This window comes from Symphalangus syndactylus, chromosome 16 (genome assembly GCF_028878055.3).
Source record: "Symphalangus syndactylus isolate Jambi chromosome 16, NHGRI_mSymSyn1-v2.1_pri, whole genome shotgun sequence".
Taxonomy (NCBI): Eukaryota; Metazoa; Chordata; class Mammalia; order Primates; family Hylobatidae; genus Symphalangus; species Symphalangus syndactylus.
Window position 1 is genome coordinate 52,595,688 of NC_072438.2, and position 144,179 is coordinate 52,739,866.

At 33.8% G+C, this 144,179-nt stretch overlaps 1 protein-coding gene across 3 annotated transcripts; it reads right to left on the reverse strand.

The window, feature by feature from the left end:
* Positions 1–32,540: 32,540 nt before the first annotated feature.
* On the reverse strand, positions 32,541–114,758 carry GABRG1 (gamma-aminobutyric acid type A receptor subunit gamma1). 3 transcript variants are annotated; one of them, XM_055246122.2, is made up of 10 exons: positions 114,470–114,758; positions 88,309–88,457; positions 75,149–75,216; positions 57,300–57,520; positions 56,377–56,459; positions 52,624–52,761; positions 52,360–52,512; positions 47,775–47,989; positions 37,462–37,544; positions 32,541–37,402 (listed from the first exon to the last, which is right to left on the reverse strand). In XM_055246122.2, the coding sequence occupies exons 1-10, from the start codon at positions 114,571–114,573 to the stop codon at positions 37,357–37,359; spliced, it is 1,260 nt and encodes a 419-aa protein (XP_055102097.1). In that variant the 5' UTR covers positions 114,574–114,758; the 3' UTR covers positions 32,541–37,356. The 3 variants fall into 3 exon arrangements, with proteins under 3 accessions (XP_055102097.1, XP_055102096.1, XP_055102098.1); XM_055246121.2 differs by having other exon boundaries at positions 32,541–37,544; positions 114,470–114,755; XM_055246123.2 differs by lacking the exons at positions 32,541–37,402; positions 37,462–37,544 and adding an exon at positions 47,308–47,690 and having other exon boundaries at positions 114,470–114,757.
* Between the last annotated feature and the right edge of the window lie 29,421 nt (positions 114,759–144,179).

The window sequence follows — 144,179 nt, forward strand, 5'->3', positions numbered from 1 at the left end:
CTAGAACTAAAAATGCATGAAAGAAGTGCTACATACCAATACTCACGATATTGAGTGAGGTTCCTTTCAGGACATCTGTCCCCCATTACCATGGAGGGGCATCTTTTTTGCCAACATTCTGAAGCTCTTATATGGAAATTCGATATTTTCATGTTTAAAATTTTCTAATTTACATATTAGTGTTTTCCTAAATTTTAGATTATACTCTGCCCCTAGCTTCATAGAATTTTAGCCTATATGGTTTAATATGAAATTGTTAATGAAAATTCAGAAAATCATAAGTCTTTGCTAATATTAAAAATGACACTAATCTCTATATTCCTACAATAATTTGTTCTTCTTCCTCTTATGGCTCCTGTAACATTTCATTACATGCCCGATTTCCTTTTATACTATAAGCAATCTTGATGACCAGGTCCATGTATCTGGTATCCTAAACATCTAACATATATTGTATATAGCAAATAGTAAGGGCTGAGTATTTTCAGAGTGAATACACGCGTAGAAAACAAAAACTGAAAATGCAGTGCCATCTGTATTAAATAAATGCAGTACCAGATATAATACAAAGGTACATATATTTGAGAATTGTGTTAAGCTTTTGTGCTTATTGAGTGCTGAGAGAAATTTGAGATAATAGTTTATGCAGCTTTTAATGTGCTTCAAACAAAACAGTAAAACAGATTAAATCACTTAAATTGTGTATCTTTATTAAAAATATTATATAGTTGTAAGAAACATTGGCTTGGACTTATCTTTCCTATTTCACAAAATAAATAATATGTCTACCTAAAATATACAAAGGGTTTCTGTGAATTTTAATTTGTATAACACAATAGTGAGCATGGCCTTTAACAATAATTATATTATGGTCATGCACTGCATAATGACATTTTCGACAAGGATGACCACTTGTCCATGATCTCATAAGATTATATTGAAGCTATATAGTGGAGTAACCTATATCATTGAGGTTTGTGTAAGTACACTCTACAATGTTCACACAAGGATGAAATTGCATATTGATGCATTTCTCAGAAGGTGTTCCCATGGTTAAGTGACACATGACTACTAACTTTAATTTCCACCTCTTAAACAACTCTTGATTCATGTAAGCATGAAGTAATTTTTTTCAGAAGCAGAGGTGTATGTATGGTGAATGCAGCTCTAGACATATAGTAATGTTTGTCACATTGTAAGTCCAAGTCTTCATATACTGAAATCATTGCTGTTACATAATGAAAGACAAATGCTTCAGGACTAAGGAGGCAACAATTTATTTGACCCTACATTTGGTTTAAAATGAGAGGCTCTATTGAAATGATTACTAAACCAGACACTAGGATTGCCTAACATATATGGGACCATCATATACATGCTATAAGCTCGAGACAGTGAAGAGCCTCATTAACATATCTTGACTCAAATCTCCTATGGATGATTCCAGAAAACTCATCCTTGGATGCCTTTTCATTCAAGGCAGCATAAAAATTTGTGTACAGTTTGCATGTATGAAAAGTGTATGTTCCCTTTAGCTTTACCCCTTCTGCTTAAGGGCCACATTGACAAATGTGAAAACATATCTCTACAGAAATAAGCTAGAAGAGCATTTCTCAGAATGTACTCTGTGTCATACCAGTTTGATTGGACTTCCTCTTTGCAAAAGGAGAAAAGTATTATGTGATAAAAATAGTTTAGGAAAATTGGTTAGACACGTTCCTTTATTGTCAGACTTTTTAGCTTTCAAATGCTGTTGTGCATTTTATCTGCCTCCAGATGGGATAAAGAGGATTCAGTATTTTCTAAATTTAATGACTACAAAATCTGTTTTTCAACATCTTATGAAAATAAAGTTATTAAAAATACTTAGAAAAATTTCATTTTTGTCAATGGAAGTGAAAGCAATAATCTATTAATTGACAAAACTGAGATGAGTTCAAAAGTTAAAGTCTTTACAGAAAAAGAATTTCGAATGAGAAAAATAATTTTAGGCTGATATATTTAATGCCAGTTCAATACAATATGTTATTTTTGTCTATTCTGTATTTATTTATCTTTTCTCCCAAAATTGGAACCCCGACTCCCAATATCACTGTATTTACTCATTCGCTCAGTCTTACAACACACACACACGGCATAATTTCTACTTCTGCACCCTGAAAGGATATGGAAACAAAAAACTCCAGTGCCAATAAGCCCACCTTGCCACTATAACTTGGTTTCTAAATGCTGTTCCCCATTAAAAGTAAAACCTAAGTACTTGGATAAATGTATTCCAGGACAAGTATAAAATAATTCTGGAATATCTTATTGTGCCAGAAACTATTACAATCAATCAAAAAGGAAGATTAAAGTTCAAATACACAAGAACAAGTTTGACCAATCTCCCACTGAGAAAACCTGGGAAGGTAAGTCTTCATAATAAATAAAGTTATGAATTATAACACACGAAGCATAAACACGTTTATATTTCACTTGTTGTGATGACTAACTTTATTGGTCAACTTTACTGGCCACAGGGTGCCCAGACATTTATTTGGTCAAACACTATTTATTATTATTTTTTATTACACTCAAGTTCTGGGGTACATGAGCACAACGTGCAGGTTTGTTACATAGGTATACATGTTGGTTTGCTGCACCCATTGACTCGCCATTTACATTAGGTATTTCTCCTAATGCTATCCCTCCCCAGTCTCCCATCCCCCAACAGGCCCCGGTGTGTGGTGTTCCCCTCCCTATGTCCTTGTGTTTTCATTGTTCAACTCCCACTTATGAGTGAGAACATGCGGTTTTCTGTCCTATTTTTGTATGTGTGTGAGAACGTTTCTGGACAAGATGAACATTTAAATGAGTATACTAAATAAAGTAGCTTGTCCTCCGTAATATGAGCGGGTTTCATGCAATCAGTTGCAAACCCTAAGAGGACAAAAGGGTTGCCCCCTCCCCCAAGGAGTAAGAGGGAACTCCCGCCTGACAGCTTGAGCTGAGTATTGATTGATTGATTGATTTACTTATTTATTTATTTTTTCCTGTCTTCAGCCTCAAACTGAAACATCAGTTCTCGAGTCTTGAGCCTGCCAGCTTTCAAACTGGAACACACTGCATTGGCTCTTCTGGTTCTCAGGCCTTAGAATCCTGGCAAATACATGTTAGTAGTAAACACCAACCATACAAATTCAGAATAAAGAAAAGCTTTACCATAGAGTAGAATATCAATTAATAAATGTAAAAATTACCATTTCTAAAATTGTAGAAAAATTACCATTCTACACACTTCATAATAAGAATAAATTCAGGCAAGAATGATCTTTTATAGAGCATTTTTTTCTACATTACTTATAACTTAATTCCTTGTAAGTAAAATTATGAACAATAATTTATTATGCAGCCCACTCAAATATAAAATAATACGTTTTTGTAGAAAAGTTTTATTACAGTCTGGATGCATTGCTTGTGATTTTATTCCCCCGCTCCAAAATTCTAAATGTAAGAGTGTGACTTCAAATTTCTAGTAACATTTTGCCCAGTTATTTAAATTATGTAGCTTATTCTCCATTGCTGTCTCTAATCTTTGGAGTCATTAACTATTGTCTTAATGAATTCTGAGTGCCATATGTTCTATTCCAATTTTCTTTTTTTTGGTATCATTTTAGCAAACTGCAGAGAATATCCAAGTATAAAATCGACTATTTTGCCTATACCCCATGTTTTTTTCTTTGTTATAGTTGTATACTTTAAACATTTTATTGTTAATGATCTGATGAACAGTACTTTTATATTCATTTTAATTATTTAAAAACAGCTGGCTATATTTGATAAGTTGTTGAAAAGCAATTAGGAAACCTGTAAGAAGTAATAGGAATCTTATAAGAAAAGTTTCTAATAGCAGTTTTATGAGTTTATTGATTTTTTCCACATTGACCATGTTTTTATAAGATTGACTAGAAGGATAATGTAACTTTTACATTCTAAGATATTTTATAACATTTAGCTGTGTCCCCATAAAACTTACATTGTAAGTTTCAATACTTAAGGGCCCTTTTTTCATTTTTATATCTCTTATTTTCTCTTAGCCTCTATGAAGGTAGTGTAAGACCACTAGATAATTTTGACTTGAGACTTAAAACTAAACATTAGTTATAGGAATATAAATTTATTTGGTAATTCTTTGGAATATGATATATACAGAATGATATGATTTGAAACTTAATGGAGTCAGTTTCCTGTCATAATGAACATGTGTCTTATCACTACTTAAAAGCCTAATTTGAGATAACTTTTGATGCTGCTGACATCAGGTGACAAGACTAAAAAACGAAAGAAAGAAACTGGACTACCTTCAGAATAGATTAATCTGATCACATGTTTTATTAAAATGGTTAGCTAATTCCTTGATTTACCAAATTCCTTTGCTTCTCTGAAATAGGAAAGTCAGATATGAAGGCATTTGAAAATGAATTCTCTAGAACCAGAACATATGTTATTAAAAACGTCTACCTAGACAACTTCATTTTCTTATAAATAATAAGGTATAATTGTCTGAACTCATGGTTGCCTTAAAGAAACCGTACATGGAAGATGAATAGAAGAAACCGATTAGTAAAGAAAGTATAAACATTTTCTGTTATCAGACTGTGTATATTTGAAGTCAACTGGATATAAATGCAGTCTTTCTTTAAAAATAGTGCAAACAATTCTGTTGCTCATGATTTAGTAATTATGACAAATGTTGTATGATGAATATTTCCATCTAACAAAAGAGATGGAAGAAAATTATGCCAGTTAGCTTGATAAGATATTGCAAGAACAAATTTGCTTTATTCTAAAAGGGCCCAAAGAAGTCTTTTACACGGAAGAAATATAAATGATAATATCAAACCTCACTAGGTTGGAATTAGGATATGTTATCTGAATTGCTGAAAAATCAGAATCACTGGAAAATCACTTAAAGATAATCAGCTGTTGACCAGGTGCTGTGGCTCTTGCCTGTAATCCCAGAATTTTGCTAGGCTGAGGTGGGAGGATCACTTGAGGTCAGAAGAAGTTTGAGTCTAGGCTAGCCAATGTGGTGAAACCCTATCTGTACTAAAAATGTCAAAAATTATCTGGACAAGGTGGCACATGACTGTAAGTGGCACATGCCTCTCAAGGCTGAGGCACGAGAATCACTTGAACCCAAGAGGCAGAGGTTGCAGTGAGCCAAGATCGCGCCACCGCACTTCAGCCTGGGTGACAGAGAAAGACCCTGTCTCAAAAAAAAAAAAAAAAAAAAACAAGATAAAGATAATCAGCTATTATTACAAAACATAAAGTACGAAGTAATTTTAAATAGTGCTGCCATATAGGTATATATTAGTATGTCCAAATAAACATCTGGCCTACTTAATTGACTAAATGACAATTATGATTAAATTAGGCAAATCAAGTTCCTGAAAAAGGTAAATAATTAAATTTGCTTAAATTTAATTTTGCATATGGAATGGTTAACCTAGAATTTGACACAGAAAAGAAACAAAATGAACATTTTCTACAAATTTAAGTGTCTGAATGAATAAGAATATTTGAGGAGATTGTTCCTCTTGAATGCAGTATTTCACAAATCAGTTTTTATCCTTACGATAATTTTAGTTTTATATAAAGGTAAACTTTTGTTTCATATATTGACTTCGTAAGAAAATTACTGAGAAGTTTATCTTAGCAAAAATAAAAACTGGAAAAACATACATTCAAAGTAATTTAACACCTCTCCTTATACTTAACACGATAGCTTTACATATTAAAATTTTATATAAAAATATTTATAGTAACACTGTAACAGAAAATTTAGAAAAAGAATCTGTGGCTACTCATATGATTCATTCAAAATTGTCACCAAAAACCCCTGAGAAAAGTCTATGAAGGTAGCAACTATCAACTGGATTGGAAAGGGAGGAAAGAGGTTGCTATTTTATTCAGGAGACTTTATTTGTAAGACTTCCTTGATAAAGTGATATTTGAACAGAGACCTGAAGAAATTGGGGAGGCTAGTCATAAAGGTGTCATAAGGAAGCATTTTTAAGGCAGAGAGAACAGCAAGTACTAAGCCTGGCCTGGAGTGGTGTGGTACATTTGAGCAAATTGCAAGGAAGCTAGTGGCACCAGAGTAAGATGAGTAAGGAGAAAAGTGAAAATAGATTAAGTCTAGAGGGTAGTAAGAGGTTATTTCAAGTAAATATGCAGGCCATTTTAAGCATTTTGGATTTCTACCTAAAAGGGATAGGAAGCCAGTATAGTAGTCCCCTCCTATCCACAGAGGACAAATTCCAAGATCCCCAGTCAATGCCTGAAACCACGGGTAGTACTGAACTTTTATTTATGCATATACTCTACATATTTTTTTTCTTCTACACAATTTTATGGATAGAAGATTTGTTTTTACCATATATCTTAGCACCCACAGCATGCAATTTTTTTTCTTTTCTTATTGAGATCTTTCCCCTTTTTACTTACAAGAAGTACTTTGGCATATCCAAATTACCAGCATCACTAATGTTGTGCTTTGGGGCCATTATTAAGTAAAACAGTAAATTAAGGATTATTTGAACACAGCACTGCTATACCGTGACAGTGGATCTGGCGGCTCATATGGCTACTAAGTGACCAACAGATGGGTAGCACATACAATGTGAATACTTGGGACAAAGGGTTGATTCTTGTCCTGGGTGGAACGGACCAGGATAGTACAACATTTCATCATACTACTCAGAAAGGCACATGATTTAAAGTTTACAAGTGATTTATTTCTGAAATATTCCATTTAATACTTTGAGACCATGGTTGACAGTGGGTAACTGAAACCACTGAGGGCAAAACCTTGAATAAGGAGGGTGCGGGATGCTACTGTAAAATATTTCAAGGAGATGATTAAAATTAGATGATTTGCATGCATTTCAAAAGACCACTCTCGTGGTGGTGTGGAGAATAGAGGAGGCAAATTAAAGTATATCAATCCAGATGTGTTGCCATCAAGTTTGGATGTGCCAAAAAGTTGCCACAATCTTCGTATTTTTAGGTAGAGCCAACAAGATTTGCTGATTTATTGAATGGGAAGTTTGAATTAAAAGTAGGAGTCAGGGACAACTCCAGGTTGTTTAACATGAGCAATTAAATTGAAGGATGAAGTTATTTTTCATTAAGATGAGGGAGACCAAAGGAGGCGCATGTCTGAGGAGATGGAAATCTAGAGTTTGAGGAAGGCTTATGATGCCTATTAGACAACTAAGTAAATACGTTAAGTTGGCAGCTGGATGTAGAGCTCATGGAAAAGATATGAATTTGGGAGTCTTCACCATTTAGATAGCACTTACTAGATAAAACTACCAAGGAAGAGAGTGAATTATAGAGAAAGTAGTCTAAGGACTGAGATCTAAGTATAAATTCCTATACTCTAAAAATGTATTACGGGATTAAATTCCTTCATCAGATCTATCAAGTCCCATATTTACAATGCTTGAAAGTAAAACTATCTTTGAAAGGCAAGCAAAAGAATAGTTGCTTGCTTGCATTTCCTATGAACTGCTATTCATTTTATTTTTTAGAATTAGAAAGAAATGGAATACATTTGGCTCCACAGAAAGAGAATAGCATGTATGAGGAGTCTGGATACTGCTTAAAAAGCTATATGCTATTTCTCAGGCCTTGCCATAGGCAATTAACAAACGCTTTACCCGGCAGGCCTCACAGGGGAAAGCTGCCCACCCACCCCAGACTTGGGGCACAGCCAGTGCCTTGCAGCCTCTGAGGGAAGGGGAGTTGATGTCAAGGACTCAGGCCCCTTTGGCTGGTCATACTCTTTCTCATATTTGTGGTTCTAGTCTCAGAGCATTTAATCTCAGGTTTCCCTATCTGAGACCTTCTCAGAGGTCTTCAAGTGCCTCTGCATAGGCCTCATTTTGGGGAGGAGGGGGAACACATGAAGGCACATTTTCTCACCCTTACTCAGACCCTGGACTTGTCCATTCCTATCCCTCAACTCCCATACTTATTTATCAGCCCCAGGGTCAATACAACTTTTAGAGCCTTGTATTCTTGGCTCCCTCAAAAGCCAGATGACCCCCACATCTTGGCTGATTCCCTAGTGTGCCATTTCATGGTGGTGGGTAGGAAATGGAATGAGCAGGGATGGGGAGTTGATGTGTTTTTCTTGTTTAAGATGCTTGCATATACCATTGCAGTAAGTGATTAAAGGCTTAACTCTCATTTTTGGCTTGTTGCTTTAATTAGCTACTCCAACACCTGGCAGCTCAGCTATTTCTCCCAGGTAAGCTCCTGATAGTGTAAATTACCATTTTACATATTTTGTCAGAACAAATTCAGTATTTTTCTTTTTTACCAACCCTGTGTAACTTTAATTTATATTGAGGTGTTGTCCTGCATTTGACCTGGATTATGATTTTCTTAACATTTCTCTAGCTCAGGTAGTTATTCTAAAAATTCTATAAGCACTTCTTGCAGACAAGTGCTCTTCTGCCCCTTTGTTAATGCAGTCATATTCCCACTAATCCTGTGGTCAGTAAATTAATGAATTAATAAATAAACAAATCTTATTTTATTTATTATTTTTTTCTACTGTTAACTCTTCTGGCAAGATTACTAAATAGTTATAGCCCAAGTGAATGAATCATAAGCCACAAACTAGGTGCTGTTGGTTGAATGTGTCCCCCAAAAGGCATGTGTTGGAAACTGAATTCCCAAACTCATGTTGAAGTTTAATTGTTATTTTAACAGTGTTAAGAGGTGGGACATTTAAGAGGTGATTAGGCCATGAGGGATCTGTCCTCATGAATGCTCTTATTGCATAATGCTCTTATTGCAATAACAGATTCCTCACAAAAGGTGAAGTTTGGTCCCCTTTCCTTTCTCTCTCTCTCCCCTCTCTTTGTTTTTATAGGTGATGCAGCAAGAAGGACCTTGCCAGATGCTGCCCACTCAGTCTTGAACTTCAGAGTCTCCAGAACTGTGTGCCAATAAATTTCTAGTCATTATAATTACCCAGCCGGGGTATTTATCCCAGTGGTATTTTGTTACAGCAGCATAAAACAAACTAAGACACCTAGTGTTTGTGTTATGCCATTCTTGCCTTGCTATAAAGAAATATCCAAGAGTGCATCATTTATAAAGAAAAGAGGATTAATTGCTGCATAGTTTGGAAGGTTGTATAGGAAACATAATGCCAGCATCTGCTTGACTTCTGGGGCAGCTTCAGGAATCTTACAAGCATGGTGGAAGGTGAAGCAGGAGCAAGCATGTCACATGACAAAAGCAAGAACAAGAGCAGGGGAAGGTGCCACACTTTACAACAATGAGATTTTGTGATAATTCACTCACTATTGCAAGGGCAGAATCAAGGGGATATTGCTAAACCATTCATGAGAAATCCACCCCCATGATCCAATAACCTCCCACCTGGCCCCACCTCCAATACCTGAGATTAAAATTAAGCATGAAAATTGGGCAGGGGCAAATATCCAAACTATTTCAGTGTTATAACTACAAATTACTCAAATATAACAGCAATTAATAATTTTTTTCAAACTTATTTTTACTGCTTCTTCAGTACTAAAATTGGTAAACAAAGTTTAATCTACATTAAAATCTATCTATTAATATATAGTGTGTTCTAAGCTTTTCTTAAGATAAAATACTGAAATTTACTCAAGGACAATTTTGATTTGAATCTAAATATGTAGAAAATATTATTTATACACTGTTATTACAAATAAAGTGTATCTATTAAGATTAGCTTTTATATAGCAGCTTATATTGCATAAGAATTTTAAGATTACTTAAATATTATTCTGTTATTTATTATTATTACTTTTTTGGACAGAGTCTTATTCTGGCATCCAGGCTGGAATGCAGTGGCAAGATCCCAGCTCACTGCAACCTCTGCTTCCTGGATTCAGGTGATTCTCTTTCCTCAGCCTCCTAAGTAGCTGGGATTACAGGCGCATGCCACCATGCCTGGCTAATTTTTGCATTTTTAGCAGAGACAGGGTTTTACCATGTTGGCCACACTGGTTTTAAACTCCTGACCTCAGGTGATCCACCCATCTCAGACTCCCATCAAATATTATTCTTAATTATATTTTTAATATTGTCATTAGGAGTCAAAGGACCAAAATATCTTAAACATAACAATTAAAGTTCACTGAAATTTATGTAAAGGAAATTAAATGGGAATAGTTTTCAAAATCTGGTTCTATTTTCTACTCTGCAACTTGCTAGCTGGTTATTTTTATAAATGTCACTAAACCACTGAGTCCCAAATCCTTCATCTCTAAAGTTAACTTAATTGCCACATTATTATGGGAATCAATTAGCATGTGTAGTGTTAAATGACTTACATAGTGTACTGTGTGACTCAATCTTGCAATATTAGTTTTACCACAATGTTACATTTGTAAACTTAATGGTGGAATATATTGGGTTTACCATGTGACTAGAGGAAGACTATGCTTAGGGAAGTTTGATGCCTTCCCTCCCATCTTTCAGTGCTTTCAGTGTCTTTGCCCCTTTATTTCCTGGCTATCTACCAGACTTACAGGCCTCATATATTTCTTTATTCAAAGGTCTTTTTTTTTTTCTTGTGGACCCAGGCACTTCTCTTACCAGAAATCATCTCTCTCTCCTCACATACCACAGGGCTAGATATCTGAGCTGGCCAAAGGGAGAGTTCACCAATCAAAGAGGAATGGTGTTGTGGCAGATTGAACTCTGGAATTAGATTTAAAAAGGTCAAATCTTTGGCCCTACTTTACTATTTCTTTAAATTTCAAACAATAATTAGTTCTTATTTTGTTACCTGTGCAATGGAGCTAGTGACACTTTTGGCCTGTCTCTGAACTTTGTGAAGATTATAATAAAATAAGTTCCCTAATGTACCTTGTAAACAGTAAGACACACACAAAGTAAGTAGTTATTGTTCAGATGAACTCATTTATTTTAGCAGAAGGAAGGCATGAAGCTGCCCTAGAAAGCTCTCATCATTATAAAGAGGTATATGAGTGCTTAACAGAGGCCTTCCAAAGACAGGATCTCTCCTCTGTTACTACATCTAAGGAATAACATAGAAAACAGCCTGCTGAAAAAGATAAATTTAGTTGGCGAAAGGATATATTAATAGCATTTATTGAAAAACTTGATACAGTCTGGGTTCGGTGTCTCATGCCTGTAATCCCAGCATGTTTGGAAGTCCAGGTGAGGGAATATTTTTGCATGTAAAAGATAATCTTGAAAATCTTAAACCCAGGAGTTTGAGACTAACCTGGACAACATGGTGACATTTCACCTCTTAAAAAATAGAGACAGAGAGAGATAGAGAAAAACTGGTTATCTCCCACTTTTATTTTAAAAGCTATGCAAGGTATAGATGGCAATAGTGGTCATTAATTTAGTTTACAACATATTTCCGGTTCTTGAGAGTTCATTTTTCCACAGTTGGTATAGTGACAAGCAACATTTGACTGGTTGCTACTCTGCCAGGGTATCTTCCTAAGTAGCGACAATGAACAGGTTTCATAGGCAATGGAAGTGAGAAATAAACAGTTCTTGCTCAAATTTTGGGGTTGTTTGTTGGCATTGCATAGCCTGGTCTATCCTTAATAGAACAATGTCATTTTACAAATGAAAATAGTGAGTATCAGATCAAGTATATTACTCATTAAAGTCTATGCAGCTTTTGTGTAATAGACGTTGGCTGTAAACCTAGATACATTTAATTCTGAAGACTAATCTTTATTTGCTGTGATGCTAGTCTCACAGTGTGATTGAAGCTTGGAGGCCAACCTCAATTGATCTCTGATGGCTGATTTGATGCCCCTCCTCAGAAGAGATCTTAGAGAGAATGCTGGACAACGGTAAGAACATTGCCCAGAAAAGCCTTAGGAGGGACTAGCTAGGATAAGAAAAAGGAAAAACAGACTTGAAGACAAAGTAACTATTTATTCTGTGAAATGAAACTAATAAAGAGTAGCCAGTTGACTTCCATTTTTGTAAGATCCAAATTCATTAATTTATGCAGTAGTAAGATCCAAATTCATTAATTTATGCAGTAGTAAGGACTACCATGTCCCAGAGACTATTCTGTGGAAAACAATGATAAGTAACTTACATAATGACAGGTAACTCACGAATGAACAAAAGTTCTTGCCCTTGGGAAACCTGTTTTGATAGGATTCAGAATTGATTCAATGTATATGGGAAGGCTTCATATATTGTAAAACAGAATTATTGCATAGCATAGGTAATACTTTAAAGATAAAGGGATTGTTTTCCATGAAATATTTCTAAGAAAAGATGTTCATAACGTGAATATTTGGGGAACAAAGAAAACAATAAGACAACACATTAGATAACATTAATTGAATGTGTACCATAAATTCTTAAAACCTTGCTATGAGATAAGTACTAGTATCTGACAGATTTCTAGCTGGAAAACGTATTTTAACAGAAAAAAAAAAAAAACAAAAAACACTCTGTATGGTAACATAGTTATGTTAAGGCAGAAACATGGGGGTGCCTCTGTCCAAGGTGCTGAAATGTCTTTAGTTTTGACTAATTTGAACAATTCATATCATTAATTTTTCTCACTATGCAATTTAAATATTTTCTGTGATGCACTATTTAGGAGAGTAAGACTTTATGAATGATTTTTCTGATGATAGCATTGTTTATCAAGAGCATTTAATGAATGACCTGCCACAATAGGATTTTTCTTGCTGTGAATGTCTAGAAACACCAGGTATTATAAAATGAATAATGTTTTTACCTTTTAGCCCCCCATAGTTTACACCTGAATATACTAAGTAATATTTAAATGCAAAAGTTTTATTTTTAAGATATTTATTAACAATTGTTTCATGTGATGTATATTTCTGTTGTAGAATCTTAATATGATGACTACATTGGCAGGTGCTTCTTCAGCTCTGATTCCTCTTCTACACTTTCTACTGGGTTTGGGAAACCTCTGTATAAATATATCAGGACTCCAAAAATTAAAATAAACTCAGCAAATCTCATCATGTTATCTCCAAAATTTGCCCCAGTTGGTCTCAAACTCCTGGGTTTAAGATTTGCAAGATCATCTCTTACATGCAAAAATAGTCTCTCACTTCAACCTCCCAAAGTGCTGGGATTACAGGCATGAGCCACTGAACCCATCTTATGTCACAGGTTTTCAATAAATGGTAACTATATCCTTTCTCCAACTAAAGTTATCTTCTTCAGCAGCCTGTTTTCTATGCCATAAACATCTTCCAGGTAACTCAAAGGCCAGAGAGAATAATAAAAGAAGGAGGAATTGGTCTCAGCCATGAGCAATTGAGGGCTTGATCTTGCCATAATCTTCTGATAAGTGTATAGGATACCTCCCATAATTTTCCACTTGAGAGATACCACAGAAAGAACCATTGATTCATCACTTCCCTTTCCTCATTGATTGAGAGTTTACTCAGACATTTTTAACTACCAGCACTTCCAGGTAGCAACTTTGTGTATGATAATCAGGCTGCCATCTGACTGTTTCTCTCACCATTGTACCAGAGCAGAAAGCAAATGATGGAAGTTACAGCACTGAGTTGAGGAACAGTCATCTTGAAGGGATTCCAAATCTGCACATAAGTATTTCTTGACTCTAGGACTAAACTGAGTGGCCTCAAGTATATGAAGTTAGCCTCAAGAGACTTTGGTCCACCAGATAAACTGTTAAAGAAGCAGAATATTTAAAGTTCCACACTTGGAAAGAACTGGAAACATTTAAAGGAGTTAAAGAAAGCCAGTGGACCTGGAGACCAGCAGAGGGAGAGAAAGGTGGAATATCAGGAGAAACGTAAAGGATAATTATGTGACGTAGTTTTGCATTCTGTTATCAATCAAACCAGATTTAAGTCTTTGAAATGTGCTACACAGGGGATGGGTTTTTTCCTGAACCATGATCTTGTATTTTCAGTACACATTGCTGAATGTATAATTTTCTGTGTGTTTCCCAATTTAGAGTTTTGAAAGTGAGGATTAGACTGCCAAGATTATTTTTTACATCCAAAAATATCATTTTGGATTATAGGATATTCAGAAGAATAGCTGCCCTTGGATCATGAAGTCATTTCTGATTTGCAATCAGTTGTATTTAAAGAAATGCAAGGGACAGCAGGTGCCATGATTGACATCTCTAATGTACATGTTGTAGGGAGTTTCTGAATTATATTAACCCACTAGATAATAGGGAAATATGTTCCAAGACATTCTTATTCAGTCTGCTTTGGAATGCAGAGAAGCATTTGCTTTTACTGATAAACTATCAGCAGCATCTACATGTTTATAGACAAAAAAGCGACTTGAGTGTTCTATCATTGAATGTGAGGAAACGGAAAAAAAAAGCCAAAGCAGTGGAATTTAGAAACTAGGTAATAAGATACGTTATTTGCTAAATCTTTAGTTCAGAAATCTTGCTGAATTTTATATGTGAAAACCACACTAATGCACAGCTCACATCTCCTGCCATGGAAAGCATAGTTGACCTGTAACCCACACTGCTGCCCCTCTGAATCCACTACAGTGCTTGTACTGAGGATATTTTTCTTTCAAGTTGTACCCAGCCAGTGAGTGAGCATGATGGGCATCACAATTCCGAGACATTTCTAGGAGACCCAGTACTCCTCTCACAGGTGAATTGGCTTGAGGACTCCCAATTGGCCTGACCAAACGTTTCTTGGAGCTGTGCTGCAGTCACAGAATCCTCCTACCCAATTCTTTCTTCACAGGTGTTAGACATGCATCACAGTCTGAGGCTCTTCCTGTCTTCTCTGGCTGTTTCTTTCATCCTTCTCTGGCATTCCTCCTAATGAATCTCTCACATATCTCTTTGCATGTTGGATTCATCTTCTTGAAGAAACCAACTATCACAAGATACATATTTCCCTGTACTTCACTGCTACATATGCACCAAGGAAGGAAGTAATTCCTTTATAAGATGAGCTTCTAGTATTTACTTCAAAGAGGTCACATAAGAAGGAAAAATAAAACATACCTATTGTTTGAAAACCAGTAGTATAAATAAAAAATATATTGATTCTCTGGTGAGATGAGATCATCTAGTTATTCTCAATAACATCAACTGTATTTTAAATGCTTTGGTAGTTCTTAGTTTTGAAAGTTGAATCTTAAGAGTGCAATGTTTCAGGCCGGGTGCGGTGGCTCACGCTTGTAATCCCAGCACTTTGGGAGGCCGAGGCGGGCGGATCACGAGGTCAGGAGATCAAGACCACGGTGAAACCCCGTCTCTACTAAAAAATACAAAAAATTAGCCGGGCATGGTGGCGGGCGCCTGTAGCCCCAGCTACTCGGAGAGGCTGAGGCAGGAGAATGGCGTGAACCCGGGAGGCGGAGCTTGCAGTGAGCCGAGATTGCGCCACTGCACTCCAGCCTGGGCGACACAGCGAGACTCTGTCTCAAAAAAAAAAAAAAAAAAAAAAAGAGTGCAATGTTTCTACTCTTATTCTTAGGGCTGGAAGATGTCACACTGTGTCTGAAAAAAGTTACTGAAAAAGTAATGAATAGCAGATGGTATTGGAAGGACTTTTGATTCAGATTTTCAAAACGAGATCCAAAATACTTGGACTGTATCCAAATGTGAGGGAACTGGGAAATGAGAACTGGAGTCACAAATTTAATGTGATTGAATAGAGTAGATGGAAGGCGTTCTGTTTGGCTCTAACTAAACATTTTTTCCTGGCTTTTATAAAAATACTAAGTGTAATATATATAAAATGAATACTATTAGAAGCACAGTTCAGAGTTTCATAAACCAAATAAACAAAACAAAAAGCATTTTATAACTTGAAACTAGTTAAGCTACCCTTGTGTAAATGTCCATTGAAATTCAATGTTGAACATTTAGTGAAGATGTTTTATAGTTATTTGTAAGCATTGAAAGCTAAAAGTAATAATAGAATAATCCAGGGAGGCAAAAGGAAAGAAGCCAAGTCCAAAGTTTTCGCATGTTTCTTTGATTTTGGTGGCTTCTGACCACTAAAATCACTGCCAAAGAAATCATCATTAGATTTCAACAAATTTGAATAGGAACAAAAACAGTAGCCAGAATCCTCAAGTACTTTGTGATTATCACAAACATGTTGATTATTTCCATTTTTCAATTTATTAGAAAATTTGAAGTTTGTTAAAATTGCTCTTGATTTTTATGACTGTTTAAAACATTAGTTCATTAATAGCTGTTCTTATTAATGCTGAAGGAAATTTGACTTCAATATATTACTTTGTTAATGTATTTTGAGATAATAGTATGTTTCTGGTATTTCACTAATTTGGAAATAAAATATTATTCTAAAACAATATCACTTAGAAAACTATTCCATTATTTTTATTACATCTCAAATACACAGCCACAGTTCCTAATGTTTCTGTAAATTGCTTCTTGTTTTTGTTTGGTTTTTATGGAAGTAACCACATTTCTCTTATCGTTCTCCATATCAAAGCATAAAAGAAGGATGTCTACACACATACAATCACTCACACGTGTGCATACACACACAATTTAATTTGAGGTGAATATAAAATTAAATAATATGTGATTTGGAGCAAAGACCATGGATATTGGTCTTGCCACCAGCCTCATCTAAATTCAAATCTCACTCTACCATTTACCAGCAATATGACCTGAAACACACAACTCTAGTATTCAGACCTTCAGTAGTACTGGAATTAAATGAAATTGTGTATTGAGCATTGCCATTATTTAATCCCATGTTGACAATGAGTTTTCTCTTTGACCTGGTTCTATTTCTTACCTTCGCCCTCATCTCCAGCCAGGAATTTTTCAAATAATAGAATTCAATAAAAACAGTTCATATGCTTTTCCAGCTGGCTGTGAAAAACATATACTGCATGAAACTTTCTTGTGGGAAAGAAAATTAAAGAGAAAGATTGTATAAGCTTAGATATTCAACTTGGAATTAAGTTTTATAAATTGCAAAATAATATTTATTGAAAACCTTTAGTACATGTTTCCTCAATACATTACTTGATTTGAAATGTCTTCAATGATGGTAAACTTGCTGGAAAGAAATAATTAATAAATTGCCCTTTTTGAAATCTTTTTCTTGAAATATTAGTAATATATTTGTATATGAGCACATTTATTACCATAGTATTTTTTCTAAGTCTTGAGCTAACAATATTATTTTAAATTGCCACTGTACGATGTGTCTTACTAAATATTCAGCCTGCAGAAATGAAAATCTAGCATCAGGAAAATGCTCTCTGAAGCTACATCTTCGTGATCTCTGTGAGGAATTGCTGATCACACTCTTGGACTGCCAATTCACAAGATCATGGTGATATGTACCCCGTAATATTCTCTGTCAGCCATGGAAGTATGTTTGCTGAATTTTATTTGATTGAGTTTTCTGTAAGAATGTATTGCTTCTACACAGTAATGCAACAGAGTTGCAGTTTTCTTAGTTCTACTTATTTTCATAATTTAAAATAAATTTTCTGTGAAAGACAAATAGTTTTAAACTATATTTCAATTGTGTCCATTGAAATATTGAAATTATTCACTGTTCTATTTCTGTGGCTTCAGTGCCTTTTTCCCTTAATTCACATTGCTCTCGTTTTGTAGCTAATGCTTTCATGTCAATCTCAGATATTCCACACTGCCTCATTACAATTGTGTAATTGTACAAATTGTGTACATTGTGTAATTGTACAATGTATCCTCAGATGCTTCAAGTAGTTCTCTATCTGATGTTTTATCTTCTGTACATTTCCAACTTTGGTTACATGAGTGTTGTTCTTTATTTTCACTTCATTTGCCAGTGTTTCTTGTTTTTGTTTTCTATTTTACTTTTAATATCGCTTATCTGTGAGCAGAGAGAAAAAGAAAAGTGTTTCTCTTACTCTCTTATATAGTCCTTCAGCACTACATTTCTGACACCAGATGCGCGGCAGTATTTTTCCACACACCAGACAATTCTCCAGCAGACATTAGCTGGGTGTCTCTAATTTGATTCAACTCTAACACTAACTGCCTATAGATAGGGTAAGATCCCGCAATTGAAGGGCTCAGTCCCACAGGACTGCCCCCAATGTCTGACACAAGTCACAAGAAGTAGCAGGTTGTCACCTATACTTCTGACCTACCAGCTGTAATCTGAGATCCTATTGCCCCTTTCTTGGATTTGATTAATTTGCTAGAGTGGCTCACAGAACTCAGTAACGTTTACTTACATTTACTGATTTGTTAATAAAAGATACAGATGAACAATCAAATGAAGAGGTACATAGGGCAAGGTCTGGTAATATCTGGAGTGCAGGAGCTTGTGTCCCTGTGGAGCTGGCAAACAACACTCCCCCAGCCCTTGCCGTGTTCACTAATCTGGAAGCTCCTGAACCTGACAGTTGGATGGATTCAGGGAGCCGATGAATGATGGATTATTAACTGAATTTCTAGTCCTTCTTCCATGTCTGGAAAATGAGGTTAGGGCTGAAAGCTCTCAGTTTATAATCATGGCTTGGTCTTTCTAGCGATGAGCACTCATCCAGGAGCACACCAAGGGTCAACCCATTAGACGAAAAGATCTCCTATCACCGAGGAAATTCCAAGTGATTTAAGAGCTTTGTATCAGATTCTTCTATCACTCAGGAAATTATAAAGGTCTTAGGAGCGCTGTGTCAAGAACCAGTTCAGATATCAAATATTAGAACAAAAGATTCTCCTGGAACCCCTAACTTTCAAGAAATCCAAGCATTGTAGAAGCTCTGTACTAAGCATTCTGGGCAGAGATCTAATATTTATATTTATTATTTCTTACCTGTATTTATCAAATTGATTCATATTTTCTTTATCAATTTATAATGTTCTGTCTTCATCTGTATTATTTTTCTATGTTCCATTGTTTCTTATGTTTGTTTTATTATTTTATTGAATTATTATTCAATTTATGTTCTTTCTAGTTGATAATGATAGCATTAAATATTGTTCATTTGCATGATTAAATACAGCTTTCATTCTGTTACTTTTAAAAATAATTTTTCTAACATTTGTTACATATATATATATGCGTGTGTGTGTGTGTATGTGTGTTTATATATGTTCATATGTAATATTTAACCAGTATAATTATGACTTTTAGTTTTCTCTGGAACCATTATTTCAATGATATTTCTATATAATAATTATTAATTACTTCTTATGTGGTAGCTATTTTGACCCCTGGTTTTATTTATGAAGTCAATAAGGAGGACAGACATGTATACATATATGTGAAATATATAAATGTGTGTTTATTTATAAAAGTTACTGCCTATAATAAGTGCTCTAATGTGAATAAATGGGGCTCAATGTCGGGGGGATTCCCACATTTAAAGGGTGCATAAAGGATGCTTCCTTTGGTGTACAATTAGGTTTAGATTGAAAAGATAAGAAGGGGCCCAGAAATCACAGGGGAAAGAATGGTCTAGGCTGAAATAACAGGTTCTTAGCTGTGAACACCTTAGGGTCTTTAAAATGGCACTAGACAAACTTGTAGATGTTGGCAAGGCCAGATATTGCAGAGCTTTCTAGGAAATAAGTGCCTAATTTAATTTATATTAAAAACAAAAACAGAAAATGGCTCAAGCTGCAGTGTGGAAAATTTATTGCAGCCAACAAGAGTGGAAGTGGAAAAATCAGAATATTGAGCCAATTTAGTAGTTCAGGAGAAATTGTGAAAATGGTATTCCTTAGTTTGGAGCAGTACAGCTAGAGAAAAATGAATTATGGAGGTAGAAACAACAGAAATACAATATAGGTGTATGTGTTTTCCCAGAATCGTGAAATAAATTTTCATGTCAATGTCATTAGTTAGGATAAATGCCACTAGTTAGAAATGCATATTCTTTGCAGTTTGCTGCCATATCTACCAGTCTACCAGTCTCAGCTAGGCTGCTTCAGAAATTATATATTTAGGTAACATATTTGGCTTAGAAGGCATTTAAGGAGATGAATATATGTATTCACTCATTAATGAAGCTCACATTCAGTCAGCATAATTAGAGGGATAATATGTATAAGTATATAGGTTACAGCATTCCTATTACTAAGGAATCCTGGCTCCATCACTCAGAGTTTCTTAACTTCTAAAGAAAAGAAGTTGTAGCAGTTACTATTACTGTTTAACAAAGTACACCATAACTTACTGCATGAAGCAATCACATTAACAGACTCAGTTTTTGTAGATCAAGAATTTAGACATAGCACAGTGGGGAAAGTGGGATGGTTTATCTTATTATACCATGCCTGGGGCATCCGCAGGGAAGATTAGAAATCTAGAGGTGATTCAGTACCTGAGGGCGGGAGTTTTCTGGGGTCATCTTTACTCAAATGTGGAGTAGTTGATTCTGGTTGTCAACTGAGACCTTTGCTGGCCTAATGGCTAGAAAGCCTATGCATTACCTCTGTCATGTGATCTCTGAGTATGGACTATTTTGGGCTCCCTCACAGTACACTGGCTTGGTTGCTGGACCAGGTACCTCAAGCGAATCAAACAAATGTGTTATCTTTTATGATCTAACACTGCAATACTCATAACATTACTTCTACCAGACTCCCAAGTCTACCAGGATTATAAAGAAATAGCATAGGTCTGACCTCTTAATGGAAGTTAGGTCAAAGTTGCATCGTAAGAACGCATGCATTGGGGAATATTGTTGGAACCATTTCTGGAAAATACAACTTATCCTGCATGTAGTTTTAGTAAATAATGGAACTCTGGAAGTATGATAGACGATACCTACCTTTCAAAAAGCCAGAAACATCTTTACTTCATCGAATATATCATTTTAGTTTAAATGTTACTTTAATTTTCATCTTGACAGTTTAAGGAATGCAGGTCATGGTTGAAAACTACATCATTTAAAGACCATTAAGAAATATACATTTTCCAGAATAGTAGAAAAAGCATTTCAGTTTCTTATTAGCTTTTCCTATGATGAATCACAAAATGAATCAGCTTTACACTAGGAAGTCAGCATGGCTCAATAAACCAATCAATGAACTAAGGCTTGAGCATATGGTAAATATACCCTACTCTCCCCAAGATATTTTAAGCCTCATCAAAACAGTCCAAACCAGATGCACGTCTAATTTTTTTATTGCAACTGTAAAATCCATATTAGAAATGATTTTTAACACTATGGAAGTTCTTAAAATATATTCACATCCATTCTTGAATGTCTGCTTTCCTAACTTTCCAGCTTATCAATTAGAATATTTTGGAACTAGCTCAAGTAAAACTGAGAAAACCTGTAGTGCAACTGGCTTTTCATGGTATTTACTGGCAAAGGTTAAGAGAATGATAAAAGTATTGAATTATGACCCACATGTATATTGATACCAGTACATTCTTCTTTTAACCTACACTCAGTGTAATAGAATATGGAAGAGAAAGGTTCTAAGAAGCACATTAAACTAACCATGCCTGTCATTTAATAATACTTTGCTGCAAGCAAGTCACCTCACTAAGTACTTATCTCCATTTACTTTAATGTTCGCAGTAAGCCTATACAACGTCTTAAATGAATAATTTTTGTGTGTTTTTTTGTTTTATCCATCAAGACAAGAAATTCTGGGATACACAGCCTGAAGCACATATGGAAATTTAGAAGTGGATAAATAACCTTTCCATACATTCACTTTTGCATCTCCAAGATTTGTTTCTGAATAACAGAGAAGGAGGGGAAGACCAAACCTGAAATTCTAAGGACTGATGTTACACATCAGCCTAGTATATTCCTTAAGAAGAAAGAAAAAAAAGAAAGCTTAACAGAAAGACCACTCAGACACTTTCTTATCATTAGACCTGGGTCACATGATCACCTTTAGACTATATAAAAATATTTGGTACAACAAATACTTTTTCTTCCTTTGCCTCTATAGTAGAGAAACGCTAGGGACTGTGTATATGTTAGCACCTCACAGCGTCTGCTGCACATCCTCTATGATCAGGGCTGTTATTCTTATCCACATTTTACAGTTGAGAGGAGTGTGGCTTGGAGAGCTTAAGTAGGTTTCCCAGAGTCATATTGTCACTTATTAATGGCGCTGGGCTTGTGAATTTAGAGTCACATTTTCAGTGGGTACACAGTATTGCTTCTTATTACTGTCGTGGATCCAAAAGTCATCATTACAAGAAAAAGGTTGAAAAGGGCATTTCATGCAAATGGATACCAAAAGAGAACAGGAGTATGTATCCTTATTTCAGATGAAACAAATTTTAAGGCAACGGCAGTTAAAAGAGACAAAGAGGGACATTATATAATGGTAAAATGTCTTGGCCAACAGGAAAATACCACAATTCTAAACATATATGCACCTAATACTGGCACTCCCAAATTTATAAAACAATTACTAATAGACCTAAGAAATGAGATAGCAACACAATAATAGAGGTGACCTTCAGTATTCCATTGGCAGCACAAGACAGGTCATCAAGACAGAAACTCAACAAAGAAACAATGGATTTATAGTATACCTTGGAACAAACGGACTTAACAGATATATACAAAACATTTCATCCAACAACCGCAGAGCACATATTCTATTCAACAGTGCATGGAACTTTCTCCAAGGTAGGCTATATGATAGGTCACAAAATGAGCCTCAAAACTTTTAAGAAAATTGAAATTATATCAAGTGCTCTCTCAGACCACAGTGGAATAAAACTGGGAATCAACTCCAAAAGGAACCTTCAAAACCATGCAAAGACCTGGAAATTAAATAACTTGCTTCTGAATGGCATTGGGTGAAAAATGAAATCAAGATGGAAATTTAAAAGTTCTTCAAATTGAATGACAATAATGACACAACCTACTAAAACTGAGGCCAGGCACAGTGGCTTACACCTGTAATCCCAGCCCTTTGGAGGCTGAGGCAGGCAGATAACCTGAGGTCGAGATTTCGAGACCAGCCTGGCCAAAATGGTGGAACCCGATCTCTACTAAAAATGCAAAAAATCAACCAGGCATGGTGGCAGACACCTGTAATCCCAACTACTTGGGAGGCTGAGGCAGGAGAATCACTTGAACCCGGGAGGTGGAGGTTGCAGTGAGCCAAGATCACACCACTGCACTCCAGCCTGGACACAACAGAACACGACTCCATCTCAAGAAAAAAAAAAAAAAAAAAAATTTGGGATACAGCAAAGGTAGTGCTAAGAGTTCTGGGATACAGCAAAGGTAGTGCTAAGAGGAAAGTTCTTAGCTCTACGCACCTATATAACAAAGACTGAATGAACACAAGTGACATTCTAAGGTCACTCCTCAAGGAACTAGAGAAACAAGGACAAACCAAACCCAAACAACGCAGAAGGAAGGAAATAACCAAGATCCAAGCAGAACTAAATGAAATTGAAACAAAAAAAATTACAAAAGATAAGTGAAACAAAAAGGTGGCTCTTTGAAAAGATAAATAAAATTGATAGACCATTAGCAAGATTACCCAAGAAAAGAGAGAAAATGCAAATAAACTCACTAAGAAACCAAACAGGAGGTATTACACTGACACCACTGAAATACAAAAGATCAATCAAGGCTAGTATGAACACCTTTATGCACATAAACTAGAAAACCTAGAAGAGATGGATAAATTCCTGGGAAACTACAACCCTCCTAGCTTAAATTAGGAAGAGTTAGATACCCTAAACAGACCAATAACAAGCAGCAACATTGAAACGATAATTTAAAAATTACCAACAAAAAAAAGGCCAGGACCAGACGGATTCACAGCAGAATTCTACCAGACTTTCAAAGAAGAATTGGTACCAATCCTTGTGACACTATTCCACAAGATAGAGAAAGAAGGAACCCTCCCTAATTTATTCTATGAAGTCAGCATCACTTTAATACCAAAACCAGGGAAGGACATAACCAAAAAAAAAAAAAACAATTACAGACCGATATCCTTGATGAACATAGATGCTAACATCCTTAACAAAATACTGGTTAACCAAACAAATCCAACAACATATCAAAAATATAATCCTCAATGATCAAGTGGGCTTCATACTAGGGATGCAGGGAGGGTTTAACACACACAGATCAATAAATGTGATACACCACATAAACAGAATTTAAAACAAAAATCACGTGATCATCTCGACAGATAAAGAAAAAGCATTAGAGAAAATCAAGCATCCCTTTATGATTAAAACTCTCAGCAAAATCAGCATAAAAGGGACATACCTTAATGTAATAAAAACCATCTATGACAAAGCAATACTGAATGGGGAAAAGTTGAAAGCATTCCCTCTGAAAACTGGAACAAGACAAGGATGTCCTCACACACCACTGCCCTTCAACATAGCATTGGAAGTCCTATTGAAAACTCTAAAGATTCCTCCAGAAAGCTCCTAGAACTGGTAAAAGAATTCAGCAAAATTTCCAGATTAATGTGCACAAATCAGTAGCTCTTCTATACACCAACAGCGACCAAGTGGAGAATCAAATCAAGAACTCAACCCCTTTTATAATAGCTGCAAAAAAAAAAATACTTAGGAATATACCTAACCAAGGAGTCAAAAGACCTCTACAAGAGAAACTAGAAACACTGCTGAAAGATGACAGAAACAAATGGAAACACATCCCATGCTCACGGATGGGTAGAACCAATATTGTGAAAATGAGCATACTGCCAAAAGCAATCTACAAATTCAATGCAATCCCCACCAAAATACTACTAACAGTCTTCACAGAATTAGAACCAACAATTCTAAAATTCATATGGAACCAAAAAAGAAGCCACATATCCAAAGCAAGACTAAGCAAAGGAGGCATTACACTACCTGATTTCAAACTATACTATAAGGCCATCATCACTAAAACAGCATGGTACTGGTATAAAAATAGGCACATAGACCAATGGAACAGAATAGAGAACCTAGAAATAAGCCCAAATACTTATAGCCAACTGATCTTCAACAAAGCAAGCAAAAACATAAAGTTTGGAAAGAAAAGTGTGTTCCCTTTTCAACAAATGGTACTGGCATAATTGGCTAGCCACATGTAGGAGAATGAAAGTGGATCCTCAACTCTCACCTTATACAAAAATTAACTCAAGATGAATGAAGGACTTAAATCTAAGACCTGAATCTATACAAATTCTAGAAGATAACATTGGAAAAACCCTTCTAGACACTGGCTTAGGCAAGGATTTCATGACCAAGAACACAAAAGCAAATGCAATAAAAACAAAGATAAATAACTGGGAACTAATTACACTAAAGAACTTTGGCATGGTAAAAGGGGCAGTCAGCAAAGTAAACAGACAATCCACAGAGTAGGTGAAAATCTTCACAATCTATACATCTGACAAAGGACTAATATCCAGAATTTACAACGAACTCAAACAAATCAGTAAGAAAAAAATGAAACAATTCCAAAAAAGTGGGCTAATGACATGAATATAGACAATTCTCAAAATAAGATAAACAAATGGCCAAAAAATATGAAAAAATACTCAACATCGCTAATGTTCAGGGAAATGCAAATCAAAACCACAATGCAATACCATTTGACTCCTGCAAGAGTGGCCATAATAAAAAAAATCACAAAACAGTAGATGTTGGCATGGATGTGGTGAACAGGGAACACTTCTCTACACTGTTGGTTGGAATGTAAACTAGTACAGCCACTATAGAAAACAGTGTGGAGATTCCTTGAATAACTAATAGTAGAACTACCATTTGATCCAGCAATCCTACTACTGGTTATCTACCCAGAGGAAAAGAAGTAATTATTTGAAAAGGACACTTGCACATGAACGTTTATAGCAGCACAATTCACAATTGCAAATGCCCATCAATCAACAGTGGTAAAGAGCCTGTGAGGCGTATATATATGATGGACTACTACTCAGCCATAAAGAGGAATGAATTGACAGCATTTGCAGTGACCTGAATGAGACTGGAGACTATTATTCTATGTGAAGTATCTCAGGAATAGAAAACCAAACATCATATGTTCTCACTGATATGTGGGGGCTAAGCTATGAGGATGCAAAGGCATAAGAATGATACAATGGACTTTGGGGACTTGGGGGTAAGTACAGGAGGTGGGCGAGGGATAAAAGACTACAAATATGGTGCAGTGTATACTGCTCAGATAATGGGTGCATCAAAATCTCACAACTCACCACTAAAGAACATATCCATGTAACCAAATACCACCTGTACCCAATAACTTATGGAAAAATAAATAAATACATAAATAAATAAATCTGTAGACTCAGTTTAATGATTGCCTGTTTGTCCCCAATTCATCCCTGCAATCTTGTGTTTGGACATTTAACATGTGGCCTTGACTTTCCAGTTATATGGATTAAAGTAAATAATGTTGTTTCTCCAGTTGTTCAGAACCTTAATTAAATATTCTGTTTTCAGTCTTATACTGGACGTGTGTATGCTGCTGACTCTGTACTCCAATGTTAGTGACCACAACATAGTAGGTTCATAATAATGCTTTAGGGTTTAGTCTGGGTATGTGGGGCCTGGATTCATAGACAGGCAATCTGGTAGAGTGCTCATGAGAATAGGCTCAGTCTGGCATGCCTGGATTTAAACCCAGTTGTACTACTGCAGTCGCTATCTCTGTGTCCTTGGCACGCATTCCAACCACTACATCACTATCTCTGTGTCCTTGGGCAGGTGTAGTCAACCACTCTGTGGCTCAGATTTCTCCTGTGAAAATAATAATAGTAGCTATTTCTTAGGGACGTTGTAAGGATGAAACTGGTTATTGTAAATATAGCTCTTAGGGCACTGCCACATATTTATTCAGCACTGGCTATGATTATGTTTTCTTATTGTCATATTAATTTTTATATCCCCACTCTTTATTCTCAAAAGCCGTTCCCTCACATAAGTCCTCATAGAAAAACGTGTCTAACATGACTCCTATTCCCATTTCAATTTCATGTATTACAGTTATTTGTTAAAAGTGGTCAGATTAGATTTAAACTAAGATGTGCATGTGTGGTAGGTAAATGTTCAATTGCAGGGCCAATCGATATTATCAATACACTTTGGTACATGCCCAATTATGTTTTTGTAAATAATTTTGTGCACATAGTAAAAATTCAGTACATAATATTTTATTCCATAAAAATTAATGATTCTTCTCTCACTTGAGTGTCTGTGTGCACATACCTCTGCAGGAAAAATTGAATAAATATGAACCAAAGTGAGAAATGAGTTGTATTAAATTTATGCTGAAGTACATGGTCATCTTAGTAATTCTAGAACTTTCCATAAACTGTTTTATGAAATGCATCAAAGTTTCTATTTTAGTGTCAAGACACAAGAAAAAATTAAAAAAGATTCTACTGTATTTAGTCCTATGACAGATCATAGGACTATTCATCGAAGTAAAAATACTGGTGCTAACAAAAGCCAACCTTTCAAGAAATGATCTGCCTACAGTGTTCGACCCAGTATCTATACACATAAAAGCAGCTGCAAGATAAGCAATACAATTTAAAACAGTTGTTACAATTTCAAGTGAAATTGGTTGCTTCCAATAAGACTTCCTTTTATATAGAGGGAAAACTCACAGTGTGGCAATAAATTCATATTCATTTAAATTAGTGCCTAAATATAAGGTGGGTGGTCTGCCAAGCACTCCTTGGTGAAATATTGGCTAAGAGGTGTTTAGAAAGTCTGGGAGGGTGGGTAGTGATCATGGGTGATAGATACTGTCAAGAACTGAAGACAATAAAGAACTCATAGAGTTCTAGGGAGAATACATTTTTAAAGGAGTTTTTTGGATAATAGACTACAGAATGCCCAATTAGACATTTAAAAATAAGGAATACTGCTTTTGAGACTCTGAAGAAAGAAGATAAAGGAGCATTACAATTAAAATAATCACTTTTTATACTCTAGAATATTACCTTGCTTCCCGCCATACCATCACTTAAGTGGCTTACTCCTAATAATCTTTTACGTCTCAGGTTGTCTTCTGAACAGTTAAGCCTGGATTTTTTTCACCTATTTGGGCCTCAGTTTAGTTCCTCTACATAGCTCATATCAGATTGTTCATAATTTTCTGGTTATTATTTTTTTTCATTTGATTCTAAATTATTTAGCCAGTAACTATGCCATTTTTATTGTTACACTCCTAGCAAGAAAGGAACAGCCAGGAAGACCACGAACTTGTGGTGGTCCAGGTTTGTTTTTGTTTTTTGTTTTTTGTTTTCCCTCCTACAAATTGTCCAAGAAAGGTATGTAGTGTAGACCAAAATACATATTCTTGGCTAACAGAACCTTTGGCAACACATGTAAATTTAAGAAATCTAGTAAATTAGATTTTGGCTCTTACAACAAACATATGTCTCAAAATTTACTACACCAATGTGCCAAAAATTTTATTTGCCAGTATCCGAAAATACAGAGCCAGAGGGAAAAAGAACAATCTTCTCTGATGCACCGGTCAAGCTTGCCAAGGCATCCTGGCTAAGCCATGGCTATTGGACCCTGTAACATGAGGCTGAGAATTGAGATTTGGTAGGGGTGCCTCTAGCTCTTGTTTTTCATGTAGGAAGAAAGAATATAAATGACCATAAAGTGCACTAACTTTAATCTGTTCTGAATCCTGATAATATCTTGACATACTCTAAATATTTCCATTTTCCTTTCCAAATCTTCTCTCCACCCTTCTGCCCTCTGCAGTGTATCCCAGAAAAGAGATGTATGGCTTAGATCAATGGCCCCCTTGCCATCTGTCCTCTGCTTAGGGTGTTGTAGTTGGGAGGACTAGCAGAAGAGCAGAGGGAGCAAGGGAAGTCATGCCACTGGAATATTTGTTCCACAGGTTCCCTCCAGCAGCGTTGTCACAGCTGCCTATATCCTTAACTGATGAAGGCCACACTTCATGTCAGATGTTCTTTTGCACACAGAGTTTTTTTTTGTTTCCCCCCCCACGAGATTTAACTCTCCCCGGCCCCGGCTACACGGCTAAAGTATAGTGGTGCAGTGGCGCGATCTCGGCTCACAGCAACCTCTGCCTCCTGGGCTCAAGTGATTCTCCTGAGTCAGCCTCCAGAGTAGCTGGGACCACAGGTGTGCACCACCACGCCCTCGGCTAATTTGTGTGCGTGTATGTGTGTATTTTGTAGAAATGAATTTTCACCATGTTGGCCACACGGCGTTTTACAGCTTTTTACAACTACTCCCTCCCGTGGTCCTTTATCTCCACCTCCTCCTTTTGCAATTTGTTTCAGGATTCTGGAAGAGCCTAGGGGGATATCCTAACTCTAACTCTTTCCTATACTTTTGTTAAGTGTCCTTTCATTAAACCCTCTGCAAATTACATGATTTGAACATCTGATTCTTCTTCTGGGATCATTACTAAAAAACACATAAAAAACATCTTGGGATGAAAACAAATTTTCATACTTTCCTTACTCATCCTTAAAGAGACAAAGTCAGGGAAGATGGGAGAGATTAGGTATGTGGTACAAATCATTTGAATTCTTTTATAATATGCCTTAAAACCTGGGGTTTGCCTTGTAAACACAGAACATATAAGCAAAAGTCTTGAGCTTGCTATGCGTAATATGGTGTAGGTCAGCCAAGCTCCCTGGCTCATTAGTTTCTTTTTTGTCAAGTGGAGGGCTTATTATTGGTCCCTCATATTTCATAGACTTTGATAGAGGCCAGCTGATATCACTAATATGAAAACGTGTGTACAGTAAAACAATATGCTAATATTAGTTATTAATGTCAATGCAAACAGAGATCTTCAAAGTTTCAAATCTTTTTTATTATGATAGTAATTTTAAAAAATGACAGACTAGATAATAATTGAGATTTTAGCTAAAGTATCTGAAGGTAAAAAGTAAAGAGAATTAAATATTAAAAATCAAATTATCAGTATGAATGTAAGAAAATTTTAGTAGTGACTTGAATCAATATTCAGATATTTTATTTAAGGTAAACATAGAATATAGCATGTCTAAACTTCCCTACTCTATGGTGTTAACTTCAAAAGGCTCTCCTATTTTATTGAGAGTATACAATTGTTTAACAAACTACTCTTTATGACTATTTTAAATATAAATTTTAATAATTGAAATGCACATACTGAAATGCAAAAGGAAAGACTATGAGTAATGTACAAAGTGAACTAAATATTTATTCTGATGAAATTATTAAATTATTCATAAAGGGCTGCTTGGGTTTTAGTGATGCAAAAAAATATTGTTAAAAGCAAGATTTCATATTGACACAAACAATCTTAATAGGAAAACATACCTTATGCTGCCTCAAGAGGGAAAACATTAAAATTACTTTAATATTTGCATTTCTCACTTTTCTTTTACTTAAAGCATCTTGTGTCAATTTTAGTGGTGACAACAACCTTCTCTCTAGATTAACCTACTTTATCTACTTCAGATAAGATTGAAACAATTATGAAGAAGCATGTATTTTCATTAATGAAACAGATTTATAATAATTTTTTACAGATCTTAAAAAAGAGGGCATAGTTTTAATTAATGTCTCTTTGAGAGAAGTTAAGAGGATGAAGTAAGTGCAGAGCAATTAATTGCATCACTTCACACCTTCAATGAAGATCTTTTCCTTTTAAAGTTAAAAATTAAAAGAATTAAAAATGCGCTTTAAATATGTGGTGCTTTTTAATTAGTAGTAAAATTTTTCTAAAACAATAGTTGGCAAACTTTTTTCTATAAAGTGACAACGAGTAAATATTTAGGCTTTATGGGCCATTTAATTTCTTTTGAAACTACTCAGCTCTGTTGCAATAGCGAAAAAGCAGCCACAGACAATAGCGAATGAACAAGGAGATTGTATCCTATTACGTCACTGCTATGGCCATAGTTTGCCAATATCTTTCTTAAAATGTGAGTTCTCTATATTTTGAGTGAATATCAGGAGTAATTTTTAAGAACCTACCTAGTATATGTTTAAAATGTTTCAGCAGAAATGAAATCTACTTTAGAAATAAAGGATGAAAAGAGCATGCTATTATGCTGTTACTAAGTAATAAAAGTGTTTTCATGCTTTAGGCAAATGGAGTGGGCTGTTTTTCAGGTCTTTGTTTCTCTTTTGTGAAGGAAAGATGTTCTAGTGTTGGAATAAGTGCAGTCACTCTACCATCAGAGTCCTTCCATGTAAATGAAAGAGAAGGTCTTTACAGATACAGGTACCTAAATTTAATTTTAGGTTACAAGTATATGAACTTGGAGAATGTGTCTACTATACTGAGCGTTGGTCTTTTCACCTGTTAAATAGTGTTCTCTGCTTTGAAAACTGTTATTATTATATAATGCATTTGTAGTTCCAGACACATAGCAGGTACTCCAGAAACAGCAGTCATCCCCTGCCTTCTTCAGCTTTATAAAAATAGCATATCTGTCATTCGGACCTGAGAGAAGAATCACAAAGTTTTAAAAAATATTGTACTGTGGCAACAGGGAAGGGAGAACTAGGAGAATGAAGCAGATAATACCTTATCTCTTGATTTTCTGACTTTTAATTTTCCTTCAGTAACTGTTCCTTCAAGTGGAATAGAGTTTTTCATAACATAGGATAGTTGAAATGGTCTAGATATTCATCCTGAATAATGTATATTGCTCTCACTGACACACCTACTGAAAAATACCTGGCCGTTCAAATCACGGTAAAATCACAAATAGTTAGAATAATCCAGACATTCATAGAGCACTGAAAATCATGCATAAGCTTCAATTATCTTTACCTAAGCTTTTCAAGTTAAATTCCTTTTCAAAAGTCTCAGTCAAGAAGAAACTTTTTAAGCCTCTTAATTGAAAAACAAATGTGAAATTACAAGGATCAGAAATGAACTTCAATACTAAAGCTATGATCACATACTCTGAAACAGTGAAGGGATACATCTGTATGAAAACTATCAAGAAAGACACAATTTAAGAGAATGTAACTCTTTATTTATAACGAGTTGCTGGTATTTTTTTTTTTTTGTACTAAGATCATGAGAGTAAAGAACACTGAAAAATCGAGACACCTTTGCCACAAAATTACAAATGTTCCTCAAAACAATGAGGCAGTAGCAGAATAACAGAAGCCATTATAATCACAAGCCATAAAACTTTATCATACAAAGTGACTATATACACTTAATAGATGCAAATAAGTGTTATTACAGTGAAGGATCGAAAACCAAACTATTTCCATTTAAGTAAGTCATGTCTTAAAAGTCTACTAATTAGCCCTTTTTGCTTAGCTGCATTTCAGTTATCACAGCCTTCACTATTCACACACTCAGAGGGTCCAGGTAACAATTCTTTTATTTATTCTGACATAAATATTTCAGAAATTGTTTGAGGAAGAGAAATCAACTTTCTGGATTTGTCTACACACAGTAGACTATTTCTACCCGCAATTCTCTTATTCTCTTTGTCCAAATATATATATATATTATATATATATAATTATATATATATAATTTTCTAACTGAGAAATACATGTATATATTATATATACATGTATTTCTCAGTTAGAAAACTGGAAATGGTTATTTGAATAGAAAACCCTTTTAATGAGGAACATTTTTTAAAAAATAAGAATCTAGACAGATCACTTTAGGATTTATATTTCAGATTGTTTTTTCTTCATTTTTATGTGTGAAAAAGATAAATCAATAGGAAAAATAAGCCTTTGATCAAAATGGAACAGGAAACAAGATTGTATTACATCCAGAATTTCCTCATGGTGTCTTTGTACCCATCTACATGCAAACAAGTATCTACTACAGGATCCCTTCCACCCAACACACCATGTCTCTCGGTTATGTTGTCTGTTAGTCAAAGCTTAATGTCTGCCACTTTTCTTTCTATTTGGGGCTATCATCCCCCATCTCCGCCGAAGACTTCTGTCACGACAGTACGAATTTCATCCTCATGTTAGCCACTATAAGCCTATACTCCTAACTGGCTTGTTATATTCCAAACCATCACACACAAATAAGATGAAACTTCTGCAGAAATTTTAACAATGTCTCTTTTGTACTCAAGTATCTCTGTGAAATGTTTACCACTTCATAATTTCCCCTACTCTCCTGAAGTCCACATTCGTACTTCTCAGTTTATTGTTCTAACCTAACCTTTCATTGTCTCTATATGAATCTTAACTTCCAATTAATATGGGGTTTTCATTTGTGCCCATGCTTCTGTTTCTCTTTTCAAGCTGTTTACCCAGTTGGAAATTGTGACCTCTCTCTCTCTCACCTGTTGAATCCCCAACTCGCATCTCTAAACACATATCCTCCACAAAACCTTCCCAAAGTTATCCTCCCTTCCTTACACTGTATAACTAATCCTCTCATCTTTCTGACTACATTATATGTTCCTTGAAAGTTCATCTTTATATTCCCTTTTGTATTTAGAATAGTACTTTGTACACAGAAAGTGCTGCATAAATATTTGAATGAGGTTACCTCACTTCCGAAATGCAAACACAAAAAGTCAGAGCTGACCTTACATTAACTAGAGCAATGTGGTCAATAGCGTTTGAAAACTCCATTTGGAAAGTCCTTGATAAAGATTTGGTAATGGTTTTTGTAACTGTATAGAAGCCTGGCAAGACCTCCCTGGCAGTAAAAAGCAATAAAGAATGACCAACAGAAATGGAAATATCAAGTTTGTCTTGCCATCATATGGTACAGCACTGAGAAGCTGAATAAATTTGATGATGTGAGGAAAACTAGGTAGGTCAGAAATAAATGTTTCTAGTGAGACAAGCAGTAAAGCCTTTAAAAGTCTACTGGGTAACTTCAATCCCAGTTCTAAAACCAATGAAATAATTTCAAATGTAGTATTTTTTTACAGGAAATTTGGCAAGAGTAAAAAATAAGCACTGGTATAGAACTTTGAAAATATTATGCATGTATTTATTCATTTGTTATACATTTACTTAAATACTGGTTATTTATTTCAATCTACTAAAATCATCTTATTTAAAGCTCCTGTCTTGTAAAATCAAAGTGTTTTGTGTATTTTTCACAAATTTTGACCTGGAATATAATTTCACATTTATAACTATGGGGCCCTTGGTGTGAGAGAACTGTAGCCCATTCTTTTTTATGCTGAATTGGCATGAATGCAGACTTCTAATTTATTCTTGTTCTTGAGACAAAAACATTGTCTATTTTATGATGATATATTAATGCCAGAATATGGAAACACAAATGAAAAAAATCCTTATGATTGCCTTCATACTTATACATATTTACTGTGCTTTAATTTAAAGTTGATCAATTTTAAAAACCTATTAATGAAATCTGTCTTTAACTTAAAATAAAATGCCTCCAATGAGTTGTCTAATTCCCACTTAGATCAAGACTTCAGACTTACTGGGAAATTTTCCCCTGTCCCTGCTAAATTCTCAAGTATTCTACGTATTTTTTACTTTTTTTTTAGAACTTACTTGGGTTTACAAAAATTAATTTAAGTGAGGCTAATTTTGTCCATGGAATTCAAAGATAAATAAAATATTACCCTGTCATTGTAAATCCAAAATCACATTTTCCCCTCTCGGAATTTCTAGATCTTGGTCACATATTTAGAGGATAGGTCTATATAAACAAACATTTTTTTACAAATGAAGCTATTCCTTGTGCTCCAGGTGTCTTTCCCAATTCTTTATATCTGATTTTGGGGTCTATGTTAGCATTAAAAACACTGAAAGCATCCAGGAAAATCAAGTTACAATCAATTCAATAAATTATTATATAACTCCCCAGAGAAAGAGGAAGATTTTTTAAAAAATTATTTCTCAAGGTAGTGAAACTTATACTTGGAAGAGAGGAACCGGAAATGAACTGAATCGTCTTTGAAAAAAAGCTGTATTTGATTTCTTGAAAAAGAAGTCTAAATGTAGTTTTACCTTCTTATTCTTATTTTTAGAAATAATAAGATTTGTACACCATTCTTTCTGATCACACATTTAAATAAAACTGATGAAAGTACCACTTGCTTTGAAAACAAAGTGCTTGCTTGATGGTATATACAAGGAAAGGCATCTTTCATATATTTACAAATTTTATTTCCACTTGTAAATATTGTCAACATTTAAAACCAAGTTAATGAAACACCAGTGAGAAAATCAAAGCTATTTTTTTTCTTTTACATAGAACTGTGGTTCAGAAGGAAAAGCTATTTATATCAAGCACTTTTAAGTATTTTAAAATATAGTCATGCTCAGATACACTTGAAAGAGTCCCAAAATCAAAACTGTCTCATGATAGTAAGTAAGCTATAGCTTCAAACATGAAAATAGCCATTCGATATTTTAGTATTTTATTCTTTATGAGTACTTTATTTTTTATTTATCCTTAAATGAATGCTCACTTTCAAAACATCCATCAGTACTCAATGTTATTAAAATGAATGTATGAATAATCTGTAAATGAATATATAGATGGCCAAAGTTTAGTTTGGCTGTTCATTCAAGAAAAAGCAGTGTCAGTGGATATTGGGCATTACCATTTGATTCATGCTTATTTTTTTTCAGAAGTTTATGAGCAAGTGAAAAAAAAATTAGAGTTAGCTAGGAACACACGGTCAACTATAAATAAATTAATTAAAAATTTAAAAACTAGATATTTCCAATACATGTGTATAATCATGCCAGACATTCACTAACCATGTAGCAGAATTATAACATTAAAAACTAGAGTGACAATTGCAGAGGTGACAGGTTCCCTCTCAAACCTTAAGTAAGATAGGCCGTGATCATAAAACTCTTCATCATGGTCATTGGTCTTGGCAACAGAAAGAATCTTTAAAGGTTATTTCCAAGCTGAACCCAGTGGTTCTCCAGAAATTTACGTGATGAATCTTATAAACAATTGATATGTCAAGCTACTTATAGGATTATAATGATTGAAGCCTAAATTTAACTTTCTTCTTAACAAAAGAGACGTTTTTAAAACTATTAACTGATAGATTTTACATCCAGTGAGATGCTAAAAATTTAGAGAGCTCTCACACTCATGTTCATTAAAGATGTCTCTAACAAAACTCCCTCTTTAACATGATTTTGAGGCTGCCCCCAGTTTCTAGAAAAAAAAAAAGAATATTATAATAATGTATAATGTAAGTGCAAAACTGACAGGGTCCAAAACTTTGGAGCTGGAAGAGGCAATATGTAACACAGGCCTAAAACTGTTTTCTGCATATTACTAGTCTAAAAACAATGCTAATAGCACATATTTCAGATTTTGTCCTCAATATGACCTGCAACTCAATTTGCCAGGTAATAATTTTTTAACCACATGAGTAAATACCAGCACTGTTCCTCAATATTTTTATTTTAGGGACTGCAACACTTTCATAAAACATAAAGAAAAAAATAATTTCTGTCTGCATTTAAATTGCATTAATGTGCATTTGCAGATTTTAATATTTCAATGTTAACCTCATCATACATTATAAATGCTATGAAGCAGAGAATAAAATGGTTAGATTTTACCTGATTTTTTCATCTTGCCTTCTTAAAAAATGACTGGTGGCTTCCTTCCAAGTTTGCAAATCACCAAAGTAAATGTAACTGGCGTTCTGTTTAATATTGTGTCAGAAAATGGACTGGATTAAAAGACAGATAAAAGTTGACCTTTTCATAAGTTTTCAGTAACTGATAGTTTAAAAATAAATAAATTTCTTCTTGGGAATACAGTATCTTGGAAGAAAATCCAAGAAAACTATGGCTTTATGTTATCAACTAACTGTATTTCGAGCAGTGCAATCAAATGAAAAGCAAGAAAAAACAAATTAACAATCTTTTTTCTGGCACAAAAGTTGCTACATAAATATTAGTAATTAGTCTTACATTACAAAACTATTGTAGATTATATTTAAACAAAATATGTATTAAAATTATTCCATCTTTAAAACATGAATCATGGAACTTAAAAATTCAAAATTATAATAACATATAAGTAAATTAAAGAAAATTTAAGTAAAAATATGTGAGTATTTTAACCTACTGGATTTTGCAACTAATCAGTTTCACGTAAATTAGCCTGAAAGCTGCTTCTTTATTTACTTCTGAAGGCCTTAAAATAGTTACAATACTATTCATTTTAACCATTGTTTTTTCTGCATTTTAAATTTAAACTTCAAGTTACTGAAATACAAAAGATTCTATTGAATTTAGTCAGACTTCTTTTGAGTTTTGCTTATGAAGTAGATTTTATAAGTAAAGATAGCCAACCCAATAAACCAAGTTGAACAGGGCAAAAGCTGTTGGGAAAAATATTCTAGAATAAGAGTCAATTTTGGCAATGCGTATGTGTATCCTTCCTTCCCTCCAAGATCCTGTTCTGCAGTCTTCAAAGCAACAGAAGAAGCTGGCACAATCTTTGCCCTCCAAACACTGATACCCATAATCATCTTCTTGCGGCACAGAAATACTATTCATTGGAATCAGAGTGGATCCAGGATGGAGACCAGGAGTCATCTAAGCAAAATAATAAATGAATTTGTGACACCAAAAAAGTAGCATAAGCAAAGATCAATTTGCTCCTTTAACTCTCCTAGAGTTTGCAAACTCTAGGAGACTGATAGGTAATGAAACTAATCTTGATTTCAAAAAATCCAGTATTTTCAATTATTACATGTTTTATATTATAATTTGCTTTGTAACAGAACATTTGTTACATTCTGTTATGCAGAAATGAAATAACCCTGAAAAATAAAATATATTTTTATACCTTTAGAAAGTTGACCCACCAAAACATCATTTACCAAGATCTAATTCTAAAATAAAATGAACCGTATATTCTATTTTATATTAAAACATTAATAGTGCTATATGCATCTTTTTTTGCTATTATATATTATTTATCAACTTTAATAAAAATGAGAATAAATAGCAAAAAGGCATTTTGATAATGCAAAAGGTTTGCGAAGATATGAATGGACAAAAAAACTTATGGGGCTTTGTGATGGGTAAGCACAAGGCACCATATTTGGGAAAGAGGATGTGTAGGAAACAAAAGCTCAGACTTGGGAACAACTGGTGTTCAAATTCTGCTCATTCTACCAATGTAGCTGTCTTCATAGCTGGAATTATATTTGCACCTAATTTCTGTGACAGCTATGATAAGTAAATTTCATGGCTTACGTACAATGATCATTGCTCCATCATGCTCAGTAATAATAGCTACTATTATTAACAGCTTTATTTGGAACATGTTAAATTAAGTTTTTATAATACTTGATTTTGAATAATACTTAAATAATTAAAAAGTGAAAGTATTATTCTTTGGCTTCTATGTTTTCGTCTGTACAAAAATGGCAATAAAAACATTGTAGGTTTGCTTGATTATTAAATGGGATGATAGACATAAAACACTAAGCAAAATACTTGAAACATAGCAAGTAATCACCTGCCAGTAGGTAACATCATTATTGTTGTAATTGTTACTGTTTATTCCTGATGAGGCCTATATCACAATTGATTATAAAATTCATGCTAAGATAAACATGCAAAAAATAATAATAGCAGCAACAACAAAGTCCTAGACCACATAAAAATGTTACCGGAAAAAAAATTAATGACTCCTTTAATAAGCTGGCAAGTAAAATATGAATATTTCAGCTTTAGCAATTCTTCATTTTTCAGACCTTAACATATTTTGAGGGTTATCTTAAGATGTGAATCTTACAACTTCTGGTATTCAGCAATTTCACTATCTAAACACTAAATATAGCACCAATTTTATAAAAATTGTTTTTACCGGATCTTACATCTTTTCACATGTAAATGTTTGTTAAATGTTTTCATCCTAAATTTTGAAATAGGTCAACAAAATTAAATATTTTATGAAAAACTTTTACAATTACATACAAAAATTTAAAATTTCTTACAACTTGAACCTATATTCATGTCCATTTTATTTCTAAAAAGAAACATAGAATCCAAGTCACCAAATATTAAAAATCCAGTAGATGCAAAAGGAAGCAAATATTCACATTTAGTGATATTTTTAAAAGATTAAAACATCTTGCAGGTCACAATATTCATATTAGAGACAACTGTGCACCTTGAGGATAAGGAGAAATGCCCTAAACACAAATAAGTTCATGATTAAACTTGCTTAGCTATATCATAAAAAGCAGAGGCAGTATCGTATTAAATGTTAATGACAGATCTTTTGAGGATGGAACTTGGGGATAGTTGACTACATTCCTAAATTTTAATGGAGCACTAAAATCATGTAAAAAAATAGCACATGTATACTTATGTAACTAACCTGCACGTTGTGCACATGTACCCTAAAACTTAAAGTATAATAAAAAAAGTTTAAAATACAAAAAAAAAAGAACTACAATACAAATAATTCTGAAAAAAAAACAAAGGAGAGAGACGAATTGGTACCTATTTCCTTGTCACTTGATACTTGAATAGCATATGCTCTTATGCTAATCAGAATGAAAATTAATTTTGAAAAATTATTAGGAGGCAATTTTAAGATTATGCGGTAGAAAATACATCCCACATATGAAACAGCATTACCATAAACGGAAATATGGTGTGTTTTTCGAGGAAGTTAGTTGTTCATGGGAGAAATGATTAAATTTTTAAGTGCACTGAAATGAAGAAAAACTGCAAGTGGTTTATTTAAAAAATGAACTAATCTCTGGTGAGCAGCATCATGGAGAGTTCTATTGCAAATACATTTTAAATTGGCAGTTTTCTAGTTTTTGCTGCCTCCACCCCCATCCCCTCAAAACTCAAGTTCATGAATTGAAAGAAAGTACGCATCAATGAACAATGAAAGTAAACAGAAATGGACATATAAATGCTGAGAAAAATAGCCAAAACTCTAACACAATATCAATAAAATAAAATATTGATGAAACCCAGATTTCTGACCTTTAAACCACTGAGAAATTAATCAGAAAAATATATACATTCCAAGTCTTATTTATCTGAAGTGCAACTATGCTACCCATCTTTTAATTTCTCAAATATAGACCCTGCCTTCCCAAAAAAGCAAACATTAAAAAATAAATCAGTTAAAGTAATTTAAAAAATAAAAACATAATTGAATAGAATATTCTACTTTAAATAAAGTAGTTTTTAAAATATACTTTTAAAATTTTCAAAAATTACTAAGAATATAGCTGAGCTTCCTATTTTGAGGAATTCATCGCATTTTCACTATTAAGGATATATCTTTGTCTAGTTATATATTAATAAAATATATTTTAAGCACCAAAATATACTAATATCAAATAAATATGAAGTGATAAATAAATCAGTATTTACATATAATTATTACTTATACCATCTGCTAAAATTATTAAATATTAGTAATATGAATAGTAAATATTATTTGATGATTATATTATTATGAAATACTGACTATATAATATTATTAACTTCCCATTTAAAATATTGCACATGAAAATGCCAAACTAAGCACTGTTTACCCCTCTTTCACAAAATCCTGTTTAAGTTGAGATGTTCAAAAATTGTAGATTATACCATCAACATTAAAAAATCAACAGGAGAAGCCTGGGCACATTGGCTCACACCTGTAATCCCAGCACTTTGGGAGGCCAAGGTGGGCAGATTTCTTGAGACCAGCCTGGGCAACATGGCAAAACCCTGTATCTACAGAAAGAGGAAACAAAAGAAATTTAGCTGGGTGTAGTTGCATGTGTTTGCAATCCCAGCTATTTGGGAGGCTGAGGTGGGAGGATGGATTGATCTCAGGATGTTGAGGCTGCAGTGAGCTGTGATTGCATTACTGCATTCCAGCCTGGGTGATGTGGAGTGAAACTTTGTTTTAAAAAACAGAAAAAAATTCCAGGAGGTGAATCTTGGTGACGAGGAGCTGCCAATCAGCATTTAGAATTTCTGATAAATTTCTGAAGTACAAAAAGGAGATGGAAATAGGCCAATGGATAAAGCAAACCAAAAGAAGACACATCTCAGAAAGGCTCAGTCAATGAAAACATGACTGTGGAATCTACTCTTCCACTCAATATGAGGAAGGATGAATGGGACTAATGAATAGGATGGAAAACATGGTGTTAGCTAAATGTCCACCTCCAGATCAGCGGCACTCCTTTGAACTATAGTTCACCTACTGTGCATGTAGAGAAAAAAGATGATAACGGTTGGTGTTCACTCATCTCTAAACTCTATAACTTCTAAAAAATGAGAAGAATCTTCCACTATCCTAGGAAAAAGGTTAGGGCTCTTGATGTTGGAACTGGAGTGTCCTAGTATTGTGCCATCATCCCATCATATAGAATGTATATGTGTATATTTGGAAGGAATCAGATGTCATGCCCCACAAACACACGTATCAAAGTAAAATCCGATGGTTGCAAACTTGACTGTTGCATACCAAACTTACTGGGCCTATTTGGGGAACAATCATGAAGAAGTTTTGAGGTAAGTGAACAATACAAAGGAGAAAAGTGAAAACGAACAGCTGGAATTACTGATTCTAATATTTTAGGAAATATGAGAACATAAATCTAGTTAGTCCACTCAGAAATACTTGAGGAAGTAATATACCCACTTAAGGAAAAATGAACAAAGAACAGTTAGAAAATAAGACCTCCATGAAATTCATAAAGTTATTGTAAATTATTAATAAGCTCAAAGTTTTAAAATGAAATCTTGAAAAAACTGCTCATAGTATGGAAAAATGGCTTAAAATATGATAAAAAGAAAATCTAGAATATATGCTGAACCTAGGAAGTCGAAAATCTACCAGTAGTTTCCAAGGAGAAAATAGAAATAAATTGGAACAAAGAATTGATAACATTCTCAAAAATAAAACATAAGAACATTAAGTAACGAGGAAATAAAAAAGGTCAAAACACAGAAAATGTACGAATCCTTAAGAATTTTTTTACACTGTAAAAAACAAGATGATGAAAAGTTTCAGGTAAGAAAAGGAAAAAAGTTTTATCTGCAAAGAATAATAATAAAATTGGCACTAGAATTAATCACAATAATGAATTCAGAAGTAGAGATTTAAATATATTATTTAAAGTTTTAAAATTAACCAAGTGCCTAATTTTTTTTTTTTTTTTTTTTTGTAGGGACAGATTTCACCATGTTGGCCAGGATGGACTCAATCTCCTGACCCCGTGATCTGCCCACCTTGGCCTCCCAAAGTGCTGGGATTACAGGAGTGAGCCAACGTGCCCGGTTAATAACTATGAATAGTAAATTAAAATACTGAGAAAGAGAATAAGAAAGATACAACAGAAGAGCTATATTTTCTTTTGTACCAAAGAGTTATAGATACCTTGAAATTTGGTACAGTAAGAATCAGAAATACAATGAAAACAACCATTACAAGAATGTAAAAACAGAAATGGTTACAATGTAGTTGATTCTGAGATTTGGGACAAAATGTTCTAGGTAGATAATTTTCTTTATTTGTACATTTATGAATTGTTCTATTTGTGTATTAGTTTCAACCATGCTCCACTATTACTGTTAAAATTAATTTTTTAAATGGGAATTTTACTCAATGATTAATCTAGTCCCTTTCTGCTGTAATAGTCTATGATGTTTTAAATAGAAATATAAATATTAAGGCGTGTTCTTTGGAAGCCAAGGTAGAAAAAAGAGCTGTTGTTGGTGGTATCTATACACTTCAAGGAAGCATCATATGGCCATTGTCACAACTGGTACTAAATGGTTACTCTATCTATTGAAAACATCTCACCATGCACCGACTCTTTACAATTGTTTAAGTAACCTTCTTGCTGTATTTCACATTTCACCAATATCACATAATCCTTCCTGGGAGCTTTGCCAAATACTATTATAAGAAAGAATCTGTAAGTTGTGAAACTGTGGATTGATACAGCTTTTCATTATTTTAGTACTCTGAGAGGTAGACAAATGTTTATTCAACAGGCATGCACTGACTGAAATGAAAATATTCTCTTTGCTGAAAAGGAGCTGCGGGTGAGGATTTTGGGGGGGGGCGCGGAGCCAGGGGGGACCCAAAAATTTGCTATGCATTATTTTCATCCTAATATCTTGGTTTCAGCTTTTAGTATTATATTACTTCTGGAACAATTGCAATAGTCTCCAAATTTATCTCCCTGCCTCTTTCGCCATCCAAGTATATACTGTATACTATTTCTAGTTATCTTCTGAAAACATACATAGAAATATACCATCCTGCTCAAAAACGTGTATAACTTGCCAGTGCTAACAAGACAAAATGTAAATTCTTTGCATGGCTTTAAAGATTTTGCACAACCTGGCCATAAACCACTCTTCTATCCTCAACATAGGTTATTTTCTTTCCTAAGAGAAAATGTTTCTTTCCTATTTTCAAGATAAACTTTAACCAATAGCACTTTCTGTGATGACAATGTTCTACATCTACACTCTTCAGTATGAAAGGCATAAGTCACACGTGGCAATTGAGCACTTGAAATGCGACTAGCACTACTAAGATACTGAATATTATATTCTGTTTAATTTTAATCTATTTAACCCAACCTATCTATATGTGGTTAGTGGCTATTATATTGGACAGCACAGCTTGGGATGTATACTAGTCTACTTTTTGTTCTCACATATAAGGCTCAGCCCAGCTGACATAGTTCTCTCTATCTTAAATGTTCTTCCTAATTTGTTATCTTAAAAACTGCAACTTTTTCCTCAAAAAATTACTTCGGTGAAGCCACACTTCCTCTGGAATTTTCCTTGCCAAACTTCCATTAGTTTACATGTATTATGAATGAATTATTTACGCATGAAATGAAAGGCATTCTCTCCTCTCCACAAGGTTCTCTTTAACACTGTGTGCCTGTTCAGTGTTTCACAGGCCATATAATATGATGTCTGAAGACTGCCTGGGATGCTAAGCATAGGCCACATAGGTCTGGCTTTGTGACACCTGTCTGTTTCCACAAGAACAGTTCCTTTAAAAATACATTTTATGTTTTTATAAAAAATAAAACATTGTTATTTAAAAATAATAAAATATGTACGCTTGTTATAAAAATACGCTCTTCTGAAAAAGTATGAGAAATTATTCATCTAATTGTTAATTCCCTCACAGACTCTTAGTTTAATTTTGATCTTTATCTTGGACTATTATTTATATTGTATCTTATTATGCTTGTATTTGCGATGTATTTTTTCACAACTGGACGCAATCATCCCTGAAAGCAAAGAACACATTCTATCTCTTTTTTGTCTCCATAGTGTCTCATCCATAGCTGGATAAATAAATTTCTATGATTTCACATCTTAATAAAATCAGGAAACTAAAAATAAGTAAGTTCAATCCTCAAATGGCTGTAGCAGGTCCCTGAAGTAGGTACAACGTGGTTTTCTGAGATTTCTGATAGCCTATGGGCCAAATATTCAAGTTTCAACATAAACTACTCTTCAATTGGCAAAGGCTAGTTTATTACTAGTGCCTTTCTGTTTATTCCTAGTGGCTTTATCTGTTGCATAAAATGTCTTGATTCCGCAGTTCAACATATTTAAGTTAACTTCTTAGATTTTCTTGAAAATAAATGTTGGCACAAATACACCTGAATTATATACTTACCGATTAGTAATAATATATATTGGATGGGCATATGAAACAATCCAAAATGTAATTGACATATACAATAAAATAGAAGGAAGAAAAATAAGGTAATAATGGAATAGAGAAGGAAGGAAGGAAGGAAGGAAGGAAGGAAGGAAGGAAGGAAGGAAGGAAGGAAGGTTGGTTCTTCCAAGGTAGAAAAAAGAGCTCTTGGTGGTGGTATCTATACACTTCAGGGAAGCATCATATGGCCATTGTCACAATTGGTACTAAACGGTTACTCTATCTATTGAAAATATCCCACCATGCACCAACTCTTTACAATTGTTTAAGTAACCTTCTTGCTGGACGGAAGGAAGGAAGGAAGGAAGGAAGGAAGGAAGGAAGGAAGGAAGGAAAAGGAGAAAGGAAAAGCAAGGAAGGAAAAATAGAAAGCGAGCGTAAAAGACAAATGAAAGAAAGGGAATGAGAGAGAGAAAGAGTGAGAGAGAGCAAACAAGCTGGCCCGATATTTCATGTGGAGAGTAAGTTAAAAAGGGTGTTATCAATTTATATTTTTAGGCAGTTCATTGAAGCTAAAAATCTATTTTGTTCAAGTATTATCTCTTCCAAAAATAATCTGAACATTCTGAGATTCTCAGTTAAGCAGTCAACAAGATGTCAGGAAAAGGATTTTAATTTTGCTTAATAACAGACTTGTTGACCTTTCAGCAACTTTCTAGCCAAAGTATTGCACCCTAGCCTGACTATAGCCCTAAACAATTTTTTTTTAAAAGAGAAAATGCTGGATTTTAAACTACTCTGAATTTTAATTAAGAAATGGGGAGATTAAAGAAAAGACAAAGAGGAAGAGAGAGAAAGGCAGAAGGAGGGGATGAAGTCACAAACATTTAATACAGGCTTAATGGCAAGATGCTACAACATCTTGCAACCAAAGAAAAATGTGGATTCCAGAAAGCCCTTAAATAGAGGCTTTGAGACAACAGCAAACAGAGTTGCCTATTCCTCATAAAAGTACATTCTGATTTTCCTGATTTGCAAGACCATATGGCTGTATACTGAACCATGCAAGGAGTCAGATTTGATTAGCGATCCTGGTTTTTCACTCAAAATATCATTTAGGACTGAAAGAGCTCATAAAGCACATAATTGAACAAAGAAAAGAGACTATCAAACTTCATTATGAATGACAGTAAAGAAAATATTTTTGGTACTCAAGTAGTCAATTATAATATGTCAATTTAACTGTTGCTATTTGCGATTTAGTTCTTCAATATTATCATTTAATTTTTGTTCTTTACCTTTCCATAATTAGTAGTTTGCAACCTAGGCTTGATGCTAAATTTGAAAGACTTAACATATGGATTAAAAATAGTAACTATTCTAGAACAATGCCTAGATTATGGAAGTCCTTAATAAATAGTTGATGAATGATTAGATAACATCATAAGTTTAAAGTCTACACTAGAATAATCCAGCTCTCTTGAGTAAGTGTGCCATTGGAACTGTGGCTGAGTGTACATGATCTGCAGTCAAATTGATTAGCTACCGTCCTAGAGTAGCCATGTTTTGGTGGTGTCCTTAGATAATATAATAGTGGTATCTAAATTATTTATTATTAGAATGAAATTAGAGAATGGATGTGAGATTATACATTGCCTGGCCTCTATATTAGTTATTTTTATTCTAAACATCTCCACTCAAAATTTCCAGAAATAAAACTTTCAAGGCAGTAATCCAACATAGATATAAATGAATAAACAATAAAATGGAAAATCCAGAGAAGATGCACGGCTTTGATGAAAGGAAAATTGTAGAAAGCATTCATTTTTCTTTATCTAAAAATTTAACAACGGATATTACAGTTCACTTCTGATTTGTCCATTCAGGGGCCAAAATATATCCTACAGATAAGCAAAAATGACGTGAAGTTGATGGAGTCACAGGTTAATTCTACAATGCAAGTCATCAAATTTGTACTGCTAGCAATGTGCTCTGCTTTCTGTGAATATTGTGGGTATCTGAAAGCAAAATACACCAGGTTTTTCTCTTGGAATATAACATGAAAAGTAAAACGTAACTTAAAAGTATAGCAGAGTTTTATAAAGAAACCAATGAAAAAAGACTAGGGAAAAATAAATTGACTCCTAGAACTTAAAAAGTTAGATAATATGGAAAACTCATTATATATACATTAAGGTAGGCTTACAAGCTTGCCACTAATGCCTGGCTATTTGATATATTTCTCATTTATTTGAGTATTTTGAAACAAATCTTTGAAAGCATTTACTAAATTAAATGTTTTCTTGTTAATTTTAGAAAAATAAATATCTACTTTTTTAAGCCCTATGAGAACAGGATATATAAAGGAAGGGTCAGAAGCTTGAGCTCTGGCACCACAAAGGACCCAGGTCTGAGTCTTGGATCTTTCACTTACTAAGACTGTTCTTGTGCAAATCATTGAACCTCTGCTTAGAGGGTTGCTCTAAGCACACATGAAATCATGCATCTAAAATGCTCTGCAGAGTGTCTGAAACATTCAACATGTGTTAGATATTACTTTGAGGTTGCTATAATTGATAATATAAAACAGAATCATAGTCAATAATCCCATACATGAGTATGTTAGAATCAGGAGAATCCATTTTAATGTATTAGACTTGATGTGATATAAGTTAAGGTAATTATATGATTGAGATGGGAGAGTAAAATAGCACAAATATACAAAAACAAAAAAAGAATGTTGTGGTCATGACTTTTAAACACAGTTGGATACTACCATTAAAGAGGAATCTTCATCACTAAAAGTAAGGTAATTTTGTTAGAAATGCAAACCCTAACACAAAAATCGAATCAAAGGTAAATCACAAATAATGTTTGAGGTACAAAGAATCTACCACTGTGGGAAAATTCAGGCCATAATAAACCACTCTTTAGACAGGGGATCCAATGGGAGATATTTAAAAAGCAGAAATACACTTTTCTTGGTGAGCAATGGTAGGTACTCCAGTTTCATCTTAACTTTATTTGTCTTTGGTTATGGGTCTCAAGCATCCCTATTTCTGTAAACAAACACATAAATATTCAAAAGAGTATCTCTAAGTAAGTTGAGGTTTATAAAATATAAATTTTTCTTTTTAACATACCGAGGCTTTATTTTTTAGCTTTCTGTCTTTAGTAGCAGTCTTTCCTTTTTTGTTGCTGGTAAAATAATGCAAGGTTCCGTATTCCATCAAGGCTGCAAAAACAAAAATGAAACAAACAGAAACAAAGAGATCCATCGCAGTCACATAAGAAACCTTAGGTAAAGATTTCCTGGCAATTGTACTTAGGGTTGTCATTGTCAGAACCGTAGTGATACCTATGGAGAGAGGAAACAAAACAGGAAATGAAAAATAATAGACCACATTTATTCTCCAATCTGATTTGGCAATATTGTGAGTGAAATTAAACAATAGAAACAAAAAATATGATTACTAGCAATTTATATTAATAACTATTGGTAGCCATAGCAACATTGTGTCCAATGTGCTCTTTGTGTTTCTGTGGGTTCTAATCATTTAAATTGCTGCGGAGTGCAAGTTGACTCTTGATATCCATTCTTCCCTTCCTCCATTGTAATAGAATATCAAATATTTAGCTGGCATATGATTCCCCAGAACAACTTTTTTTGCCATCTCTCTGCAGCTGAGTGTGGCCACAGGCTGAGATCTAGCCAAAGGGAACCAAGTCAAGAATGTAGGCAACACACAATATCCTAAAGACAACATTAAAGAGACAAGGAATGCCCTTCTTTCCTTCTCATTGCCTTCTACTGGAATACAATGGTCATACAAATAGCACTATCCTAAAACATTAGATAATATTGGAAATTAAATTTACTCACAATACAGGAGAAAGCCAGAAGGAGCCTGAATCTCTCATACTGTAATGCATTGTATCGCCTTGAAATAAAAAAAAAAAAAAAAAAGAAATTCCTACCCCTAGACTTCACATAAGCAACAGATATTCTTCTATCTAACTGAAGTGATAGTGACTTGACATTTCCCACCACACATATACAGTCAAAATTGATTCAAACTAACATAGGTTTTTGTTATATAATAACTTGAGTTAAACCTATTTTTAATCTCAATGTTTAAGTGAGGAATACTGGCACAGTTATATCAAGGGAATATTGCTTTGAAAGCACAGAGTAAATCCTTTTATATGTATAATTGGGATGTTCTCCAGGGCCTCAATCCTGTATGTGTATCCTTGAAGGGACCTGTTTCTCATCAGTCTTCGTGTGGTTCTTGTCACTATTAATCTTAGGTCTCCTAAATTACAGATGCACATGCTAATATTTCTTTCAACCTAAACTTTCATAATCCTCATTCATTTTCCCAGTAATGTGGCCCCATGAGTGGAATTGTTTACTCTCTTAAAAGTACTAAATGCTAAATGCTTCTTAATTTGACCAATATTTACAGAGTGACAACAGTCATGATGAAATGTAAATCAAAAACAGCTGCAGCAACAGTCTCTTTGGTGTAGTGAAGGCAATAGCCACCTCTTCCCCTCATGTCTCCATTGAAACATACCCTAAAAATTCTACTCACAAACCTGTCATTTCACTTTTATCATTCCTTAGGATTGGAGAAAATATTAAAGGCAATACAGCTGTGATGAATTTGGAATTACGAGACAAATTTAGGTTTAATCTCTGACTCTTGTATCCACTAGCTCTGTGATCTTAAAGTTTTTCAACTCCTTTGTGCCTCTCGTTTAAAAAAAACAAACAGTAATATCTTCCTTCGTAATTGTAGTAAATATACACAAAAGGTACTTAATTTAATTATTTGTCTTTTTTTAAATTTCCAAATATACATTATCAGTTATATTATTTTTATTAATATTTAATTTACTTCCTTTTTTGTTAGAAAATATACTCTGAAAATTTCAGTGTTTTGTATTTTAGTAATATCTTGTTTAATGATCCATATGCACTTGAAAATATTGTGTGCTCTGAAGTTCGGTGCAGTGTCCTATAATTATCAATCAGGTAAAGTAGTTGACGATAATTTCTTTTCAAAGTTTCTATATCCTAATTAACTTTTTCTTGTAGTTCTAACAATGAATGAGAAAACAGTATGGCTGCAGATTTGTTTATTTCTCCCACTATTCCTTACAGCTTTTGCTTCAATTATTTTGAAACTAAATGTACATTTTAAAGGCTTTGTTATGGTAAAGGCTAAAAAAGTGATATACACAAGTCTCCCTTTGCCTCATCTCCCACACAGGCTTATTAAATCACATTGTTCCCGTCATCAGCTCAAGTAGGTTTCCAAAGTGTTTCTTGACTCCACAGTTATGTTCCCTATCTGAAAAATCTTAAATCCGATGTGTGGTTTCATTTTATTATCCATGACTGCAATAAATTTTACTGTATTGAGTTTCTGTTACATTCTTTTTTAATAAGGCAAAAAAACTAAGGAGAACTTTGCTTTCAGACGTTTATTTAATTTAGTAATTATTATCACTGTCATTACCTTGAGAAGAACATGGTGGATTTTCTATTAAAATATTTCTGAGTCCGTGATAATAAAAAACACTTAGGATATCAACAGGATATTGAGAAAACATTTTGGATATCATTGCTATTTTCTCCATGGCTTCCCCTACTCAAGATCCTACAATAGTCTCCCATCACATTTGGCCCACAAAAATTTACATGATCTAACTATTGGCCCCTTCTCCAAATTCATTTTCTGTGACTATTCATTCAGCTCCAACCACATTTGTCATTTTTCTGAACCCCAAAGCATGGCATAGCAGGAAGATCTGGCTTCAAAACCATATGGTTCCCCCTGCCTGGAATATCTTTCTGCCCAATATCCACCAGGTTAGCGCCACACTTCATTCGGTCACTGCTCAAATGCCACATCATCAGAGGTATCTATCTAGACTCCACAATGTAAAATAGCAAATATCACACCACTCACACCATGTCATTTTCTAAATATTGATTTTGCTATCTCTTCACAGCCTTCATGACTCACTAAAATTTTATTGTATGCCTTTTACATTTGTACATTACCTGTTTTCTCTACTAAAATGTAAACACCATAAACACGAAGTTTTAAAATTTTATTCACTGTTAACACTGCAGCACCAAAAACACTGCTTGTTTTACAGAAAGGATTTGATAAATTTTAGTAAAATGCAAGGTTGAGTTCATTGAGTTCAGGAAATTGTCTTTCAATGATATATGTGTGCGTGTATATTTAAAGCAATTGTAATTCTCTCTTAGGGTCCACAATTACAAGAGATATTTGTCAAGTTACATCTGGCCGTGCTTATCTTTACAATTGATATGCTAATATTGAATAAAAATAAGTTTATGCAAAAACGACTTCACAGTTGACTTTTCTCTTCACGACGCTCTAGCATATAACTTTATACAAACCCAGTGGTACAAATAATCCATTCAAATTCTTTTAGAAACTTCCAAACTGTTATGCATAGTGGTTATGCTAATTTACATTCCCAGAAAAATATGGAAATATAAACAAAAATACTATGTTTAAGTTATAGTAGCATACAAAGAACCTAAAATAATTTATACAACTTATAATATAAAATAATTTTAAACAATGAAAGGAAACAAAATTAAGGTATGAATGGATTTTGTCCACTAGCTATGTCAATACCCCTGTTTAGATGCCCAAGAGAACTTCTTTTTCAAGTATAGACCCATGTGCCTCAAGCATTGTTGTTGTCACTTTTATGTGACCTGAATATTACTGTACTTATTAGATGGAATCATTTATGAGCTATCATAGAAATCACATTTATGAGCTATCATAGAAATCACATATAAACTTCTTTGTGGTTAAAAATAGAAACTGTCTCACCTTTCTTTACATATTTTTAAGACACAATTATAAGCAGTGTGATTCATGTGTCTTTCACTGATTTGGGGGGTGAATCAATTCATTAACAAGTTTTCTTCATGTATCAATACCTGATTGCAGGTTACCATTTTCTTTTAAATAACTATACCATAATTAGTCACTTATTTTGTTATATGATTTGATTATTGAAATAGATTTTTACAGAAAAAGAGTAAAAGTCTATTTTGTCAAGTATGAATCACAATTACCCTGTTAATCAATGTTATTGTACAGGCAACTACAGGCGACTCTCAAGTATTCACAAAATAAATACACATTTTATACATGACAGAAGCCACAGAAGCCAGGGAGCTTCTTTTTCCTTTCAGCTACTTGCCCTTTGGAACAATTGACTTCATTAGCAATGTTATAAAAGCAGGTTATTTTAAAGCTATCTGCACACCTCAGTAAATAAACAGTGGTTATTAGTGACTCAGCTATAAGATAAAATAAAATCTTGATGAAACGTGATAGAAAAACTCAACCAAAATAAGATTTAGGAATGATGTATGATTTTCATGTATTAATTCTTGTTATGTAACTATGCTTCCCTTGGTCTTCATTAGCAGAAAAAAGAAGGAATTTTCTGAAATTTCAAGTTCTTTACAATTCCATTTTCTACTTTTCTTTTTTTACATATCTCTTTCAACATGCCATTGTCCTCTAGTTCCTGTCAATTTTTTTCCTGACTGTAGTCTAGAAGAATGTATCTAATAAATGTTACTATAAACTTTTATCACATCAAAATGATTTTTGAAAGTTCTATGGCATTATAGCATAATATTACATGTCATACCCAACGATGTTCTTGCAGGCACTGCATCTTTATTGATCCAAAAAGACACCCAAGAAAGAACAACTGTCAGAATGCATGGAATGTAGGTCTGAATAGTGAAATATCCCATTCTTCTGCTCAGGTCAAAAAAAATTGTCATGATAACATAATCCCCTGGAAGAAAAACAAATGTTTTATTTTGGCTATATAAATCACAATCCATATATTTAAAATAAAAATGTCATTTAATGCTAGCATCATTCACTATTTGAGTATTCTTTTTACCAGAGATTGTGTGAGAGATTTCAGTTGAGTTCCGTAACCCTACAAATGCAAACTGATATAATCTCCAGTATTTAGGATCAGCCACTTCTACGGAGGGCTTTTTCCACTTATACTCAATTTCATTTTTAGGGTATCCATCTATAGAAAAAAAATACGTAGATTAGAAAGATCCAAATTTGATACCATTGCAATGCCAACATTATCCAAAGGTAGATTCTTGGAACTTTTTCCTGTTTTTTTATTATAAGATATGCCAAACATAGAACATTTTAATACAATAAATATTAATAAGCAGAGTTTAATGACTAATCATACATGGATCAAATTATGATAACCCATGTAATCTACTTAAGTTAAGAAATAGAAACTTGCTAACATACAGAAAACCCAGTATGTCCACCCTAATATAGTACTCCTTCCCCAATCTAGAGGTAATAACTATCCTGATTTCTGCGATGATCTTTTCTTTTTAATATAGATTTTTCATATGCATCTCTGAAAAGTATAGCATAGTTTGGGTTCCTTTGAATTTTATTTGATCATTGTCATACTTAAGGCAGTCTTTGGCATATTATTTTTTTCTTCTTTTTCCTCATACTACCTTGTCTAAGAATGTCTTTTTTAATATATTGTGATAGTCATCAATGTTGTACGTAGCTAAATTTCTTCCACTGTAAAAACACACCAAAATTTATCCATTATACAGTTTTAGAAATTTGTGATATTTTTTGTTGGCTATAACCAACATTGCTGCTGGTAACATTATTATACGTGCCTCCCGAAACGTGTACATGCAAGGGTTACTCTAGGATATACACCTAGGTATGGAGTAGCTGGGTCATGGGTTACACATAATATCAACTTTATGAGGTAGTGCCAATCTTTTTTCCATAGATAGTATACTAAAATATTCTCCTTTTTTTTTTTAGACGGAATCTCACTCTGTTGTCCAGGCTGGAGTGCAGTGCCACGATCTTGGCTCACTGCCAATGTCTGCCACCCAGGTTGGAGCAATTCTCATGCCTCAGCCTCCTAAGTAGCTGAAACCTATACAGGTGCTCGCCAACACACATGGCTACCTTTTTTTTATTTATTTTTGTTTTTATCTTTAGAGACAGGGTTTTGCCATGTTGGCCAGGCTATTCTCAAACCCCTGACCCTCAGGTGATCCGCTCCCCTCGGCCTCCCAAAGTGCTGAGATTACAGGCATGAGCCACCGCGCCTGGCCATTAACATATTCTCTTATCAGCCAGAGTGTGAAAGTTCACATGAATGCATATGCTCATTAATCTTGATATATGCAGTCTTCTTCATTTTTACTCGTCCGTGAAGTGTATTTTATTTCACAGTCTCCTGATTAATAATAAAACCTAGCCTTTAAAAAGTATGTTTATTAGACTCTTGGATTGCTTCTTTGAGGAACTGCTTGTCAATTGCCCATTATTTATTTTTTACTTTCTCTTATTTTTTCCTCTCTTTTTATATTAATTCTTTATGTATTCTAGATACTAGTCCTTTGTTAAGGAAAATGTTTTGTCTACTTTGTAGCTGTCTAGAACGGAGGTATATCCTTTCATCTTTCTAAAAAATATTTTTGTTTCTGCCTTGTGTCAGGAATATCTTTGAGGACTTTTTGAACCAACCGAGTGAAAGAAATTTGGGCTAAAAATCTATTTGAGGGTAGACTTGTAATTAGATTCTCTCAAGACGAATCATTTCACCCTGTATGCTGATTTCAGAGGCAACATCCCTTTTAGCTTTTGGTGGTTGTGTGTGTGTGTGTGTATATGTTTGTGTGTGTAGGAGGTAATTCTTCATGTGATCTCAACTGGTCAGGCTTTCGTATCCCAACTTTATGTGGAGATTATGTTCTATTACGTTACCTTCTTGCAATACTATCAGAGCAAATCTTGAAGGAAGTTACCAAGTTTTGTCAATATCCTCAGGTCAAAATCGGCTGCAAATTTACCTTTCTGGTTTACAGTTTTCATGTAGATGCTTGTAGCTAAAAAGTTCTTTCTATGTGTGGTCACATAGATGTTTTAGAATATTTTAATGGTATAAAATTTTTGTTTTCAACCAAAATATTGGTAGCACATTACATAAACAGAATTTACTAATTAACCTGAAATTTCAAAAATAGTATATCCAATATTTCCAAAATAACATGTATTTTCCACTAGGATCTCTATTAGTCATGCAATGAAATAGGTACCATCTCTGCTGATCTGTTTAATAACCTATTTTAGCTTTCTTTTTCTCCATCTTCTTTCACTTGCTCTCTAGAGTTGTAACCATTTTTATTTCCATAGTTTCTGTCTTTACTTTTAAAAAGTTTTAGAGTCAATAGAGTATACACATAGTATACAGTAGTGTGGGCACAAATAAACATGATTGGCTAAATAGCCACTCTGAATCTCATGATATTAATTTTTAAAATTGGGACTGTAATGAAATCTTCCACACATATTTGTTGTGAAATATTAGATGCAGATGGCTTAATTCTCTACTGGACTCATGTAGAGTGCCTGAAAAAAATTAGCTACGATTATTATATGTTTGTTATTGACACCCAATTAAACTCACAAAGATAAATGATTAATTACCATTAACAGCAACCAAAACCAGAGAGCTATCACACGAAAATTTAAGAATGGCTTCTAGAATGAAGTACAACAACTGCTACATCAATTATTGCATATGAACTTTTCCTTGAGTTCCTTGAATGCTATCAATCAAGTATTTGTTGCTATTTGGCTGTTTTATCCATTTCAAAGTTACTGTTTAAAAATCAAAGCAGTGAGATAGATCATTAATATAAAAGAATGCTTTAATGAGAAAAAATCATTAAGAAAATTCAAGAATATCATTAATAAAAGGCAAAAAATATGTGGAAATTTAGTAAGTGAAGAAGTAGGGTTATGCTTATGAATGAATTGTCATATTACACTCTACCACATTCTAGAATGTGATCTGTGAAAACAATAAATTTCAAAAGAAAGAAAATAGCATTAGACAATTTGTGGGTAAAGGCAATCACATTTTTATAAGCCATTTTACTTATTTTTAAGACAATTGTATGTATCTAGAAAAATACTTTTATAAAAATACATGTAAGGATACATATGTTAGTAAATATAAAATAAAATTAATATAGCTCTGGACAGGTTATAATTATTTCCTTTAAAGGATATACCAGGTTTTTATACTCTAATTATTCACCTCTAACCACTTCTCTATGAATCAACCTTTTTTAATTAAATCAACTTATTTCTACCTTGGTTTTTCTGACTTATTAAAGTGGTCTCAAATATTTGCTATTCATATGGTAAATACTATTTGCCTAACCAATTTTTGAGACACATTTGAAAATCTAATGTAATAAAGTTAAATCTTGCCTCCAGGAAGATGAATATAATTTGAATCACCTTTTTTTGGTGACTGTGTAAAAACATTTGAATACAAACCTATTTTCGATACTCCTTTATTTAATAAAAATAAGCAAATAGCATTGGAATAAAATTAAAAGTTATAAAGAATGTTTTAATAAAATATATGCATTCATTACACATGTATTGTAACCTTGTAGTTTAAAAGCAAGAAGCAAATATATTATTTGTATTATTTTATCTAAAAGAATTGAACATAACTTACACTTTTGAAAATCCTATTTTATTTTCTTTCATTTCATTTTTAAATAAATAGCTTCTAAGGTTAAAATTCTATGAAATTATCAAGTGTTTTGTTACTTACAGCTTGAAAATTCCAGTGGACAGGAATGTTCATCCATAGGAAAGTTATGAAGCTGAAGATAACATTCTGCATTAATTGTCAATCTATTTAGATGGAAAACAAGTATTAAATAAAGATAAATAATTTGAAGCATTAAAAATCTCCTGTCTAATTTTAAAACAAGATTTTGTCGTATGATAACAGATTGTGACATATTAGAATATAATAACGATTCTAAAGTCTCAAAGTCTTAAATAGCAATAATATTATAACATTTATATATGAGTATGAGAATTCTAACAATTTCCTCTTCAGTCAACTAAGTTACCTCTGTATATATTTCAATATGATCTCTGTGTTTACACATAATAATTCATACTTCAATATGTGAACAAACACATGTGCAAACACAGCAGATTAACAGATTATAAATGGTTAAGTACGGTAATTTTTTCTCTTAATTTATTATGAATATCTTTCCATGAAGGATGGTTCTTAATAAGCAGATATGTTCAAGTCAATGAGTTAAATAAACTTGAACCTTATACATCAACCTTCATTTAATCCTTTCTTACGGATGTTTTACTACACCATTGAAAATTAGAGTATTATAAAATGTTATAGCAGGGTGGGTTTCTAGAGGAAATCTTACTCAATTATTTGCACTGAAGGTTAAGAAAACCGTAATCTTTATGCTGCAACCTCTTCTGCATCAAAGGAAGAAAATCAAATAATTTTTTCTCTTTGCTTTTAGTCCTTTTCACATAATAATAACTGAGCTTAAAAAAGTATTGCCAAAGTATTTCACCATTTTATATTTTAGCATGTGAAAGGAGCTCCGTAGTTTTGGTTTTGCAACTTTGAGAAATAAAAAATTAGGAGTTGATTAAATATTAGTATGGAAAATAAATGAGAGCAACTACAGATTTTTAAACCGATATTACCTTAGAGTATATAGAACTCGTCCATCATTCCAAATTCGAAGCAGACGATTAGGAGTTGTTATCCAGTGAGCATCAGATTTTCTTGAGTTTCTGAAGAAAGTGTCAGGAATCCAAATTTTTCCAACCATATTACTGTTAAGCATAAGTACTTTCATGGTACTATTGAATTTTAAACGACTGTCAAACCAGGTTTGGGCAAAAATTATATCTATTGTGTATTCCTAAAATATAAGAAGAAGAGTAACAACATATTAGTAAAGCTACTATTTTAGTTGTTTTTCTCGAAAGTTTGAATTTTTATATGGTAGAGTTTCTGCAAGGAACAGTTAAACTCAGTCTTTTTGGAGGAAAAAAAATTCCCTTATTTTAAACTTTTTTTTTTTTGAGATGGAGTCTCGCTCTGTCGCCCAGGCTGGAGTACAGTGGCGCGATCTCGGCTCACTGCAAGCTCCGCCTCCCGGGTTCACACCATTCTCCTGCCTCAGCCTCTCGAGTAGCTGGGAATACAGGTGCCCGCCACCACGCCCGGCTAATTTTTTGTATTTTTAGTAGAGACGGGGTTTCACCGTGTTAGCCAGGATGGTCTCAATCTCCTGACCTCGTGATCCGCCCGGCTCAGCCTCCCAAAGTGCTGGGATTACAGGGGTGAGCCAGCGCACATGGCCTAAACTTTCTTTTTGTTTACATAAGTCATGTAAAATAAAATCCAAGATTTCCAGTAGTTATTGTTGCCCAGTGTGGCTTTATTCTTTTTTATTTTTTGTGTGTGAATTTTACTCAAGATTTTGTACTATGTAGGATGTACTCATTAAACTTAAAAGCAAATTATCTTAATGTTAACAATTACATTAATTTATATGTAGAGTTTAAGTCACATAAACAAACAAAAAAAAATCTAGACGCAAAAAACAACCAAATTTTTTAAGAGCCCTTACATTGTTTTTTGTCCAAAAAGTTAATTCCAATTATTTATATCTACTGTTTTTAAATGTTTTAGGGAAACCACAAAGTAACTTATTGAGCAATTATAAAATGCCAAACATATGTTAAGAGCTTTGCATGTGTCATGTCACTAAATCCTTATTGCAACTCTGGGAAATATGTACTAGTATAATCATTATTTTTCAGTAACATGTATTAATAGAAATATAAAATAATTCTTCTCACATCACACAACTAATAAGCAGTTGATATGGAAACTGAGCCACTGCAGCCTAAATCCCAAGTTCACATCCATAACAAATGCATATAATGGTGGTTATAGTGAAGTCTGATGGGTTCCAAGGTTGGAGCAAAGCCTTTGTCCATAGTAACTGTAATTAGGAAATTCCACAATTAACAGAGAACTTTCAGGAGTAGATGATTAGATATTATCTACCTTTGTATCCTGACAAAATGTCTGCCATATTATCGGCATTTAAAATAAATCAAATGAACAAGAACTCAGCAGTAATCAATGCCATGGAGGAAAGGAAATAAATATACATACATAATATATATATGTACTATATATGTGTGTGTATATATATGTGTGTGTGTATGTATGTTTGCATGTGTATGTATATACTTTTGATATTTAAAAGAATAAGTAAATTGACAAATAGGCATTATATAAGTTACTTCTGGTGGGAGAGATTGATTACTTGCACTTGAAGTCATATTAGCAATTGGCCAATTTTCCTGAGGGAAAATATTTAATATAAGAAATGGAAGTACAGTTGGGGAAGTGGCCAATAAATGAAAAATGGAAAAAAAATTACAAGTGATTAATAAGTAAACAAACTAGATTCAACTTATTTATAGGGAAGTTGGATCAAATCCTAGGTTCCAGGCAGACTACTTATAATTACAATTTGCTTAACCGGAATATAAAAATAAATTGAGAGGTTATCTCATTTTATCTATTTTTGATGAACAGTGTTACAATTCTGGAAAAGCATATACATAATAATTATTTAAAATCCAATAGGTACCAGAAACTATGTAATTGAGTATGAGATGTATGTTTTATAAAGGGCTTAAAATATATACACATATAATTCTGAATAATTTATTCATATAATGAAGTAATGTGTAATCATTCAATCATCTACCTATATATTTAACATCTATATTATGTCAGTCATTGTTTTGAATGGAGTTAAAATATGAAGTTTTTGTGCACAAAAATGCTTGCATCATGACCCTCTGTTTACATAATTTTCATTGCCGTGCTAGAGTAACTTAGGGAGATAATTAAAATTTTACTTTTTGCAACTTAATATGGGATGGCACAGATCAAACTGTGCTGTGGAATATGGACTGAAAGTACTTTTGCAACTACGTAAGGCTTACAAATCTGATAGCCACAACCTTGCTTATATACTGTGTTTAAAGCACAGGCTGAGTCATAAGGCAAATCAAATCCCATAACACACAATAATTCGTATTTATGCTGTAGATGTTTAATCATCTTATTGAGTAATATTAATGGAGTAACACATAAATTGTGCATGCATTTAGGAGGTCCAAGAGACCCTTATACACAATATCACTGGTGTACCTATTCTTTGAACCTTGTGAAAAATTCTTGGACAACTTCACTGAAGTTATCATTAATCCCCACTGTGCCCGCCTGTATCTCAAGCCAGATGTCTTGTCTTTGGAATCAATTATAATTTATCCAAGCAGCCTCTTCACCTGACACAAATGACTAACCATTCAGTCTAACCATGTAACCTACGCTAATGACATGGTGTCTAATTTTAATGGCAAATACAGACAGAAGGCTCATACTCTTCTATGGTAAACTAAATGCCGTGGGAAGAGCATTTAGTCAACTTTATTTGCCAGAATTATGTTGTACTTTTGCATAGGATCAAACAGCAGAAAGTACTTAAGATACCAGCAAGGATTGCGGCTAGGCAAATATTCAACACTGGTTGGTAGAGGGAATGTAATGCTACTTGGCAGTTATACTTAGCTGCAGTATTCCTAATTCACAGGGCATTAAAGGTGGCACTTGAGAACCAATTTGTCTAAGGCTGGGATTTCCAAAGCAGCTGTCAATACTGCTTAGCAGCTGCAGGACCTTCTTTGAAGGCCCTGATTCTGGAAGTGTTAATCACTGTTGGAAGACTTATGATTTCCAAAGGATCAGAAATGGAAAAAGTTTTCTACTCACAGTTGTCCCCTCAATCTAATATTAAGAAGAGAAAGATTCAGAGCATAAGTCTTGATAATCTATCCATCTCAAGCCCTTTGCAGAAGCTAATACTTATAAGCCCTTTTAAATAAATTGCTAATTTTTAATAAATGCCTCACTGAAATAAGACCATTAAAATATATGCCATGTCACACGTAATAAAAAAAATCCAGTTTTGTTTGTCCATTTGTATTAATTTCCAGAAAAGGACCAAACTGCCCTTGTACTTCATGTTCCTGTTCACAGGTTGTAATGATCTACACAAGAAATAAGCAAAAGAAAAACATAAAATGGAACTTCTATTTACTCAGAACTACAAATACAATAGCTTCTAAGATAAACATTTTGAGATAAGGAACTGTGCATTTAAAATTTGACATCCAATGTACTTTACAAAATTTACCGTATCTCCTTGCAAGTTAGCTGACAAAACAGCATTAGTGAATAAATATGAAGTGAGCCATTTTGATTCCTAATTTAATAAAATCAAGTAATAATTGATAAGTGTGTAGTGCAGTCTCATTACTACATTGTCAGTTTGCAATTAAGCACTGTATCTCACATTTCAAAATACCAGTTAATTCAATATTACGGTCTTTCTAGTAATGGGAGAAACTTCACAAAAAATTCAAGACCTGCCAAATAAATTAACCTAGGTGCATAATTTCATCATAAAATTTGATTGACCCTGATTTATTCTTCCAATGTTGGCATTAATCTCTTCCCAAACTGTCTAGTCACATGACCAGAAGAGAATGGTGGACCTAATAATTTTTAGCAGTAATGGAGCTATAGACATGTAGGGAAAAAGTACAAGTACAGCTAATCCATAGGACAAATAAATACATTTAGTGGTAAAATTTTATAGCTCCAGTTTGCTTAATTATTGTAAAAGCACCAGCTTCTGAATTCTAGCAGGAAGAGGTAAATAAAAAATGTAGTGTTATTCTATGTTTGAAATAGAAAAAGAAATAGGGAGCAAAGAGGTTATGCCAATTACTTAAATCATTGAGGTCATCAGCAATACAGGAGAGAGATTCAAAAAGTAGACACATATTCTGGATTCAGCTGCTAGCCCTTTGTGCTCTCTTTTTATATCTATGAATGTAGATTGCCAAAGGCGCATAGCATCGTGTGCATTCATCAATTAATTTTTTAGCAAATATTTTTTCAGTATTCTTGTTAGTTTTATAACGTACTTGGTTTACAAAGATGAAAATGGAACCTTCTTGGTATGAACATATACATAATAAAATTAGAAATTAATAAAATGTAGAAGGGGTATAAAGAGAAATAGAAATAGTAGAGATTAATTTTAGTTAAGAGAAATTAAGAAAGATTTCATGACAGATGTTGCACTTAACCTGAAACCTGTAAGATTTGGAAATATTTCAATTTATGCATCAATTAGTAAATTGTGGAGGGAAGGGAAAGGACAAAGAGGCAGTAAAAGGCAGGGCAGAATGGAAAATAAAGAATGCAAGCCATATATAATGAAAAAGTAGCACATCTTCTGTATGTCAGGGAATGTGCATTCCTCAAATACACAGGGTATCCTACATCTGGAAGAGCTTTTTAGCAACTATTATCTAAAATTACCAATTTCCAATGATTGACCAGCCCAGAAACAGCTCTGAACACTGCACTGAGAATAATGAACTGAAAATCCTGGTACTTCATGTGTTAATTTTCTGCATCATGCTCAATCAAAATTTCCTACTGGAAATATATAACTATATTTCCAGAATATATATTATATAATATTCTGCATAAAAGTCAAAAGAGTAAAATATCAAACATTATATTCACTGAACAGTTAAACTATATAGAATAGAAGATGAAATAATACAATCTGTAGGGTTTTATAAACCCTATGAATGAACTCCCAGTTCTTAAGAAGTTACAATAAAATAGGACAAGGTCAGCTTCCAGACCTTGGAATATATATAGTACCTGAGTACCTGAATTCTGGGTTGGGAGCAAGCTATTCTTGTGAGCTTGTATTAGCAAAGGTGCTCCACAGAAACACAGCCAACGGGATAAATAGTTGGACATATAGGTGCTGACTGATAGGTAGAGGGATAGATAGATGAGAGAGAGAGAGAAAGGGAAAAGAGAGTTGAATCATGTGGTATTGTAGGGGCTGGAAAGTGCAAAATGTGCAGGGAAGACTGGTAGGTAGGGAGCCAGGGAAGAGTTTATGATTCAGTCTTGAAGCCAAAGGCAGTCTGGAGCCTGAGTCTCTTCTTCCTAGAGGAACCTCAGTCAATCTTTACAGTGCTCATCTGACTGGTTGAGGCCCAACTACATTATAGAGGGTAAATTGCTTACACAAAAACTACTGATTTAAATGTGAATCACATCTAAATAATACCTTCACAGCAACATCTGGACTAGAATTTAGCCAAATACAGTCATGCACTGCATAATGACATTTTCAGTCAATGATCAACCACATGTACAACGTTGGTACCATAAAATTACAATGCAGCTGAAAAATTCCCATCACCTAGTGATGCTGTGGCCATCCTGACGTCCTAGCACAACAGATTACTTACATCCTTCTGGTGATGCTGATATAAACAAACCTATTGTGCTGCCAGTTGTTTAAAAGTATAATACACACAATTATGCACAGTATATAGTATTTGGTAATGGTAATAAATAACTAGCGTAATACTGGTTTACATATTTACCATACAATAATTTCTATCATTGTTTCAGATCATACTGTTTCTATACACACACACACACACACACAACAAATATATCTGTTAACTGTATTATATATATACATAACACATACATATGTTAACTATAAAATGACAGAAAGTATAGCATAATAAATACACAAACCAAAATACACACACATATTATATGTTATAATATAATATGTAAATATATTATAATGTAATGTGTATGATGAATTTATGCATTTGTATACAATATGTATATGTACCATCATATATGTTAACTGTAAAACATCCTCAGGCAAGTCCTTCAGTAGGTATTCTGGACGATGTATTGTTTATCAGATCAGATGACAGCTTTATGCATGTTATTGCCCCTGAAGACCTTCTAGTGGGACAAGATGTGGAGGTGGAGGACAGTAATGATGATGATTCTGACCATGTAGACTAATGTGTAGGTCTTATAGTTTCTAACAAAATGTTGAAAAAGCTAAAAAAAAAAAAAAATAGAAAAAAGAAAAGCTGACAAAATAATGACACAAAGAAAATACTTTGTAGAGTTGTAAAATGTTTTTAAGCTGTTATGAAAATGTCAAATTTATAATAAATTTATAAAACAAAAAAACAGTAAGCTGATAATAATTTGTTATTGAAGAAAGAAATTAAAAAAAATTAATTTAGAGTATTCTAAGTGCACAATGTTTATAAGGTCTAAAGTAGTGCACGGTAATGTCCAGGTCTTCACATTCACTCACCACTCACTCACTGACTCACCCAGAGCAACTTCCCTGTCTGCAAGCCTTCAGTAATAAGCCCCTTATGCAGGTGTACCATTTTTATCTTTTATACCATATTTTTACTGTATTTTTCTATGTTAGGTATGTTTAAATATGCAAATGCTTATTGTGTTACCATTACCTATGACATTCAGTTTAATAATATTCTTTACAGGTTTGTATCCTAGAAGCATTAGGCTATATGATATAGCCTCAGTATGTAGTAGACTATACCATGTAGGTTTGTGTAAGTACCTTCTATGATGTTTCCACAATGGTGAAATTGACTAAAGATGCATTTCTTATAATGTGTCTCTGTCATTAAGTGATACATAACTGTATTTGGGTACCATAGCCTGGCTAAGTTGACATGTAAAATTAACCATTACAGAGCTATTAACAGTAGGAATAGACACCCATGGATTCAGAACGCTTTTACAAAAATTATCCATGTGTTTGTTTTCCAGACAAGGGACAATTTATACTGTGGCAAGAAGGAACATATTCCTCCATCTCATGTTCTCTACGAAAATCTGTATTCTTGTAATTTTGTCCCATCTCTTGGTCTCTCTGAAGTTCGCTTCGTATTTCTCAATTGAGTGGATGTAATATATTAAAAATCCATTACCTATTGTCTCTGTTTATTTCTCTGCAATTTGAACTTGATCTGAATGACCATGAAATCTGAAAAGAAGTGATCTACACTGAAAACATAAGAGTATTGAGTGACATTTCAAAAAATAAGGACAGAAAAACCATTGTGATGTTAGCTTCGCATGGGCAATGAATTTTTTAATTAAGTGAGATATAATATAAGTGTGTTTACCTGGTTTTTAAACCTATTTTAAACTTACTTTGCCTCTGCTGAGATTCAATACTGATTTAAAACAGAGCAGTTCTTAGTAAAAATACTAATATTTGACAGATTTTAGATATATTTATGATAATATATTTTTATTTAAAATCTAGTAATCTTGCAAAAGAGTAAAGTATTTCATGAAGTTAGTTTATGTCAAGAGTTGTCATATGCCATAAAATAATTTTAAAAATAATTATCCAAAAACATGTAAATAACTGAGCCTACTATTTTTGGTAAATTAGAAAAGTTTTCATAAACCTTTATTAAATTTAAATAAAATATATATTTGATAGCCTTTCACTTAAGCAGAGAAAGCTAATGTAATTCCCTTCACTATATTTTCATTTGCTTTCCAGATTCCATCAAATTGTTTTTGCCCAGTGACTATTCTATATTGCCAAGCTTTATCTTCTCATTTTTTTTCCTGCTTTTCCCTCATTTTAATTGAGATACAAGGAAGCCTTTCCAAGATCATGCAACATGTAAGAGATTCGCATCATGTACTCCACAATTTTAACCTCTTTACCATAACTCAGGTCATCCATATGAGGCAAACATTTTTAAACCAGAGAAATGAAATTTATATTTTGACAATGAGTAGTTTTGGTCACTTATTTCATCCTTACCTTTCTTTCATCTTGTTTTTTACTTTCATGGCATTTGTATCTATGTTATCACTGTGGGGTATTTAGATGAATAAATGATTGAATAAGTCTAACCTGCATGGAGCACGCTTCCTAAGCATGAAACATAGTATGATAACAAATATACAAAAGATCCACCTTATTCATAGGGATACATTCCAAGATCCCCATTGAATGCCTGAAACCTTGATTAGTTGGGAACCCTATATATACCATGTTTTTCCTGTACATAAGTACCTATGATAATGTTCAAGTGATAAGTTATGCACTGTAGAGACTGACAATGAATTCTATAATATAATTTAAATAACAAAATACTGTACTGAAAGTTCCATGAATGTGATCTCTACCTTCTTCTCAAAATATCTTATTGTACTGTGCTCACCTATTTTCAGATCATTGTTGAGCATAGGTAACTGAAACCACAGAAAGAAAAACCACGGATAAGGAGGGACTATTGTATAAACACACTCAAATTATACTCCCCCATTACAGTTTATTACCAATTAATAGCATGATAAGAAGTCCTCTGTGATAAATGATTGATATTCAGATGAAGGTTCTGCTTCCTAGAAAAGCTTCATAGCCAATAGGCAAACTTGCTTTCTATCCACATGTGCAACATTTGTTACAGATTGGTTCAATGCTAAATAGCTAGATTAATTGCTGTATGATCTGAATGGGAAAAGTGTTTCTACATCTGTGACTGCCCTGTACTAAAAATATTTTCTTGATGTCTGAATTAGTCTGTCTATCTGAGCAAGAGAGAACACTATATTTGGAAATGATATATTTAGAAATAGTCCACATGACTCATGTTTTAAATTACTTATATCATTACCAGTTTATAAAATGCTTACTGTTGTCCACAGTCCAGCTGCAGAAAATGAAAAACTTTCCAACATTGTATCCTGCAGTGGGGCATTAATTGCATTGCTGTCAGAAGCACTTACTGCTTCTGTTTACCTCAGGAGTTTGAATCCTATTGCGCATGTCACAAAGCTAGGTACTCCTACCAGGAAATCCAAGGCTTATCATACAGTTTTAACAACTTCAGTTATGGTAATTTGTTACAATTTTTATTATAACAAAATGCCAAAAATCAAGACATTTAAATAAGTTTTCTCTACTTCACATTTTAATTAAACTGAAGAGCAGCTGGTGTTAGTTCAAATTCATTGCCAATCTAAGACAAACCTTTACTACATAATTTTAAGCCTTTGCTAGATATAAAAATAACACATTTAATAAGAGATAAGGTATTGTATTTTAATTACATACATAATTTTAAATACTTTCCAGATAATCAATAGAACAAATACTGAATATATCCAAAGTATGCATTATAGTAAGAGTAATATGTAGTACAAAGAACACTGATTGGATGGAATGGGAAAATTTTGTCATAATTCTGATTCTGAGACTTACTAGAGTAGAGTGCTGACCAAGTTATTTATACACCCTTATTGGTGAAATGTGGGCACAAGGCAAGATTATAATTATTATCTTTCCCAGCTCTAAGACTCTATGATCATGAAAACATTATAAAATATTAGAAATTAATATATATATATTTAAAAGTCCTACCTATAAGGAGGAATAAAGCCTAAGGTAAACATGGTTTCTTTCAATGACTCTTCCTCATACAAATACTTTCAGTCTATAAGTACCATTGTTTACTTTCCTTTAATCCTACCTAATCCCTACTAAATTTATAGGTGAAAATGGCCTAGACTAGTAATCTCCAAACCTGGTTGATTAGAATTCTCTGATAAGCACTTTCAAAATTCTTTTTGTTAATTTTTAATTTTTTTTACTTTTAACATCTTATTTTAAAATTTTACATAAATTTTATTTTAAAAAATTAGAGGCAAGAGCTCACTGTATTGCCCAGGCTGGTTTTGAACTCCTGAGCTCAGGTGATCCTCCCGCCTCGGCCTCTTGAAGTCCTAGGAATACAGGCGTGAGCCACTGTGCCCAGCCAGAATTTTCAAAATTCTAATTCCAGGACTTCATCTGAGATTACTCTATCAGAATCTCCTGGCCTGAGAACTTGGTTTTTTATTTTTCACAAAATTACCTTTTTCCTGTCTATCATTTGGGATTATGAAGGTTTGAAAAACTATAGCTTTGTATTCCATTTCTTTATCAGAGTGTTTATATCTACAAAAAAAATCAAATAAAAGAAGAAAGAAAGAAAGGTCCTTGCCATATAAAGTAAATTATATCTAATTGCAGAATTCTAGGACATTTAAGTGCATTTTGGAGTTTATATAATATATTTTGCAGCAACACGGATGGAACTGGAGGCTACTGAGTGAAACAACTCAGATAAAGAAAGATAAATACAAATATTTCCATTTATAAGTGGGAACGTTAAACTGTGTACACATGGATGTAGAGTGTGGAATGAGAGATAATGGAGATTCAGGAGGGTGGAGTGGCAGAGTAGTGAGGAAGATAATAAATTCCTTAACAGGTAAATGTACATTATTGTGATGATGGCTACCCTAAAAGCCTGACTTCATCACTGCACAACCTATCCATGTGACAAAATTATACTTGCACCCCATACATTTACATAAATTAAAAAATCTACAGATGAGAAAATTTGTCTAGGACTCTTCAATCTGAATTATGGAGGCTACCATTTTTCTAAGCAGTAGCTCTTTATACTAAAATCTATATGAAAATATGTGTGTTTGTGAGTGCATGCATACGTACATTTAAGGGAATTTTGGTTTTTAACATTCAACTAATTTATGTAGCTCTACACAATTTTAGAATGCAATCTCCTAACATGACAAAATATGAACTACCTAAATTTGTCTTAGGTCATGTTAATATATATATATATATATATATACATAAAAATATATATATGTGCTAAATTACTTTTTCTTAGATATGTATGATTTGTTGTGTGTTTATATTATTAGCAAAGTCACTCTTTTCCGATAAATAAATGTGTAAATAAAGGTGTAAAAAATTAGGAATCACAGGAGTATGTTTGAATCAGCTATAACATCTGAGATTTGGAATAGTGACTTGGAGCAGCTGGTTAAAGCAAGGCCAAAAACCAAGTTTTAAGTACATTTATGATAGTCATGAGCTGAAGCAAACTAGACATTCATTCTGTCAGAACATTGCCCACAAACCTGCCCTGAGGCCAGAATTACCAAACAGTATATTCTACAACATTCTATGATTACTAACCCATAAAAAACTAAAAAAATTGTAACCAATTCAAGACTGTCTGCCTTGAGGTATCTATCTTGAAGTTTCAAAAAATTCAAAAAATTTTTGAATTTGTTTTCTAAACATTCAGAATATTCACTTTCAATATCTGACCAAAATCTATAAGAGGTCTAGGGTGCGTATACACATAGCCTGAAGAAATAATAATGGTGGCTAAAATATTTAATAATAATATTACTCTCAACTACAGCAAATTGGAAATATTCCACATGTAAAATAATTCATTACTAAATAATATGCAACATTTAACGGATTTTTTAAAAGTAATGACATAGTATATCATTACTTTTAAAAAATCCGTTAAATGTTGCATATTATTTACAAGGAGAACACATGGACACAGGAAGGGGAACATCACACACTGGGGACAGTTGTAGGGTCGGGGGAGGGGGAAGGGATAGCATTAGGAGATATACCTAATGCTAAATGACGAGTTAATGGGTGCAGCACACCAACATGGCACATGGATACATACGTAACAAACGTGCACGTTGTGCACATGTACCTTAAAACTTAAAGTATAATAATAATAATAAAATATTTTTTAAAAGTAATGACATAGTATAACACAGAAAAACATAATACTATAAAATAGTGAGATTAATAAAGCATTGGGTAAAAATATGTACATAAATTTATGATTCTAACAATGGTGACCACTAGATATAATATTTCAGGATATTTTAAATTTTTTCTTTTATCTAAATTAAATTTCTAACTTTCCTAGATTGAGTATGCATTTCCTTTATAATAAAAAACTATTTTATGAAGAACATTTTCAGAAGAAAATAGCGTTAGGATCACCATTTACAATTTAAAATAGGTATAGCTTCATACACAACATTTTTCTTGCCTTTTCCCTTCTATCTCAGTCTAATTTGCATTTTTAGTTACCTCCTCTGCTAGGTTTTATGTCTTCTGAAGAAAGGATGACATATCTTTTCTGATATCTTTTTTCACAATTAACCAATTGTCACTATAATAAATGGTAAATAAATATATAACAGACAAATAAAACAATGAAATATATATATATATATAACGTGTATTTGAATTAAGAAATGAAATTATTTTGACAATTTTTAGAGATTCTAAGGTTAATCTAATTTCCTAATACTAGGAACTTTCACTTCATATTTATAGAGCCAATGAACACACTGGATAAAACAGAGATGAAAATGACTTTTATTTATTTCTAATATTTAATTTTTTTCTACAAATGTTGAATCAAAAGTAACTAAATTTTTTATTATTTTAAAATAATATCTGTTAAAAATATATTTTATGTTATGTAGTGACAAAAATTTAATATAATATGCAGAAGAAAAGAAATTAAAACTATAGTTTCAAGCTTTAAAATACTGCAAACACTAAGAAAATAAACTTATAATAGATTTTAAAAATACAAATGTGTTTCCTAAAGTACTGCAATTAATCACATCTAAGAAGACTAATACCTTTTTCTTCCCCACCATTAGCATACGCAGGTCAGTTATCTAAATAGCAAACAAAATCTTATTTCCAAGCATTTGCCATTTCAAAATTCTTCAAGCTAATGTGCTTGGCAAGAATTGACTCTTTCCGGTTAATATAGTAAAATGAATAAAAAGGGTTTCTTTGATATGTAGAAACTATAACTAAAGGTTTTATCTCCTAAAACTAGAAGCCCAGAGACATAAAAGGGAGAGAGGGACAGAGTAAGGGAGGGTGGGAGGGAGGAAAAGAGAGGGTGAGAAAGAGATCAGCCTATAGAATGCTAGAACCAATTGCATGAACCACCCTAGAAACATGTGTTTCTTGCAATGGGATAAATTATATGGAAAGAATATCTCTATGAGCACCAGTTTTCTCCATATGTTTACAATGCTTAAATACAAGTTATATGTCTTGAGAGTTTATTATCAAAATGAGTTTGAAAAGTTAAAGAGGCTTACTTAAAAGTCAGTTCTCACCATTTTGAACTTCCTGTTAAATCTATTTGACCATAGATTTTGGTCAAATATTGAAAGTGAATATTTTGAATTTTTAGAAAACAAATTCAAAAATTTTTTGAATTTTTTGACACTTCAAGATAGATACCTCAAGGTAGACAGTCTTGAATTGGTTACAATTTTTTCTAGTTTTTTATGGGTTAGTAATCATAGCCTATCCACATTACGGTTGGATGCTTGGCCATTTCACTTCAATGAAGGAAAAACAATTATTATTGAGAAAAATCCCTTATTTACATTCTATAAGAAGAGTAAAGATACATAATCTCCCCCAAATCTGAAAAGTTAGGAGGTTATAACTATTTTGTCTAATAATCTCCAGTAACATGTTCTTGACTTCAATTCTGATTGCATATTTTTGTTCTGCTTATATCGAAGATAGTTTTAATCAAACCATATATAAAATTGAACAGCTTCTTTCCAAGTTACTCTATTTTTCCCAGTCTTCATTAGTGCATCTGTTACTCATTTTGACTGTAAAAAGAAAAGCATATTGCATTGTAGAATAATGTCATTTTAGGCATTATTCAGAAATCTATGGAAATGCTATTTTATGTATCTAAGTTTAAAAAGAAACACCCATTATGCAGCAAAACAAATTTTGGTTAACTTAAAAAAACCAAACTAATATATTAATTTTGTTTCTTACTGGTCACTTAAATTATATGAGTACTTAAGGGGGTGGCGACCTCTTGCTTAAATATGCTCAAATCTGCTTCCTTGATTACACTCACATTCAAAGCAATTTTGCTCATTTTATGAAAAGTGAATTCTAATTTCCCTGTATTGTTTAGTTAAAATAGTCTTCTACATAACCTATTTCTTATTCATCCCTAGTATTACAATGCTTTTCTTTTTAATTAACATTATCAAGTGTTCCATGGGGATCTTTAATTTGTTTATTTTCACCTGTTTTAGTATCACTAGTTTCAATAGCAATTTTATTTAATTAGGTTTTTTTAAACGATCACAGTTGAAGGTTACAAGTGCGTAATTTGCTCCACTAGGGAAACTAAATCTTTAATACCATTGATCTTTTATATAGGAAGTTCATTGTAAAAGTCTGTGATAGCCATTCTCGTCAAAGTGTTTCTAGAATACCAATACATCCTTGAGTCTTGTTTCTCTTTACTTTAATGACCATATTTCTATTTAATGTATTCATGCAAATTGAAAACATAAACCCCAAACAAAAAATACACATCTCATGAAAATGCAAACATTCCCATATGCTCAAACAGGCTTATTTTCTCTAGGCATTGGTTACTTAGAAACTAAACATTACAATATTCCACTAAAGAAAAAAATAACATTTTAGCAATGTATTACTTTATGAAATCCGATATTTGCATATCGTTAAAAAATGCAACCTATTACACGTGTATGTTAAAAGTTTTCTGTTTGCAAAAATCAACTGATTGTATAGTAGCTTGGGTAGAACTAATACTAAAAAGATTTGTTGAAACTTTCTCTTCCCTTGGTTTCCACGTCATTGTTTTGTCACTTTCTTGCCAACTTTGATGTTTCATTTATTATCTCAGCTTCATCTTTCAGGTCCTTAAATACATGTGTTCCCTAAGGTCTGCTATTCATTTCTTCGTTCTTCTCTCTTCACTTTAAGGCTGTTTTCCCCCATCTCACAGAGGTTTAGCAAATTCCTGACAAAGATTTGGCCCCAGCCTCGACTTTTCCCTGAATGTTAGCCCCTAATTTAAGACTAACTTCTAGGTCAGTCTATTGGAACATTCCTTCATCCTCTCAAATTCAATTTATCCACAGCCAGTTCATATTTTCTTGCACTAATGTGACAAAGATGTCACTTATGGCATGGCTAAAATGCTGTCACTACAATAATCAGTGCAGACAGCTGTAAAAGTTAATGAGAGTCATGTGAAGATTACATCGAGTAAGAGAAAAACTGAGTGTGACTGTATCACCAAAGCAGTAAGCAGACATAGGCAACTGTTAGGCATATTATAAAGGCTCACCAGCTATAAAGTGGTAAAGCCTGTAATAAGGGGATGACTTGACTGTTATAATACTGAATAAATAAAATGAAGAAGAAAATCAGCAAAATATTTGAGAATTATCTTTGGATGTCTTATGGGCCGAACTGTGTTACCCTCTAAATTCATATGTTGAAGACTTAATCCCAAGAACTTCAGAATGTGACTATATTTAAAGGCAGAGCCTTTAAAGTCAAAGTGCGGCTTCTAGGGTGGGCCCTAACACAATATGACCTGTGATAAGAAGAGCAAAGTTGGATACAGAAAGAGACACCAGGGATGCACAGACACGGAGAAAAGACCATGTGAGGACACGGTGAGAAAGCAGCTGTCTGCAAGCCAATGACATAGACCTAAAAAGAAACCAAACCAGCCAAGGCTTTGATCTTGGACTTCCGGTCTCTGTAACTGCAAGAAATAGATTGTTGTTGATTAAACCACCAGTCTGTGCTACTTCATTGTGGCAACCGTAGCGAACTAATACCAAAGGCAAAAGTGAAGGAGAGGAGTAGAAGACCTTATTGAATGCATTCCATGGGACCCAGTAGTTTGAACTCACTGAAATGGGATTATTAGCATTTGGAACTGAACATTATGAAGTCTTTTTTTAAATAATGCCGGTTGCTTATTTTGGCATTGTTAATTTTGTTCTTCATTAGTAATAAAACACTATTTATTCTATGTATAAAACATAAAAAATGAATATCACACTTTCTTAGTTTTTATTCTAAATGGTCCTGTCTTGATATTTTCTCAAATTATCTCTCCCTCCCTTATTTCTCTTCTTCTCTCCTCTACCTTCTCTACCCCCATACTCTTATCTCATCTTCTTCTAAGCCATGTTTCTCAAAATAGTAGTTTATAAAATTAAATCTACATTCCCACTCACTCCCTAGCACCCAGAAACCAGCACATGACTACATGACTATCCCTGCAGGAATCATATTTATTCTCAGGGATCCATGGCAAAAAGTTTGGACATGAGATCAGTTTTGAAGATGAAGGAGGGATGTGCAATCCAGCTGTTATCCCTTTCCTGCCTTCACCATTCCAACTGAATTTCACCTAACAAAGATACTCAACACCACCTACTTACCAATGCCAGTTATCACTATCGAATCCATTTTATTGTATTCTCATGTGCATTTGTAATTCATTATCATTCCCTCCTTCTTTATCCTCTTTACTGTCTCAGATTTTATAATATCATCTTCTCTCGGTTTTGCTCCTACCCTTCTGACTTTTCTGAATATGTCCCCTTTCTGTGCTTCTCTTTCTTGCAACTATATTTTATATACATTCATCTCATTACACCATCTGGTCCTCAGATCTGTGATCTTCTTAATCTGAATATTCTCTTAGATCATCTCACACATTCTTAAGTCTTAAGCTTTATTATATACTGCTTGTCTCCTTTCTCTTTCTCATCTACATCTATATTTTGTCCTAACATCTTCCCTGGTGGCAGATCTATAAGGCGAAATGCTGCTGGACAGTTCCTCCTGAATGCACCACGAGCATTTGGGGTACATAGGCCTGCACTGTTTTCCTACGTCTGATAATGACTCTACCATCTTCAAAATCTCTTCATTTTGATACCTTGGAGTCAGGTTACACATAATTAATAAGTCACCAAATTCTCAAAAAATTACCTATTTTGAAAAAAATATATTATTGTCATCTCCACCTTGATTGCCACTGCAGTAGGTAAGCCCTTGAAGATCTATTGTCCAGACTAATACAGTAACATGTAATGGGTCTCTGTAACCCTAACTTGGACTCTTACCTCCATCTTCTCTACTGCTATAAGAGAGATGTGTTAAAAAATGTACATCTGCATTTGACACTCCCTTGGTAAAATGTTTCCTGTCATTTATCTTCTCCTAAGGGATACAATTTATACATAATACAATTTACAAGCTTCCTATTACGATGGCTTACGAGACCGTCCTTGATAAGACCCTTAAATAACCCTTTTGCCTCAATTCCTTACTTTACACTTTATATTCCAGTAACATCAAATTGCTGGAAGTCCCCCTGATCTTATCAGGCTGTTTCATTCCTCTGTGACTTTGTACATGCTGCTTTCTCTGCCAGTAAGTCCTTTTTTTTCTCTGATTGACTACTTTCCCCTCAGGCTTTCTGATGTTTTTTCTTTCCACATTTCTTCAGGGACCTCTTCTTGGTGGATCAGATGATAATTTGTTATGCCATTGCATAGTTCTACCAAACATAGCACATTGGAATAACAAGATACAGATTCTTAGATACAGGTATAGTTTAGCTCCAGTTGCCAATACCTGGCACAAAGTAATTGTACATGTTGATCTGAATTCATTCAGAATTAACTATAAAAAATTACTCACATGAGAATTCTGTTTTGGAGGTATACACTTGAGAGATCTCTATGGCAGATATTATTTTTAATATTTCTTACTCACCATATTAATTGGATCAACTGGTCCAATGCTGTTTACATAAACATCAGTTTCAATTACTGTGGGCCTCACTGCAAAATATCAACAAAAAGAAAGGTCAAAGATACGATTAGACATTGTTTTAAATAAATCTTAAAGAAATCTTAATAATTACTTATATCTTACCATTTCAATCATAAAACATCTTTTATTATGAAATGCAGAAATGTAGCCATTATAAAAACAATCTTTTCGGTTTGCAAATCAGTCACAGATAATTCTACAGAGATAAAGCACATGAGATAATGCAGAAAAATGACCTTGTAGACTGAAACTTTGTTATTGTGGCATGTTTTTCGTCATACATGCTCAGTTAACCTTTTCAAACTTCATCTGTTTTTCCTATATGACCGAGTACTTATCACTCTAATTGCAATGCTGTGATTGACCAGGCAAGATGTACTTATTCTTCTAATACACACACAAGTCTGCCAGGCTGAATATCTATTCAGTCTCAGTCTCCTGGTCTTGGCATTTTTCAATCTGACAGAGCCCTCAAGCTACCAAACTTCAGTGAAAAACTTGAAGCATTTCGTAAAAAAATGTCTATAAAATTTTAGAATAATATTTTACCCCTTGCAATTAAAAATACACTTAATAAAACATACAACACTTACACAGTTTGTTTTTCCTCAAGCAAAAATATTATTATATGGCATACATATTTAATAACACAGATTTAATTTTAGTACACAAAACTATGTTTCTAGACCTACACAATACTTGAAAATGCAATTCCATTTGTTAGCCATCAATTAGATATCTTAAATAAAAGTAAGTCATATGATTTATAGAAGGTTTTACAATTTAACATAAGCTGATGACTTCTGAGATGAGTTGCTTTAACTTTCTCATTTGTTTCTGACTAGCTAAGAATTGTAGCCAATAAATATAAAATTAAGGCAATTATAGTTAGATTTACAGAATGATTTTCATGAAAGTCAATTAAAAACAAGACAATAGATTTACTAGTTCCATTTGTAAGTATATTTATTACCACTTATAAGTAATTATAACTGGTATAAACAATATACCATTCTTATATAATAAGAGATTTTTTCAGTTAAACTGATAAATCAGCAAACAGCAAGTGCCTACTTTTATTTCACATATTCAAAGCTGAACATTGTCTACATTGAGAGGGTAATTGTTCCTGGGACAATTTTCTTTAGAGGATAAATGTTTTCTACGTTTACAATGTCAGAGGTTATAGATACAAGTTAACTGTCTTGGTTTCCTGACATCAACATTTCTTAGCCAATTATAAGATAAACATATACATTAGAAAAATAACTCTGGCATTTTGGCATGAGTTACATAGAAGCAGAGACACTGAAGTGTTTTATGATGAGCATAGAGAAATTGCACCCAGGATGAGACAAAAGAATAATCATATAGTCCAATATTGCTACTAATATAGAAGATACTTAGTTAATAATTGTTAAATATGTATGTGAAAGCTATGACGAATCTTTTTGAGTTATTCTGTTCACCATTTTGTAAACTTGAGTGCTATTTGATCCGATCTTTGAATCTGCAGCACCAAACCACAAAGACGAATAAACCCGAAAGTAGACTAAAATATTTCATATTAATTTTAAAACCACGGTTGGTGACATGCTTTAAAATATAATTAAGAAAAAAACCCCAGAAATCTGTAATTGCTTCTTAATAATGACTCATTGTTGCTTTGATTCATACTATGAACAATACTTATGAGTAATATTACTTAAAATATAGGCTTTTTGGAAATTGACTAAGTACTCTTTCTTAGCACTATGATTTTCTCAATCCAAAGTTTATTCAGTTGAACGATATGAGTGATGTTCAAAAACTAAAACATTGTATTTTAATTTAAAACTAGAAAAATAAAACTAACAGAGAATTGTCATTCCAGACTCTAAATAACATCTTGAAATTAAGCACAGACTATGTTTAATTCATCAATACAAATGGAGATCAAAGATCTCTTTTTTGCAATAGCATAACGATGCATGAGAAAACTATGTACTGCCATGGCAAATCACATATGTATATATAAATGTGAAGGCAGGTAGAGATGACACTGGATTATTTTTGCAAGGTTTCTTTCTGTGCTGTTATTCTAAGTACTTGCTTTAAGTTGCTCAACAGGATATAAGTAGATATTCTCCCAGTGAGAGTCAGTATATAGAAAGTATAGAGGTTCAGGGCAATTTAAAGAACATCCAGAAAATAGGAATAGGAAGAAAAATTTAAAATTTTAAAAAGAAAAACTTTGTGATCAATAAAGTTTCCACATTCAGATTCCAAGTAGCAAAGGCAATAGTTAGGAGAGCCAATTGTAGAGGTGGGTAATTGGTAGATCAGTGAGAAAATATAAGCTACAATAGATTTTAAAAATATTTTCTTTATAATTGATTTTAACCATGTTTTCTTGGACACACTATTCTAATTTCACTAAGATACCTTTAGCAGATTATGTAGCTTTTTGGCCACTTTTGTATATTAAAATTAATTTAGGTCAATTAAAAACTAAGCCTGGGGAGTTTTATACACTTTTCTTATTGTCACAGAATAGGCCTTAAAAAGGAGAAATAGTCCCACTTATTCAGATATTGCAGTTATCACACATAATTTTTTTCTTTATTTTATGTTGTATAAATTTTACTCCAAATTTAAATATTTCATTCAACCAAGTATATTATTGTTTGTAAATGATACAGGTACAATTCCAAGAAAGCAAGCAACCACCTAGTGTGAACACTCACTCTTAAACAACTGATTGCTTTTGGACTCCCTTCTGGTCCTTGCCCATAGACAGGTTTATTTTTATCAACTTACTCAAATTTCTATGAATAGTTTCTTTTATTGTGAAAGCAAGTTTTTGGTTTTGGTTTTTTTTTTGTTTTGTTTTTTTTTTTAGAAAATAAAAGAATGGCTACTCCATAGGCAGAGCAGCCTGTATGACGATTTTCTGAAAGTTTATTCAGGGAGTCAACTGTTTTTATCTGCAAATAATTGCTTCTCATAAATGTACCAACTGTTTCATTCAAAAGATACATTCATGAGATATACGAGTGTATCAATTTTTTCTTGTAATATCCCTGTCTGGTTAGTTATCAGGATTTTGCTGGTTTAGTAAAATGAGTTGAGTATCCTTTCTCTATTTTTTTGAAAGAATTTGTGTAAGACTTATAGTAGTTCTTTCTTCTATATGTGATGAAATTCACTAGTAAAGCAACAAAAATGTGATATTATTTCTGAACTGAATCATCCTTCTGTGAATACGTTATTGAGACAATTGGGAAGTGGGGCCAAGTATTCACTGGTAGTAATATATCAATATTATCTTCCTGGTTTTCATTATTGTATCATGCTTATATAAGGTTGAAATAATATAAGTGTATTCTCTGACCACAACAAAGTTAAAATAGAAGTCATTAACAAAAAAGATATCTTTAAAAATCCCTAAATATTTAGAAATTAAATAACATTTAAAAAATAATCCATGAATCAGGAAAAAATCAGGAGGAGATAATTTTTTCAAAAGTAAATAAAAATGAAAATAATGTTACAGGTTATAAAATTGAGAAAAATAAAATACTGATCTAGTTAACAGAAAGCCTATGGTTATTAAATGGTAGAGCTTATAAACATGTCCCAAGAAGGAAAACTCCAGGCCCATATCACATACAGACTTTGAAATAATTATGACTAACATGTTCCAGTTTCCCTAGACTATACAGCAGAGGTCTTTGACCCAAAGATAGATGCCAAGCTTGAGTTTAGATACTTCTTCTGAGATCTTAATTAACAAGGAAACGTCAAACACCACTTGACAATCAACCTTCCCAGGTTACATTTAGATACATGTGGATGAAAAGGTATATAGGGATAAGCAGATTCTTAAGGCTGAGCTGTCTAATACTGTAGCCAGTAGAAACATATGGCTGTTTAAATTTAAATAGAAATTAACTGCACTTAAATGAAATAAAAATATTTCTTAACCACACTAATCACATTTCAAGTACAGAACAGCCACTTGTAGCCAGTGCTTCCAAAATGGTCAATGCAAAACAACATTTCTATCATTTCAGAAAGTTTTAATGAACAATGTTCACCAGTGGTTCTCAATGAGAACACCGTGTCTCCTGTAAATTATTTTGAGAATTTCTGGGCAGCTGTCTGTGTTCATCACAAAAATTGGGATTGTTAGTAATAGTGTTTAGTGGATGAAGTGCTTGAACTTCATAAAACAGTCATATGAAATGAAAAATTGTCCCACATTTAACAAGATTTTGAATATCCTGTCTAGCATTCATATAGGTAAAACAGTATGCTTTATAGTCTGAACCTAGAAGATGAGTTTTTTTACACATAAACACAAAGTATTTTTGTGTTTGCCGGGAATTCCTGAAAAATAAAACACAGGAAGATGGTATTTATTTTGTTCTGAATTTTACAAAATGTTGTACACCATTTTAGACAGCCATATCACCAACTACAATGTTGCTCATAGTACTGGAGTCACTGATAAGACACATTTATATCTCTTGACTTATGCAGGCTTTCCAATATGCAGTCATTCTGTGTATAAATGCAAGCATCTGGAAGCTTCATAATTTGTTTCAGTGTAGTTAAACCTGAGCATTCGCATATAGAATGCCAAATATTTCATTATAAATTACTTTTTGCACCTTACAATACAGGCATGATATAGTGTATATCCCACTATAAAATACACACACACACACACACACACACACACCATATATCTATATTTAAATGGCACGTGTGTGTGTGTATTCCCAAGAATGTCTTCTTAGGAAAATTGAAGGCTGGTTTCTCATTCTCTACTTAAATATATGTTTTGGCAGCAGACTTGGCAACCTGCTCTTGCTCCCATACCTGATCAGGGAAAAGGAAAAATAGAAGTGATAGGACTTAAAGAAGAAAAAGCAGAGGAAGAGCTGCACACCTACTCTTTAGCACTTTTAGGATATTTTATTTTCTTGTGGGTATAAAGCACGCCAAAAGAAAACAACTTGGTTAGCAGCATCTCACAGGTTTTTTGACCTCAAGAGAGTTGTGCATCAGCAGCACATGTCTTCAGACTAGATTGCTGATGAAAGCAGTTAAGGCAGGTGGAAGATACAGAAAAGCACCCAGATTTCCCAAGCCAGGGAATTGAGCCATATAAAATGCCTATGAAAAACAACAAAAATTATTTATACCTCCTAACCATAAAAGTTATTATTTATACGTCTAGCCTTTAACTTACACCTAAGGCCAGTTGGTGTTAGCCCAAAAAGAAGTAACAAGTAACAAGACTAAGGTTGCAACTATGCCCAGTTAAAAAGTAGACCATTCTTCTTTATATCCCCCCCATGTCCCCATCACTAGAAACATAGAAGAGATAAAGAGATGGAATAAAACAACAAGCCACACTACTCCCTTTCTTACCATCCTCCGACCCTCACATTGTCACCCTAGTGGTGCTTGTCTTACCTGTGTCTCAAGAGAGGATGTCTTTTAATCTGGATATTAAATTTTTATATTAGGCTGAACTGTTTAAATAACTGAAACTGTTTGGAAAGTCATAGAATCTACTTGTAAAGTTGTTAAGAAGTAGGAAAATAGGCTAGGCATGGTGGCTTATGCCAGTAATCTCAGCACTTTGGGAGGCTGGGGCAGGCAGATCGCTTGAGCTCAGGAGTTTGAGACCAGCCTGGGCAACATGGTGAAAGCCCATCTCTACAAAAAAGACAAACAATACAACAATTAGCTGTGCGGTGTGGCACTCTTGTAGTCCCAATTACTCAGCAGGCTGAGGTGGGGGATCAGCTAAGCCCCAGGAGGTTGAAGCTGCAGTCAGCTGTGATCACACCACTGCACTCCAGCCTGGATGACAGCATGAGACCATGACTCAAAAAAATAAAAACATAGGAAAATAATACTCATCATAAAGCAATAGAAGCTTAACTGGATGAACAAAACCTTTTTATGTTAATTCTCCATTAAGTTCAGAAGACCTCAATAAGTTGGTTATATAAGTTTTCATAGCATCACCAAAGACAAAGGGTACTAAAACGTATTTTGGACAGAAAGCTATACATACAAAAATTACTTCAACAATTAAGTCACCTGTGATGTAGTCAGATGCACAGAAAAAAAATGCTACTATGCATGATACAGTTATCAAGGTATCCAGGGCATATTTAACCTAATGTATTAAACACAGTGATGCTATCACAACTGTATATAAAATTTGAGCATTCATAGCTTGATCTGAAATAAATGTACTTAAACTGCAAAACTCATGGAGTAGGGCAACTATCAAAATACCTACACATGGACTAAAAAAGACTATGTACAATGGATTCTATTCTACAAATACTTGGTAAATATTAAGAGAACCTAGTTTATATTTTAAGCATTGATTTAGCCATTAGGAATACAGTGATTTATAGTTTTAGGGAACTGTATATAGTTCTCTATATATAGAGAAAGCAGACACAAAATAATAATAGTAAAGTATAAGGAGTAAAACAAAAATACAGACTTCTGATGCTTCCTTTGTGGTTTAATTGATACCAAAATATCCACACCAATAAAGACAACTATAAATTTTTTTAAATAAACACACACAGATGGTGAAGAAAGCAGAGCAAATCAGATAGCCAAAACTTGATGTAACAATTCCCTGAAAATAATGAAAATGAGGTGAGTTCTACATTATTCTTTGGCCGCTTTTTCCCCTTGGTATATTTGCTGTTTGACAGCACAGCAATAGTGACTGAACAGAACAGAGCAGCTTAGAGCTTTTAACTCTTTTATTTGGCTGGAGAGACAAAACTTCGAATTAAGGGCTATCAGGACAGCTAGGACTTCCCTGGAATATACACACACACACACATGCGCACACACACACACATGCGCACACACACACACCCACACACACACACACAGAATTTAATCGGACATTCTACATACGATTTCCCCTCAAGGCATTTGCTGTTTCCTAAATTGTACATACGTGATTTTGACAAACCAAATATAAGCAGCTCCTAAGCATCTAAAACAACAGGAAGAGCGTTGAGCTATTTTAGGGATGTCTGGCTAAAAAAGGAGAGAGGATCCTGGTACAAACCTCAGGCTGTCAGTCCAGACATCTCAAAAGGTTGTGTCTTAGGCAAAATAAAAGTTTTACCAAGGAAGTTATGCTAGTTCTGACCAAATGACAGTGATTTTCTTTACTCAACCTGACTATCAAAACAAAATTATGTCCTCTCTGGAATAAAATAATATCGTGTAGAATCTCCATTATTTTTCACATACCCTACGCGCATTCAACACAAAATTAAGACACATTCCATGAAATACAACCACATAACCTTAAACAGAGAGATACAATGGAAAAGAAAATTTTAAAAAGTTACTCAAGTTATCAAGACATTGTAATGATCAAAGATTTTTAAATAACTTCTGTTAATAAATATAAGAAAATAGAAGAAAAGATTGCAAATATTATAGTATACCTGAAGTTGATTTAAAAATCAGGTGTAAAGACTACAAGTGAGAAACATTGAACGGGAAATGAGGTCGGTAATAAAGAGCAGATTGAAACACAAATAGAGTAGAGAGAAAATTATAGAAGAGCGTATGAGATGTAATGACATAGCAGAGGTCAAACATACCCGCAAGTGGAGTTGTAGAGAAATTGAGACAGAAGAAAAATGTCTGACGAAATACAGGCCGAGAATTTCAAAAGCAGCTGTGTTTCAACCCACAGATTCAAGAAGCTCTGTAAACTCCTCAATATAAATATGAAAACAAAACAAATCTAGGGACACTAAAATAAAATGGTAGAAAAGCAAAGACTAAGAAATGTTAAAACTGTACACAGATAAAATACATTTTATCTTCAAAACAGCAAGATTAACGTTGAAATGTGACTTTCCAACAGAAATAGTAAAAGTCAGGAGAAAATTGAGTGGTATTTATGAAGTTTGGAAAGGAAATAACAGGGTTTCCATATCGACTGGAAATATTCAAAATGAAGGCAACACAAAATAATTTTCATATAAAACGGAAATACTCCATTTTGGGAGACTTGCACCAAAAGAAATACTGCAGACAATATATTTCTAAATGGAAATAGGGTATTTAAGAAAGGAATTAACACCAGAAAGGATAACTTATTGGTATAAGTTAATTGCTTTTAAACACCTTAAAACAATAATAATCAAGTCTTTTGGTATTTCAGATAAATATAGAATAAAATATATGGACATAATAGCAAAATGACACTGTAGTTTATGGAAAAAGGTTTGAAATTTCTTTGAATTATGATAAAGTTACTGATTTATGATTAAATCTAATAAAGTGCATATTTTACTGACTAAAATTTATAAATGAATATGTGTACAATGCAGTGATAGAAGGATAAAATAAAACTGCAAATATTTAATGAATTCAAAAAAGGAAAGAATAGAGAAAAATATAAGCAATAGAGAACAAATTAAATAGCTTAACAAAACAGGAAACAATAGAAAGGTAGTAGATTTAACAGAAAATATTCAATAATTACCTTAAACATATCTGCATTAACCAATCCATTTAAAAGAAAATAATTGTCAGACTTGATAATTAGGAAACAGGAACAAGATACATATTTCCTAAAAGAAATTACTTACTGAAGAACACAAAAATATTGAAAACTAAAGTATGAAAAAATATATTAAAAAACCAAACTGGCCAGGAGTGGTGGCTCACGCCTGTAATCCCAGCCCTTTGGAAGGCCGAGGTGGGTGGGTTACCTGAGGTCAGGAGTTCGAGACCAGCCTGACCAACATGGAGAAACTACGTCTCTACTAAAAATACAAAATTAGCCGGGTGTGGTGGCACATGCCTGTAATCCCAGCTACTCGGGAGGTTGAGACAGGAGAATTGCTTGAACCCAGAAGGAGGAGGTTGCAGTGAGCCAAGATTGCACCATTGTACTCCAGCCTGGGCGACAACAGCAAAACTCCATCTTAAAAAATAAAATCATAACTCAAAGAAAACACATATAGATATATAATATCAATCAAATTAAATGTTGTAGCAAAATGTATTCTACCGACCAGAATGATTGTTTCCTAATGATAAAACTGCTATTCAACAGAAAGTGTAACCATCGCAAAGAAAATTTGGTATATGTATACAATTGAGTACTATTCGGCCACAAAAAGAAAAGTGTAAGATTCTGTCATTTGCAACAACATGGATAGAACTGATGACATTATGTTAAGTGAAATAAGCCAAGCACAGAAAAACAAATGTCACATGTTCTCACTCATTTGTAGGGGTTAAAAATCAAAACAATTGAATACATAGTGTTAGAATAGAATGATGGTTACCAGAGGGTAGTGAGGTAGGGGAGTGGGGATGGTTAATGTGTATGAAAATATAGTCAGATAGAATAAATAAGTTCTATTATTTGATAGCATAGCAGGGTGATTACAGTCAATAATAATATATCATAATTTTAAAAATAACCAAAAGAGTATAACTGGAATGTTTGTACCAAAAGAAATGATAAATACTTGAGGTGACTACCCCATTTATCCTGATGTGATTATTACACATTCTGTGTGTACATAAAAATACCTCAGGTACCTCATAAATATATACATCCACTATGTACCCATAAAAATAAAAGTAAAACTTTTTTTTAAAAAGGAGACCAAACAAATCCAAAATTTGTGTGTACCTAAAATAGTTTCAATATGTATAAAGCAAAATCTTACTGGACTAAAAAAAATTTTAAAGGCCAAGTCAATCATTGTAGTCAGAGATTTTTAACACACCTCTCTCAGTAGATGTATAGAATTATACATCTATACATTTGAGCAACAAGAATTATAAATCTGACTTAAGTATGTTTTCAGACCCAGATGAAATTAATGTAGATACCAATAACAAAAATATACCTAGAACACAGGCTAATTTTTGAAATTAAACAATATTCACTAACTACTGCATGTGACAAGGAAGAAATCACAAAGAAATAAATCATAAAAGTCTAAAGCAGTACATGAGAAAATTTACATAAATTCCCTGTGTCTTCATCTCCCAATATTTCCTTCAAAAATGTATATAAAAAAAGAGAAAAGTAGAAGTAAACAAAAATTAAGTTCTCAGTATAACTTAAAGACAAAAAATGCCCACACTTCAAAAAGACTATAAATGTCAAACAAGCAAACAAATAAAACCCCAAATACCAAATCATGGAAAGAAATCTTTCAAACATTGTCTCATCTCTACTCTAAGGCAACAGTTTATGGTGGGCACAGCAGCCTGAAATAGGCTCTGTAGAAGAGAGAAGGGAGTCAGTGATGGGTCTAAGGTAGATCTCAAAGTCCACTGAAGAAAGTAAGTGTACCATTAATATGAAAGTATTTAAACATGTATTTGGAGACCAGCACAAGAACTAAGAAGAAAAGGATCTACAAGTGTGTGTGATGTGAAAGAGTGATGTTCAAAATAGGTTGTTTCTGGGCCAAGAAAAATGTCAAAAACAAAAACAGAAGTGAGCTTGGGAAATTGTATAGTGACAAGGAAAAGTTGAGGGGAGTACCTCATGTTTCTACAAGGAAAAGAAGAATCAATGAATTGGAAGTAACAATTTCTCCCCCACCACAAAATAAATACACCCCAACACCACAATCAAATCCAAAGTATCTGAACTTTGCTGTCATGATATTAAAATACATCAATAAGCTAAGACCTTGTAGAACTCCCACAAGCCACGAAATTAAAAGGACAAAATAATTATTGCAGAATGAAGATATCAAGATCCAATACAAATCAATGGTGGAAAATTCCCCATACAAAATAATAAGCAGAAGAAACTGTAAGAAAATACTCCCCACAGTTAAGTATATTCAAACAAAAATTTGGGAATAAGAAAAAATCACCTCGAATAAAATAATTCAGAAACTAAGCAAGATAAATACATTTCTCACCCACACACACATACACAAAAAGGAAGAAATAAATAAAAAATTGGTTGAACTTTAAAAAATAGAAGAAAAAGACAAAATTATGATGGACACCAGTGAATCAATTAAAAACAGTTTAATAATAGGCAGGAAAATAATGAAGAGAATACAAATGAGATGAAGAGAAGTCAGAAAGTCAGAGAGAATATTGTGCAAATACAAGGCAGGCAAAGTGTGACTAACATACCTACAGTGGGAATTCATGAAGCAGAAAACCAAAACAACGTAACAGAACAAACATTCAACTTGATGTTCCTAAATAAATACAGAAGTAAATACATTTTCCCAAGGTTGAAAAGAAAACCTGAAATTACATTTTGAAAAAAAATGTATCAATGTCTAGAAAAACAGTTACCCAAATTGAACAGCTCTGAAACATATACTAGAAAATACTTCAATTGAAAGCTTTCTTAAAAATTCCTAAAGGTTTTCAGGAGGAAAAAAAAAAAGACTAGGTAAATTACAAGGACTGAATAATAGACTGGCATTAGACTTTTCAAAAATAACACACAAAGCAATTTACCAGTGCAGTTAGGCTATCAAAGTGAAAAGTTAGTGAAAGAAAACATAAATTGAGGATTTTCTATGTAGCCACTATGTCCTTCAAGTTTCAAATCAATAGAAAAATAATTTTACATATAACAACTTTCTGAAAAATCTACTCAATAAAGAGATGACTAAAATAACTTTAGCAAAATATACCAATGATGAGAATTTTTTATTATTATTTAACTTTTATTTTAGGTTCGGGTTACAAGAGAAGGTTTCTTATGTAGCTGAACTCATTTCACAGGGGTTTTCTTGCAAAGATTATTTTATCACCCAGGTATGAAGCCCATTCCCTAATAGTTATCTCTTTTGCTCTTCTCCTCCTTCCCACCCTCCACCCAGTGTCTGTTATTCCCTTCTTAGTGTTCATGAATTCTCATCATTTAGCTCCCACTTATAAGTGAGAATGGGTGGTATTTGGTTTTGGGTTCTTGTGTTAGTTTCCCAAAGATTATAGCTTCCAGCATATATTGAAAGAGCCTAAAGACCAAAGCAAAGATTGGGAAAATGGTGTTAAACAAATTTACAAATATTACATGTTGTGACAAAGCAGAAAATATATAATTAAAAATAATAAAGCAAAGAAGAAGGGAAAAAGAAAATAGAAAAATATCATTAATTGTATGGACAGTATGTGGGAGTTAAATAATATCAATAACAACTGAGAATCCTGAGTAAAGGGCTAATAAATGAAAGACTAAGGCTATTAAGATAAAAGTACGAAGGTAAAACTAGAACAAAAACATGAAGCCTCCAAAATACTAAAATAAAACAAACATTAATTAAATGCAAGAAATTCACTGCCCATATAGATACATAGCAAATACTACTAATATACGATGCCAGGGTTTAGCACAAACTTCTCTTTTGTTTCTTTTCCCTATCACCGCTCAGTTTCTTAAACACACTTCTCTCTAGCTTTCTGATAGTTTTCTCTACCCAGAAAAAAACCTGTTTCGAAGACTGTGTTTTCACATCACACACACTTGTGGATGTGTAGGGAAAGAAAGAACCCTAGCAAAATAAGAAGAGAAGGTAACCAAAAAAAGTGTCCTTAAAAAAGACATTTAAGCAAACATCATACCTACTAGTGAAATAGGGATTGCTTTTCCAGATATCAGAAACAATCTGAGATTATCCAACATTATACTCTAGTCTTACCCAGTGCAATATGGCATGAAAAAGTACAATTTTGGAAATGAGAATGTAAAATATTCATTATTTATAAAAATGTCATTATTCTGTATCTTATCTTTCAAATATTAGCTCTTTTATGAAGTATTTCTCAGTCTTAGGCGGTTTCATCAAAACTCTGTCAGATATTGTTGTAACAGTTGGAAAATAATTACATTAATTTTTTTCTTTTTTCTTATTTCAGACGGTGAACTCCTCAAAACATTAGTGACCATTCTAACCAATAATCTTCAAATTCAGCAGATTCTCTGACATACATCAGACACTCAAGGAATAAGAAATAATGATTGAAATAGTACCAGTAATGATATGTTTAATGGTCATCAAAATCCCAGAATGGTAACTCAAACTTACCTCCTATATCTGGACGAAGTTTATTGTCATAGCCTTGAAGCAATGTATTCAGAATTTGTGTGATATCTCCTTCATGAATTTTGGGGGCCAAGACCCAGGTTTTGTTCACTGTTAAATCCTCATCATCTTCATCATCTGCCTTATCAACACTAAATAATTCAAAGAAAAAAATGGACGGTAGAAGGTTCAATCAAACCATGTATAAAAGTATAGTTTAAGTATATTACAATTGAGTAAGAAAGTAACAATGGCAGACAAAAAGGCATTACAGTAACATTACATTTAGTAAGACTAATACATTTGTCATAAAAAGTGCCCTGATATAATACTCAAAAAATGAGAATTCTGTGCAAGAAATACACAATATTATAATAATAAAGTAAATTTTGACGACTCCCACAACTGTCCTTAACATTCATAAAAATTATTCCACCAAAATATGACTGGTGTCCCCTAAATTTGTATAACATAAAATCTGTACACCCATATGTGGTGACCTTAAACCATCACAGCCAAAAATAAAAATTAAAAGGTAAAGAATTACAGGAAAAGATGTAATAATTGGTCTGGTAAAATGTATAAAAAAATGGATGTGTAGAAAAGAAGAATTAAGAAAAATTGAGTAAAGAAATGTTTGAATAAAAAGGAAAACGTGTTTGTTGTACATACTGTTCCTCATTTCTTTTAAGTCGGAAGAACCCAGCCATCTTTTTCCAAGAACTTTGTCAAAGATTTTGTGATCATCAAATTATCAATAGGTGACTCATCTTGCACATATATTTGGGAGGAGGCATAACTATCACATTTTACTAGAAGTGATATTGGGGAGATCAAATAACTCTCTTCCTTTATTTTATAAATGAGGAAACCAAGGACCACAGAAAAATAGCCAAAACACAAATCTATTTATTAGCAAAACTGAGACTCAAACATTGCCTCTCCAACTATTGCTTTCTGATACAATAAAAGTGAAAAGATTCAGCTGAATTCTGAATTGTGATAGAAACATCCAGTAATAAAGATATTCATCAACAATTCAATCAAAGGTAATAAATTACTCTTCTTTTTATTGCCCATAAGTAACCCCATCTTCATTTGAGTAAGTTCATTCTAGACTTAACAACACACCTATTTTAGGAAATCTCTCATGCTCCAGTGAAAAGGGGTCCAAAAAACTAAACACTAACATTGGTAAAATCAAGTAAATCTGTAATTTTCCAGATTATTCACATATATTTCAAAGATGTGTTTCCCTCAAGCAGTAAATACTTAATGCTTTCTACAGTATCTATTCAGACCTCTTTTGCTTTGAATCTAAACACCTTAGCAAATGCAGCCCCCACTCCTTTTATCCTTAACCTCTCAAGCTGATTTGAATTGCTAAGAAATACATCAGGCATGCGAATACAAGAGAACACGCCAGTCCGAGATGTTTATGTTGGACTACCCTGGCCTTGAGAGAAGTATTATTACTTTTGATTGCCACCTCTTTGGTATTTTTTTAGTGCTTGCCTTCTCATTTTGTGAAAGAAAGCGGAGTGGCCAAACAAATGCTGAATTTTCAGTTCCATTTCCCAAACATCAGCTATAAAAACTTGGGTATCACATCTGCTTTGTTGGCTATCTGTACAATGGTTGGGGGGTTGGGGGACTTAATTGTACCACCAGATTCACATTGCCCTCTATTTTGTTTTTTTGTGAAGATATTTTTGTTAAGATGCTTATGAAGATGGTTGTGAAGTAAAAATCCTTATATTGACATAAAAATTTTTATGAGATTTTAACATCATAAATTAAAATTTTACTTTCAAATAATTTGCTATATCATCTTTATAATAATTATATTAATAGTTTTCTTCCACGGATTAATAACAGTGTATTATTAACAATGTTTCTCCTCTTCTTGTGAAATAATTATTCTTCTCACCCCGGTAACTTTTAATCTGCCTGTAATCTGCAATACTCCTTCCTGCAGGAAGATTATACATCCCTGTCCTGTGGAACTCAGGTCTGACCCTGTGATTGACTTGGACTAATGGTATATAACTGACATGCATCACTACCAAGCAGTGGGTTTAGTGTCAGTGAAGTTTATTACATCTCTCTTGTCCTTCTGCCAGGTGATACTCAGCCATACTCACAGGCTACTCCATTACTTCACTCTCAGAGTGAAGGTGACTTGGACAGAGCCACAGCTGAACTACAATGAACATGTAATCTGAGTGAGACATGAACATTTAGGGTTGGAAGCCACTGGGATTTGGAAGTAGTTTATTACCACAGCATAACCTAATGTGTCTTGGCAGATAGCCTCGGGATGGTCAATTTTATTTGTAACACTTTGAGAATACAAATTGAGAGATGTTAAGTAACATACGCCTCAGTTCTACTGTTCCAAATCTCACCAGTTTCTCCCATCACCAACACCTTAGTTAAACAATCTTAGCAAAATCTCTGCCAAAACAATTCTGGCCCCCTCAAGGAAATATATCACTAAAGTACATAGAATGTGCTTTTCATGCAACCTCAAGAAAGCTTTCTAGTAGTCAGAGGCCAGCTCTCAGACCCCAAAACCCACGGTCCTTCTACTATTATTATATTCCATTACTTTGCAAATGAAGAAAAACTCTGTGAGAAGTGGATTAACTTGACCAATGTAACACTGCTACTCTGGTAGAACTGGGGCTCTGATACCCACAGTATTCAATGAGCACACTATAGTATTGTTTTCAATTTGAGATACGTTTATATATGAGTAAAAATGCTTTGAGCCTGTACTTCTAAGGATGAATTATTATAAAGTATACAAAGTTTCACTTATAACCTTATGCAGATTCCTGGAGAACATATTAGTTAACATATTTTTATTTACATCATTACAGTAATTATTTTGCTCTACTTGTGTACGGTATAGAAATTTTGTTGTATAATTTCCTTCAAATAATTTCCTATTATTTTCTGTAAGCAAATAAGTACATATAAGCTGAGGAATTAGAAATACTGAGTTGTCACATGTTCTCACTTATAAGTTGGAGCTAAATGATGAGAACACATCGACAAATGGAGGGGAACAACACACACTGCGGCGTATCAAAGTGGGGAGGGTGGAAGGAGGGAGAGTTTCAGGAAAAATAACTAATGGGGACTAGGCTTAATACCTGGGTGATGAAATCATCTGTAAAACAAGCCACCATGACACAAGTTTACTTAACAAACCTTTACACGTACCCCTGAACTTAAAATAAAAGTAAAAAAAATACTGAAGTATTAAGAATCCCTGTTGGTGTGTGCTTCTGCAATGTTTTATTTCCTAATTAGACTTGTTGAGATATTGGCAACAACTTAAATTTTAGGTTTTCATTCACCTCCAAATTTCAGTTTTATAGAATGAAATATCTGGTGGGTATGGCAGGCCACTGCACAAATAAGCAGTTGATCTTTCCTTGAATAATGATTGCAATCAAATGGAAGATTTTAGAAAAAAAAATAAAAGCTTTTTCTGTTTTTTTATGGTGGTAATATTTTGATAATCTAAAATCCACATGCTGATACTAATTTATATTGCCCTTTTCTCAGGTAGTAGAGAGGTAATATGAAAATTGACCTCAAAAATACTATAAAGTTATCTTTCCTCAGTTTTGGCAATAATATAAAAGAAATTTCATTGTAGGTAATTTATCTACACCTTTTCTCTAAGCTATCTAAGTTATGTTCAGAATATTCATTAATTACTTTGAATATTACATTGGTGTTATTCTGGCGATTAAAAAGTACTTCATAATTTTAAAAACATAGCACTTATAGTGTGTTTCATGTCCTGATGTTTTTTGGAAGCCGGGAGATTTTTGTAGCAGTTACATGTTTTGGATAACTATTTATTTGGAAGAAACAGGTATGGTCTTTTTTAAAATAATACTCTGAGAATTTATTAAAAATTAATATACCTACATTAAAAATGAGAAAATATAAGATTATATAGAATTTCCAGGACACACAGCTATTAAACAATAGACGCAGAATTTAAAATAATGTTGATTTAATTTGAAGACATATTTTCTGCTTCCTTAAAGTTTTCCTGGCACAATGTATATCTTTATTGAATAATCTAGGGTCCTAATTCACAAGACCACAACAAAACCTATGGTACATAATCAGCAGACACATTTGGATTGTATGTGGCTAGGGTAGTCTCAGCCCTTGACTCCTGAGAAGGTAGAATAATAAACTCAAGGAGTCTCACACCGTATGACAAAAAAAGCACTGTGATCTCAATCTCTGATCCAGTGTTTTTATCCATCTATAGAGATAATACCATGTACTGAAAATGTGCTAAGTGCTAGGAATACAAAGACAAATGAAATTATAATCTTGATCTAGAAGGTCTCATTTTCTAATAAAGGAGAAAACATTTTCAATCAAATGACACAGAAAAGCATCGGACATTAAGATACTTATCGAGGTATTACCTACGATTGTACAATTTTTTTAACAATAACAGTATGTTTAAATAATAATTTATTAACAAAAAGTACACATCTATTGTTTGTTAAGAGTCTGTAAAAACATCGAATTATTTTCATAATTTAACATTACATGAAAAATAACAGAAAACAATTTGCTTTAATTGTCATCTATGAATAAAGTGGCTTAAAAGATTTCATGGAAAAACAGAATAATGTATACACTCAACATTCTGTACTAGTGAGACCACAGAAAATTTATTTTTGTATGTTAATAGTATCCTGAAATCTTCATGTATACATTGTATAATATAAATACATGAAAAGGAGTTAATTCAATGTGAATGCTAACTTAAGAATGAACTTCTTATATACCAGATAGTGCTTTGAAATAAATTTCTAATTATAAAATGAATAACTAAATAGAGTATTTTAGAGAGAGAGGTAGAACGTCATACTCTCTTCAGAAAATTATTGTGGCAGCCCTGAAAATTTGCCACTTGGTTCTCCTGCTGTGGGAATATAGCTGCCTGCCAGTACTAAGCATGAGCCCTGAGTCTGCACCAGACCCAAGCTGTCTCAGGCTGCTTTCTGTCAATAACCGAACATAGTAGGAATATTAATTCAGATCCATTCCTGCCAGACTAGGAGCCCCTCTGAAGGGCAATTTGTGTTGGAGGATTGCTACCTGCCTGGCCAAAACTTTCCTAGAAGGGTATTGCACTCAGATTCTTTTGATCCAAACTACTTCTTCTCCCTCTACTTTCATACGTTTCAAACATCTTTGTTACCTGAAGCCTCTATTGCCACTCCCTCCTCCTCTCATTTATCTGCATTTCTCTCTTACATGCCTAAGGCCATCTTGACATCTGTTTCTCAAAGACTTCTTCTCACATTCAATGGCAACCTGTACTTATTTACTAAAGAAAATCTTTGAGTCACTTAATATATGATTATTATTTCTTTTTGTCTTACTAAACTCAGTTATTTTAATGTATCATACAAATTTCTTTGATGACATAGGAAATTACTGTATGTGGAAAAAAACCTTTAATAACTATATTACTCTTGTATATAACAAACAAGAGTTTCGAAATAATAAAGGGTTAATTTAAGTAAAGACAAGGCATGCTTTGCCATTAAATTATGAAGAAAATCCATCCTTATTACTAGAGAAAAAAATATATGCCTATAGCAAGTCAGTCAATTAATATAAACTATTTTTCATGAATAAAGTAAACATTCATTGAGGTTTGCCAAGGAAAATCTTGGTTTACACGTGTTGCCCCGAAATAATTTTTAATAGCAGCTTCTCATCATAAAATGGCCTACTTAGGATGATTAATTATATAGTCACCCTGTATTTAGTTCATATAAAAGTTACTGCAAATTTCCTGGTTCTGACACATGAGGGAGCTTCTTCCATTAATCTGTTAAGAAACCAGAGATGAAATTCAAAGTAGCTTAATAGGGTGCCTGAGGAATGTGAGTAAACCCTGAAGGAATAGTGATAGACTATTTTCCCCCCAGTGTGAAAAAAACCATTATAATTGCAAGTGAAATTGATTGATGAGGCCATTTACATACTTCATTGGAAAAAAATGGTAATTGCTACTTGTACTGAGTATATGTACAGGAAAAATTCACTGGATAGTAAATATAATAAATATTTTGTCACTGGCACTTCCTCATAAACACTTCTGGGTTAGTTAATTGGTCATTATTTCGTCACAGGGAAAAGTTCCACCGTTTATTAAAATAAATATAAGATTTGGTTATTCATACTGTTACCATTCGAGGTTATCATAGCCCTATTTTTTAAAGGTAAGTGGGGCTAATAATATTTTAATAGCAAATTAATCAGTGAATCAATATAAAACTGAGATAATAGGTAGATAATCAAGAAATCCAAATTTTTGCCTGTTATGATTAGAAAATAAATAAATATGTTCAGAAATCATGATTACCCCTATTATTCTTGTCATTTGAATGTCATTGACTGGAGTTAATTTTGAGCGTCATTTTGATACTCCTATTATTTCATATTAATAAACACAGCTGACTGCGTTGTCTTGCTATCCCTATTAGTGCTCATTTAGATAGCTGAGAAAGAGCATAAGTGGTTAGAATGAAACAAAAAGTATAGGTACACTCTCAAAACTGATATTTTATACATTTTTATATAGCAATCAGGAACCAAATTCAAGTTATGATTAGCTACATGTAATCTCTACCAAAGTTCTCTATATGTTACACTAAGCATTTCTAGGAACATAGAATGTTTGAAGTAAGAGCACGTTTAGATATCCTCATGTCCTACTCCTTATATTAAAAAATAAAGAAACTGGAGTTCTAAACATATAAATGACTTCATTAAGGCCTCCCAGCTACTTAGTGCCAAAAATTTCATATAATTATTATATTCACATGTAAAATGATTATAATGATTCAAATGTATCAATGATCATACCACATTATATATCAGTTACTTAGAGAAATGACTCCTACTGAAAACATACATAGAGGTTGTAGTAAAAGGAAGTTATGAAGTATTTTAGAAACTCTTAAAAAGCAGATAATGATGTAATCATCTACTGTCTATGAAACCAATACACAGTTTAAGAAGCAAAACGCTCTACATTCTTCTCATCCTCAGATATTATAAATGTTATGATGAATTTATTGCCATGTTGTAGTAAATGTATTAACGAATGTGTTACATTAACTAATGTTAGTTAGTTATTACATTTTAGCATATACCTATGTATCCCTGAATGATACAACGTTACATATAGCCATAATACATTGTTACGTGTAGTCACATGATCCCTTTTTCCAATCTATTGGATATGAAATAGTATCCAATTTTCATTACATTACATTCCTGTAATTATTATAAAATAAAACACCTATTTATATGTGTTGGGTATTTTGCCTTATGTAAACTACATTCTAGTTGGGATTTTAACACTTTTTAAACAGTATTTTATTAAACTTCATTTGACAAATGTCCATTAGGTGCTTATTGTGTGCTGAACATCCAGCATTTCTGGATGCTGGGGATGCAAAGATGACTAAAGCAGCCCCCAGAAGAAAGCTCATGGAAAAGAGAAGGCATAAGTATTAATTAGTATTAATCTTTTAATGGTAATGTGGGATTTTAACAAATCATTACAAATCTTTGAGCCACAGTTTCCTCATCAAACTTTTAAGGTTTATATTTCTGTAAACCCTTAGGTAATGAATATGTATTAAACATTACTGGATTTATAAAAGGTAATTCAGAACTTCCTCTTGAAAATGGTAAAGTGGGCACACTATCCTTCCTTTTTCAGAAATCAACCAAAAGTCGCAAGGAGATAGAAAACCAGATTCCCAAACCCCATTTTTTATAAGCAAAGAGACTTCAGAAATCCAAAGCACAAACAAAGAGAAAGAAGCTGGCAGAATGATACTTGCTAATTAAGGCGGGGGCAAATTATTGATACAAGATCAACAAACAGATGCATCATTGGCAGAGGTGGGTGGTCTCCAAAACTGGCTTGTGAAAGAAAATGAAAGTGAAAAAGAAAAAAAAGAAAACGAAACCAAACTGGCTTACAAAAGAAAATGAAGCAAACGCCAATTGGCTGAGGCTAATGGAAGAATGATGCAGCCAAATATACACACTACTGTTTTTTCATAATGTGGTAGAAGACAGTCCCAGCACTTTGAATAGCCCTATAACTGCCTATCATGGCTGCCTGTACATTTAGGAGATTTGGAGGAAATTTGGAAATTATTTTAAATTACTAGTACATGCAAAACAAAGTGGATGTTTTAAAAGGACAATTATTGACTTGAGGGAAAAATTTTTACGTTCAGAAAAATTGTTATTACACTACATAACATGATTCACCTGTACCTGTATTTATACAGCCATAATTAATTTGAATGTCCAATATGGGTTTGATCAACGTCACACTGTCTATCTCCAGACACATAATCTTCCAATTTTCTAAAATTACTTACCTGTATAGATAAATAGGTAAGCAGTTAGATAGACAGATGACGGATAGATAGATAGATAGATAGATAGATAGATAGATAGATAGATAGATAGATTAGATAGATAGATAGATAATAGATGATAGATAGATAGATAGATAGATAGATAGATAGATAGATAGACAGATAGATATTCTCTACAAGTTAGTCTGTGTATGCACTTTCCTTTGTATTGATTGTTTTTTATCATCAAAAAGCAAAACAAGTGAAGGAGTACTATTTCAACCAATTAGATGGCTTGAATTATTTTCTTCTCCAGGTTCCAGTAGCTCTTTACTCTCCTTCCTGAAATGACTAGTTTTATAGGCACATTTGAGTATGACCACCTACTGAACTATACTTTGACCTGGTATAAAAGTAATCAACAGGCAGGCTGCTTAAGCAGGTCTGTTTATACTCCCAGGTCCTTTCTCAGGCCAAGTTGTTTAGAATAGGGTAGACATCTGAGCCCCAAAAGGTTAGCCAGTCTTTCATTCCTGACAGTGGAGAATTTTAACCAATAAATGCAGCAATAGCTAATTTGTAGTGCAGCCCATTTAAAGGCATAGCTAAAGAAAGAGAAGGAATTTCTGCCACCAAGACTGCCCCATCCCCAGCTTTCCTGATGTTTGGCTGATCAATCCTTCATTAGGTCCCAGGTGATACCCCATAATTAGTCATTTATGTATTTACGTTGGTTTGTTTGGTTTGTATCAGTGCAATTTTGTAATTTAAAATGAAAAGAGTTTTATACTACAAAAGACTTTGACAAAGAGTTAGAAAAGCAAAGACATTTTGCCATTGTTTTATTTTGCATTGGTAGGAAATGAGCAGATTTACTTCCTCAAAATATAATACAGCAAGAGCACTGTTAATAACTCAAATGTACATAAAAGCTCATAGCTTTAACACAATGAACATTTGGTTCTACTCTGCTCAACTGAATTAAACTCAAGATGGATATACCATGTTAAGTTCAATAATTAGGTATATGAACTTCTCTCACCTAACACCTCCTTTCCTTGTGACCTATCCTGACTTTAGAAACAGTTCATTTTCAGTCATTTTTTTGGTAAATGAAATAAAACGTGGAGGTTACTATACAATTTTTTTTAGCTGGGTCATTAAGCTTGTTACGAAAAAGAATCATGAGTGAGGAAGAATCTGGCATGCATGGTCACCTAATTCATCCTAGCTCCAAATGCAAATACATTTACATCATTTTTTTAATTGTGGGTACAAAGTAGGTGTATATATTTAAGGGGAATGTGAGATGTTTAGATACAGGCATGCGATGTGAAATAAGCACAGCATGGAGAATGATGTATTCACCCCCTCAAGCATTTATCCTTTGAGTTACAAATAATCCAATTACATTCTTCAAGTTATTTTAAAATATACAATTAAGTTATGTTGACTACAGTCACCCTATTGTGCTATGAAGTAGTAAGTTTTATTGATTCAATTTTTTTGTACCCATTATGTGGTTTTACAATTGTCTATTGACCTTTTCTCCACCATTGAATATTATTTTCTTTTCATTTGTCATTAACTAGAAACTCATTATAGTTTGCCATTTATCAGCAAAAGTTTCATGAAATCGTATAAATTGAATAATATATATGTTCCTAAGGTAATAACTTATAATAATGTACACAATGCTTTATTTTTAACATGATTATACATCTTACTATTTAATATTTTAATGCAATCATTCTAAATTCTACACACACGAATGTACATGTACACCATCCTCATTGTCACTCAGTTCCTTCCTTTCTTGTTTCCTTTCCTTCTCTCGTTCTTCCTCCCTGTCACCATTCCTCCCACCTCATTTCCCACCCTTCTTCTTTTTCTTATTGCTTCCTATCTCCCTCTCTTTTTTCTCATATGTGAATTATGATGGTGATACTAAATTATATAATTTTGAATCAATAAATAGAAATGATGATTCTCTTGACATTGCCTTTGGAGATATCAGAAATCTTATCTTATTTTAATTTATTTTCTTCGAATATTCTGTTAACTTGTTGTTATTCTACAAAAATCTCATGTTCTACAAACTTTCCAATTGAACAATACTTCTACTGAAAGCTTTGACATTTAAAATACTTTTTACATATGATTATTTTTAAAACTAGATTAATATCAGAATACTATTCTACAAGTGGTGACATAACTCGATTATAAAAAGAAGGATCAATAATAGAATAAGTATTTACTTACGTATTTGGTTAAATGTTTATGTATATGTGATAGACAAAAATCTATGCTAGAGGAGATATGACAAAAAAAGGAAGGTAAATCAATAGATTTCCTAGCACATTCTGCACATTTTAGATATTTGTCAGAAGGAACATTAGAAATACAGAAAAATTCTTATATTAGTAAATTGGAAATACTTGGGAAATATTCTGTATAAATGATGGTAATAAGTATGGAATGAAAAAATTCTAAGAAACATATGGTATTGGGGAACTTTTAGCTAGAAGGGAACATGAATTGATACTCTTTTCATGCACATTTCTTAAGCCAGGAAACAAGCATTATGGCCTGTCAGGGTCAAGCCAAATATGAAAAAATTCTGCTTAGTAAATTTTTGGCACATACATTCAGTTTATATGTCACTAAATATCCCTGTGAGAAGTGGTGTTTTGCACAGCCACTTGAAGTAGAAATTGATTTTCTTCAATTCACATTTGCTTTGCTTAATATAGTCCACTCATTCATCAGTCAAGTAGGAGCAAAATGTTGAGTTTCTGTTCTCAAGAATCTTAAAATTTGTTCAAAACTAAAGAAATTCACTCACTCACAATGATCTAATGACAAAAGTTTTGTGCTAGGATTCTGAACATATTAATCCTTACCACTATCCACGAGTGTGGAGTCCTTTACCACTATCCTTACCACTCTCCATGACTGTGGGATTTTTGTTTTGTTTACGGATGCATCTCTAGTGACTAGAGAAATGATGGGCACTAAGTTAGCACTCAATTATTATTTGTTGTATGAATGAAAACATGAATGTGGATTTTATAAGGTAGGCATTTTACCCTAATTTTGTAAGTGAAGATCACTCAGTTTCTGAGAGATTTAAATAACTTGCCAAAGTTCTTACTATTAGTAAGTGGCAAAGGAAGAATTTATCACAGGTAAAATTCATCAGGAAGACTCAAATTATTTTAAAAAGTCTCCTTTGGGTCTCTTTAATTCTGCCCTTGCATTGATAACATAGTCTATTATCAATACAACACCCATAGTGATGTTTTTAATATACAGATCTTGTCATATCTTATCTATGCTCAAAACCGTGGATCTTAGTTGGAGGGTTTTCCCTGTCTCTTAGGATAAACAGTGTCTCCTCAAGTTTTTAAAATACTTTCAGTACAATTGGTACCAGGTTTTCTTTGTATGCCTAGTAGAATTTGGCTGTGAATCCATCTGGCCCAGGGCTTTTTTTGGTTAGTAGTTTTTTGTTTGTTTGTTTGTTTGTTTGTTTTTTTTAATACTGATTCAGTTTTGAAACTCAGTGTTGGTCTGTTCAGGGTTTTAATTTCTTCCTGATTCAATCTTGGAAGATTGTGTGTTTCCAGGAATTTATGCATTTCCTCCAGATTTTCTAGTTTGTGTGCATAAAGGTGTCCGTAATAGTCTCTGAGGATCTTTTATATCTCTGTGGGATTAGTTGTAACGTCACCATTGCCATTTCTGATTGTGCTTATTTGGATCTTCTCTCTCTTTTCCTTTGTTAATCTAGCTTTCAGTCCATCAATCTTGTTTATCATTTTAGAAAAGGTTTCATTGATTCTTTGTATAAATTTTTGGGTCTCCATTACATTCAGTTCTGTTCTGATATTAGTTACTTCTTTTCTTCTGCTAGTTTTGTAGTTAGTTTGTTCTTATTTTTCTAGTTTCTCCAGGTGTGATGTTAGATAATTAAATTGAGATTATTTTAACCTTTTCAGGCCCACAGTTAGCATATAAGCTTTCCTCTTAACACTGCTTTTGCAGCATAACAGAGACATTAGTATATTGTGTCTCTGTCTTCATTTATTTCAAACAATTTTTTGATTTATCCCTTAATTTCATTGTTTATCCAAAAGGCATTCTGGAGCAAGTTGTTTAATTTCCATTTAATTGTGTGGTTTCGAGAGATCTTTTTGGTATTGATATCTATTTTTATTCCACTGTGGTCCAAGACTATATGTGGTATGATTTTGACCTTTTTGAATTGGTTGAGATGTGCTTTATGGCTGAGCATGTGGTTGATCTTGGAGTAGGTTCCATGTGCAGATGAGAAAAATGTATATTCTCTGGTTGATGGGAAGAGTGTTCTACAGATATCTACTAGTTCCAATTGAATTGGTCAAGTGTCAAATTTAATTACAGAATTTCTTTTTTACTTTTCTTTTCTCCTTCAATCTGGCTAATGCTTTCAGTGGGATGTTGAAATCCTCAACTATGATTGGGTGACTGTCTAAATCTTTTTGTAGTTCTAGATGTACTTCTTTAAAGGTAGGTGCTCCAATGTTGGGTGCATATAAATTTAAGATAACTGAGTCTTCTTGCTGAATTGCACCCTTTATAATTATGCAATGCCCTCCTTTGTCCATTTTTATTGTTGATGGTTTAACGTCATTTTATCTGATATAACATAGTGAACCCTGCTCTTTTTGCTTTCTGTTTGCCCAGTAAAACTTTCTCTAAACTTTATTTTGAGCCTATGGGCATTACTACCTCTGAGACAAGTGTCTTGAAGACAGCAGATGGATGGGTCTTGTTAATCTATCCAACCTGCCACTCTGTGCCTTTTAACTCCTCTCTAAGTAATTCTAAAAAGCCAGCACAACCCTGATACCAAAACCTACCAAAGACAATGAAAAAAGAAAACTACAGGCAAATATCCTTGATGAACATAGATGCAAAAACCCTCAAAATAAATACAGCAAACTGAACCCAACAGTACATCAAAAAGTTAATTCATCACAACCAAGTAGGTTCTATTCCTGGGATATAAGATTAGTTCACCATATGCAAATCAATAAATGTGATTCATCATATAAGCATAATTTAAAAAAACACATAATCATCTCAATAGATGTGGAAAAAGCTTTAGATATAATCCAGCATCCTTTCATGGTAAAAACCCTCAAGAAACTAGGACTTGAAGGAACATACCTCAAAATAATAAGAGCCATCTATGACAAATTACAGCCAATATCAAACTAAATGGTCAAAAGGTGGAAGCATCGCCCTTGATAACTGGAACAGGACAAGGATGGCCACTCCTACCACTCCTATTCAACATAAGACTAGAAATGGTAGCCAGACCTATAAGGCAAGAGAAAGACATAAAAGGCATCGAATAGAAAAAGAAGAAATCAAACTATCTCTTTAGAGAGTGTGTGATTCTATACCAAGAAAATCCCAAAGAACTCCACCAAAATGCTCTTGGAACTGATAAACCACTTCATTGTAATTCAGGACACAAAATCAATGTTTAAAACTCAGTAGAATTTCTATACAAAAATAATGTTCAAGCTAGGAGTCAAATCAAGAATGTAATCCCATTTACAATAGCCACAAAAATAATACCCAGGAAAACATGTAACCAAGGAGCTGAAAGATCTCTACAAGCAGAACTACAAAACACTGCTAAAACAATTCAAAGGTGACTCAAAGAAATGCAAAAACATTTCATGTTCATGGATTGGAATAAACAATGTTATTAAAATGGCCATATTAGAAAAAGCAATTTACACATTCAATGCTATTCCTATTAAGCTAACAAAATAGTTTTTCACAGAACTAGAAAAAACTATTCTAAAATTCATATGGAACAAAAAAAGAGCCCAAATAGCCAAAGTAACTCTAAGAAAAAAGAACAAAGCCAGAATCATCACATTATCTTATTTTAAACTGTATGGTAAGGCTACAGTAACCAAAACAGCATGGTACTGGTACAAAAACAGACACATAGGCAAATGGAACAGAAGAGAGCCCAGAAATAAAACTGCACACCTACAGACATCTGATCTTCAACAAATTTGACAGAAACAAGCAATGAAAAAAGGACTCTCTATTCAATAAATGGTGCTGGAATAGTTGGCTTGCCATAAGAAGAAGACTGAAATGGGACCCTTACCTTGCACCACATACAAAAATTGAGTCAAGATAGATTAAAGGTTTAAATGTAAAACTTCACACTGTAATAATCTTAGAAGAAAACCTAGGAAACACCATTCTTTATGTCAGCCTTAGGAAAGCAATTATAGCTCAGTCCTCAAAAGAAGTTGCAACAAAAACAAAAATGGACATGCGAGACCTTATGAAACTAAAGAGCTTCTGTAGAGCAAAAACAACTGTCAAAGAGTAAACAGATAACTTACATAATGAGAGAAAATATTTGCAAACTATGCATCTGACAAAGATCTAATATCTAGAATATGTAAGGAACTTAAACAATTGAAAATCCACCAAAAAAAAACCATTAAAAGTAGGCAAAATACATGAACAGACATTTTTCAAAAGAAGACATAGAGGTGGCCAACAAACATAGGGAAAATTTTCCACACCTCTAATTGTCAGAGAAATGCAAATCAGAACCACAACAAGATATCTCACACCAATCAGAATGACTATTATTGAAAAGCCAAAAAGCAATAGATATAGACTAGGCTGTGGAGAAAAGGAAATGCTTATGCACTGTTGATGAGAATGCAAATTAGTTCTGCCAACGTGGAAAGCAGATCTGAGATTTCTCAAAGAACTTAAAACAGAACTATGATTCGACCCAGCAATCCCATTACTGGGTATATAGCCAAAAGAAAACAAATCGTTCTACTAAAAAGACACATGCACTCATATGCTCCATGCAGCACTGTTCACAGTAGCAAAGTGATAGAATCAACTGATAGGTGCCCATTAGTGGTGGATTGGATAAAGAAAATGCGGTACATAAACACCATATAGCCAAAAAAAAAGCCATTAAAAAACAACAAAATTGTGTTTTTTGCAAAATAGAAAAGCAAATACCCCATGTTCTCATTTGTAAGTGTGAGCCTAACATTGGGTGCTCGTGAACATAAAGATGACAACAAAAGACAATGAGGACTATTAGAGAGGGCAAGTATGTATGAGGTAAGGGTTGAAAAACTAGCTATTGGGTACTATGATTCATATATGGCTGATGGGATTATTCCTACTTCAAAGCTCAGCATTGTGCAATGTACACAGGTAACAAATCTGCACATGCATCCTTGAGTTTAAAATAAAAGTTGAAAAAAAAAGAATAACTACAAGGCTACAAGCAACTACAAGGCCCCCAAATTATGGTCTTCCACTTCAAATGGTTATCTCCCCAACTCTCACTTGGCATGACTGAAAGCTTCACTCACTTCTAGTATTTGTTCAAATATTATTTAATCATTGAAGCCTGTCTGATCACTATATGCTCTTCTATCCAAATTCCACACCTTCTTATCCAGCTTATTTGCTTCTCTATGTATTAGTCCATTTTTATACTGCTATAAAGAACTGCCCAAGACTGGGTAATTTATAAAGAAAAGAGGTTTAATTGACTCACAGTTCAGTATAACTGGGAAGGCTTCGGCAAACTTACAATCATGGTGAAGGCAAAGGGGAAGCAAGGTACCTTCCTCACAAGGCAACAAGAAGGAAAGGTGCTGAGAGAAGGGGGAAGAGCCCCTTATAAAACCATCAAATGTCATGAGAACTCACTATCACGAGAACAGCATAGGGGTAACTGCCCTGATGATTCAATTACATTCACCTGGTCTCTCTCTTGACACGTGGGGATTATGGGGATTACAATTCAAGATGAGATTTGGGGGGGGACATGAAGCCAACCATATCACCATAGCTCTAATTTAATTATAGAATCCTATACATAAATGATAAAGGATGAAATAGTATTAACCCATTAAATTATATTTGCCCATTTGGACAAAAAGATAATTTTATAAGTTCCAATTGAATATATTTATGCTTATTGTTTACTGTGTATTTCTCCCTCCTGAGTGCCAACTCCAAAATGGTAGAAGGTGTTTATCTCTAGTTCATGGACATATCACAGGTTTCTAGAACAGCATCTGTCACACACAGAGTTTCAATAAATATTCTTTAGTAAATAAATATATGTTGTCTCCACAGGCCCTATCTGTGATCTGTTGTTCATGACAAGTTAGGTAGTATTTATTTACAACCATCAAACACATTTTCATAAACACAATATTTCAGGGAAAAGTTCCAGAAAAGAAATGTATGTGTTCTAATCTTTCCGAGTGGAAGATACAATATACTCTATGTCACGAAGTATAAGAACTAGCTTTATAAAGGGTAGGAAAAATCACTGATTTTAGACCTAAAATCAAAAAGTAAATAAATTTTCTCTCTTTTTTGCCTTCATGTTTGAGCTACTAAACCCTTTTTTAGAAAAGTTCCTTTCTAGGGTTGTAGCTCTGAATAATTTTTCACTGTACACAAAGCTGTAGGAAAGCAAAATAAGTAAAAGTGTGATAAATAACAGCATTGTAGATTTAAACTTTCAGAACTTTATTATATGTGCTGCTGAAGCAAGCACTAAACTTCCAGAGTTTTAAAGAGGAGAATTGATAATCCACTCAATTCTATGATTATTTTATGAGCACAAAGGAAAATACAGTGGAACCTATCACTTAACATACATAGAGAGATGCTTTGAAAACTTGAAATGGCAGAAGAGAACCAAGCCTAGAATATTAGGTAAGTGTGTCCCTGTATGCTTCCAATCTGTCCTGTGGTTAACTCTAACATGCAGTTAATCATATTGTATCTTAATTAATTACTTATTTATCTATGACCCTCTCTAAGCTTTAAGCAATTTGAAGGTATTTAGGTATTTAAATACCTTAGAGCCAAAGATATTTAATGTGATACCCCCAGCACCTACTCCCAAATCTGATACATAGTTTGTGCCCAATTTAATAAAAATCAATGAATAAGTAAATGAACAGAAAAAAAATTTTAGATCTTATTGTGCTATGTTCAGATAAAATTACCATGAATCAAGAACATAACTAAAACTATAACTGTGGTCCTTAATTTAAAAATTCTGGTAGATAACCTAACATAAAGCTAATTTAAGAAACATAGTAACTTTCTGATACCAATACTAATTCATCAAAAATAAAAACAGAAGAAAAAACTTACTCATTTGACAATGACAACACAACTTATGAAATGATCAAGTGGAACTATAACAGGGAAGGTATATGTCTTATGTGAAGAAAACTAAAAACTTTATTGAGGAACATAAGGACAGAAAAAATAAAGACAAAGTAAATATTTTGCCTATAAAAATATTGTTAATATATGATTCCTAAATTTTTGATGCATTTAGTAGAGGTTTAATCAGAATCTTATCATTTGTGTGTAACAGGTTAAAACCATTAAAATTAAGTAGAACAATCAACATGAGAGTTTGTAATATATTATTTAAGAAGGGAATTCTAAGATGGAATTTTTCTGGCAAGAATAAAAAGAAAACAAAATAAAGTTTCTGTAATTAAAATCTTATTGTAGCAATAAATAGTGAAAACAAAATTAAGCTTTCAAAATAAGATCCCAAATATATAGAAATACAATATATGATAAAAGTGAATTATCAGTTTAGAAGTACAAGAATTATTCAGTAAATTGTGTTGAAATGCTAAGTAGCTCTTTTAGAAGAAAACAAAATTAGATTCCCACCTTACACAGTAAATTGTTATATATACCATGGCATTAGGGAAAACCATTTTTTTCATATGTTTCAACAACAGCAACAATTGAAAATGATTTTCGAAAAGCAAGTAAAGAAAAATAAAGTTGAGTAAAAAACTCAAACTGTAAAGTAAAATTAATTTTCTGTCTACAGACCAGAGCATGAATAAGATTATACATCAATGATTTTATAATTCGAGATGTGAAAAATTGATTTAGGAGAAAGAAGTAAAATGTGGCTTCATTTATAGTCTATTTTATATGGTTTCCTTGGTAGAGTTGAAGATATAGATCTCTTCAAAATTACGTCTAAAATAGGAAACGAATAGCAATTTAAATTGCTTTTAGCACAGTGTATCTCTGTTACTTTCACAAATGAGTCTGGACAATTGCCAATCATATCAGAGCATAGTTTATTTAGATTCCATATAAGATTAAACATTAGATAGCTAATAAAAAAGAGTAATATCAGAATACATTTAAAAAATTAATTGGCACAGTGGCATGTTTTTAGAAAGAGGATAAAAAAGACAATTATAAAACAGATTTTTTTCTTAATGCTTTGGTTATAGATTTGAAATTTTTGTAGTATTTTTATTGATTTTTAATAAAAGAATAAATAATACAAATAAAGCACCATAGCTTGCCAACTTTTAGATTTTTGTCTTTGTTGTTTATTTGCTATGTGTAGCAGGCCAACTTCGTTCCTCAAAACAGAGTTTAGAAAACTACAAACTACCCATCCAGTGAAATCTTCAGAAGGCTGGTGAATGCCCAGAAATTGTAAATGTTATTTTGTGACCATTTCTATGTGAGTGCTTTTTGGAGTATAAGAAAGAAAATGTAATCTTTATTATAGTCTACTTAAAAAATGAACACTGAATAGACAATATATTGAAATTATCAATGATTTCTCCGTTTTTAAGTTCATTTTCATAGTTCCTGACAGAACATAAGTTAGACTTAGAAAAAATAATACAAATCTTGGTGACATTCACACTCTCTGAGACTTTGGGATATCTATGCTTCAGATATATTCTTCAAAGCTGCTAAAAATTTTGCAACATGGAGGCATTATATTGAGCTTATTAAATTATAAAACATATTAAAAGACCTTAAAAGTGGAAGAAAGAAATGAGAATTCATACCTCTGAAGGCAGAAACATATATATTTTTCTAAGCCTTGGGATCTGAAATGAGTGTCAAATATTTTAATTGACAAAAGATTGTCTTAGACTATTCACTTCAAAAACTAAGAGAATACAAATAAGTGAATAGAAAAAGCAAAACAGTCTAGTCTACTCTAGTTATGACAATCTGATGATTTTGGAAATGAATTGTTACTAAGAAATTCCAGAAACAAATATACATTCATAAGCCACCTGCAGAGGGTAACAAATTAGTTTATAAAATACAGGCATCTGAACTAATACTTAAGTTCAATCCAGCCAACAGGGCTACTCAGTGTTAGTAAATACGGCCCTTTTCTGGAACAGGTATTCTTTACTCAACACACTCTATTACACGTGCTGGAAAATTATTATAATTATACCCATGTAGGATGACCAAGAGGTGAATGATATCCCTGTACTTAAGCATACTGTACCTATTGTACAACCATTAGTGATTGTTCTAGAAATCTACCCAAAGATTAACCTAGTGGCTAGAACCCTTGATTCTAGCAGTTTTAAAGCTATCTAGGGAAACAAATCATATCTTGACATGACTATTAAAATATATATTAAACTCACTATTTTATAATCATAAACTTTCTGATCCTATATTCTAGCTATAGGTTGGAGAGCAGGGTCTATATTAAGTTTACTCCTGTATCTCTATTGCATAGCACAATCTCTATTACTTTTTAGTCACTTAATATTTGTCTAACAAGGAGAAATGTCAAATCTCAGAATACATTATTTCTGGGAGGAAAAGATTTCTACATTTCAGGATTTCAAAATTAAACTAAATTATATAGCCTTCAATAGGATGTTTCTATTTTAATGCCACATCTTACACAACCAGAGTAAAGGCTCACCTAAAACATATAAGAAATCTATATACAAAAAATTCTACTAAACTGTGAGACTCCACCTTTGGCACAAGATGGTAATGTTATCTCTGTCTCTCTCTCTCTCTCTCTCTGTCTGTCTCTCTCTCTCTCTCTATATATATATATATATATGTGTGTGTGTAAATATATATATATATATGTATATATATATGCAGCTACAGTATAATATGGCTTACCCTTATCCTCAACCCCCCTAACAGAACATATCCTACCCTTTCCTCAGATATAAGGATATATACTATATATAGATCTATCTCTCTATCTATCATCTATCTATCTATATCTATCTATCATCTATCTATCTGTCTATCTATCATCTATCTATCTATCTATCTATCTATCTATCTATCTATCTATATCTATCTATCTATCTAATCTAGATATATATATCCTTCACTCATACTGACCTGAACTTATGCCTATGACAGCTGAGAACATACAGTATTTTCCCAGAGTTGCAACTGATGGCAACTTGTTTATTGCCCCCGCTGTACCTCCTCTAGAATTCTGAGTAGCAATTACAGCATTTTATTGTGTTTACTTGTTTATGTTAATATGCTATCTTGACACAAACTACTAGAGTTTATGTTCATTGAGCAGGAATTCTGATTTCTGTATCCTGTTCATCAAGCATATAATATATGTCCTATTTATGCTAGTTGAACACTATAGGGCAATGGCTTTGTCATGTTTACCATTTTACCATTATATCTAGTTTCCAGAACCCTGCTTAACACACAATGGGCACTGGGTAAATATTGGTGGAATGAACGGTAGTGCTCAGTGAGTACTTACTGAATGAATTAATAGCTAAGGCTATTTCTTGAAACATGGGACTTCAGCTGGCTAAACTATTTTAGTACAGATAGATAATGAAATGTTTGAAAATAAAAAAAACTATAAATTTAATCTACCTGCTACAGAGCATGAGGATGCACTAACAAGCTTCTGCTTGAACATGTCTAGTGATGAGATATCCATTACCATGTTAGATAACTTTTGTATTGGGAGAAAATCTGCCTTCATATAATTTCCACTACTTGGTTATGGTTTGTCTACTACATCTATACATAATAAATTCAAACATGATTATATATATAGCATCCTTTAAAAGAAGATAACCATTCAATTCCTCAATAAACTTATGTAAATTAAAAATTTTTGCTTTCAAGTTTTTAACTTATAGTTTTTTTTTTTTTTGTCTGCATCAAGTACTTCACTGTGTCAAAATTTTCTTTAAAATAATCTAGCACTACCCATAATACTCCAGAAAGTATGTGATAGGTACAAAGTAGATTTTTCTACTTAATGTGATTTTATCAATGAACTCACAATGTACTGTAGTATCTCTTCTCTTCTCCTCTTTTTTCTCCATTTCGTTTTAAAAAAATTATCAACAGTAATGTTCATTGTTTTGACTTATGTTGCATTCATAATCTGAGAGATGTGTTAGTTAAAAATGCAGGCAGGGGTATAGAACACAGGGATTTAAGTTTTGGTTTCAGTACCTATCAGCAAGATGACCTTTAATAAGTTCACAAAAATGTCTGTTCCCCTGTTTTTCCATCTGTAAAATTGAGAGAATAACAATATCTAGGCTATATTCTTCTTCTTCTTCTCGATAGGTAATTTGGCTAAGTATAATCTTCTAGGTGGAATACTTGACTTCAGATTTGAAGACATTTTCCCCATGGTCTTCTGGTATTGCTGATGAGAAATCTCTTGGCTCTTTAGTTCTTTTTCTTTGATTGTGATCCATTCTTTCAGTATATCTTCAAAAATTTAGGCTCCTCTGTTTATCTTTAGAGTTCTAGAGGTGTATTTTTAATTTTGATTAAAATATATTTTTTCTTTAATTAGTGTCATAAATCTAGGTCTTAGCCATGAATAAGTATAAGCTGCATTTAAAAGACATTTAAAAGACAAAAAACATTTAAGAACACACAAGGATCCACATATTTCACTCTACTGCACTTAAAACCACTTTAGCGAGGCTGTATCATACTAGAATAACTATAATTCCACAGAATATCTGTTATGACTTTCTTTTCATATAAAATTTTAAGTGCTAGTTTCTTTGCACAGATTTTCTTTCTTGGAAATTTCGTTTCTGGAAATGCATACGACAACTCCACACTAATGAAGATTTTCTGCCTCAAAGAGTTGTCTGAAATCACTCCAGTGAGAAATGGTGGAGCTGAAACTGGAATTTAGATCTGTTGGTAAAGGCCAGGATTCTCACTTGAAAGCCTGCCCATATGTGAATTACTCTCTTGAAGCTCATTCTTCCTTTTCCTTCATGGCAGTCATTTATCATATTTTGGTAATCATTTTCTCAGTATCTCCAGAGTCATTTTTCAGGTTTTTTTTACTCTCTTTTCACCCCTCCTTTGGGCCTCCACCTTCATCCTTATATTCTTACATTCAATTAATCTATTTAATATTTGAATGAAATATCAAACATTTCCTCTTGTTCCTTAGCCATAAGTGTTCCTCATAGTATAGAACGGAAGAAAGATACTGATTGTTTGGATAAACTAAAAGACTCTGTACACAGGGGGTTTATCAATTATGACATTTGCATTTTAGCTTCAAAAATCATTTTCCTCTCAGTCTTTTGCATATTTACCTATCATAGAATATCTTTACTTAGTCATTTGGTTCTCAAGTTTGAATGGTTATCATCAACATTTTATTACAAAATTAAGCCAAAAATTTAGACACTTAAAAAATTATTCATTCATTACTACTCACACAAAACATATTACTAAAATTACTTGAAAATAATATATTTTAAAAAGCAAGTTTATTTGAATATTTTCAACTGGGCAACTGAATGCCACAAAGTATGATTATTGACTCGTGGAAATTGTTCTGAAAAAAGAAAATTGTGAATTTTTCCTGGAGCTCTTTCAATATATAACTCTTAGTCAAGGCTTATTGTAGGTTACTTTTGGTAACAGCTAAAATCTCTTTTCAAATTCTTTTTAAAAAACTGATTATAACTAGATTTTTTTCACCATTACAAAGAAGTTAAATCAAGCTGAAGAGATTCTAAAGAACTTGTCAAGATGCCAAAGAGTCTCCTAGAGAATGATACACAGGAACCATGACTACAGTTTTAGTTACAATGATAGAATAGATTTTCATAGTTCAGCAATAAAAAATAAAATAGTGTCACTCCTCTATACTCTTGATGGAAATTAGTGAGGAAACTAAGCATTGCAACTGATTAAATACAAAAAAAAGCTTCCAATTTGGGGAGTCCCCAAAATAGATGACTTTCAAGATATATTTTGGAAATCATATAAAACACTAAAGTGCTTACAAATGTACTATTTATGGTTAGTTTTGGAAGGGAAAACTAACCAAAAGAAAGGGAAAAGGAGAGAGAAATACGATCGTACATGATTTATACATGTTAGCATCTGTTACCTCCAACTAAATATTAAAAGGATAAAAAGTTCAACCAACTGTAGCTACTTTATTTTACATATTTTAAAAGAATGTTCATTGCAACATTATTTTTTTTTAATTCATTTTTTAGCAAAAGCATGCTTTATTTCCTTTTAATTGCTGGATTTCCCAGCTTGGTCTCATAGAACCCAATGGAGAAAGAAACATGTTCTAATAACTTCTCATGGTTTGCCCACAAAAGTGTTTCTGTGTCGAAATTTTTCCATTCACTGAAGAAAACAGCTTATGATGCATCTTAAAGAAAGCATGCTTACATTTGCCTTTTATTGATAGCTTTCTATCTCATTTTTAAAAATTATGTTTTTAGGGAGTACTTTTAAATGTATAACATGAACTGTCATAACTGAGGCCTTAAGGGCTAATTAGAACAACAGCTTATAAATTTATCTTTTAATGTATATTTATTCACTGGACAAAATAATCCAGGTTATCTATATTACTATGATAATAGAAAGTATGTGTTAAATGTACAATACCTTTCTCACTTATACATATGGTTAAAAAGTCCATAGCATTCACACTTAGAATTTCCCTCTTGAAAACTACTTAGAAAAAACAGTGAAGCAACCATTGACTTATTTCATGTTTCAGTTGAAATCATAGATGTATTGAATGTGAAAATCTTAAAAAATCATACGTGGTCTACTATCCTTCACTTCATAGATGAAACTGTGTTCAGAGAGGTTAAAGGCCCTTGACACATGAGATCATGTCTCCAGGCTGCTAAGCCTGCACTCTGTCCCTACAGCACACATCTCTTCAACTCTGAGAGCTTGATGTAATTGACTCTGGAGCCAATTACAATGATTGCAAATATTCCCCAAAACAAAACATGTTTATTTAAAATAAAACATCTCTTAGGATAGATAATATGCTCTTTACTAAGCAGCTTGCCTATTTAGTTGAAAGGAAAACTTGTATACAATGATAAAAGGTTGTTATTTCAGAAAACTACTGGTAAATCTGTTTTTACTTTTGTAATATTATGATGTATGTGTATACCTAAATATCTTTTATAAAATGCTATAATGTATTCAAAGAATAAGCCATTATGACACAACATATATAAGAAATAATTCATCCAGTAGTATGTTTATATTCGTGTCAAACATTTAAGAATCTAAGGGAACAGGGTTAAAAAAAAGGGAGAAAACTTCAATCCTAAAAAAGCACTAACTGTCAAAAGATTCTAATAAGTCTAATATTACTTAGCATACTTTAATCCAATCTCTATTTTCTGAGAGAAAATATACTTGTTCTATATGCTGGTGTGGCAAAAATTCACTTTAGCTTTACACTTACGTTTATAATAATAATTCATTTTAGCAGTGATACAGGTAGTTATAAAGGCATGTTTCTATCTTAATAATGATTTTGCTCTACTTTTGAATTCTATACAGAGTTACTTTTTTATAATGTAATGTTAAAAGTACATTTATTTGAAACAGGTTGCATGGTATGAGTACCATGTCCCAGACCTTCATAAGTGTCTATGTCTTAATCAAGATATTTTAGCTCAAGTCACCCACTACTCCTACATATAATCCAAGAATGATACCTGAGCATTTTATATGTCTACCAGAATGACTTAAACATTATACTGAAAGGTATTACAGTCCAGTTTTGTTCCTGTTAAATTTGAAATTTGTGATTGGTGACACTTTTCTCTCTCTCTCTGTCTCATACACACACACACACACACACACACACAGCCAAGACATTCATGTGGCCACACATTTTTAATTACTGATGGACAGCCAATTAAAAAAAAAAATACTCAAAGCTGGTTCAAATTAAATACACACGGTTATTTTTTACTTGGATACTATACATTTTTAATGCTGACAGATTTGTTCTTAGCCAGATTTACAGTATTTCTTGATGTAAAACACTGGTTTGTTCTAGAAAGTTACCAAAAACGAGGAAAGGGGAAAAGCAATAGAATTAGGTAGAAAAACATTAAACATATCATGCTGTGTAACAGCAAGTTTCTGAAATAACTTTGTTTTTAAAATGCAGAATCATCCAGAAAGTTCATCGGTGGCATTCATTCAGTAAATTTACCGGGAAAGTCATTTCTACTCCCCCTCACTCCTTCCCAGTAACTCAACCTTCACTAGTTCACTAGTTTATACTCTGCTTGAAGTCAAAAACAATTGAACCAATCTCATGCTTCAGAAATATGTTACTTTCTTTCTGTCTGAGAATGAATAGATCTAATCAGAAAATAAAACGATGGTAAATACCACGTATGTGTTAGGAAATGCAAATTACTTAACGTAGACTAATTTTTAAATGAAAGGGGAATAAGGGGAAAGGGGTAGATAGCAAAGAATAGTTTTAAGCCCCTGAATTTACTCACCAGTTTCCCAAATGCAGGGTCAGTAACAAGAAGACCAACCTCACCCCTCTACTTTGACTCCGCAGAAGAAACGGGGAGAAGAGAAAAGCTTTCAAAGGACCCATCGGAATCGCTTTTTCTACGTGTGTTGCACTAGCTCAATTCTCCCAGCCAGGACTTTTCCTCCCACCTCAGCAGCAGCTGGCTGAGTACAGAAGGGAGAGTGTGGAAAGGCAGTGCACCTCCCAACCAGGTAGGATGTGACTCCCAGCAGAATCGAGCCAGGGAGCCAATCAGGCCGAGAGGATGCTGCCATAAATTATCTTAAAAAGAGTTGAGCCAATCAGTAGCCCAAGGAGGCGGGGTTCTCCTACTAGAAATTGAGCCCAGTAGGGAAAAGGGCTCCGTTTTTCTAAAAGAAAAACAAACCTCTTCTCCCTCGCAGCCGCGGAGAAACGTTTGAGTGGCCTTGAACAGAATCCCTCCCTAGGGAGAGGCTGCCTTTTTCCTTCCCTTCTGCTCTTCCTCTTGTCTGACTATTTCGGGGCGACTGCCTCTTTCCTCTCCCGCGTTCGGATTCTAAATCTGTCTTCCAAGAGAGACCCGTGGGAAGCAGGCATTGCCTAATTGGTTTTCCCCAGGTTCGTGAGGATTCTGTTAATTTGTGTTAATCATTTCGTTAATTTTGTGGGTGGGGCGGTGTCTCCTTTCTCTTTGCAGATCCAGCACCTGGAAGGATGCCCCGCACAAATGAGCACTCAGGAGATGTTGAATATATAATTGAATGAATGAATGAATGAATGAGCAGGCTCCATGCATTCCTGGTTACCACGTTTGCTCCCCCCAACCCCCTTCCACCGCCTTAATAGTGAAAGAGAATATGCAGGCTTCCTCTCCCGCCGGGCACCGAAAGATGACACTAATGAATAATGCCAGGCAAGAACTATCTCATCTTACAAACACAAAAACAAAAGTCTGATTTTATAAATGTTGTCTTAGCCATAGGAGCTGTAGACCTATTAGATGGGCAATCCTAGTTCTCTTCCCCACTCCCCATCTGCTTTTGCATCTGTTAAGCCCCAGTGTTTGGTACCTAACTTCAGAGGCTCTGCTTTGAGTTCCTAGCAGAGCTCGACAGTTGCCGTGGTAACCAGAAAGCCTCTGGCAGCTGGAACAACTGTACAGGCGAAGACGCTGGAGGTGGTGGAAGCAGGCGCTTTCTCTGCCCAGCCATCTTCTGTCTTAAAACGCCTTCCCAAGAACCTGCTTCCCACGGAAGCCTCCTGGGGTTGGAGTCTTTAGCTGTTAATCCACCCCACAACTACCTGGAACTGGCCAGATTCTGGTTTGAACTGCAATTTACTACCCAGCTACCTGAGCATACTTGTCTGCCTCAAACGGTTCAAGCCAGAAGTAACAGGGTTTGTGCACGGCCGTAAGGTAACTGTTGCTGCACTACCTACTGAAATCACTTAAAGAAACTGGATAGGGGTAATGAGGTTACTGATTCTTGTTCTCGCCCGAAAAAACAAATGGTGCAGTGCTAGGCGTTTCTCCCCCTTTGATTGATTCTCCACCCTTTTAGTCTCCTCTGGTAATGCGCGTTGACCCTCCTTGTTTTTCTTCTCCCACTACACATTAATTAGACAGTATTTTTCTCTTCCACAAAGCATGTTAGTCAAGGTAGCCCATATCAAATAGTTTATAAAACAATAAAATTTAATTATAATAGATTTTAGGGTGAATACATTTACATAAAATGTGATGTCAATATAAATTTGAGGGTTTTTTTTTTTTCTTTTACTGCTTCAATTAAGAATGTGCTTTGGATAGCTATTTTAACTGTTTCATTGAATGCACACACTAACTCGCTGATCGGATTAGCCAGAGAACTAGGAATTGATTCATTAGAAGTATGTTGTGAATAAAAATACTTGTCTGATTACCCTTTGCATTGTGCTAACACTGGATAAGGTTTGTAAACATTGATGGGAATATGATACTTTATAATATTGCATGCAACAGTAGCTGATAGTCCTTCTGTCAATAATTTTTAACAAGGTCTTACTCTTTAATTTTACATATTTAACTGAAAGACACTGAGAACAGTTAAAAGAAATTAATGAAGAAAGGTAAAGGATATCTCCTTGGGTAGTAAGAATTTGCCTGTTTATTCTTGTAAACGATTTTTAAAAGCTGGAGAGAATTTCCCTTATTCTCCAAAATCCAGGTTTTTGCAAGTTTTATGCTGAAATATTTTCCAACTTGTTTCATTCATTTCTTTCAAGTACTTTTATTTAACTATTTCTATGTTTCCTCCTTTGATATATATTTTCTATTTTTATAATATGTGTTTTATGGGAAACTTATCCTATTCTGCTGTAGTTAATTATAATTTCCTATGGACTATCATATGTAAAGGGGATCTGAATCCTGCAGAACCTGGAAAAAAGGAATGATGGTGTTAGGTATCACCCATGTGTTGACCCTGAGAGTCTCCCTTATTTGATTTGATAAACCAGTTGTATGCATAGTGGGGAGGAATGTGGGGAAAGATACATACTATCGGTTCAGAATAAAGCAAATAAGGTACATCATACTCATCAAACAAACTAGTGTCTTAGAGGGGCACACTCATTGACTCAGAGAAATAAGATCAGGTGTCTTACAGAATTCTAGGTTAGAATACTAGAAGTTGCTATAGGTAAGGGAGTGAAGAAAGCTCTCTGTCTTCCATTATGATAGTGGTTTTCAAGTGGAGGCAATTTGACCCCGTGGGACTTTTGTCAATGTCTAGAAATATTTTTGGTTATCACAATCTGGGGGGTAAAGGCAGCTACTAGTATTGAATGGATAGAGGCTAGTGCTGCTGCTACATGTACTAAAATGCAAAAGAAGGCCCTTCCACAGCAAAGAATTGCAGAGCTCAAAGTGGCAATAGTACCAAGGCTGAGAAGCCCTGACTTATGAGTGAAGAGAATAGTAACCAGAGTCTACCGAAACTGATGATTTCCTTATATTGTCATTGAAGCTACCATTTCCCTCCTCCTTCTTTTGAACCACTGTTATTATCCACTAGGCTTATACATAGTTATAATGACTATCTACACAGTGCACAACAATTTTTGCCCCAAAATTTTTTCAGGGATCATCTTAAAATAAAACATTTGGGGTATCTCTTTAAAATGCAGATTCATGGACTTCACCATTAAATATAATTTTTAGCAAGAAATTCTGGAGATATTTTATGCATCTGAGTTTGAGGAAAAAGGTTCTACTATCATCTCACAAAATAGCCAGCGAGACAGAGACCTGATCATATATGTGCAACCATGACCTTAGTAAAGCAGGGGCACAACATGATTCCTCTATCCATTGTTAATTAATTCATTCAAAACTATTTATTAAGAAACTGTGACGTCAGGAACTAGGCCAGGCATTAGAAATACAATGGTGAACAAGTCTTACTGCCTTGGTTTCTTTGTTTGTAAAAAAAGAGGATAATAATTCTGCTTAGTTTATAGAGTTTTTTAAAGGATTAAATGAATTAATCCACGGAGATCACTTGAAACAGTGCCTGGATAATTAAAATTACTCAAAATTTTAATACCGTTATCTCATCGATGGTACGTTTCAAATCTAATTATTCATTCCAGTCTCTAGTACAGCACCTGGTACAGAAGAGTTAATTTGTAAAATGTACAGTCTATTAGGAAGAAAGGAGATAATTAGGAGACCCTGTTGTGCTCACCCTACCTTCAAAATTATCTTGATATTTGCTTTCTCCAGATCAAGGGGACATTTTGAGTTGTATTCTACCTCTCCTAATACACTTTTCTTCTGATGATCGAAACTCTATACTTCAGCCAATGTGTCAATTTCAGGTTCCTAAACTTATCCCTCAAAATCATCCATTTTTGTCTCGCCACAGGCTATTCCCTAGGAGACCCTTCCCTCTTCATCATCTGCTTAATCCCTTTTCATTGTTTCTGATTAATTTTATGGGTCATTTTTTTTTTAAAGAAGCCTTTATTGTTCATTGCATGCTAGTCTGTGTTACAGAGATGTCCTATATATAATAATAGTTAATAATTTTGAGCATTAGCTATGTGTTCCCGGGCATTGTTCTTAGCAGTTCTAGGTTATGGGTGCACACTGTTATCTGTCCTCCTAAAGTAAATGCTTTATTTCTGTATCATGGAATACATTACATTTTTGGGAATTGTCTGTATTTCTACCTAAACTTTCAGTTCTGTTTTAAAATTTTGCATAATAAGGATTGATACTGCTTATCAGATCTGGTATTATGTCACGTGTTTAATAGTATATGTGCATATTTGATTAGTACATCTCTCTCCACAGAATGTAGCTCTATGAAGGTAGGGCCTTAATTTGTTTTCATCACCTCTGTATCCCTTTCATACAAAGCAGCGGCTAGAGGGTAATAGGCAGTCAATAAATATTTGTAGAATGAACATAGATTCAATACATAATTTACTAAATAAGCAGATGAATAACTTTAACCTTTTGATCTATCTATCTATCTATCTATCTATCTATCTATCTATCTATCTGAGCTATGAAGGAATCTCTGTTCCTTCGTAGTGTTCTCTAGTGTTCAGATGCAAGTAGACAAATTCCAGATTTTGGTGCTTGACTTATTCCTTCCCATGAGACCATAAGGAACAATTATTTTTCTGATTCACTCCTTGTCAAGACCAAAATCAACAAACTCTGCCATTTCAGTTTATATAATCAGATTATTTTTTATAATGAAACAGAGGTGTTGACCAGCACAAAGATATTTTGAAAGACTGAAGGCATGCACTCTTTCTTCCCCAACCTGTACAATCTCCTTAATCCTGTGCCTGGCCTCCAGAGTGCTGCCAAGAAAGAGTGCAGTAGTCCTTGATGTCAGATAGGAATGGATCTCTGGCTTCTAACTTATGTTGTTTTAGCTTTTTTGTTTCTGTATTATAATTTCTGAATCTGAACTTTCGTCACTATTATCTCTACTCTTTCTTATATCTTCCGTGCTTTCTTTTTACTTCATTTGCCCACAAACATGTAACTGCTCTCGTGTCTAATAGTAAAGTACACATATACACCATGATTTCCTTTTCCCCCCTCAACCATCCATGCCTTTTTAAAGCCATGCTTCTTTTTTCACCAGCCATTCACTCACTAAACTCTCTGGTCTAGCTTTTGCCCCTGTGACACTAATGTCTGCATGTTGCTAATCCAGTGGAAGTTTCCAGTGCTCACCTGTGTGATCTCTCATCTGCATTTGATCACTCCCTCTTTCTCAAAACATTCCTAGATGTTATATTTTTTTTTCCCATGCACCTTTCGCTAATTCTTTCTAGGCTTCTTAACATGCCTTTTCTACCTTACCTCAACACTTTGGAGTTCCGCAAATATTAATTTGACTTCTTTTCTTTTTGCACCACGCTGTCATCATTGGCAATCTCATCTATTATCAAATATTTATATATTATTGTAAGAACTTAAAAATATCTCCTTAAATCATATTGCAAGTCAAAGAAGTTTTATTCGGCTTGAGACACATAAATCTAAAAAACACCAGCTAGCTAGTCCAACTAGAGACCTTACAGTTTTTATTTCCCTTGACATATATGTCATCTAATCTATCACTAGCTCTTTTTAATATTCCCAAACCTTATCTTCAAACTATCCAATGTAAATAGATTGTGGCAACCATAGGTTCATACGTAAGGTGGCCTGGGTTCAAAATCAAGATCTTCTATTTACTTATTTTTTCAATGCCTTAGTTATCATGTGGTTACTGTAAAAATTACATTAGTTAGTTATATAAAATACTTAAAAGAGGGCCTAGCACATACTAAGTGCTCAGTTAATCTTAACAAGCATTACTACTGCTATTATCAATATTCAACCTCCTTCTAGCTCTACTGCCAATTAATCTAAGAGGCCATCAAACCACTACAGTCACCTTCCATTTCTAATCTTGTCTACCTTTTACTTATTCTTTATATAACTACTAGATAGCCCTTATAAAAGGTGAAAACCTAAAATGCTGTCCATTTTAAACCATTCAGTGACTTCCTATTCTAGTTAGAACAAAATGCAATATGATTATCATGGCCTGTGAGACGCTGAAGCTTCTGGCCCTATGTCTGTTTCCTGCTCCATCTTTCCAGCTCTCTCCTCTTCTCAATGTGTTCCAGCCAGAGTGACTTCCCTTGAGGCTCTTCATTGCCATGCCTCATTTTCACCCAATGGTTTTGTAGATGATTTTTCTATATCCTAATTACTTCATCTCACCTTTCACCCTTCCTCAGCTATTGTCCTATTTTCACTCTCAGCTTAACTAGCCCATCCTTAAAGAAACCTTAGTTCTTCAATTTAAATTAACTCCATCATTATAGCATCTAATAGCACTCAGCACTTTTCCTTCCTGACATTTGGTGTATTTTATAATTAATTGATTCATTTAATTCGAGATAGTCACTGAGCACCTGGGTTTCAAGCACTCTTCTGTGTACTAAGGATGCCATAAATGCAAAAAGCAGACAGATTTTTATGCTCTCATAAACAGCATTCTGTTGCATTCTGTTGAACTTTCTATAATAAATAGTTTTATTCTTAAAAATATTTTTACAACCAGTCTAATTTTTGTCTCTTTTCTAGACTGTAACCCATTGATGACCAGTGATTATTGTTTCTTTCTTCCTTTACACTATCTCTAGTCTACAATAGTGTCCATCATAGCCATTTATTGAATGAATAAATGAAGAAAGGGATGAAGTGCAACATTTCTACATTACTATCTCTATAATTTGGGTATTATAGTTCATTTCTGTACACTTAAGCTTCTTTCATATAAAAAGCTAGGATATTAATATGAAATTTGAAGAATTGAGGTAATATTATATAATTTAAATAAATTGTCTACCAAATAACTGTCCCCAGTAAATGGTAGGGATGTGGAGTCAGGAGGGTAAACCCCTGTAAGCATCATGAATCATACAATTATGCTATCTTTGCAAAAAGAAGAAATGCAGAGTCAAGTAACATAAATTTATGTACTGCTTACACTAATTATTTTTGTGATCTTTGGCAAATCATATCTCTCTGAACTTTAAATTTCTCAATTACAAAATGAAGTTAATGATTATTTTTATCATTACGGGTGAGTATGAAGATAAAATAAAATAATTTTAATGCAACTCTTTGTAAACTATTGTGATGCAGAAGTATAGTTTTTAATATTATTGCTATTACTTTTTGATGATCAGTACAAAATGACAGGAACCAGAGAAGGCATAACAAAGAAACACAAAATATCAAGAGTTAACAATTACATAGTCCTTGTGGTTTGCTACATATTGTATATCTTAATTGATTTGGATAACTTCACTTATTTAAATCCTACAACAATCCTATCAGGTAGTCATCAGTAGTTCTCCTTTATTTTATGGATGAGGAAACTGAAGAGAAGAGGTTTAGTAATTTTCCCAGGTCACAAAGCAACTATATAATGAAGCTGAAATTTGAACCTAGAGAGTCAGGTTTTAGAGCCCAGGTTTTGAACTGCTACGTGATAGTGTACTGAACAGCAGATTAGTCATGATATCTGCTTTAAAATAAATTGTTCATATTTCTGCCAAGGCCACATTTTCCCTCTCAGATAAACCAACGTGGCTATTTCAGTGACTACATACCAGGGTATCATTGTTGTGAAAACCTTTCATATTTCACTTTAAAGGGCCATGCCATACAAATGTCAAAAGTATGAAGAGTTTTTAAAGAATGATCCTCATGCAACCATGTTTCAAGAGAATATAATCCTGTTTAAGATATGAGACACTTACAGGAAAGAGATCCCGTACTGGGAGATTTATTGTAGCCTGACATTTAATGAAAACCCTAAAGGTTTTGATGGAGCTTTATTATATCAATTACTCACTTACCTCATATGTAGCCTAATATATTTTATTTTAAAAATGCCTTGCTTGCAGAACCGGTGTTGAAATCATAGCCCCCAGGGCATCTTTGAATGGGTCCCATCCACTACCTAACTCCCTACTCATTGAATTTATAGCCTGTGTTGTGTGGCTTTGGCTAGCAGCTAAAGAATAATATAATTTCCTATGGTCGTAAGGGTCCAGAGAGAAAGAGAATCTTCTTCTACTTGCATATTTTCCCCCTTATTTGTCTCACTGTAGCTTCCAGTCCACCAAAATACTAAGCAACTGCATATAAATACTTGGAAATTATTTAGAGCCCCATGAGGAGGTACCACACACACCAACAGAATTGCCAGTGTTTATTGATAGAAATCTGTGGAGCCCATATGGGAATGAGTTCTAAGTCAGTTGGATCAGATTGAAAAGACTATAATGTTTACTTGACAAAATGTGTTAAAATGATTGGTACACTAAGCAAAGATTCTGAATTCAGTATATTAAATCAAGAAGCTAAAGAGTGTTCCTGACACTTTGCTTCACTAGTTGACTAAATCTTTAATCAAAGGTAATCTATAATAATGAAGTTGAAATGTCCTTAGATCTGCAAAGCAGTTATCCAAAGTTTTAGGAAAAAATGGTGGTTAGAGTGGATTGGTCCTGTAAGACCTGCTAGTCAGCCCCACGAATGCATTTGTGAGGCAAACGCCAGCAGATATAAAGAACTCTATAGCGGCTATTATGTACAGGCCAGGGATGATAGTAGGAAATAGTATGATCAAACTGGATTCCTGAAATTCAATGGGAACCGTGGGATCTTGGGAATTCTCTGTATTCAATGTACATGATAAGATTCCAGAATGGCAGGGGCCAATTGGCAGCAATAATAAGAGATAAAATGAGCATCATCTTAAAAGTTAATGTGAGCACCAGATTTAACATTACAGTATTGGACAGAAGAACCCTAGCAGCCAACAATGAAGTTTGACGTGAAAATATCCTTGGCACTAGAGTTACAGATCAAATGTTTGTATCCCTCCAAAATTCATATGTGCAAATCCTAACCCCCAATGTGGTGGTAAAAGAAGGGGGGGATTTGGAAGGTAATATATCATAAAAATAGATCCCCTGTGAATAGAATTAGTGCTCTTACAAGAAGAAACATGAAGGAGATTTTTCTCTTGGTGACATGAGAATACAACTAGAAGACCACCATCTGCAAACCAGGAAGAGTGCCCTCACCAGACACCAGATCGGTTGACCCCTGTATTCTTGGACTTCCCAGACTTTAGAACTGTGAGAAAAAAATTTTTGTTTAAGCTACTCAGTCTGTGTTATTCTATCACAGCAGTATGTAACTGACTAAGAGGGTTAGCTAATTTACTATGTTGTCCTCAGAACTGAAGTAGATGATTGTTCTACAGAGTCTTATTGATGTGTATAGGCAGAAAGGCAATAGATCTGATACTGAGAGATGCGATTTCAAGTACCACCATGATATCCAAACCCCCTATCCAATTTTAGTCGTGGACCAATTTATGGACCCAGAGCATTTAATAAAGGACAATGTGGGTTCCTTTAAGTAATGATGTGGCTATACAAACAAAAAATTGTACTGAAAATCTACATCCTAGTCTTCCTCCAAGAACTCCTGCCACTATTTATTAGAGTGACTGTTTTAGAAAGGGAATAACCAGTCTTTTAGGGACTACAATGCCCTGGCTCAAGCTGACAGAAATTTCCGGGTACTCAAAATGCCACTGTGGTCGAGTTGTCATAGTAAGGGCCGATGAATATCAGGTGATAACTGTGATTATGGTTAGGTCCACAGTCGGCCTATGTCTCTCTGCACATATCCTGCGACTTTATCCTAATTAAAAAATGTGCAGTGGTAAGAAACATAGAAACTGGTAGAAAACAAAAGGTTTTTTGACTTGTGGAGACAAAACCCAGTGAAAGCCATAATAGTTACTGTCACCTACCAACATAAGAAAAACATAAGACCACATGTTGGCCTCATCTAGGACTTAAAAGGTGAAGCAGTGGTATTTCTTATCAAATGTACATTCAGTTTGCTTATTTGCTTTGTATAGAAGGCAGATGGATAAAAGAAAATGATGGTGGATTAATAAAAAATGTAGCTAGGTAATGATTTCACTTGTAGCTGCTGTCCCAGATGTGGTTTTATTGCTGCAGTTAATTAACAATCCCCTGACACCTGGTATGTAGCAAACATTTAGTGGCAAAACCCATTAGAAGAAAACTACTTTCAGCCGAGAGAGTTAACAATACACTGCCAACTGACTTGCCTCAGTGTTTAATCAAACATCCAGCTCCATGACATAATCAGTCTAAAGGTATGTTGATTGGCTGTCTGTTTATAAGACATCATGCTGTTCCATTACAGGGATGACACCATGCTGACTGGAGCTGGTGAACGTGAAGAATGAAATACTCTGGAACTTTTATAAGACATATACATAAAGGGTAGAAAAAGAAACATAAAAAATCAGAGGCCTGGTACCTCATGATATTTCTAAGGTTTCAATGGTCTGCACATGTCTAGATATCCCTGTGCAGGTGAAGGGTGATTTGCTGCATTAGGCTCTTCCTATCATTAAGGAAGAAGCTTGTCTCTTTCAATTTTGGAGGCAGTATGTACTTTAGCTAGGTTTACTACTCCAACCCATTTACCAAGTACCCTTAAACTCTGTTTTTCATTAGACTTTTATTCTTTTTATTAGGACTCAGAAAAAGAGAAAGCTTGCAATAAGTTTAGACTACTTCACAAGCTTCTCTCTCACTTGGGCCACAGGATACTGAAGATTCAATTATGTTTGGCATGATTGTAGCAGATAGGGTTACTGTATGGCGCTTTGGGGAAGATTCCTGTTGATAAATCACAAAATAGACTTTTAAGATTTCAGAGCAGAGCTATAAGCTAAGCCATCATTTTAAGATTATTATCCCCTTTTAAAGAAATAATTTCTGCCTTGCTACTGGTAACTAGTAGAGATTGAACACTTACTACAAGCCACAAAATTGCCATATAACATGAGCTAATATTGTCTGACCAACAAATAATAAAATAAAAGATCGACAGAAGCCAATCATAAAGTGCATGTGATACATATGATATCAGGCTTGAGTGGTGCCTGAAGATGTAGAAAAGCCACATGAGCAAGTCAGCCGGATATCCATGGACCTTACTCTAGCTTCATTTCCCCATCTATTAACCTTCACCCTTAAGCCTAACTAGGAGTTTCCTAATACTATTTAATTGAAGAATGAAAAATATCAGTCTTTGTTTACAAATGATTCTGCAGGATTGACTTGAACTACCCAAAAAGAAAACCACAGTTGTGCAATTCTACTTCAGGGTATCTCTGAATAAAATGGTAAGGAAAAAAATCTTCAGTAAATTCAAAGAGTATACCTGTCTGCAGTTTTTTCTTCCTGAAATGAGAACTAGCCAGAGATAGGATCTACATTAATCCTAGACTATGGCCAAGGGTCAGATACTTGGAAGGGACATAGTTTAAAGTTGGTAAAAAGTAGGACTAAGGGAGAGGAATTTGGATAGATCTCTATAAATGGGCAGGGAGTCAAGATTTTTTTTGTTCCACCTGTGAATTCTCACTAGATTAGCCTCAGCAGAGAAAGATACTCATAATCAGGTGAACAAGATTATCTGTTGTGTGGATATCAGTCACTCGCTTTCACCAGCCACGCCTGTCCATACGGAATGTGCTCTTAAAGTAAACAAGGCAGCAGGGATGAAGGTTATACATAGATTCAACAACGTGGAATTTTACTCACCAGGTGTTGTCTGACTTGATGACCGTCCAGCCTATCTATAGCAGAACATTATATTTAGCCCAATAATGATTACATCCTCTAAGACCATCAATCAGTCACTTGGTAGGAGAAAAGACTCCCTATTCAATAAATGGTACTAGGATCACCAGCTAGCCATATGTAGAAGATTGAAACTGGACCCTATCCTTTCACCATATGCAAAATCAATTAAAGCTGGATTAAATATTTAAATATAAAACCTAAAATTATGAAACCTCTAAAAGAATACCTGGAAATACAGTTCAGGACAGAGGCCCTTGCAAAGATTTCATGATGAAGACACCAAAAGCAATTGCAACAAAAACAAAAATTGACAAGTGGAACCTAATTAAACTAAAGAGTTTCTACACAGCAGAAGAAACTATCAACAGAGTAAACAGACAACCTATAGAATGAGAAAAAATATTTGCAAACTATGCATATGATAAAGGTCTATAAGGAACTGAAACAAATTAACAAGCACAAAATGAACAACCCAATTTAAAAACTGGTAAAATCGATGAACAGATGCTTCTCAAAAAAAGACATACATGTGGCCAACAAGCATATGAAAAAATGTTCCACATCACTCATCATCAGAGAAATGTAAATCAAAACCTATATGAGATACCATCTCATACCAGTCAGAATGGCTATCATTAAAAAGTTTCAAAATAACAGATGTTGGTGAGGTTGCAGAGAAAAGGGAACACTTATACACTGTTGGTGAGAATGTAAATTAGTTTTAGCCACTGCAGAAAGAAGTTTGGAGATTTCTCAAAGAACTTAAAACAGAACTGCTTATGTGACCCAGAAATCTCATTACTGGGTATACACCCAAAGGAATGTAAATTGTTCTACCATAAAGACACAAGTATATGTATGTTTATCGCACCACTATTCACAATAGCAAACACACTGAAACAACTTAGATGTTCCTCAAAGGTGGACTAGATAATGAAAATCTGGTACATATACACAATAAAATTCTGTGCAGCCATAAAAAAGAACAAAATCATGTCCTCTGAAGCAACATGGATAGAGCTGGAGCTCATTATCTTCAACAAACTAACACGGGAAGAGAAGACCAAATACCACATGTTCTCACTTATAAGTGGGAGCTAAACATTGAGTCCACATGAACACAAAAAAGGGAGCAACAGACACCAAGGTCTGCTTAAGGCTGGAGGGTGGGAAGAGGGTTAAGATTAAAAAACCAACATCTGTTTTTCTTTACTTCTACTACACTGTATCTGTGGTCTATTTATAGCAATTCGTATCTTTTATTACGGTGATTTTTTTTTTTTTTTAAATAAATAGAAGACTCTGTGTCAGGAACTCTCTTCTCTCTCTCTCTCTCTTTTTTTTAAATTATGTATTTATTTATTTGAGATGGAGTCTTGCTCTGTCACCAGGCTGGAGTCCAGGGGCCCAATCTCGGCTCACCGCAACCTCCGCCTCCTGGGTTCAAGCGATTCTCCTGCCTCAGCCTCTGAGTAGCTGGGACTACAGGCAAGCACCACCATGCCCAGTTAATTTTTGTATTTTTAGGAGAGATGTGGTTTCATGTTGGCCAGGATGGTCTCAATCTCCTGACCTCATGATCCACCCACCTCAGCCTCCCAAATTGCTGGGATTACAGGCGTGAGCCACCTCATGCAGCTAGGAATTCTCTCTTTTAATTTTGTGTCCCTAGTACCTAGCAACAGCGGGCACATTCTTTTGTATGAAAAAGGGTTAATTTGTTGTCAATTATCTATTTATCTCTATTTACCCATTTGATACATCTTTGATGTTTCCTATAAATCTCATATTGAACTGTAATCCCCAATGCTAGAGATGGGGCCTGGTGGGAGGTGTTTGGGTCACAGGGGCAAATTCCTCATGGGTTGGTGCTGTCCTCATGATAGAGAGTGAGTTGTCATGAGATCTGGTTGTTTGAAAGTGTGTGGTATCTCCCCCACCCCTCTCTTGCTCCTGCCCTCATGTGATACACTGGTTCCCCCTTTGCCTTCCACCATGATTGTAAGAAGCCCAAGGCCTCATCAGAAGCTGAGCAGATGCTGGCACCATGCTTCCTGTACAGCCTGAAGGACCAGGAGCCAATTAAAATTATTTTCTTTATAAATTACCCAGTGTCAATTATTTATTTACAACAACATAAGAATGGCCTAATATACTATCTGCCTAACTATCATCTGCAAAATAACAAAATTTAAGTCATGAAAACATAGTAAAAATTAACGATGTGTCAATTGATTTGGATGCAAATGGTGAAACATATAAGGGTTAATATGAGAAGGAATTTCTCATTAGCAATTGAGATATTTCAAGGGTTTGCTGCAATTGAGTTGTTCATAATTATGGCATACTGCAGTATTGCTGGACAAAAACAGACTTGAAAGTTAATCAGGGAAATTGTGTCATATCTCGTGGGTAAAATAGAGAAATACATTTGTCTGGATATCCAGGGTAGTGACAAAGAACAAGAGTATGCCAATTAATCTCTGAAATATTATGAGGCACATAAGGAATACAGAAACAAATGGGAGAGAAATCCATACTAAAATGTTTTGCAAGTAGAGTAGCTGGAGAGGAGTAAGCCTCTATAGATTTATATGACACATATGCATAATATTGTAAGCATTTCTCCAAAATCAAATACTTGGTTAATACTACAGATTTTTAGAGTCAGTTTCAGTGATGTTTCTTCTGTCATATGCATTATGATAGTTCTGTGTTATTCTCTGAAAACTGAATTTTGTTTTAGCAATACGCTATTAGTTATTCAAAGTCAGTAGTTCATTTAGTAATAGCCCCTTAATAACTGCTAAAAGTGCCTATGAATTATTCTGCCCAAAGCAAATGGTTGAAATGGTTATAAAGACATGAAAATATCTGTCATAGTCTTTAAGAATAAACTTATAATCAGTAATTTTTTATTAAAAATAAGGTTAAATTAAAGAACATGTTAGATAATTGAATATCTTTGTAAACATTGAAAAGTAGACACAAGAATTGTTTCTCTTGAACCAAAACTGGCTGCTCCAAACTTGGCTGTTTAACAGAGAGACCTAGTGGAGCCTGTAAAAATAAAATACCTGCAATTGGTACAATCTGATTTAGAGTTTCAATAGGTGAAATCCTGAAATAGGTATGTTAAAGAAGCTTCTCAAGAGATTGTTATGTAAATATAGACCTGCATTTGAAACCGCTGATACCAAATACAGTGGCAAGATGTAGTCGCTATATATTTGTTCAGTGAATATATAAATGAATTAATTGTTGTTTTTTTATTTATCATTTTCTAAGAATGTTAAAATATTTCCTAGAATTTAAGTATTTATAGGCCAATATAATCATTCATATATGGGTGAGCTACCTCTTAGAGCTGATGACCTCTTAATGAAATGATGGATGAGATTCATAGTCTTTGAACTCCTCTTTATAGAAATATTATGCATTATGTTTTTTCTGAGATTAGATTCCATCTCATCATTGATGCAGCAAATATTTGACTACATATAAAGGGTTCCTTCAAAGGTTAAAAACTAATGCCATAAGTATTTATATAGCCATTGATTTGCCTGTATACTGATCTTTATTCTAGACACACAACCAACATCACTTAAATTTCAACTTTCAGTGCAAGTACCACAAACCTATGTACCCTTAGAATAAAAAAAAAATACAGTATGAGTAAGAAACAAGGTCAAATACTGCCATTTTCACACATTACTTTACATATGTAATAGCCTTATGATGTCTGGTTTTTAATTTTTTTAATAATGGAATTCAGGACAGAGATTGCCACCTTGAGATAATTTTATCAACCACCTGTACGGCTCAATGGGGCACATTGCTAGAACTTGCTTCTGACAAGTGTGCAGGAGGGCCGTAGTTTTTATGTCTTTGTAGTTCACATTACTTCAACCTGTTAGGCAGCAATACCTTGTGTGAGATTCAAAGTTGGTAAATCAACCAAGCAAGGAGAGTATAGATTAAATTGAACAGTGTCGCCCTAAAGGGAGATTAAAAGGCATCTTCTTCAAGATAGTGAAAAACATGAGGCTGGGAGATAAAGTTTACTTATATGAGAGATTGATGAAATTGTTCTGAAAAATCATGATGTAATTAAAATGCAATCGGAATGGCTGTAAAAACTATTTAGGTATGTAAAATAATGGTTATTTAGGTACAATTTACAAATGGTAAAATTCATCCTTTTATGTGTATGATTCCATTGGCTTTGACCCTTTGTAACCAGTGTCACTATGAAGATATAGAACACTCCCCACAAATTTCATTATGCATCTTTATAGTCAGTTCATTCCAAAAGCCAGTGTCTAGAAATTACTAATCTGAATTCTATTCCTATGCTTTTGCCTTCTCCAGAATATAATATAAATGGAATTATAAAGTTTATAGTCTTTTTTTTTTTTTTTTTTGAGACAGAGTCTAGCTGTCGCCCAGGCTGGAGTGCAGTGGCGCGATCTTGGCTCACTGCAGGCTACACCCCCTGGGGTTCATGCTATTCTCTTGCCTTAGCCTCCCGAGTAGCTGGGACTACAGGCGCCCGCCACCTCGCCCGGCTAACTTTTTGTATTTTTAGTAGAGACAGGGTTTCACCGTGTTATCCAGGATGGTCTTGGTCTCCTGACCTCGTGTCTGTTCCTTAATTTAATATAATAAATTTGAGATTCTTCCTTATTAAATATTATCAATATTTAGTTCCCTTTATCGCTGAACAGTATTGCATTGTACAGATGTGCCAAGGTATATTTACTCATTAAATAGTTAATGGATATTTACCTTGTTTCCAGTTACTGCTATAAGCATATCCATTCTCTTGGGTAGATGCCTGGAAGAACAATTTCTGGGTTCATATTACATTACGTACGTATATACATTTCATATATTATAAGCAAAGTATTAAACTGCTCTCCAAAGCAGCTGTACCATTTTGCATTCCTAGCAGCAATGTAGGAGAGCGGTTCCTCATCTTCATCACCACTTGATAATGCAGTTTTTAAAAACCATTCTTATACATGTGTAATAAAATCTCATTTTGATTTTTATTTAAATTTCCCTGATAAATAATGCTGCTCTTGCATGTGCTTGTTTATCATCTATATCTCTTTTATAGTGAAGAATCCATTCAATTTTTACTTTTAGTATTATTTTTTGTATCTCAGTAGTTTTAGGGTACATGTGATTTTTGTTTACATGGATGGGTTCTTTAGTGGTGAATTCTGAGATTTTAGTGCACCCATCACCTGAGGAGTGCACACTGTACCCAAAATGTAGTCTTTTATCTCTCACCCCACTCCTCCTCACCTCCAAAGTCCGTTATATCCCTTTGTATGTCTTTGCATCCTCATAGCTTAGCTCCCAATTATAAATGAGAACATATGGTATTTGGTTTTCCATTCCTAAGTTACTTCACTTAGAATAAAAGCCTCCAGTTCCATCCTAGTTGCTGCAAAAGACATTCTTTCATTCCTTTCGATGGCGGAATAGTAGTCCATGGTGTATATATACCACATTTTCTTTATCTGCTTGTTGGTTGATTGGCACTTAGGTTGGTTCCACATCTTTGCAATTGTGAATTGTGCTGCTATAAACATGCATGTGCATGTGTCTTTTTCATATAATGATGACTTTTCCTTTGGGTAGACACCCAGTAGTGGGATTGCTGGATCGAATGGTAGATCTACTTTTAGTTCTTTAAGGAATTTCTGTAGTTTTCCACGGTGGTTTTACTAATTTACAATCCCACAAGGAGCATACAAGTGTACCCTTTTCACCAATTCCATGTCAACATATATTGTTTTTTGACTTTTTAATTATGGCCATTCTTGCAGGAGTAAGTTGGTATCTCATTGTGATTTTAATTTGCGTCTTCCTCATGAGATTAATGATGCCGAGCATTTTTCATGTTTTATGGCTTTTAGTTCATCTTCCTTTGGGAAATGTCAGTTCATGTTCTTTGCCCATTTTTTGATGGGATTTTTTTTTCTTGAGGATTTGTTTGAGTTTTTATAGATTCTGGATACTAGTCCTTTGTCATATGCATAGGCTGTGAATATTTTCTCCCATTCTGTGGGTTGTCTGTTTATTCTGCTGATCATTTCTTTGGCTGTGCATAAGCTTTTTAGTTTAATCAGGTCCCATCTGTCAATTTTTGTTTTTGATATATTTCCTTTTGGGGTGTTGGTCATAAATGCTTTGCCTAGGGCAATGCCCAAAAGAGTTTTCACAATGCTATCTTCTAAAGTTTTTACAGTTTTGCATCTTAGATTTAAGTCTTTGATCCATCTTGAGTTGATTTTTGTATAAGATGAGAGATGGGAATACAATTTCATTCTTCTACAAGTGGCTTGCCAGTTTTGCCAGTATCGTTTACTGAACAGGGTATCCTTTCTCAAATTTGTCTTTTTGTATGCTTTGTTGTAGATCAGTTGGCCATAAGCATTTGGCTTTATTTTTGGGTTCTCTATTCTATTCCATTGGCCTACATGCCCATTTCGATACCAGTACCATGCTGTTTTGGCAACTGTGGACTTGTAGTATAATTTGAAGTCTGATAATGTGATGCCTCCAGACTAATTGTTTTTGCTTAGTATTTCTTTGGTTATGTGTGGGTTTCTTTGGGATCCAGAAGAATTTTAGAATTGTTTTTCCTAGTCCTGTGAAAAATGATGATTTTTTGTTTTGTTTTGTTTTGTTTTTTTTAGATGGAGTCTCGCTCTGTCACCCAGGCTGGAGTGCAGTGGTGCGATCTGAGCTCACTGCAACCTCTGCCTCCTGGGTTCAAGCAATTCTCCTGTCTCAACTTCCCGAGTAACTGGGACTACAGGCACCTGCCACCATGTAGCAGACAGCACCTGCTAATTTTTGTATTTTTGGTGGAGACGGGGCTTCACCTCGTTGATCAGGCTGGTCTCAAACTCCTGACCTTAGATGATCCACCCACCTCAGCCTCCCAAAGTGCTGGGATTACAGGCATGAGCCACCGTGTCTGGCTGATGATGGTATTTTGATGGAAATTTCATTGAATCTGTAGATTGCTTTGGGCAGTAAGGTCATTTTCACAGTATTGATTATTCCCATCCATGAGCATGAGACATGTTTTCATTTATTTGTATCATCTATGATTTCTTTCAGCAGTGTTTTGTAGTTTTCCTTATAGAGATCTTTCATCTCCTTGGTTAAATATATTCCTAGGTATTTTATTTTGTTCTGCAGCTCTTGTAAAAGGGATTGAGTTCTTGGTTTGACTCTCAGCTTGGTTATTGGGGTACATTGATTTTGTAACCTGAGACCTTACTGAATTTGTTTATCAGATCTAGGAGCCTTTTGAATGAGTCTTTGAGGTTTTCTAAGTATATGATTATATCATCAGTGAATAGTGAAAGATTGACTTCATCTTTTCCAAGTTGGATGCCGTTTATTTCTTTCTCTTGCCTGATTGCTCTTGCTAGGGCTTCAAGTTCTATGTTGAATAGAAGTGGTGAAAGTGCTCATTCTTGTCTTGCTCCAGTTTTCAGAGGAAATGCTTTCAACTTTTCCCCATTCAGAATAATGTTGGCTGTGGGTTTGTCCTAGATGGCTTTATTACTTCGAGGTAAATCATTTCTATGCTTACTTTGTTGAGGATTTTTATCATAAAACGTTGCTGGATTTTATCAAATGCTTTTTCTGCATCTATTGAGTTAATCACACGTGTTTTGTTTTTAATTCCGTTTATGTGATATACAACATTTATTGACTTACCTATGATAAACCATCCCTGTATCCACTTAATCATGATGTGTTATCTCTTTGATGTGCCATTAGATTTGATTGTCTATTATTTTGTTGAGGATTTTTGCATCGATGTTCATCAGGGATATTGGTCTATCTTTTTTTTTTTGATATTTCATTTTTTTGCCTTTGGTCTCAGGGTGTTACTGCCTTCATAGAATGACTTAGGGAGGATTCTTTCTTTCTCTATCTTTTGGAGTATTATCAGTATGATTTGTACTAACTCTTCTTTGGATGTCTGATAGAATTCAGCTGTGAGTCCATCTGGTGCTGGACATTATTTTGTTGGCAATTTTTTTTATTACTGATTTAATCTCTCTGCTTGTTATTGGTCTGTTCACGGTTTCTATTTCTTTCTGATTGACTCTAGGAAGGTTGTGTGTTTCCAGGAATGTATCCACTCCCTGTAGATTTCTAGTTTGTGCATGTAAAGGTGTTCATAGTAGCCTTGAACTATTTTGTGTATTTCTGTGGTATCTGTGGTAATAGCTCTAGTTTCATTTCTACTTGGGCTTATTTGGATCTTTTCTCTTCTTTTCTTGGTTAATCTTGTTAATGATACATCAATTTTGTTTCTCTTTTCAAAGAACCAGGTTTTGTTTCATTTAGGTTTTGTATTTTTTTGTTTCAATTTTATTTCATTCTGCTCTGATCTTTCTTATTTCTCTTTTTCTGCTGGGTTTGGGTTTAGTTTATTCTTGCTTCTCTGGTTCCTTGAGGTGCAACGTTAGGTTGTCAATTTGTGTTATTTCAGGATTTTTCATGTAGGCATTTAAAGCTGTGAACTTTCCTCTTCTTGCTGCTTTTGCTGTATCTCAAATATTTTGGTAAGTTGTGTCACTATTATTTATTTCAAAGATTTTTTAAATTTCCATCTTGATTTAATTAACCCCCAAATCATTCAAGAGCAGATTATTTAATTTCCATGTATTTATATAGTTTTGAGGGTTTCTTTTGTAGTTGACCTCCAGTTTTATTCTACTGTGATTTGAGAAGATACTTGATATAATTTTGTTTGTCTTAAATTTATTGAGACTTGTTTTGTGGCCTACGATATGGTATGTCTTGGAGAATGTTCCAAGTGCTGATGAGAAGAATGTACTTTCTGCAGTTGTTGCGGAAAATGTTATGCAAATATTTGTTAAGTCCATTTTTTCTGGGGGTATACTTTAAGTCCATTGTTTCTTTGTTGACCTTCTGGCTTGATAATCTGTCTAGTGCTGTAAGTGAAGAATTGATGTCTCCCACTATTATTTTGTTGCTGTCTGTCTCATTTCTTAAGTTCAGTAGTAATTGTTTTATAAATCTGGGAGCTCCAGCGTTAGGTGCATAAAAATTTAGGATTTGTGATATCTTCTTGTTGGGCTGAACTTTGTATAATTATGTAATGTGCTTTTACATCTTTTTATTTTAATTGTTGTTACTTTAAAGTCTGTTTTGTCTGATATAAGACTAATCCTGTTTGCTTTTGGTTTTCATTTGCATGGAATATCTTTTTCCACTTATTTACCTTGAGTTTATATGAATCCTTACGTGTTAGGTGAGTCTTGTGAAGACAGCAGATATTTGGTTAGTGGTTTTTTATTCATTCTGCCATTCTATATCTTTTAAGTGGAACATGCAGGAGATTTATATTCAGTGTTTATATTTAGGTATGAGGTATTGTTCTATTTATCATATTATTTGTTACCTAGAACCTTTTTTTTCCATTGCATTATTGTTTTATAGGCCCTGTAAGTTTTAGGCTTTCTGGAGGTTCTGTTTTGGTGCATACTGAATTTTGTTTCAAGATTTAGAACTCTTTTTACCATTTCTTGTAATGCTGGTTTTGTAGTGACAAATTTTCTCAGCATTTGTTTGTCTGAAAAATACTTTATTGCTCCTTCATTTATGAAGCTTAGTTTTGCTGGATAAAAAACTCTTGGCTGAAAAACACATGAAGAAATGCTCATCATCACTGGCCATCAGAGAAATGCAAATCAAAACCACAGTGAGATACCATCTCACACCAGTTAGAATGGCCATCATTAAAAAAATCAGGAAACAATAGGTGCTGGAGAGGATGTGGAGAAACAGGGACACTTTTACACTGTTGGTGGGACTGTAAACTAGTTCAACCATTGTGGAAGTCAGTGTGGCGATTCCTTAGGGATCTAGAACTAGAAATACCATTTGACCCAGCCATCCCATTACTGGGTATATACCCAAAGGACTATAAATCATGCTGCTATAAAGACACATGCACATGTATGTTTATTGCGGCACTATTCACAATAGCAAAGAGTTGGGAACCAACCCAAATGTCCAACAATGATAGACTGGATTAAGAAAATGTGGCACATATACACCATGGAATACTATGCAGCCATAAAAAAGGATGAGTTCATATCCTTTGTAGGGACATGGATGAAACTGGAAAACATCATTCTCAGTAAACTATCGCAAGGACAAAAAACCAAACACTGCATGTTCTCACTCATAGGTGGGAATTGAACAATGAGAACTCATGGACACAGGAAGGGGAACATCACACTCTGGGGACTGTTGTGGGGTTGGGGGAGGGGGGAGGGACAGCATTAGGAGATATACCTAATGCTAAATGACGAGTTAATGGGTGCAGGAAATCAACGTGGCACATGGATACATATGTAACAAGCCTGCACATTGTGCACATGTACCCTAAAACCTAAAGTATAAAAAAAAAAAAAAAAATTCTTGGCTGACAATTATTCTGTTTAAGGAGACTAAAGATAAGGATACATAAGAAGATAGCCTGATTCTTATGTACCTTGGTGTGGTCTTTCGTGCCATGAATTTCCTAGGAATTCTTTGAGTTTCTTAAATTTGGGTATCTAAATAATCTCTAGCAAGGCCAGGATAGTTATCCTCAATTATTCCCTTGAAAACCAATTATTCATAAGTTTGGCCATTTTACATAATTCCATATTTCTTGGACACTTTATTCAATTTTGATTTTTAAAAATCATTGTCTTATTGTGTTAATTTGAAAACCTTATCTTTGCGCTTTGAAATCTTTATCCTTCTTGTTCTAATCTATTGCTGAAGATTTCCATTGAATTTTTATGTCTTTATGTCTTTCATTTTCAGAAGTTCTGATTGATTTTTTTATGATATCTATCTTACTGGAAAATTTTATATTCATATCCTGAATTGTTTTCTTTTAAAATTTTGTTTATGTTGGCTTTTACCTTTCTCTGGCTTTTACCTTTCTGTGACATCTCTTTGAGTAGTTTAATAATCAACCTTCTGAATTCTTTATTTAGTATTTCAAAGATTTCTTCTTGGTTTGGATCCATTGTTGGGGAGCTAGTGTGATATTTGTGGGGGTACCATAGAACCCTGTTTTGTCATATTACCATAATTACTTCTCTGGTTCCTTCTCATTTGAGTAGACTATTTTTTCAAATTTTTCTTGAATTTATTTTACTTGGCTACATTTGTTAAAATTTCTCTTCTTCCCTCTTAAGGACATGACTTTCATGTTTATAGTTTATTCTAGCCTATTTTGGTTCTTGGTGATTTTAGGGATGAAGACTCTGTATGAGTTCCTTAGTTATTGAGAGTCTTTGTTTGTTGGCTTTCTCACACATTGGTTATAGTAGTTATGTACTACTACATCCACAGTATCTGTGTGTAGCAAGTTGACTGTTTCCTTTGGGGTTGAAATGGCAAGAATCCCTTGAAGTGTATCTCATTCCCTTATTGTGAACACTTTACTTATTGATTTATTTTTTCTCCAGTATTTTTTTTACTGAGTTGATGGATCAGGCTTCAGGCCAGTATGGGAGGGATTCCTGGATAGGAACTAGCTGTAGCTAAAGCAGGTGGGTAGATGCAATGACCCACAGTGGGCAGAAGTCCCAGCCTTGATGAAAGTGGCTGGGGGAACTCTCAATTCGATATACTGAGGTTTTATCAGGATGAAGGATGGGAGTTACCTCCTCTCCCCTGCCAGACAGGCAGGAAAGCTATCCACCTCCCAGTCTCAATGCTGTCCCAGTGTTCCAGCTATTGAAACAAAATAGACATCTCTTTTTGTCTGTAGAGAAGTTGATGTTCCAAGTAGAGAGGAATTGCGATTCTGCTTCTCATGCAAGCCTGAACCTTTGGGGACGCAATCACCCTGAAGTTTTCCAGAAAGGCTCCCTATAAAGTGCATCCACACTAAGTACCCATGGGAGAAGCCTCAGCTGTGTCTGCAGTGGTGGACTAGGGGCGAACAAGCATCCATTCTCCAAAATCTTTCACCAGCACAAAGGCTGCCTGCCTGTTGGAGTAGAAGTGCAGACTCGCCCTGCTGTGCCCAGCCCTGCAATTGTGTCTCTGCTGTAAGAAACTTCCCACCAGCAGAAAAATATGAGACCGGAGGCTTGCTATCCATATTCTTTTCTTCCACTGGGTATTCCCTTTATGTGATGCTCTCTCCCTTCCTCTAACAGTCAGAGCTCCTGAGAGCTGAACTACAGTGATTGTTATTGCTCTTTTGGATCTAGCCACCCAGCAGGACTGCCACATTCCAGGTTGGTGCTGAGGCATATCTGCAAGGGATCCAGTGATGTGACCTTTCTTCATGTCCCCCAGAAGTGGGTACCAGCATCAGCGCTGATGGAGGTGGCAGAGAAGTGAGTTAGACTGTGCGATTCCTTGGTTGTGGATTGGCGTAGTGTGCTGGCTTTCTTGAATGCTTGTTATAATTGTAGTGAATTGGTCACATGGACAGACTCAGGACCTCTCGTTAGCCGGGGTGTTGCAAGCAGTGGTTATAACTGAGGTTACGCAGTAGTTTTCTCCTTCATGGGCACAGTGCAATTCTACCTAGAGATGCTGTAATGGATTGTCAGTTGGCCTCCAGCCAACAAGTGGTGCTTGCATCAGCTGTGGTAGTAGCAGTGGAATTTGAGCTTGCCCTAAGTTGCCCTGGGAAAGTATTTTGGTTTCTCAGGTGATGGGTGGAGCTATAAAGCTCCCAAAAATTTATGTCTTTTGTTTTAAGCTACCAGAGTGAGTGGAAAGGCACAACTACTTGGGAGCAGAATCAGGAGGGTGTGTACTCTGACTCTCCTTGGCAGGGGCAAGCAATGTCCCAGTGAGGGTCAGGATGTGGTTCTTAGGCAACTGGGGTAATGTTTCAGAGGGGACTATAACTGTCTATCCTGCACAGAAGAGTTATCAAAGGAAGAGGGGCCTAACAGGTGGCAGTAAGCCTCACTCACCTCCCATGCAGTTGGCAAGGCAGATCTCTCTTTTGCAGTGCTCCCCTAACAGCACTGGGTTGAGATCCAGGCTGTCTATGGACAGAAACCAGACCTGCCCCAGGCCATAAGCCTTCCGCACAGAGATAGCAACCACACCTATCAGGTCATGCCCTCCCTGTCTGCCTGCAAGGCCAGGTGCTGAGCTCCTGCACTTGTGTCTGCAGTTCACTTCCTGCTTGCTCCTCAGGTTCTGGTCAAGGGAGTTCATCCCTACTTGAGATTATACCACGAAATTCAATTGGGAGCTTCTTTCACGCAGCAGCTCATCCCTGAGGCAGTTGACTGACTTCTCCAAGGGCCCCTGTGAAATATAATCAGGAATAACTTCCCCTGGGTCCATATTAGAGACTGGAAATGCCTGCAAGGCACTTCCCACTGCTGCCTCTACTTTCATATTTATCTTCACTTCCAAAATCAGTTTCAGCTCTGGATGGGGGTAAGGCCTTCTCCCATGAACTGAATTTTCAGATTCCTCCGTGGGGATTTGTATTCTGTAGGTAGTCTCTCCCTCTCTTACACTTTGGGGACTTACATTTTTTTTTCCTTTTTTATGGAGTAGGCTATAGTCTGCTGCTTCTTGCACAGGGTCTGTGGATTCTTTCAGTTTTCCTGTTAAGTTCCTGCATTGCTTCCTGGAAAAAAGTTTACAGTGTGAATCTCTATATGCTATTCTGTCCTTCTAGATGAGAGAGGTATGCTAACACTGCCTCCAATCTGCCATCTTGGAAAAAAATGACAATTTTTCATTTTTAATAAGGGTATTCTTCTCATTGTTGTTATTATTACTACTACTAATTCATGAGAGTTCTTTATAGATTCTAGATAGAATTCTTTTAATAAATATATAAATTGCCAATATTTTCCCTAAGTCCGTATCTCATCTTTTTATTTTCTTTACAGTACATTTTGAAGGCCAAATGATTATCATTTTTATAAAGTACAGTTATCAATTTGTTTTTATCATTTGTACTTTGTATGTTTTTAAAACTATTTGCCTAATCCAAGATCAGAAAGATTTCCTCTTATATCTTCTTCTAGAAGTTTTGTAGGTTTAAGGTTTAGTTCTACAGCCCAATTTATGTGTGATGGTTATTTTTTTGTGTCAATTTGCCTGGGACATAGGGTACACAGATATTTGGTTAAACATTATTCTGGGTATATCTGTGAGGGTGTTTCTGGATGAAATTAACATTTGAATCTGCAGACCAAGTAAAGCAGATTGCTCTCCTCTATGTGGGTCAGCCTCATTGAATGTTTCAGAGGTCTATATAGAACAAAAATGTGGATTAGGGAGAATTTGCCTTCTCTGCTACTATATTATATATAATAAATAATAAAGATAGCACATCATTTAAATTAAAAGTGAAAAGACACTATAGAAAAATCAATGAAGCAAAAAGCTGATTCTTTGATCAGATCAGTACAATTTATAATCTTTAGCAAAACTGATCACAATATGAAGAGACGATTCAAATGATTCAAAAATCAGGAAGGAAAGAGAGGACATCTTTAGATCCTACAGATGTTAAAGCAAACATTGGCAAACGTTTTCCAAAAACAGACCTAAAGTAAATATTTTAGACTTCAGGCCATACACAGTCTCTGTTGCATATTCTTGTAATTTTGTTTATTTTTAGAACCCTCTAGAAAGTAAAAGAATTTTTACCTCATTGAGTATGTAAAAACAGGTAGTGAGACTAATCTGGCCAACCCCACATTAAAAAGGTGTAGTCTGAAAGTGAAGAACACCTATATACCTATCAAAATTTAAATTAATACAAATCTTACATAAGAAAAACAAAGTTTATATTGAATACAAGTAATTAAACTACATTTGTACTATTTTAATTATGTATATCTCTACTTTAAAAACACTGACAAATAAAAATCGATGATGGTTGAGCATCATCCAAGAGACTAAAAGATACGTTTATGCACCTGAAGTTATTTGGAAAACAGATGACAAATCAAATTAAGTAGCAAAATATGATAACGATCCCTGCAAAGCTCCCTGTGGAAAATAAACTGCTACTAACAAGTAGAAAAGAAAATTTGTTTCCTTTTAGAAATTATTAGAATGAGAAATGTTATTGAGAATATGTTTTATAGTTTAGATTCTCTGTTCTTGTACTTTTCTAGACAGGTAAGTATAAACAAATTATTTAGCACCACAGAGTTCAAAATAAAGATGTGTAAAATTGATAAAATACTTATTTCACGTATTAGTTGTTTGGTATGCAAAACCACTTTGCAATTTAAAACATACATTAAAATCTTAATTCAAAATAAGTAGAAATAAAAAAGTAGTAATAAATATACATTTAAATATAAAATAGTAGTTTATCATCATAAAAAGTTGAGAATACCAACAATGAAGGAATCTATGAATTAGTATATGCCTATTATATGCTAATCACACTCTTATATACCTTATTTAAATTTTCCCATGTAAAATAAATGTATAAAGTTTATCTGTGTTTTAACAACAATTCCATTTTGTATTCTGTTATATTTCTGATATATACCTCCACTGAAATTCAGAGACCTCCCACTATGTCTTCATCAAATTGCTGCACCTTCATAAATGTAACCTAGAACTTAATTATCAGATCAGAAATATACCTTGTGCCACCAGTCCCCTTCATTTGAGTTTATTAGTAATTTATTCTTCTTGCCATTAAGATCACAAAAATTAAAATGAGATCTTTGAGTCTGTTAGAAAGGGGTCAAGAAAGCAAATTGTTCTATTCAATTAGAACCATAGAAAAGGAATACATAGAGTCTTGTTGGGACAAGTATGTATAGTCCAACCCTGTTCATAAAGTTCAAACTCCATATAAGTGTTTAGTGTCAAAGCCTTATACCAGGATTTCCCAAAATGTTTTACAAAAAAAATTAATTCTGTAAGATTTCCTTGATGTCAAAAGTTATTGCAAAATAATTATTTAATTTAAATAAATATAAATATCCAAGGAGACTTAGATTTCTTTGCTATAGCAATTCTCAAAGCCTTGTGTGTTCTGTGAATCTCTGAGAAGTATAGATAACATTCAGTATCCATTACAGAATCTCCATCTCCATTTCATTATTGTTGTTTTATTTGTTTTATTAGATATTTATTTTCTTAGATTATCTCACATTTAAAACTCTACAGAACATGTTTTAGGAAAAACTTTTTATTATGATGCTTTTATTACAATAAAAATTGACTTTGCTATTGTGTATTCTAGCCATGCCTCCTTCACAAACGCGGTAGTTTGGAGACACTGGTTTAGCATTCACAGTTTGTCTTATTAGTCAAATACCTTTTCATGTAGAGAGAAAAGTGTAAACTTCACAGTTGAGAGAGAAAATTGAGACACAGAAAATAAAACTGTGTCTAATTGACCAATTGAAAATTTCTAGAATATTATAAATAAAATAGTTGATATTATATTATTCTAAAATATTTGTATTGCAAAGTAAGCCATTAAAATTGAGAATATATCAGAAGAAAAAGTAATAATCATTACCACTAAATGAACAATTACTTTTTGGTAGAATCTGTGTTGTCTTTTTGTAGATTTATGATTTTATTTATCCCAAGAAGAATTATTCCAGTTGAATGTATTATATCTATTTTATAGATAGAATAATGAAGACTCAAATAAGCTAACTTGCTCAAGGTTACACAGCTACTAAATGGCAAAGCTGATATTGAAATCTCAGCACTTCCTAACTCTAATATCCTGCTGTCTTCCACTCTACTTCAAAAAGATTTAAGCAGCTACTTAAAGCCAAGAGCATATTTGTTTCATTTAAGTAACATGATGCTCACAAAATATCAAAGAAGAAATTTGCAAATTGAATACCAATGGAAAAAATCATTGATTTCATTAATTACAAAGGAAATTTGGGACTTGAATAAACCAAGTAAAACTAATTACCCACCTAAATTTAAATATATCCTCACAATGACTTCTCTTTGTTCTTTCTAATTTACTTATTAGATGCATGGCTTCTTTGACAACACTTTTGTGATTACAACTAAAACTCAGGGTATTCAAATTTAATAATGAAGAAGTCAGTCTCACAAACATCATCTCAAGTGTATTTATCATAATCTCTAATTAAAGATAGTATAAGCTTACTCAAAGATTAGATGATCACTGCGTTATTGAGGTGAACATAATTTATCAGGTATGGAAATACAGATTGAGCATCTCTAATCCAAAAATCAAAACCCCAAAATGTTCCAAAACTTGAAACCTGTTGAGCTCTGACATGATGCCACAGGTAGAGAATTTCACCCATGACCTCACGTGATGGGGCAGAACACAGTCAAAGCTTTATTTTATGCACAATGTTATTAAAATTTTTGTATAAGTTACCTTTAGGCTATGTGTATAAGGTATATATGAAACATAAATAAATTTCACGTTCAGACTTGGGCTCCAACCCCAAAATATCTTAATATGTATATACAAGTATTTCCAAATCCAAAAATATTCCAAATCTGAAACACTTCTGGTCCCAAGCATTTTGCATAAGGAATACTAAACCTGTACATAGAGTAAAAATTACTACAGAGGAATACTAGAAAGTTAAAATCTTTCATATGAGCAAATATTGAGTCATGCTCTTTGAAGCCTGTCACTCTGTATTAGTAAAATAGATGATTGGTAATATCTCAAAGGTATATGAAATTAGTATATAACTTGTATATACTATTGTGTATAAGTCAATATTGAGTTATATTGTATACAACTCAAAACAGAGACAAGTCTGTCAGTTTATAATATCATTTCTGGCAGGATACAGTTACCAATGAAACCCGATGCAAATTCTAAAAATTTCAGCTTACATCAAGCTTCAACCTGTGCA

Coding starts and splice junctions, on each gene's coding strand:
- GABRG1 (XM_055246121.2), bottom strand. CDS start 114,573: ATGGGTCCTTTGAAAGCTTTTCTCTTCTCCCCGTTTCTTCTGCGGAGT. Junction 75,217..88,308: donor ACTTCGTCCAGATATAGGAG/GTAAGTTTGAGT, acceptor GATATTTTGCAG/TGAGGCCCACAGTAATTGAA. Junction 52,513..52,623: donor AATCTCTCACACAATCTCTG/GTAAAAAGAATA, acceptor TTTTTCTTCCAG/GGGATTATGTTATCATGACA.